The sequence below is a fragment of the Elephas maximus genome, chromosome 17, assembly GCF_024166365.1.
Source record: "Elephas maximus indicus isolate mEleMax1 chromosome 17, mEleMax1 primary haplotype, whole genome shotgun sequence".
Lineage (NCBI taxonomy): Eukaryota > Metazoa > Chordata > Mammalia > Proboscidea > Elephantidae > Elephas > Elephas maximus.
The window spans coordinates 40207591-40308849 of NC_064835.1; the positions used below are offsets into that span (position 1 = coordinate 40207591).

The 101259-nt window shown below is 40.7% G+C and overlaps 1 protein-coding gene across 1 annotated transcript; it reads left to right on the forward strand.

Moving 5' to 3' along the window:
* Positions 1 to 17613: 17613 nt before the first annotated feature.
* Positions 17614 to 80865, forward strand: GLB1L3 (galactosidase beta 1 like 3). The gene is made up of 21 exons (XM_049856349.1): positions 17614 to 17679; positions 18652 to 18968; positions 20398 to 20523; positions 20756 to 20968; positions 40754 to 40822; positions 41503 to 41598; positions 42863 to 42971; positions 48861 to 48953; positions 50367 to 50448; positions 51376 to 51440; positions 69166 to 69250; positions 69674 to 69811; positions 70445 to 70525; positions 71213 to 71319; positions 72387 to 72527; positions 74363 to 74434; positions 75115 to 75193; positions 75975 to 76062; positions 76578 to 76689; positions 80573 to 80689; positions 80793 to 80865. Exons 1-21 carry the CDS (start codon positions 17614 to 17616, stop codon positions 80856 to 80858), a joined length of 2322 nt encoding a protein of 773 aa, XP_049712306.1. The 3' UTR covers positions 80859 to 80865.
* The last annotated feature ends 20394 nt before the right edge of the window (positions 80866 to 101259 follow it).

A 101259-nucleotide genomic window follows, 5' to 3' on the forward strand; every position in this document is an offset into this window, starting at 1 on the left:
TCTGTTCTACCTCCTAGTTCCTTGTGTAGTTCCTGAGGTCATAAAATCGTGCAAGTGGGCCATCCAAGGCACAGCAATTAGTTTCTATTTGCCTGGGGCAACAGAGGAAGTAGGAGAGTCAGGAATAGGAATAGGAGGAGGAAATGGAAGGTGTGTGTCTAATTGCCTTGCTGAACAATTGCCTCCTTTGCCATGGGACTGAAGAACTAGATGGTGCTCAGCTACCATTACTGGACATTTTGATCAAAGATTCTATAGAAGAGTCCTTATCAAATGGGATAAAATGAAGAACAGAATTTCAAATTCTCATTAACTGCAGACTTCCTGGAGCCATGGAGCCATGGAGCATGGACAAACCCCTGAAACTATTGCCCTGAGATAATTTTTAATCTTTAAAACAAAAATATCCCCTGAAGTCTTCTTACAAACAAACAATAGTTTAGCTTAACTAATAAAAAATGTCTGCCTTGAGAATTGTGCTCTTTTAAGAGCACAATTGGGATCAAACTGATAACAGCAACTACAAAGATTAGAGAGTTTATGTTAATGGAGGAGGAACAACTGAGAAAAGGAGGGTGAGAATGGTTGCGTACGTCCAAGAATGTAATCAATGTCACTGAAGTGTACATGTAGAAACTGTTGAGTTGGTGTATGTTTTGCTGTGTATATTCTCAAGGACAACAACAACAAAATAAAGAAAAGAAAAAAAGAAAGGGAGAGAAAAACAGGAGTGCAGGGCTAAGCTGAGTTTCCTATGGGATTTCAAAGTCAATATTATTGAGCTACTGACTCAATAATCTGTGCATGTGGAGTGAGAAGCTTGGCTGCTTGATGCCCCTCCACACAGCTGGGTGTATTCCTCATGAGGAATAAAAGGAAGCCACCTTGACAACGAACCATCATCCTTGCTCCGAGGGTTTTTCCTACATAAGGAATAAGGCAGATGCTTGTTTCTTAGAGAAAAACAAACAAGAGAATCCCCTTTTAAGTAGCAAAATATTTGCTTGATTATTATTTTTGCCCAGTTGAGTCCTTTTGGTGCTCTCGTAGTAGTAGGCACTATAGTTCATGGTGTGGAGCACAGGTTCCAGAGCAAGATCACCTAAGTTCAAATCCCTGATCAGTGAAATTTTTGGTAAGTTATTAAACATGCCTTTGCCTCAGTTTTTCATTTGTTAAATGGAAATAATAATAGTTTCCACCTCATAGACTTGTTAAATGAGTTAATTCATGAAAGGCACTTAGAACAGGATTTGTTACAGTATAAGCACTCAATAATGTTAGCTGTTATTACATGAAAGTGAAGAGGACTTGAAGCATTTACTGACAAAAATCAAAGACTACAGTCTGCAGTGTGGATTATGCCTCAATATACAGAAAACAAAAATCCTCACAATTGGACCAATAAACAACATCATGATAAATGGAGAAAAGATTGAAGTTGTCAAGGATTTCATTTTCCTTGGATCTACCATCAACACCCATGGAAGCAGCAGTCAAGAAATCAAAGGACGCATTGCATTGGGGAAATCTGCTGCAAAGAATCTCTTTAAAGTGAGGAAAACCAAAGATTTCACCTTGAAGACTAAGGTGTGTCTGACCCAAGCCATGGTGTTTTTAATTGTCTCATATGCATGTGAAAGCTGGGTAATGAGTAAGGAAGACTGAAGAAGAATTGATGCTTTTGAATTAGGGTGTTGAGGTGAAGAATACTGAATACCATAGCCTGCCAGAAGAACAAACAAATCTGTTTTGGAAGAAGTATAGCCAGAATACTCCTTGGAAGCAAGAATGGTGAGACTTTGTCTCACATACTTTGGACATGTTATCAGGAGGGATCAGTCCCTGGAGAAGGACAGCATGCTTGGTAAGGTAGAGGGTCACCCAAAAAGAGGAGGACCCTCAATGAAATGGAATGACACAGTGGCTGCAACAATGGGCTCAAGCACAACAACAATTGTGAGAATGGTGCAGGATTGGGCAGTGTTTCGTTCTGTTGTACATAGGGCGGCTATGAGTCAGAAATGACTCGACATCACCTGACAACAACAATTATTACATGAGTAACAACTACTCTGTACCACAGACCATGTGTCTGAGTGTGTGTGTATTCGTGCTCTCTTGGAGCTTACATTAATACTGGGGGAAGACAAACAATACACAAAATGAGAAATATGTGGAATGTCACAAAATAGTGAATCAGAGGCTAAATTATCTGTATGGCTTGCCAGCCTGGGAGCTTGGATCCGTTGTGACGCTCGTTTGCAAATGCTCCCAAATACCCACAGTCCACGAAACGGATATGAACCCTCAGGTTCTATGTTTTTCTGAGTCATAGTGAGAAGATGGGAACTCCTGCAGCATGAACACCTCTCCTGCTGCTGTCTTGCGCTTCAGTTTGGTCTTCCACTGTTCTTGCATGCCCGACTTCATGATATGCGGCATCCTTGTCTTTTTAGTTTCAAAGAATATGCAGGTTTGCATTTCCTTTCTTATTTTCTTGTTGATTTAGAGTGGTCCCAAAAGGATAAGGGGAAGCCGCAGCCTTTGCTCCACCTTAAACAATGGTACTTGCCTTAATATTTGGTTAAATCCCATCTTTGAAATTACTTGTTTCTTTTAGCATTTAGACTCAATTAAACATTTGATGAGTTCTTGAGAAAGACGACAAATCTCTTTCTGACCAATATGGTTAATAAAAATGAGCATTCTTATTACTATTACCAGATAGGAACACTTGGATACCAAAATTTGCTTTTTAATTGCAGTATGTTTTTATTTGTTAAATGTGTTCTGTATTTAAGGAACCCTGATAAATTCTAGGAGTGGATAATGATAAAAGACAGGCTTAAAACATATGTTCTGCCTTCCAAAGGTATGTGATTTAACCGGGGAGTTAAGATATGGAGCTATAATGTTTGATCGTGATATATTCATGTTAGCAGGAAGGATTAGAAAAGAAAGGATTCACGTAGATTTGAGTCAAATATTTACAAATAGGCAGGATGTCTGAAGGGAATGGAGGAAGTGGGTCTCAGGCAGGGCCAGAGGTGGGGCAGGAGAGGTACAACTGGACGGTGGCTATTGTCAGCAGAACTGCAGAGTGCTAGACATTCTGATGGCACAGTTTGGGGGTGCATGTACCATGTTGAAAGAAAAATAGTGCTTTCCCCCCTTTGACCTATTCAGTTGGCTTGAATTAAGCAATTATTGGGATACTGGCTGCAATCCCTCCTCCAAGGCCTAATCACCCTGCTGGGGAGAATCCTACTAGTGACCCTCATCAAATGTTGCCTAAAGATATTAAGCAAATGGTACCTTTTAATCTTGATTGTCCCATCCAGGCAGAGATCATATCCTGAAAAAATTAGACATAGCCTATGATGCCGCTCATCTGTACCAAGAGGTTGGGGTTCCCGAGTGCAACCAGAGAAACCCTGGTGCCTTGTTGCCCCTTCCCATGTGGTCCCACAGGAGAGAGGCACCTGAGGGTGGCATCATCTCCATATTTGAATCAGGAGGCCCTGTTGGTGGTACCACAGCAACCCAGACTACAAATCACCCCTGGGGATGTGTTGCAGTGGGAGAAAAGAAAAAGAATAGCTGGGTGTACTGAGATTGGGATTTCACAAACATAGCCTAGTCAAGTTACTACCTGGTCCTCCATTCCTCCAACCTCAGTATTGCCCAATAGGAGTTGCGGTGTTGCGTTTCCTTCTGCTGGAGTGCAGTGTTTAATGTCCAAATGGCTTTTGTATCACCAGTAAATTACCCTTCTTGGTTGCCTTTGTGTAATTATTGCTTGAGTCATTCATCCCAGTGTTCTGTCACCTTGTTTGTCTGAGGGTGATGGGAGCATGGAAGGTCCATTGTATGCTGTGGGAGCATACCCATTTCTGGGTAGCCTGTGCTGTAAATGAGGTACCTTGATCAGAGTGGAGTCCAATTGGATATCCAAATGTATGACAGGTGTTTTTCCAAGGCTGCAATGTGGTCCCGGCATCCACGTGACACACAGGATAGATGTTCCGTAGTCGGAGTATGTGTCCACAGCAGTGAGGCACCACCAAAATCTGTGACTAAGAGCTAGAGGTTCAATGTGGTCAATATGCCATACACATGCAGGACTGATTCTTTGGCTGATGTGGCCCGATTCTCCAAGTTGCACAGCTTGGGCTCACTGATAGGAGTCACAAGACTGTATGGTGTCTCTGGCTTCCATTTCCTCTTGAAAAAGTTCCCATGAATTGGCCCATTCTTGCATCTGGGGTGGTCTTCCATGTCCTGTCTGGTGATGCACCCAACAGGCAATTGTGGCAACTTGTTGGGCACAAGCTTGGTCACAACAAGAATTCTGTTTGTGTTTCATTTCAATAGGTTCTTTGCCAAGGGTGTCAACATGAGTGATGAAAATGTCTCCTTCCCAGCTTGCAAGCTGTTGCCACAGTCCTTGTCCTCATACAAGGGAGCCCCTGATAGTCCAGTCATTACTCTGCCAGTTGCTGGACCATATGACCAGACTGTTTGCAATGGCCCATGAGTCTGTAAAGAGAACAGGAAGTTGCATTTGGAGTGGCCTGCACAGCCATCACTACTATGTGGAGTTTGGCCCATTGAGCAGAACATCCTTGTCTAGCCTTAGTAGAAAGGTGGCCATCCTTAGGACACCTCAGTTCACTTTGATATTTTGCAGAGTCCATACGTGAACCAAGTCATGACTTATTGAACTGGGCAGGAGCATCCCCTATAGGTCTCTCAATTCACTCTGGTAAGGTTGCTAATTCTTCATGGAGCTGAGTAACTCCTTAGGGTTCTGGCAAGGTTCAGTCCCGAATGTACCACTTCCATTTAATAACGTAACTCTGTTGAGCCTGCCCTATTTTATTAGTGGGATTAGTGAGTACCATGTGAGGATGGGAAACTCTCATCGTAAAGTCACATATGGCATTTCAGTAGTCAAATGCTCATTTTGTATTAAGGTCCTATAGTAAAACAAAAGCTGTCCCTTAAAAGGGGTGTATCTAGTGACTGTCTCAGGTAGTCTACATGCCCCAAACCCAAGAGGCTGGCACACCCTGGAGGTAGTCTCTTGTTGCCACAGACTCCGGTCCACATGGGCATGGGTCATTGAAACCTGTAGTTCCATGGGGCCGGCATGCTCTGTTGCCTCCAGTGGCGGGGCCTGTGCCACAGCATGTTGCATGGCCTCCAGCGCCTGATGTTGTGGAGGGCCCCATTTAAAGGAGGCTGCTTTACAAGTGACCTTGACTGGGGGGCTAGAAGAAGGCTCAAATGCGGTACACATTCTCCAGTAGCCAAACAGGCCCACCAACTGTTGAGTCTCTTTCTCATTGATGGGGACAGCCAAGGACAGCAACTTTTGTTTGATCTCCTCAGGAATACTCCTCTGACTACCAGCCCAGGTGGGTTCTAAGAACTGCATTTGTTGAGTATGTCCCTGGACATTACCAGGATTGATGGTCTAGCCTGAATTTGTCATGATGTCTACTACCTTACATAAGGACTGATTAACTTGTTCCTTAGTCAAGCTTGTAATGAGGATGCAATCAATATGGTGGAAATAAGTACTTCCAACAACAAAGGTAGTTGGGTTTGCTGTTGAGTTGATCCCAACTCATATCAACCCTATAGAACAGAGTAGAGCTGACCCATAGGGTTTCCTAGGCCGTAATTTTTACAGAAGCAGACTGCTACATCTTTCTCCCAAGGAGTGCTTAGTGGGTACAAACCATTGATCTTTTAGTTAGCAGCCAATAACTTAGCCACTGCACCACCAGGACTCCTCAGCCCTACCCACTGGTGACATATTGCAGGGGATTTGACTTATCCCTGTGGAAGCACAGTAAATGTATACTGTACACCATTCCATGTGAACACAAATTGATCCTTATCATTATCCCACAAAAGGATGGAGACATTAGCCAAATCAATAACAGCATACAAGTGTGGGCTGCCATTGCCTTGGTGATGATGATAATGTCAGGCACAACAGGGGCAAAGGGTGGCACCTCAGCAATCAGCCCGCAGTCATCCACTGTCAGCTGCCAAGCTTCCAAGGCCTTTTTTACAGGTCAGACTGGGCTGTTAAACTGCAACAGGATGGTACACAACACCACTGCCTATAGCAAGTCGTGAATCAGTAAAGCACTTTTGTCCACCTGGAATATGGTACTGCTTTTGCTTGTTAACCCAGCAGAGCTTGGGTAATTTGGGTGGTGGGGACTTTGATTCTTTGCTGTGAGGGGGCATATTCCCTCAGGCGGTGGTTATAGTCAATTCCACAAGCAACCAAAATGTCAATAACTATGATGCACTCAGCAGTGGAAACCATTATCACTGGTGCCTGAAAAGGCCTAAAAGGCCTACTCACAAACGGATGAACGCCTCCCTGCCATGGGCCACTACTTCTGCCCCCAAACCTCCCAAAGCCACCAGCCTCCCCTTGCCTCAACGAGGGCCTGGAATGATGGTTACTTGGGCCTCAGTATCTAGCATTCCCATAAATCTGGAATTCCTCCGAATTCTCCCTCCACTTGGCTCCATCCTAATGATTCTTTATAAAGGGAGTAAGATTGGGATATATATGAGGAGGCTCATCCTTTCTGTCTGACTCAGTGAGCTCACAATCAAAATTGTCTTCTGGCCAGGCCATAGGGAAGCCTTAGCAACCTGTGAGTCTCCCTTCCCTGGACTGTGTTTAGGGACTCAGCTGTTAGGAGGGATTCTAAATCCTCCTAGTCCTGTGAGCCCTCTTCTTGTTTCTTTATGGCTAGGACCAGAGCCTTCATTCATCCCCAACTTAGAGGGAATCTCTCTTCCCAATAGCAGTGACGGAGGTTTTCCGTAGGTATCCGTCAATTTCTGCCTTGTCTATTCTGTTTTAGCAACCAAAACCACATTGCTTTGCATGTCGGCTTCATCTCCACCTTCTTCTTCTGGCCCTTTGGGTGGGGATTCCCTTTGTCAGATTTCTGCCCATTTGGGACTCTTTTAGTAGCTGACACCACCTCCTCATTTCCACTCCAAAGCAAGGTGTTGCCACGGACTTTCTCTACGGCCTCTCTCGCTCACTGCCGTACATGAGAGAGGAGACAATGATGAACATGGAGGGAGGGGGATAGTTTTCATTGAGGAGGGCTCTGATGCATGAAAGTCTCCAGTGCCATTCCAGGCAGATCAGTACCATTAATATCAGATGTGGGGGGCAGGATCATAAAGCCAGGTGTCTATGGCCTTTACTGAAAGCTGCGTCACGGCTTCATGAACAGTTTTCCAAGGGTTTTTCCTCTTGTGGAAATCCCCAGCAATTGGGAATACTGTTCTCATGTTTCCAGCCACCTAACCCCAAAGCAGCATGGGTCTATCTCAGTCCCTATCCTTCTGGTGTTGCAGTTCAAAGTGAGCAAAAATGTGTTGCGGAAGAGATCAATGGTGGGCTACACCAGACTGCTCCACTCAGTGTGAGACATCAGAGTCTGCACAGCTCCTTTGTCAAACAAATGCATCAGCCAGGCAGCAGAAGATTCCTGCAGCTCCTGCCCCCATCTGTCCTTCAGCTTCCTTATCTCACTCTCAGAAAAAGACCTAATTTCAACAGTTCGACTTTCAACAGCGCCCTCATAGGTTCAGAGCTACATGAAACCAGGTCTCCTTTGGAGACAGAAGGCAGCCCAGACTGGCAAAGTTCCCTGTATGGAGATCCAGATTACCCTTGGGCATCCTCTGTACTCCCTGAGATACCATGGGAGGAGGTGGAGGTGCAAGAATGTGACAGCAGTCAGGAGCCAGGGTATAGATTCCCTACTCTTCTTAAGACCCGTCTTCTTCTGGCATCTCTGCTTTTAACAACTGCACCAGTTCATCCCTGGTAGCAAGGAGGTTATAAAAATCTTACTTTCCCCATGCAGCCTGAGAGAGGCCAGCAATGATATCAGTTCATTATCTCCTGCAGTGCTGGTACCATCCTGAGATGGTTGGGCTGACAGCCCCTGCACCTCAACCACACCATGGCATACTTTGTCGGCAACCCTACCTACTGTGCCAAACTGTCCAGCCAAGGTCCGAGGTCTTCAAGAAAGACATGACTTACACACAGACAGTAGATGGAACAAAGCTTTACTCACATAGAGAAGAGACAGAGCAAGGTCAGCTTCAACAGTGGATGTTGGTCCCTCAGGGTCAGCAGATCACTCCCTGCTGTTGCTCTGCACACATCCCTCTAGCGTTGCAGTTGACAGATCCTATTACCTCCCCACCAGGAACAGATATAGTATTGGAGTTGCCCAGGTGCCATATGATGCTGCATGTATAATCAGAAGTTCTCATTAGGCCCCAAACCAGGAAGGAGATTCTCTGATAAGGAAGAAAAGAAGAAATTGGGACAGAGGGAGGGTCCATTCCCAGCCTCCATTATCAGAGAGTGTTCAAGCCCAAGGCTTCTGATAGTTGGTCAGGTGAGGGTAGAAGGGGTCACTGCGGATCGTCCTCCCAACACATTCTAATATTCTAATGAAGTTTTTCATATTCACTACAATTTATTTCATAGTTCTCCTAATTTAGGAACATTTTATTTTTCCTTTTACTAGATATACACGTGCATTTAAATCTTTTTCCCCAAACACTTGTCTATAAGTTATTTCACTTTGCACAGGGCTGGCAGGTGGTTGATCCCTGCTGAACTGGGCCCAGCTGAGCTGAATTGAATTGTGGCTCCTGTGCACGTGAACTGTAAACTTCACTACTAAAGGCCACTTGAATCCCAGCTCTGTCACCAACTAGCTGATGACTTTACACAAGCTGCTGAAACCTGTGTGCAGTTTCCTCATTTGTTAAATAGGGATAGTGATGGACTTGCTCTGTGGGACTGTGAGGGTTAAGGGACAGTAAGTGTTAAACACAGGGCAGTGCCTGGCACATGAATGCTTGGTGAGTGAGTATTACCTATTAATAACAGAGAAAACCCCAGTGAGTATTAATCACTTTGAGATACAGCTCTTAATATTCTTACAGACAAGTACCATCCAACACTTACCTCAGTGGGTTGGGTTATCTGCAAGGAGAGTAGCCTACTTGGCTAGTGGATGTTTCATAGAATGGGGAGACAGTAATTCTTCCTTCTCTCTTTCTACCGTTTAGAAGCTTGGCACTTTTCCATCATCAGAACCTGGACTGGGGCAGAGAGCAATCTCTCTACCTCAAACTGATCAGACTGATGAACTTCAGTTCATGGGGGAAAACACTCTTGATACCACATTTTCACCTTGAATTCTTACCTAGAGCTTTGTGTAATTTTCCATTTCCTTAACAAGTGAAGGCTTTCAGCAGATTCATTGGCAACAAAAGACATATTTGGGTGACACCAAACTCAAGACAGGCAGCCTCATTGAGAGATTCCTGTGTTTCAAGAGTTACCACACTGATGATCAGGGCTGAGCAGTCTGCTCCATTGCCCTTGGCCAGAAGCTGCCACTTGGTGACAGCCAGCATATCTCTTTTGTTTGTATTCAAATCTGGTGATGGGAATTATTAATTTACTTGCAGTTTGCAAGTCTGTTAGAAGAAAATTTAAAACTAGGGACCTGAAGATTTCTGACTAGCAAGTATATATGTCTATTATCCTACCTAGGGCTCTGCCTCTATCAGCTATGTTTTGTCATGGGGCAAATTAATTACTGAGAGACTACTGAGTCTATTTTATAGCACAACTGAGTATTTTTCTATGTCCTATAGTAAACTGTTTGTAACCTAAGTAAACAACTTTCTAAACAATTATGGTTTATAAGAAAAAGTTGTTAAATTTTCACTTCTACAAATTTTGCTACTTTTCATTAACTATTAGTAGACCTAGGAAGATAATTCTTATAAATAGACAACAGATTTTGCAAAATTTAATCTTAAAAATGCCTTTGACTCAATTGGCTATTTGTTGAGAGTTATTCTCTGATCTCTAGGATATTATTAGTTAATGATTTTTCCTTTTCATTTTTCACTAAGAATATGAATTTCTAGCCAAGAGTTTTGGATTTCACAAAGTTTATTACTAAATGCAATTGTCATGTATATTTCTTTAATAAGGTCAGGCTAAGAAGGAATCAAATCATGTCATTTCTGATCATACACACATTCCCACAGGGCTGTTGCTGCAGCAATGGAATGTGCTGCCATCTTTATTTCTAGAAGCTCCTGTTTTCACAATAATTTAGGGTAGTGTTTTAGTCTCCTGGGGCTGACATAACAAATTATTACAAATCGGGTAGTTTTAAAGAACAGAATTTTATTCTCTCACAGTTCCCAAGACCAGAAGTCCAAATTCAGGGCATTGGCCATGCTGATTCTTCCAGAGAACTCTAAGAGAGAAATTACCTCTCTCCTTACTTCTGGTGGCTCCTGGCAATCCTTGGCGCTCCTTGGCTTGCATATACCTCTGTAGTCACATGGCCATCCTTCTCCTGTCTAACTCTCCCTGCCTCTTCTCCATCTCTGATTAGATATCACTAGGATGGTATTAGGACCTGCCCTACTCTGGTATGACCTCATGTTAACCTAGCTGATAACACCTTCAAAGACCCTATTTCCAAACAAGGTCATGTTCGTAAGCACTAGGGGTTAGGACTACAGCATATCTTTTTGGGGGGGATACAATTTAACCCATAACAAGTAGAAATTGCTCTTGATGTTTTGGAGTACTAATAAGGAAAAGGATGTGCAGTGAAGTCCAGAAACCTTCTGACATTCTACTCCTGCTTTGGGAGGTTAACTCTTTGCTGCATTACCAAGTAGCTGCTTGTATCACTAAATAGGGACTAAACAACAACAAAAAAAAAAACCAGCGCCACCGAGTCGATTCCGACTCATAGTGACCCTATAGGACAGAGTAGAACTGCCCCATAGAGTTTCCAAGGAGCGCCTGGCAGATTTGAACTGCCGATCCTTTGGTTAGCAGCTGTAGCACTTAACAACTATGCCACCAGGGTTTCCAAATAGGGACTAGAGCAGAAAATATTATTATTTTCCAAAGTGTGTCAGGAAGCTGGGTCTTCTTCTCCAGTGGCTGTTTTCCTATATTTGGGGTGTTTGTATGTTAGGTGTTTACCTTGGAGACTTGCTCCCTTAGTGTCAAGTCATAAACTTGTGTTGCTTTATATGATCAATATTTTCTTAGAACTCTACTCAATGCTTCATGCATTAGGAGGTCTTTCCACTCTGGTTGGTAGGAAGTGAAATATTCCCAGCTCTGTGCAAGCTCCAAGACTTGTTCTGCCTACTCCTTTTTAGTGGTTCTTTCCCTGGCCTAAGTAGTCTCTTCACATGCGTGCACATCTCAGTACTCAGCCAAAGACCTAGAGGGACCTCTCTGCAAATCTCTGAAACTCTGTGTAGATTTCTCCCTCTATTGCTTTGCTTCACAGAATCTAGCTGTCTTAGCCTCCCTAAACTCTCATATCTGTTTCCTTAATTTCACAAGAATGCTGGGCTCTACTTTATTTATATACAAATAACGTGCACCTTCTATTTTTTTTTTTTTTGCCAACCACACCCTTCCCCCACACGGTATTTTCGTAAGTGCCGCTATGCCATTTTTTTTTACATGCTACTGTAAAAACATTAGCCTAGCATGCTTATGAAAGTACCTCGAGGAGGGAGGGCTCGGTTGGCAAATAAACATACAGTGCACATTATTTGCGTAAAAATATGGTAGTTGGGTCCCCCTCCCCATGCTGCACTCTGGAAACTGCTTTCAGGCAGTAAGCTCATGTGATCTGCACTAAATAAACGGGCACAGTGGGCATGCTAACCACATGGTAAGGATCAGCATGAATCCAAATCCCAAAATGTGGGGATGGATCCATTGCTCACCCTCCCACTTCTTCATTCTCATCGCCACCTGCTTACCTAGCACACTCTTTCTCTGACCCTAGCCACCCAGAGCTCACTAATCAATGGTCATTGTCTTTCAGACCAGTTGCCCACACAGCATTTCTAGGATGCCAGCCACCCAGAGCTAGGTCAGAGCTCACACGTTAGGTTACCTTCTTTCAGATTGCCAAACAGGCAGCACGTGCTGGCTCTCACTGCCTCTGTGGATTTGCTATTTTGCTTGAATCCCTCAAAGAGTACACCATATTTACAGCAACAACGTTATTACAACCAAACAAGATATAAGCGAAGAGACGTATAGGGTGAGGTCTGGGAGGGGTCACAGCACCGAGCTTTCATGTCCAAAAGAGGGATGTGCTACCCTCTGTCATGCATGGTCACTAATCAGGAAGCCCCTCTGAGCCTCAGGGTTCAGAGTTCCTATCAGTCTCACCATGTGGCCATGATAGATTACATCATGTGTCTCTAGGCTGAGTTAGCACTAGGCCCCCAGGTGGTCCCTCTTAGTTTTGTCAGCCCCAATTCATTAGCCTCCCGTGTTGGTATGACCTGAAAAAACTGAGAACAAGAGCTGAATTGCTTTTTACAAAGTGATTACACACCTTGCACAATCGTAGGGTTCATTGTTTATTTTCCTAGTCTCAGGGATAACTGTCCTGTGCTGCCTGTTGTCCAATGTCTGAAAACCATTGTTTTATATGGTTTGTCTGGTCTGGTTTTCTAGTTGTATAAGTCAAAAGAGCAAATCTGTTCTATGTTACTCCATCTTGGCTGGAAGGAATCCTCTACCTAGGTTTTAATATTATGAAAGCTTCTCTCAATATTTGAGTGTTTTCCAGTTGAGGGCTATTATGAACAGTTCAACTATAAACATTCTTGAATAAAGTATGAGGAAATAAAATTTACTCACTATTAGGGCTTAGTATATAGCTACAGTGGCGCAATGGTTAAGAACTCAGCTACTAACCAAAAGGTCAGCAGTTAGAATCCACCAGCCACTTCTCGGAAACACTATGGGGCAGTTCTACTCTATCCTATAGGGTTGCTATGAGTTAGAATTGACTCGACAGCAACAGGTTTAATGGGTTTTATATAGCTACAGTAATTAAGAGAGTGTGATACTGGTGGAGTGATAGACACATAAATCAATGGAACAGAATAAAGAATCTAGAAATGGACCCATCCTAACATGCTCAACTGAGTTTGACATTTGTAAAATTTCCCTAGGGTAAACAGAATGAAGAAGAGACTTATTAGCTTGTATTTAAGTGCATATTTTACTGGATGTGACCCTAATACTTTGCAACATGCTTTCTCCTATTCAAAATGTCCCGGGTGATTCAGAGCTTGACATAAGTAATGCCATAATGATACTCTAAGTAATCTATAAGCACTTTTTATTGCACCAGCTGCACTCATCTCTTCCAAAGTGGCTTCTGTGGCCCTGGTCTCTCTCCTCTTCTTTGTTCTCTTGAGAAACAGCCTTCAGCCTGCAAGATAGCAGCTAGGAAGGATGCCTGTTGCTTTTGATCTGCAACTTTCTTTCTTGCTCCTTATCTCAGTCAGAGTGGACTTGGCAGGCCAGTTCCCCTCGCCCAGAGATGCTTATGTAAGTTTTTTTCAACCTGTTACAAACACACAGGTTAGAGTCCAGATGTCTGACATGCATATCTTTAGTTTAATAAAGAGTTTCTTGTAGTTGTTTTATGATGTATAGGACCATCTGTGGCCTACATGCTTAAAAACATTAGGTAATCCTTGCCAAAATGAGCTCTGCTGTAAAAAATTGCTCTTTGGGACTCCATAGAAGCAGCCACTGTTGCTGCCGGGTCCCCGGTGATATAATACATCTCCTGAATAAACTTTTTCACACTTTTTGAATTGGCTCCATTGCTCCAGGGCATCGGACCCTGATCGGCCAACATTAGCTAATGCCAAACTAGTTCCCAAAGTGATTATATGGTTTTAAATTAATACCAGCAGTATATTTTATTAACACTGCCATACTTTCCCAAAATTGGATTATCAAACTTGTAGTTGCGCCAATCTGATGGGTATGAAATGGCATCTCATTGTGGTTTAATTTGCTTTTCCCTAATTATTAATGAGATTGAGCATCCTTTTAAAGGACTTCATGTATTTATTGGCCATTTAAACTTCCTTTTTAAGGAAATATCTGCTCAAAGCTTTTGTCTATTTATTTTATTTTTAATGGATTGTTTGTCTTTTTCTTAAGAGGAGTTTTTTATTCTGGATACTGTCCCTTTTTCAATTATATAAATTATAAATATATTCTGTTGGCTTGCTTATGACTTGTATTTTAGTGTATTTTGAAGATTATTAATTTTAATATTAATATGATCAAATTTATCAGTCTTTTCGCTTGTGGTTTGCACTCTTCGTACCTTATTTAAGAATCCTTCCCTGCTTGACTTATCAAGATATTGTTCCTAATTATTTTTGAAAAGCTTTTCAGTTCTGTATTTCACATTTAGTTCTTCAATCAGTCTAGAATATATTTTCCTATACAGTGTGAAATATTATCCAATTTCATTTTTCCCTCACATGAAGACTCACTTTTTGGTGGTAGTGTTGGCCTTATTATTCTGATATTATCATATATAAAACCTGTTATTGCTACTGGATTGGTGTTTGTTTCTAGGCTTTTTCAATGGTAAGAACTGAGTATTTTTAAAGTATATTTTACAAGTCTGAAATATATTTTATAAATGTATTTATGAACATCATAAATTCATAATCATCCATCCAAGTTAAACTCTGGACTACAGAGTTGTTATTTAACCTTGTCAGTTTACATCTTTGAACCATACAGAAAAAATTCAGTTCTCAAAGATGCCCAAATAATTAACTCATTGGATTTATCCCACAATACAGATACACTAAGACCAACACTAGCACCAAAAACATGACTACTGAAAATAGTTTGCAGTTTTGCAGTTCTTTTTGTCCTTATGCTATATCCCAATAGGTGTGTAGTCAAATTAACCAGTTGCCGTCAAGTCTATTCCGACTCATAGTGACCCTATGGGGCATAGTAAAACTGCCCTCTAAGGTTTCCAAGGCTGTACTCTTTGTTCTGAGAGAATAATGTGGGGTTTTTAATCTCTCTTTTCACACATTACAGGTTCACTTTCCTCCTTGCAACCTCAGCTCTCTGATGAGTTCAGAAATTTTGCAGATTATCCAACTTTTTCTCATTCTTAGGGTGGAGAGATGGACTTTTGTGACTCTCTGCATCTTAAGCAGAAGCATAATGTCTAGATGTCTTTAAGTATGCCTTGTTTTATAAGTTTGATTTTTGCAACCGTAAGAATATTTTCCGTAACTACAACAAAAATTAATTTTTAAAATTTCTAAAACTCAAAATAAAAATAAAATAAATAAGCATAATTGTGTATGAAGTTAGAAGAGGTGCTATTTCAAATTAATTTATACACTGTAATTTGACTGTGAAGCAGTGGTGGTGGTGTTGTGGTTACGTGCTTGCCTACTAGTTGAGCAATGGGTTTTGGGTTTTTGTTCTTCTTAGTGGTGGGAGGAGAGGCAAAGTGTTCAGAGAGAGACCAGAGGGTTAATCTCTTCACAGGGACCTCAAATTCAGTACATCCAAAACAGGTTTCATCATGCTTACCCCTGTATCCAAGCCTCTATTACTTCCTGTGTCTCTGGTCTCAATAAATGTCACCATCTACCCAAGTCACTTATGCCTGAAATATGGTGGTCATATCAGACTCCTCTCTCTGTATTGCTTTTTTTTTTTTTTGGCTTTAACAAAGAGAAATTTATTCTCTCACAGTCTAGGAGGTTAGAAGTCTGAATTCAGGGTGCTGGCTCCAGGGGAAGACTTTCTCTCTCTTTTGATTCTGGGGAAGGTCCTTGTCGTCAGTCTTCTCCTGGTCTGGAGTTTCTCAATTTAGGGACCCTGGGTCCAAAACACGTGCTGTTCTCCTGGCTCTTCTTTCTTAGGGGAATGTGGTCAGCATCCTCTCTGCTCACTTCTCTCTTTTATATCTCAAAAGAGACTGACACAAGGTACAACCTAATCCTGTAGACTGAGTCCTGCCTCATTAAGATAACTGCCTCTAATCTTGCCTCATTAACATCATAGAGGTTAGGATTTACAACACATAGGATAATCACATCTGATCACAAAATGATAGATAACTACACAATACTGGGAATCTTGGTCTAGCAAAGCTGATAAACATTTTCTGGGGACACAATTAATCCGTAACATTTGCTATGCTTGAGCCCATTGTTTCAGCCATGGTGTCAATCCATCTCGTTGAGGGTCTTCCACTTTTCCAATGACCCTCTACTTTACCAAGCATGATGTCCTTCTCTAGGGACTGCTCCCTCCTCATACCACATCCAAAGTACGTGAGACAGAGTCTCACCATCCTCGCTTCTAAAGGGCATTCTGGCTGTACTTCTTCCAAGACAGATTTGTTCACTCTTCTGGCAGTCCATGGTATACTGAATATTCTTTGCCAACACCATAACTCAAAGACATCAAATCTTCTTTGATCTTCTTTATTTATTGTCCAACTTTCACACGCATATGAGGCAACTCGTCAACGACCTCGTCGTCTTCCTCGCCACTATCTTCTTCGTCTTCCTCCTCATCCTCGACTCCAACTTCCTCTTCTTGCTCCTCACGCTGGAGCTGACCGCCTGGCAGAGCCCCGCTCTCCACTGCACGCTGCTTGGACCTGGATGCCATGTTGCCGCCCCACGCACCCTGTATTGCTTTTTTAATCCAATCAATTATCAAGAGTTCTCAATCTGACCTCACACATTTTTCTTGAATCCACATCCTCCTCTTCATGTTTAAACTTTGAGAGCAACTCAAACCTTATTCTACGCGTCACCAGGACCACTGGAATGACTTTTCTTTCTGTTTTCCATCTAGCCTCCAGTCTGCAGCCAAGTAATCACCCTAAAACAAAAATCTGACTTAGTTTCTGCTTGAAATTTCTCTCAGGAGAAAACAACTTTCAGTGCAGTCAGTGAGACAGAGGCACGCTACGCTGACCATACTATCTAATTTTAATCTGGATTCTAGATCCACAGCTATATTTTTTGAGAAAAAAACATGTTTTTCCTTGGTGGTCAAAACCAGGATGTGAAAACATGTGCTGAAGGGTCTTAACCAAGGGACTACCCGAGCCCCTCACAATACACAGACTCAGGAAGAGTGCTGTCTGGATGCTGTTGCCAACGAGATATCTTTGCAAGATAGGCAAAGAAAATACATGTAAGCACCTTGTTACCATGATGTAAGCATCCTGTGAAACCATCTGTAATCACTAGCTACACTCTTAATAATCAGTAACCAATCAGAGTGTGATTACTACAACATTCATTGATTTTTCTGTAATTGCCCTCCCTATGGTTTGGTTCCTCTTTTTACCCCATAAGAATACTTGTATAAGGAAACTGTCCCGGGACTACCTGGTTCCATTGTCAATGGACTAAATAGTTCCCCAATTTTAATTGTTTTGAACCCTTAATAAACCTTTCTGTTTATTGACTTGAAACAGCCTTCAGGTTTATCTCTACAACAAATCTATTAATGGTTTCCTGTTGTTGGTGCAAATTGTCAAAGTGCTTGGCTGGTAACCAAGAAGTTAAGAGATTCAAGTCCACCCAGAGGCCCACTGAAAACCCTATGGAGCACATATTGAAGTTGCCATGAGTCAGAGTCAGCTGGATGGCCAACGGTTTTGCCTCCTACCTCTCTCTTCAGACCTATCCCAGGTACTTGATATCTAAAGCATTCCAAACTGAAATTCTTGTGTGTACTATATAGACACTTTCAAGGTATTCCCACTATCTTAGCCATCTAGTGCTGCTATGACAGAAATGCAAGTTGGTGGCTTTAACAAAGAGAAATTTATTTCCTCACAGTTAAGTAGGCTAAATGTCCAAATTCAGGGCATCAGATCCAGGGGAAGGCTCTCTCTGTAGGCCTTCTCACCCCTCTTTCCTCAGCCTAGGAGCTTCTCTGCGCAGGGACTCCAGGTTCAAAGGACCCATGCTGCTCCTGGCACTACTTTCTTGGTGCCTCTAGGTTCCCTTTCCTTTTTATCTTTTGCGAGATAAAAGGTGGTGTAGGCCACACACCAGGGAAACTCCCTTTACATTGGGTCAGGCATGTTACCTGTCTAAGGGTGTTACAATCCCACCCTAATTCTCTTTAACGTAAAATTACATTCACAAAATGGAGGATAACCACAGAATATCCAGGAATCATGGCGCAGCCAAATTGAAACACACATTTTTTTGTGGGACATAATTCAATCCATGACCCCCACTTTTCTCTGCTTAGACAATTCTCACTTATTGACCAGGACGCAGCTGGGCAACTATAACCTTCCAGGGTGGTCTATGTACCTCTTCTGTTCTCCTATAGCTTCTTGTGGAATCTATTCAAACACCTGGCTCAGGGTAATTGAAACTAAGTATACGCACGTCTCCTCTATCAGTCTGAAAGTCTTTTAAGGCAGAGAGCTTTCTGTTCAGGACAGCGCCTTCCCAACACAGGCTCTGCATCTGAAACTCAGTTGCTGAGCCAGCGGAACAGCCCACGCCCTCGATCTGAGGCTTGAGCTCAATGCTCCTCCGCGGGTCCTCCCCCCTTATCTTGGCCTTTTTGACACATTAGGCCACTGATGCACAGTCCAAGGTCGGATTACTCCGGGATCCTTCGGTTTTCCTTCCTTCCACAAGCTAATTGGAGTCTGCGCTAAGGGTCCGACGCGGGGCTGCGCCGTAATCCAAGGCCCGGTCCTCGCTTTCTCATTGCCGCGCGCGCTCGCAGGCCCCTGCGCCCTACTCCGGCCGCCGCAGCTGCTCTCACCTCTCACAGCGCGGGCGCTCGCCCCCGGCCCCGGCACACCGCGCTCCCCACGCGTGGGGCGGACCCAGGCCCACTGGAACTCCGTCCGGCCCCCAAGCGCCGTGCCGCTGAGCCAGCTGGAATCGGCCCAGAGCGGCTGCGAGGGGCGGCTGCTGCAGCACGGGAGACCGGCGCTCTACGTCCTCCTGTGATGAGTTCCCGGCCCTTCTTCAGGTGACAAATATACTGCCTTTCACTCGGACTTGTGGGTCCCAGCCCATCCCTCCCTTCTAGGCCTGATCTGTCCCGGGCGCATTTGCCCGCGAACCCCCCAGACCGCCCCCGCGTGCTCAGCCAGCCGGCGTGACATCCACAGATACTACTTGCGCCAGGCACCATGCCAGGCCCTGGGGATCTTATTGTGAATTGCGAGGCTAGGGCCCTTTAGGACTGCGAAGCACTGCTGCGCCTTCAAATTGCCAGTCTCCTCATCAGCGCCCCTTTCCAGTTTTCTCTCCAACTCTATCTTCTGCGGAAGCCATAAATACCCCACCCCGTCTGAGGCTCAGCCCATTGAGCCAGATGGAAAATCGGGGTTGTGGTCACAGGTAAGGTGCTCTGGACGCTGCTGCTGCACCCTGCTGCATCCATCCCGAACCTCGGTGGGGTATGCGCTTCCACCGTTTTCATAGATCCCGCTTTCTCGGACTCAACCCTTTCCCCCGTGCCCCTGCCCCGGTGCCTCAGCCATGCTTATTCCTGTCCGTGGGCTCTGAATTTAGTCTCCTCAGCGCTCCCTTGCCCAGTGCACCCTCCGCCCTATCAGCTGTTTCTGGCCGGGGGGCTACTGCGCTGGATCCGTCGTGGCGCAGTGGTTAAATGCTTAACTGCTAATCCAAAGAAAGGTCGGCTTATCGAACCCACCAGCCGCTTAAAGGGAGAAAAATGTGGCAGCCTGCCTCAGTAAAGATAAAAACTGAACCAAACCCGTTGCGGTAGAGTCGATTCCGGCTCATAGCGACCCTACAGGACAGAGTAGAACTGCCCTATACGGTTTCCAAGGAGCTCTTTGGAGGAGTCAAGCTGCCGACTTTTTGGTTAGCAGACGTAGCTCTTGACCGCTGCCATCAGGGTGTCACAGTAAAGATTAGAGCCTGTCTGTGGGGACAGTTCTTCTCTGTTCTGTAGGGTCCTTTTGAGTCTGAATCCAGGGCCAGGGATTTGGTTTTTGGACTACTGCCAATGCGGAATCTACTGGGCTGCAATGGGTTTGGTTTTTGATTTGGCCAGGGCTAGGAGGACAAATGGAAACGCTGGTGGTGTAGTGGTTAAGAGCTACGGCTGCTAACGTAAAGGTTGGTGGGTTGACTCTACCCGGTGAGCCCTGAAAACTCTAGGAGGCAGTTCTACTCTGTCCTGTAGGGTCACTTGAGTCCCAATCGACTTGATGGCAGTAGGTTTGGTTTTTTGTTGTTGTTGTTGTTTGTTTGTTTTTAGGAGGACCTATGCAAAGTGGAGCTGCCTTGTAAATTCGGCTGGCCCAGTTCCTCCTCCTCCACACCCCCATCTCTTTTCTCTCAACAGCCTCCTGGAAGGCTTCCTGTTTTTTCCATCTCCTTATCCCTTTCTCCTTTCAGCACATGTCTCTCCGTGAAGAGAATCGCAGGCATCTTTTTCCTGCCATTTATCATGTCAGGCTTTGCTCCTCGGGCTAAACATGGTGTGAACCACATGGCTGGAAAGGTGCTGCAGTCCCAGTCCAGGTGTGCCTAAGTGGGAAGGGATGGGAGCTCTGCCTTCTTTCATGGAAAAAATACCGGAAATGTTAGCATGTCCTGCCAACAAGAACTTCTCATTGCTTTTAAGATTTCAGATCTCTGCCTTCCCGGAGTTAGCAGCCCAGGGCCATCAGGGCTCCTTCACGTCTCAGCAGTATCTCTCCTCTCCTCCCCTCCCCTCCTCTCCCCTTTCCACTTCCATTCCCGGTTTTGCCAGGTTTAATTGGTCTCATCTGGCCCCTGCTGAGCTGAAGGACCGGCATGTGGGACTTCAGACCACAAGAATGGGCAGGGGCAAACCACACTTCACGCTGGAGGGTCACAAGTTCCTGATCTTCGGGGGCTCCATACACTACTTCAGAGTGCCCAGGGCTTACTGGAGGGACCGATTACTGAAGCTGAAGGCCTGCGGCTTCAACACCCTCACCACGTGAGTGCTGCATCAGCACCCCTGACCTCGTTCTCCTATAGGGGCTCCTACCTTAGCATCTTGGTCAGAGCCTGAGTCTGGTTGGGAACCCAGACTAAGGGTTCCCTTCCAGTAGGATTCCAGTATTCGCCTTTTGAGTGTCCTGCAGTCACATCACTTCTCATACTTGGTTTGCTCAGTGATCAAAGTCTTAGGGCATTCATGGGAGAAGTCTAAAGGCAGTGAATGATTTCCTCAGGAATCTCTCTGTCTACAAGGGAGTCATTTGATCCTTTCCGAGTACTCAGTTCAAAGACATACTTCAAGGTGTGCTTATAGATAATTACATGGTGTTTTGATTGTTTTTAACAATCAAAGGCAATCTGTTTAGTTAAAAATGCCAAGAAGCATATGGCTGGAAAGCTTTGAAATAGCTCTTAACGTTTAGAGAAAAGGAAAATGAGGATAATAAATTGAGTTTTGGTAATATGAATATTGGCCAATAACCTGTTTTCACTTTAAAGTTGCAGAGATTAAGAACAAGTTTGTAATTTTGTGCCAGAACTTAACTATTAAGGGTGTCACAATTTTATATTCTGATTTCACCACAATCATACGATTACAGCAGTTTTGTCTTCAGATTATTTTATAAAGATCAATTCCAAAAAACCCTAATGGAAGTGTCTGGAAATGAAAATGTCTAATTTGTTTCAAAACTGGAAGTAGACAGAATTTACGTATTTTTATTGCCTGTTCAACATTATTTGGTTGTGCAATTTAGTGAAAGGAGCCCTGGTGAGGCAGTGGTTAAGCACTCAGCTGTTAACCAAAAGGTTGGCGGTTGCTCTTCAGGAGAAAGATGTGGTGGTTTGCTTCCATAAAGATTTACAGCATTGAAAATCTTAGGGTTTCCAACTCCTCCCCTGTACTGTAGGGCCACTATAAGTCGGAATTGACTCGATGGCAACAGGTCTGTTTTTTTTTTTAATTTAGTGATATCAATTATATTAATCATCTGTAGCCATCACGTTGCCATTGTTTCCACATCACCATAAACAGACACTCACTGATTCCTAAACCATGACTGTCCCTTCCCCTGCCCTCCTCCCCAGTAACCACTGGTAAACTTTTTTTAGCCATCACATTGCCATTGTTTCCACATCACCATAAACAGACACTCACTGATTCCCAAATCATGACTGTCCCTTCCCCTGCCCTCCTCCCCGGTAACCACTGGTAAACTTTGACCTCCGTACATTTGCCTATTCTTGTTATCTCATATAAATGATATACAATATTTGTCATTTTGTGATTAACTTATTTCATTCAGCATAATGTTTGCAAGGTTTGTCCATGTTGTAGCATGTATCAGAGCTTCATTCCTCTTTATGGTTGAGTGGTAGTCCATTGTATCTATGTACCACATTTTGTTTATCCATTCATCCACTGATGGACATTTAGATTGTTTCCACTATTGGCTATCGTGACTAGTGCTGCAATGGACATTGGTGTACATGTATCTCTTTGTGTCGCTGATTTCAAACCTGTTGGGTAAATACCTAGGAATGGAATTGCTGGATAATATGGTAGCTCTTTGTTTAACTTTTTAAAGAACTGCCAAAATGTTTTCCACATTGGCTGTACCATTTTGCGTTCCCACCAGCAATGGATAAGGGTTCCAATTTCTCCACATACCTGCCAACATTTGCTATTTTTTTTTTCTGTCTCTTATTTTAATTTTAGTCATCTGTTTTGGCCTGGGTTTCTAGAGAAGCAGTACCAGTATAGTGCATAAATATGTATATAGAGAGATTTATGTCAAGGAAATGACTGACATAGTTGTAGAGCCTGGAGGCTTTTCCTGACTCACTTAGCTACGGGAGCTGGAAAACCCAAGATCGGCAGGTCAGACATTAGGCCTCTGGCTCACAGGCTGTGGAGACCAAGGAATCCCAGGATTGGCAGGTGAGATGGCAGGTAAGCTGCCATCTCAGATCCCAAGAACTGGAGGTCAGATGATGAATCAGCTGCAGGATCCAGAGTGAGCAAAAGTCCAGAGCCTTTCCAGAAAGTCCACCTATATTGGATGCAGCCCAAGGAAACTCCCTTTCAACTGATTGGCTACTCACAGCAGATCCCATCATGGAGGTGATCACATTATATCAGATCTTATCACAGAGATTTGAACACTAGTGACCGAAGACCAGACGAGTTGTGGAATGACATCAAGGACATCATCCATGAAGAAAGCAAGAGGTCACTGAAAAGACAGGAAAGAAAGAAGAGACCAAGGTGGATGTCAGAGGAGACTCTGAAACTTGCTCTTGAGCGTCGAGCAGCTAAAGCAAAAGGAAGAATTGATGAAGTAAAAGAACTGAACAGAAGATTTCAAAGGGCCTCTTGAGAAGACAAAGTAAAATATTGTAATGACAGGTGCAAAGAGCTGGAGATGGAAAACCAAAAGGGAAGAACATGCTCAGCATTTCTCAAGCTGAAAGAACTGAAGAAAAGCCTCGAGTTGCAATAGTGAAGGATTCCATGGGGAAAATATTAAACAATGCAGGAAGCGTCAGAAGAAGATGGAAGGAATACACGGAGTCATTATACCAAAAAGAATTAGTTGATGTTCAACCATTTCAAGAGGTCGCATATGATCAGGAACTGGTGGTACTGAAGGAAGCAGTCCAAGTTGCTCTGAAGGCATTGGCGAAAAACAAGGCTACAGGAATTGATGGAATATCAATTGAGATGCTTCAACAAACAGATGCAGCGCTGGAGTTGCTCACTTGTCTATGCCAAGAAATATGGAAGACAGCTTCCTGGCCAACTGACTGGAAGAGATCCATATTTATGCCTATTCCCAAGAAAGGTGATCCAACTGAATGTGGAAATTATAGAACAATATCATTAATACCACATGCAAGCAAAATTTTGCTGAAGATCATTCAAAAACGGCTGCAGCAGTATATCAACAGGGAACTGCCAGAAATTCAGGCCAGTTTCAGAAGAGGACGTGGAACCAGGGATATCATCGCTGATGTCAGATGGATCCTGGCTGAAAGCAGAGAATACCAGAAGGATGTATACCTGTGTTTTATTGACTATGCAAAGGCATTCAACTGTGTGGATCATAACAAACTATGGATAACATTGCGAAGAATGGGAATTCCAGAGCACTTAATTGTGCTCATGAGGAACCTTTACATAGATCAAGAGGCAGTTGTTCGGACAGAACAAGGGGATACTGATTGGTTTAAAGTCAGGAAAGGTGTGCATCAGGCTTGTATTCTTTCACCATACCTATTTAATCTGTATGCTGAACAAATAGTCTGAGAAGCTGGACTATATGAAGAGGAATGGGGCATCAGGATTGGAGGAAGACTCATTAACAACCTGCATTATGCAGATGACACAACCTTGCTTGCTGAAAGTGAAGAGGACTTGAAGCACTTACTAATGAAGATCAAAGACCACAGCCTTCAGTATGGATTACACCTCAACATAAAGAAAACAAAAATCCTCACAACTGGACCAATAAGCCACATCATGATAAATGGACAAAAGATTGAAGTTGTCAAGGATTTCATTTTCCTTGGATCCACAATCAACACCCATGGAAGCAGCAGTCAAGAAATCAAAAGACGCATCGCATTGGGTAAATCTGCTGCAAAGGACCTCTTCAAAGTGTTGAGGAGCAAGGATGTCACCCTGAAGACTAAGGTGTGCCTGACCCGAGCCATGGTATTTTTAATCACATCATATGCATGTGAAAGCTGGACAATGAATAAGGAAGACCATAGAAGAATTGACGCCTTCGAATTGTGGTGTTGGTGAAGAATATTGAATATACCATGGACTGCCAAAAGAATGAACAAATCTGTCTTGGAAGAAGTTTGGCCAGAATGCTCCTTAGAGGCAAGGATGGCGAGACTGCATCTTACATACTTTGGATATGTTATCAGGAGGGATCAGTCCCTGGAGAAGGACATGATGCTTGGCAGAGTACAGGGTCAGTGGAAAAGAGGAAGACCCTCAACGAGGTGGATTGACACAGTGACTGCAACAATGAGCTCAAGCATAACAACGATTGTAAGGATGGCTCAGGACTGGGCAGTGTTTCGTTCTGTTGTGCTCAGGGTTGCTATGAGTCAGAACCAACTCGACAGCACCTAACAACAACAACATCATAGAGATGATTATATCATTATACGACTGTCAAACTACATCATAATTGCCAAACCTCTGAGAATCATGGCCTAGACAAGTTGACACACAACGTTAACGATCACACCATCCTAGCTAGTGTGAGTGAAATGTATCTCACTATGATTTTGATCCACATCTATGAGTTGAAATCTACTTGACAGCACACAACAACAACAGCAACAATGTGAAGCATCTTTTCATGTGCTTCTTGGCCATTTGAATATCCTCTTTGGCAGATGTCTGTTCAAGTCCTTTGTCCATTGTTTCATTGAGTTTTTTGTCTTTTTGTTGTTAAGCTGTAGAAGTTTTATATATATTTTGGATATGAGACACTACTGGGTATATGCTTCCTCAAAAATTTTTCCCCATCTGTAGGCTGTCTTTTCGTTTTTTAATAAAGTTCTTTGATGAAAAAAGTGTTTAACTTTTATGAGGTCCCGTATATCTATTTTGTCTTTTGCTGCTTGTGCTTTTGTTGTCATATCTGATAATCTATCATTAAAAACTAGGCCCTGCAGCCACACCCCTATTTTCACTTTTAAGAATTTTATGGTTTTAATTTTCACATTTAGGTCCTTGATCCATTTTGAATTGTTTTGTGTGTAGATGATTCATTCTTCTGCATGTGGAAATCCAGTTTTCACAGCAACATTTATTGAAGAGATTTTCCTTCCCCATTGGAATGGACGTAGAATCCTTGTTGAAAATAAGTGGCCATAGATGTGTGGGTTTATTTCTGGACTCTCAATTTTATTCAACTGGTCTACATGTCTGTTATTATACCCATACCAGCCAGTTTTGATTACTATAGCTGAATGTGTGTTTTGAAATGAAGAAGTGTGAGTCCTCTTACTTTGTTCTTCTTCAAAATTGTTTTGTCTGTTCAGGGCCTCTTGCCATTCCATATAAAATTAAGGATTGGTTTTTCCATTTCTGTAAAGAAGGCTGTTGGAATTTTGATCTGGATCGTGTTGAATCTATAGGTTGCTTAGTATAGCATTGATATCTTAACAATATTAAGTCTTCTAATCTATGAACATGGAATGTCTTCCCATTTACTTAGGTCTGTTTCAGTCTCTTTCCGCAGTGTTTTATCATTTTCATTACATAAGACTTTCACATCCCTGGTTAACTTTATGCCTAGGTATTGTATTCTTTTACATGCTATTATAAATTAAATTGTTTTTTAATTTTTGCTTTTCAGATCTCTCATTGCTAGTGTATAGAAACATAACTAATTTTTTCTGTTGACCTTGTACCCAGGGTTCCCTATTACCAGCTTCCCTGTTCCCTCCTGCCTTCCAGTCCCTGCTCCAGGGCTGGTGTGCCCCTTTCGTCTTGTTTTGTTCCATGGGCCTGTTCAATCTTTGACTAAAGGGTGAACCTCAGGAGTGGCCTCATTACTGAGCTGAAGGGGTGTCTAGGGGCCATACCCTCAGGGTTTCTCCAGTCTCAGTCAGGCCAGCAAGTCTTGTCTTTCTTTTTGAGTTAAAAGTTTGTTCTACATTTTTCTCCAGCTCTGCCCTGGAACTCTCTATTTTGATTCCTGTCAGAGCAGTCAGTGGTTGTAGCCAGGTACCATCTAATTGTACTGGACTCAGTATGGTGGAGGCCACGGAAGATGTGGTCCACTAGTCCTTTGGACTAATCTTTCCCTTGTGTCTTTAGTTTTCTTCATTCTTCTTCTCTCCCAAATGGGTGAGACCGGTGGAGTATCCTAGATGGCTGCTCAAAGGCTTTTAAGACCCCAGACGCTACTCACCAAAGTAGAATGTAGAACATTTTCTTTATAAACCCTGTTATGCCAGTTGAACTAAATGTTCCCCAAGACCATGGTCCCCACAGCCCTCAGCCCAGCAATTTTGTCCCTCGGGGAGTTTGGATATGTCTATAAACTACCATGGCCTTGTCTTGTACAGGTTGTGCTGGCTTCCCCAGTATTGTGTACTATCTTACCTTTTGTCTATTAAGTGTTTTCCCATCCCCACCCCTCCCCTCCCTTGTAACCATCAAATATTATTCCTTTTTGTATGAAAACTTTTTCGTGAGTTTTTACAGTAGTGGTCTCATACAATATTTGTCCTTTCGTGGCTGACTTATTTCACTAAGCATAATGTCTTCTAGGTGCTTCCATGTTATGAGATGCTTCACAGATTCATCTGTTTTCTTTGTCCTTCTTACTCTCCTGTGCTGAGTTCCTTTTGTTTGTGGATTTCTTTTTCATCTCTTTTGTTTTTGTAGATTTTGTTTTTATTGAGACTTTATGTTTTTCTTCTTTATTTTGATGAGTAGATTTGTTAAATTTCTTTGTGATTACCTTGAAATTTACCCTTATCTTCCTAGGTTTAAACCAGTCTATTATTACTTGGTATCTCCTTGCCTTCCTCTCCATTAGAAAGTTCTATACCTACACCATTTATTCCCTCTATTATTGTTCTGACGTTGTCATTTACAGATTAACCTCTCTGGTTCCCTGTTGCAAGTGTTTTGGTTTTGAGAGTTTATTTCCTGGGTTGGAATCTGGCTGGTACAGTCTTGCATCCTAGATTCAGGCTGTGGTCTGATGTTGTTTGTTCTCAGACCGAAGGACTATCTTTAGTAACTCTTATAAGTTTGGTTTGGTTTTCACATATTCCCTTAATTTCTGTTTATTTGGAAATGTCCTAATTTCACCATCGTATCTGAAAGAAAATTTTGGAGGATATATTATTCTTGGTTGGCGTTTTCTTTTTCTTTCAAGGTTTTATATATGTCATCCCATTGCCTTCTTGCCTGCATAGTTTCTGCCAAATAATCAGAGTTTGGTCTTATTGTTTCTCCTCTGTATGTGACTTTTTGTTCTTCTTGAGCTACTCGCAGGATTTTTTCTTTGGTTTTAGTGAGTGTGATTATGATTTGCCTTGGTGTTTTTCTTTTGGGGTCTATCCTATATGGAGTTCGTTGAGCTTCTTGGATGGTCAGCTTTTCATCATTCATGATATTAGGCAAGTTTTCTGTCAGCAATTGTTCAACGACCCTCTCTGTGTTTTCCATTTTCTTTCCCTGTTCTGGAACTCCAATCACTCACAAATTTTTGCTTTTAATGGTATCCCACATAATTCTCAGGGTTTCTTCATTTTTCTTTGTTGTTTTTTTCTGATTTTTCCTCACAGAGTTGTATCCAAGTGTTTGTCTTCAATTTCACTGATTATGTCTTCCATAGTTTCAAACCTGCTTCTCAACCCTGCTATGACACTGTCCATTTCTGAAATCTTGTTTATCTTTTGGATTTCTAATTGTTGTTTTTGTATGATTTCTAGTTGTGAATCTATTTTGGCATTTTGTTCCTGTATTACTTTCCTGAATTGTTCCATTTTTTGTCTGTGTTTTCTATAAATTTTTCTATTTTTTCATCATTTTTGTCTCTTTTTCCTTTAACCCTTGGATTGCTCTGAATATTAAAGATTTGAATCCCCTGTCAGGTAGTTCTAGTGCCTTTTCTTCTACTGGAAAGTCAGCTGGTGTTTTATTTTGGGTGCCTACTGGAACCATCCTATCCTGTATTTTTATATGTTTTGATCTTGCCTGCTGTCTTTGGGACATTCAGTAGTTATTTTCTTCATTTCTTGGTTGTAGGTTTGTTTCATCCTGCTTTTTTGTTTTATTTGGTTGTACCTGAGCAGGCGGGTCGTGCATTCTTTGTTGTTTGCTCATCTGTAGTCACAATACTTTTCACCTCCTTGTCCATTGGGCAGGGCCAGTCATTCAGCTATGGTGCAGCAGGGCAGGCCCAGCTGAAGGGGAGGGACTGGGATGAGTTGTTTGTGGTACGTACTAGGGCCAACAGGGCTGGCCAGGAATCAGCGCTGGGCAGGTTCCAGTAGATCATGCCTGTGCTGCTTGAGGGTGTGATGTTCAGTGCACAGTGCAGGTAGGCAGGAAAGAGGGGGGAGATTGTGATGTGTGGAGCTAATAGGGATATGGGAAAGAGGAGAGAGAGGAGAGAAAAATGGGGGCCAAAAACAAGTGAACAAAGAAAGAGAGTAAAAGGAAAGAGTGCTAAGGGAGCTTGTCATTGGAGTGGAGAGATAAGAAACCAAGAAATGGAGAAAAGCAAAAAGGAAAAAAAAAAAGACAGGAAAAAAGAAAAAAAATAGATAAACATTTGGAAAAGAAAAAAAGAAAAGCCTCCAGGAGTCCCGGAATCCCACTGATGGGGCTGCTAAGACTGGGAAGTGGCTCCTCGGCTGCGCGGCATAGCCTGGCTAGAAGGGGCAGATTGGGGGAGTGGCTTATAAGCCATACAGTGCAGCCCACCTAGAAGGGGGTCTCAAGCTGCAAAAAGAAAACAAACAAAACAGAACAGAACAAAGCAAAACAAGGGGGAAAAAATCCCCAGGGATCCCATCAGCATGGTGTCAGGGGCCAGAGGAGTGATTTCCCAGTAGAGTGTGGCTTCACAGCCTTTCAGGAAGAACCAAAGATGACACACAGAGCCCTGTGTTCCGGAGAAAAGAGGGGGAGGTGGTAGGAGTCACAGAAGAAACCAAAAGAGACGGAAAGAACCAACAGCAGCTCAGGGGCCTGACCAGTGGGCAGGGTGAATCCAAGCAGCCTGAGACCAAAGCTGTTGCCTCCTGGCCCAGAGATTGTGGCTGGCAGGAAGCAGAGGAGGCTGAAGGGGCGGGGAGGAAGCAGGGAGCTGGAGAACATGTATCTGTCCTTACAAGGTGTTCTGTGTCCTGCTGGGAACTTCATGAAACTGCTTTCCCGTACTCTGTCCGCTGATCTCCAAAATGGGTGGGGCGAATCCAAGGGGCATGGACACTGCACTTACAGCCAGCCAGGAAATTGAGAGGTACAGCATTGGGCAGAGAATGCAGTGTGGGAAAGTGTGTATCATTGGTTACTGGGTGTTCTGTCTCCTGCTGGGAGTTGCACAAAGCTCCTTTCCCATGCTCTCTGTCTGTAGATCCCAACTGGAGTCCAAGATGGCGGATCCATGCTGCATTAGCTGATGGGGCCCTCCACACATATCTCTCTTTGCTCTCTGTCCTCTGTCAGTTTCTTATTCAGTTGGTGCTTGGCTGAGTTCTCTATCTCTTCATTTAGCACTTCAGATTCCAGGAATGACGTTTGTCTGTTTTACTTAGTTTTTTGGGTCTTTGCTGTGGAGGCATGGCATGGCGCTTCTGTCTATGGCACCATGTTGGCCAGAAGTTCCTTTTTTAAAATTTTTATTGTGCTTTAAGTGAAAGTTTACAAATCAAGTCAGTCTCTCATAAAAAAATTTATACACACCTGGCTATGTACTCCTAGTTGCTCTCCCCTGATGAGACAGCACACTCCTTCTCTCCATCCTGTATTCCCCATGTCCATTCAGCCAGCTTCTGTCGTCCTCTGCCTTCTCATCTCCCCTTCAGACAGGAGCTTCCCACACCAATATCATTTTCTGTCTAATAGTCCAGTCCAAACTCTGTCTGAAGAGTTGGCTTTGGAAATGGTTCTAGTCTTGGGCTAACAGAAGGCCTAGGGACCATATCCATGACCTCTGGAGTCCTTCCAGTATCAGACAGATGTTTAGGTCTGGTCTTTGTAAGAGAATTTGAGGTCTGCATCCCATTGCTGTCCTGCTCTATCAGGGATTCTCTGTTGTGTTCCCTCTCAGGACAGTCATCAGTCATCTAGTTCTTCTGGTCTCAGGTTGATGTAGTCTCTGATTCGCGTGGCTCTTTCTGTCTCTTGGGCTCATAATTACCTTGTGTCTTTGGTGTTCTTCATTCTCCTTTGCCCCAGGTGGGTTGAGACCAATTAATGCATCTTAGATGGCTGCTTGCTAGCATTTAAGACCCCAGATGCCACTCATCAAAGTGGGATGCAGAATGTTTTCTTAATATATTTTATTATGCCAATTGACCTAGATGTCCCCTGAAACCATGGTCCCCGAACCCCACCCTTGCTATTCTGGCCTTCAAAGTGTTCAGGTTATTCAGGAAACTTCTTTGCTTTGGGCTTAGTCCAGTTGTGCTGACCTCTCTGTATTGTGTGTTGTCTTTCCTGTCACCTAAAATAGTTCTTGTCTACTATCTGATTAGCGAATAGCCGTCTCCCTCCCCCCCCACACCCTCGTAACCATCAAACAATATTTTCTTCTCTGTTTAAACTATTTCTTGAGTTCTTATAATAGTGGTCTCATACAATATTTGTCCTTTTGCAAGTGACTAATTTCGCTCAGCATAATGCCTTCCAGATTCCTCCATGTTATGAAATGTTTCATGGATTCATCATTGTTCTTCATTGATGTGTACTATTCCATTGTGTGAATATACCATAATTTATTTATCCATTCATCCATTGATGTGCACCTTGGTTGCTTCCATCTTTTTGCTATTGTAAACATTGCTGCAATGAACTTGGGTGTGCATATATCTGTTCGTGTGAAGGCTCTTATTTCTGTAGGATATATTCCAAGGAGTGGGATTGCTGGATCGTATGGTAGTTCTATTTCTAGCTTTTTATGGAAGTGCTAAATCAATTTTCAAAGTGGTTGTACCATCTTATACTCCCACCAGAAGTGTATAAGTGTTCCAGTCTCTCCACAACCTCTCCAAAATTTATTATTTTGTGTTTTTTGGATTAATGTCAGCCTTTTTATTGGAGCAAGATGGAATCTCATTGTAGTTTTGATTTGCATTTCTGTAATGGCTAATGATCATGAGCATCTCCTCATGTATCTCTTAGCTGCCTGAATGTTTTCTTTGGTGAAGTGTCTGTTCATATCCTTTGCCAATTTTTCAACTGGGTTATTTGTGTTTTTGTAGTTGAGTTTTTGCAGTATCATGTAGATTTTAGAGATCAGATGCTGATTGGAAATGTGATAGCTAAAAACTTTTTCCCAGTCTGTAGGTAATCTTTTTACTCTTTTGGTGAAGTCCTTTGCTGAGCATAAGTGTTTGATTTTTAGGAGCTCGCAGTTATCTAGTTTCTCTTCTGGTGTTTGTGCATTGTTAGTAATGTTTTGTATACTGTTTATGCCATGTATTAGGGCTCCTAGCATTGTCCCTATTTTTTCTTCCATGATCATTATCATTTTAGATTTTATATTTAGGTCTTTGATCCATTTTTAATTTGTTTTTGTGCATGATGTGAGGTATAGGTCTTGTTTTATTTTTTTGCAGAACAGATATCCAATTAAGGCCAGCACCATTTGTTAAAGAGACTGTTTTTTCCCCATTTAACTGACTTTGGGCCTTTGTCAAATATCAGCTGCTCATATGTGGATGGACTTATGTCTGGATTCTCAATTCTGTTCCATTGGTTTATGCATCTGTTGTTGTACCAGTACCACACTGTTTTGACTATTGTGGCAGTATAATATGTTCTAAAATCAGGTAGATTGAGGCCTCCCACTTTGTTCTTTTTTCCAGTAATGCTTTACTTATCCTGGGCCTCTTGCCCTTCCATATGAAGTTGGTGATTTGTTTCTCCATCTCACTAAAAAATATCATTGGAATTTGGATTGGAATTGCATTGTATCTATAGATGGCTTTCAAAAGAATAGACATTTTTACAATGTTGAGTCTTCCTATCCATGAGCAAGGTATGTTTTTCCACTTATATAGTTCTTTTTTGGTTTCTTGCAGTAGTGTCGTGAAGTTTTCTTTACATAGATTTTTTACTTCTCTGGTTAGATTTTTTTCCTAAGTATTTTATCTTCTTGGGGGCTACTGTGAATTGTATTGATTTGATGATTTCCTCTTTGATGTTCTTTTTTGTTGGTGTAGAGTAATCCACCTGATTTTTGTATGTTTATCTTGTATCCTGATGCTCTGCTGAACTCTTCTATTAGTTTCAGTAGCTTTCTTGAGGATTCTTTACAGTTTTCTGTGTATGAGATCATGTCATCTGCAAATAGAGATACTTTTACTTCTTCCTTACCAATCTGGATGCGCTTTATTTCTTTATCTAGCCTAATTGCTCTGGCTAGGACTTCCAGCACAATGTTGAATAAGAGTGGTGATAAAGGGCATCCTTGTCTGGCTCCTGTTCTCAAGCGGAATGCTGTCAGACTCTCTCCATTTAGGATGATGTTGGCTGCTGGTTTTACATAAATACCCTTTATTATGTTGAGGAATTTTCCTTCTATTCCTGTTTTGTTGAGAGTTTTTATCATGACTGGATTTTGAACTTTGTCAAATGCCTTTTCTGCATGAATTGATAAGATCATGTGGTTCTTGTCATTTGTTTTATTTATGTGATGGATTACACTGATTGTCTTTCTAATGTTGAGCCATCCCTGCATACCTGGTATGAATCCCACTTGGTCATGGTGAATTATTTTTTTGATATGCTGTTGAATTCTACTGGCTAGAATTTTGTTGAGGATTTTTGCATCTAAGTTCATGTGGCGTATACGTCTGTAATTGTCTTTTTTGTGGTGTCTTTACCTGGTTTTGGTATCAGGGATATGGTGGCTTCATAGAATGAGTTTGGTAGTATTCTGTCCTTTTCTATGTTCTGAAATACCTTTAGTAGTAGTGGTGTTAACTCTTCTCTGAAAGTTTGGCATTATTCTCCAGAAGCTGTCAGGGTCAGGGCTTTTTTTTTGGTTGGGAATTTTTAATTACCTTTTCAGTCTCTTCTTTTGTTATACGTTTATTTAGTTGCTCTACCCCTGTTTAGTTTGATTTAAGTAAGTAGTGTGTTTCTAGAAATTCAACCATTTCTTCTAGGTTTTCAAATTTGTTAGAGTACAATTTTTCATAGTAATCTGATATGATTCTTCTAATTTTAGTTTGGTCCATTGTGATATCACCCATTTCATTTCTCATTTGGGTTATCTGCTTCCTCCTCTGTTTTTCTTTTGTTAGTTTGGCCAGTGGTTCATCGATTTTGTTGGTCTTTTCAAAGAACCAGCTTTTGGCCTTGTTAGCTCTTTCAATTGTTTTTCTCTTCTCTATTTCATTTAATTCTGCTGTAATTTTTATTACTTGCTTTCTTCTGGTGCCTGAGGGTTTCTTTTGTTGCTCTCTATTTGTTCCAGTTGTAGGGAAAATTCTTTGATTTCAGCCCTTTCTTCTTTTTTGTATGTGTGCATTTATTGCTATAAATTAACCTCTCAGCACTGCTTTTGCTGTGTCCCAAAGGTTCTGATAGTGTTTTCCTTCTCATTGGATTTTATAAACTTATTGATTTCATCCTTAATCTCTTCTATAACCCAGTCATTTTTGAGCAGAGTGTTGTTCATTTTCCAAGTGTTTGATTTTCTTTCTCTGCTTTTTCTGTTATTGATTTCTACTTTTATGGCTTTATGGTCAGAGAAGATGCTTTGTAATGTTTCGATGTTTTGGATTCTGTTAAGGCTTGCTTTGTCACCTGATATGTGGCCTATTCTAGAGACTGTTCCATGTGCATTGGAAAAGAACGTATATCTGGCTGCTGTTTAGTGGAGTGTTCTGTATATGCCTATGAGGTCAAGTGCGTTGATTGTGGCATTTAGATCTTCCGTGTCTTTATAGAGCTTCTTTCTGTATGTTCTGTTCTTCACCATATGTGGTATGTTGAAGTCTCCTACTATTATTGTGGAGCTGTGTATCTCACTTTTCAATGCTGTTAGTGTTTGTTTTATGTATCTTGATGCCCTGTCATTGGGTGCATAAATACTTAATATGGTTATATTGTCGTGGTGTACACAAAAACAAAACCCAAACCCAGTGCCGTTGAGTCGATTCCAACTCATAGTGACCCTATAGGACAGAGTAGAACTGCCCCACAGAGTTTCCAAGGAGCGCCTGGCAGATTCGAACTGCCGACCCTTTGGTTAGCAGCTGTAGCACTTAACCACTATGCCACCAGGTTTTCCCATCCTGGTATATTGTCCCTTTAATCATTATATAGTGTTCTTTCTTTTCCTTTGTTGTGGTTTTTACTTTAAAGTCTATTTTGTCAGAAATTAATATTGCCACTCCTGCCCTTTTTTGATTGTTTGGTATATTTTTTTCCATCCTTTGAGTTTTAGTTTATTTGTGTCTTTAAGTCAGGTGTGTCTCTTGTAGGCAGCATATAGACAGATCATGCTTTTTTTTCAATCCATTCTGCACTTTTTATCTCTTTATTGGTGCATTTAATCCATTTACATTCAGCGTAATTATGGATAGGTATGAGTTTAGTGCTGTCGTTTTGATGTCTTTTTTTGTGTGTTGTTGTTCATGGTTTTTTTTCCACTTAATTTTTTTTGTGCTGAGTAGCTTATATATTGTCTTTTCCTCTTATTTGTTGTTGTTGATTTTGTTTTTGCTGTGTCTTTGTGTTTTTCTTGTAGTTTATTTTGATAAGTGGGATAGTTTGTCTCCTTTGTGGTTACCTTAATATTTACCCTGTTTTTCTAAGTTTAAACCAAACTTTTTTTCTTTATATTGCCTTGACTTCCTTTCCATATGAAAGATTTATGACTACATTTTTCAATCTCTCTTTATTGTTTTAATGTTGTCTTCTTTTACATAATGATATCGCCGCTTCCCTGTTTTGAGCATTTTTTTAATCTTGATTTTCTTTTTTATGTGTGTGTGATATCTCTATCTGGGTTGATATCTGGTTGCTGTGTCCTGTGTTCTAGTCTTGGGTTCATATGTGATATTATTGATTTTCTAACCAGAGGACTCCTTTTAGTATTTCTTGTAGTTTTTTTTTTTTTTTTTTTTTTTACAAATTCCCTAAACTTCTGTTTATCTGGAAATGTCCTAATTTTGCCTTCATATTTAAGAGTCTGTTTTACTTGATATGTGATTCTTGGCTGGCAATTTTTTTTCCTTCAATGCTTTATATAGGTCATCCCATTGCCTTCTTGCCTGCATGGTTTCTGCCGAGTAGTCCGAGGTTATTCTTGTTGACTCTCCTTTGTAGGTGACTTTTTGTTTATCCCTAGCTGCTCTTAAAATTCTCCCTTTATCTTTGGTTTTGGCAACTTTGATTATTATATGTCTTGGTGACTTTCTTTTGAGATCTACCTTATATGGGGTTCGATGAGCGTCTTGGATAGATATCTTCTCATCTTTCATGATATCAGGAAAGTTTTCTGTGAACAGATCTTCAACATTTTTCTCTGTATTTTCTCTTATCCCTCCCTCTCCTGGTACTCCAGTCACTCGTAGGTTATTTCTCTTGATAGTGTCCCACAGGATTCTTTAGGGTTTCTTCATTTTTTTTTAATTCTTTTGTCTGATATTTCTTAGAATATATTGTTGCCAAGTGTTTTATATTCAGTCTCACTAATTCAGCCTTCCATTTCCTTAGTTCTGCTCCTCTGACTTTCTATCGAGTTGTCTAGCTCTGTAATTTTGTTGTTAATCTTCTGAATTTCTGATTGCTCTGTGTGGATTCTTGCAGCCTATTAAATTTTTCATTATGATCTTGAATAACCTTTTTAATTTCTTCATTTCCTTTATCTGTGTGTTCCTTGGCTTGTTCTATGTTTTGCCGGAGCTCCTTCCTGATTCTTGAAGAGTTCTGTATATTAATCTTTTGTATTCTACATCTGGTAATTCCAGGAATACATCTTCATCTGGAAGATTCCTTGATTCTTTGCTTTGAGACCTTGTTGAAGTGATCATGATCTGCTTCTTTATGTGATTAGATATTGACTGTTGTCTCCAAGCCATCTATAAGTTATTGTATTAATTCATTTTATGTTTGCTTTCTGTGTCCCAGTTACTTGCTTTGTTTTGTTTTGACATGCCCAGATAGCCTGCTTGAGTGAGCTGGCTTGATTATTTTCACCTTTGAAGCTCTAACGTCCTGTCACCAGATGGCTAGAGCTGTTACCAGGTATATAAGCCTAGGAGTCCATTTAATTTTCTTGCATGGATTCAGCTCGGGCGTCCAGATAGTTTGTCATCAATTCAGGCTCTGTTCTACAGTCTTACAGGGGCAGGAGTAATTGGTGTAGGCACAAGTATCTGGTTGCAGCAGGGATCACACTCTCAACAAGGCAGGTAGCTGACAACCATCCCCCCAAATGTCTGTGAGAAAAGTGCATCCCTGTTCCCTGGAGCTCATATGTGGGTGGGTTCTGCAGCTGGACCATGAGCACCCAATGCTTTTGGTTGTAAGGAGTGGGAGGCAGCACTTATCCTTGGATCTCTGTCATGGGTAGGTAGGTGATGTGGGCTCAATCACCAGTCCTCAGGCCCCTGATATGGGTAGGTGAGAACCCTTTTTAATAGGCAATGTGGTGTCAAATATCAAAAACCCATCTGTCCACTGCACAGCTGAAACAGTTGAAGTCAGATCTCAAGCATATGCACCGTTGCAGTAACAAGGGCCTAATCTCTTGAAATGGGCCCACGCAGTTTCATGCAGGGGTGAAAGGTATTCAAAGTCCACAGACCATTTGTGCCTGGACAAGAGCCACTTCTGTCCTGAGCTCCTCAGCTTAGTGGAGCTGACAGATTACCTTTTTCCCCAATTGTTAATTTATTCCTTCTCCAAGTCTGGGAGAATGGTTTAGGGCATGCACCAGAACCTATTTCGGGCCCAGGGAAATTGACAGCCACTGAAGCTGGCTTGGGGGCTGGGGGCTTAGTGAAATAGATGCAAACACTTAGCTTTTGCTGAGAGCACTGTTCTTCTCTGGCTCTGGAGGTGTAAGCAGACTGTGCAGCTCACTGTCTCTACCTAAGGAAATCGTGTCCCCAGTGCTAATGACAGCCGTGCCTGGGGGGTGGTGGTTCCTGCTGAGTCAGGTCTGACAAGTCCTCGCCTCTTCTGAACTGTCTTTCCCTCCCCCTGCCGCTCAGTCCAATTTCCTAACTTTGCCTTTGATGTTCAGGGATCCTAGCTTGTCATATACATAATTGTTTCACTTGTTTATTGGGTCTTTTTTGTACGAGGGATCACTGGAAGCATCTGACTACTCTGCCATCTTGGCCCTGCCTCCTACCCTTGTTTTTGAAGGACAACTTTGCTAGATAAAGAATTCTTGGTTGACAGTTCTTTTATTCCAGCACTTTGTATATATATATCATTCCATTGTTTCCTGGCCACCAAGGTTTCTGAGGAGAAACTGGCAGTTAATCTTATTGAGAATACTTATTACTGGGCTTCTCTCTTACTGCTTTCAGAACTCTCTCTTTGTCTTTAATTTTCAAGAGTTTGATTACAAAGTGTCTCGGCGTAGATCTCTTTCAGTTTATTCTATTTGGAGTTCTCTGAGCTTCCTGGATTTGCAGGTCCAACTCTTTACTCAGATCTGGAAAGTTTTCTGCCATTATTTCTTCAAATATTCTGTCCCTTTCTTTTTCTCCTCTCCTTCTGGGATTCCCATGATGCATGTGTTGATTCGCTTGATGGTGCCCCACAATTCCGTTTAGCTTTGTTCATTTTTCTTTATTCTTTTGTCCTGTTTCTCTTGGACTTGGTGTTTGATTACTTTGTCCTCTAGTTCATTTATTTTTTCTCCTGCCTGTGCAAACCTATTGTTGAAACCCTTCCCTTCATTTCCTAATACAGTTAAGGTATCCCACAGCTCCAGTATTTTCATTTGGTTCTTTTTTATGTTTTGTATCTTCTTATAGAAATTCTTATTTTGTTTCTTGATTTCCTTTAGTTTTTGTGTGTTCTTTAAATTCTTTGAGCATAGCTAATGATGTGGTTTGAAAGTCCTCTATTTCGTCTATTATGTAGGCTTCCATAGGGCTGATTTCTGCTTCTTCATATTGTTTCAATGGTCTATCCTTTCCTATTTTCTTGTATGCCTTATAATTTTTGTTGAACCTGGAACATGTGAGTGTTATACTGTGGTAACTATGGAACTTAGAATCTTCTCTTTTCTCAGGTATTGTAATTGTGTGTATATTTCTTTTTTTTTTCTCTTTTTCCCCTAAATTCCAGTAGAGGGCCTCTGGCCATTTGATTCTGCCAGCATTGACTTGGTGCTAGGAAAAGGCCACTATCTTCCCACTTGTCTGAACCCTTCAGGATACCACCAGACCAAGACTTCTCTGCAAACTGTGCAACCTCAAAGCCTCAAGGGAGAAGGTTCTCATTGCCCCGTCCTGGCACCAGCCAGGTGTTCTGGGAACACATATTGCCATCCCCACCTTTGTGGTGGGGCTGAGGGAGTGGTGGTTGCTAACTGGTTCATGGATATAGTTCGCCTAGGAAGGATCAACAGACTCTCTATTCCTCAGGCACTTACCTAGTTCATTTAAGTGTGTGATCTGTTTCCAGAGCCCTTAAATAATCTCAGTAGGCTTTTCCTGGCTTGTAGGTGATTAGATGGAGGGGAGGATTTTGACCACCTTCTAATTCCTTTTTTTGTATTCAGAATTTCTAGTCTCCAGGGCAGGTTTTTCTCAGAGAGATCTGCTCTTGGAAATCTATTGCTTGTAACCATTAAGTTAAAATCACTCCCATTTCATGAAGCCTGGAGGCAGTACAAAAAAAATTTTTTTTCGTTCCTGTCTGGAGGTGGGTGGAGACTGGCTTCTCTGTGAGGATCGTCTGTTTCTTGTTTTTCTAGCTGATCCCAGGCTGATATGAAGAATATGACACAACAATCAGCAAACATAAGTCCATTTGCCACTTCCTGGGTTAAAGGTAGCATGGTTCACAGCTTACCATTTGCAGCTCCCAGTCTACATCCAAGTGGTCCACCCTTACTGCTGTGGGGGCTGAAAAGGAGGGGCTCCCATGTGATAGAGAGAAATAGTTTCCTAGATTGTTGGCTGGCTCACTCTTCCTTCAGTTTTCAGCCACGTGCTTTATCTCTTGAGCTGATTTCTGGAGTTCTGAATCCATTGAGTTCCACCACATTGTCTGTTCTATTTTGTTTCTGTTTTCTTTAATTATTGTATGGAGATAGTGGTGTTCAATTACCTATGCCCTCATCTTGGAGAGGATCTCTACATGGTGTTTTTAAAACAACTATTTATGTACATGAGATGAACACATAGAGGAAACACCACTACCAAAAAACAAGCATGTAAGGAAACAGCAGTATCAATAAAGTGAAATTTAATGGCATAAAGGAAATGAACATTGTAGCTTAATAAATAAAAGCCTGGGCTCTACAGTCAGACAGAACTGGTCTTCAGTTCCAACTCTGCCTCCAAGTATCATATCCCAGGGCCAAGGTACTCATCTATAAATGGGAAGAATAATAAAAAATATAAAACCTTTGTCCTATTGATGTGAAAAATATCTATCACAACACAGTGTCACTAACTTAAATATATATACCAACATAATGTAAGACAACAAATTTTAGTTATTCAGTAAACACTTATATACTGTTTACTGTGTGCCAGGCATTTTCTAAGCCCAGGATAATATTAATTCACTTAATCCCCAAAGCAGCCCTACATGGTGAATGAGAGCATTTGTATATCTATCTGAGAATCTAGAGTCATAGAATTTTTGGCAGCTTGAACCAAAACTGGGCAATAAAGAGAGAAAATATTGAAGATAATCATTTATATAATACAAATTTACTTGTTATTGGAAACTTCAGCTTATTCCAAAGTAGAGCTATCCCGGGTTCTGCTTGGGATTGAGGATGACCTAGGAATTCAGAAGAAAGAAATAAGGGATTTATATATCCTATTTCTCTCTTTCCTATTACAGCTATGTTCCTTGGAACCTCCATGAGCCGGAAAGAGGCAAATTTGACTTCTCTGGGAATCTGGATCTGGAGTAAGTGTTGATGTTGTTTCTGTTGCCAGACCCTGAGTGGGACGCAGAGAGGTGGCACCTGGGATTGCTTAGGAACAGTGGGGCATTACTGGGAGAGACAGAGTCTGAAGCCACATTCTTGTGACACTCAGAAAGGTGTTACACCCAGGACCAGTCACTCTCCAGTGGGCACTTGTTACCCCTGGTGAGGCAGGGCCTCCAACCTCTGTGCCCAGACTTCTCCCTGCACCCACAGAGACTGCCCAACGCCCTGGGAGGAGGCCTGGGTGCAGTGTGGGCCCATCACCTGGCTGGGACAGGGGCTGCTTTTAGGGGTCAGTTTTACTGTTAGGACCCTGCTAGCACCCTCTCTGAGCCCTTCCTCCTTAGCTCCCCTTGGGTCTGTGCGGACAGTGAAAACCCCACTCCCAGGGATACCTCTACCTTGGGATTCCCTGCTCTGCTGGTGGGAGGGCTGCAGCCTTTGCTTCACTAACCTCATTCTCCTGGTTAGAGGTTAGAAAGAGTGAGGCAAGGCGAGGAGCCAACAGCTCCGTCTCTACACTCCAAGCTCTGCATTCTGTGCACTGCACTGAGCATCCTCCCTCCCTCCTCTGGCTCACACTCCCTACAGCACCTTCCCCATCCCCTGACAGCCTCATTTCTGTCAGAAGAGTCACCGACACTGTCTCCCTCCCTAGGGCCTTTATCTGGATGGCTGCGGAGCTTGGTCTGTGGGTGATTCTGCGTCCAGGGCCCTATATCTGCAGTGAGATTGACCTTGGAGGCTTGCCCAGGTGAGCAGGGATGGGAAGGGTCCAGATTTGTGGTTGTATTTTGCTTTACTAAAAGTAAAATCTTAATCTAATAGTAATAAAAATAACCTTTGTTGAGCATGTATTATGCGCCTTGCACTATGCCATGTAGGTTACTTATATCATCTCATATAGTGCTTACAGTAATGTCATGAGGTATAGGGTCTGTTGCACTCCCGTTTTATAGTTGAGGAATTTCAGGGACTGGCCCTCTAGACGAGTTTGTGAGAGAGGAGAGGAAGCATTAAGATGATCACATTCTTCTTTCTCCACAGAGAGGGGAGTTATGCTTACTTCTCCTCTTCTCATGTGGTAGGAAGGAAGCAAAGAGAAGGCACTAGAGAGGGAAAGGACTTGTTCTGATGACTGCCCGCTCAGTGTGGTTTTTCTTCTTTTGTTCGTGGCAGATCACGTTCTCCACTGGACTGAGCACCCCAGTCCCTCCCTCCTTCTCATTTTTTTTTCCTAATGCTTTCACCTGTGATGCTGGCTCTTTGTCTAGACAACTGAGGTTTAGGGCGAGAATCCATGAAGCCTCTCGTTATCTGTATGACCTGGAAGAAATCCCTGTTCATCCATTGCTTGCCTCTCGATGAGCGTTGTGATTCCCCAGAGTTGAATGAGAGACTTTGCTCTTCTCTAGGACAACCTTGTTCTCTCATCCCAGCTCTGGAGCTGAAAAGATGTGGCCTTGAGGGAAGTGGGTATTTTAGAGCAGGAGGTATTCACGGTACAGGTACCTCATAAGTGAACCAAGACATGTTTTTATTGGCTTGTGAGCTCCTATACTATATTTGAAGTCTTAAGTCTTTGAAGGAATGTAATTCTGTCTTTAAGGTGCATACACTGTGCTCAGTAAAAATGTTTCTAAGGAAATAAGGGTGGAGAAGAGTATCCAGTGAGAACTCTCACTAAGGCGTGGTGTCCAAGGCCTTGGCCCCTGCTTAGTCCCCCAGTCTGGCCAAATGGAGGTGAATGCACTTCATAATAGGTACAGCACCATGATGGTGTGAGGATCATATCTTCTTCTGAATCTCACAAGTCTGTGAGAGAATGGCCCAAAAAGCTTGCACTGTTCCAGACCCCTGGGTGATCCAGTGCTGTGGGGTGAAATCGAAGAAGTCAGTCTGTGCTGAAGGAAGCCCTACAAAGGGGTTGACTGTCACCGTTGGCCCTGGCCTTGTCCAGCTAGCTCTACTCTTGTCTTCCCGTCTCAAATGCTGAGCTTGCCCTCTTTCACCCCCAGCTGGTTGCTACAAGACCCTGACCTGAAACTGAGGACAACCAACAAGGGCTTTGTTGACGCAGTTGATCGCTATTTTGATCATCTGATTCCCAGGGTAGTCCCCCTACAGGTAAACCAAACTACCTTTTCTTCTCTCTTTACATTCACATAGGGAAAATTGTTTAGTCTGTGTTAGAATCGAAGCTGACATCCTTGCAGTGCTGAATTCTAGATTTTCATCTTAAGCATATAAGCTTTTACTTGTCCTGTCCTTTTACCTGCCAGTGCTTCTGATCTAGTCTCATGGAAGGACCCACATCACACAGGAAGGGCTGTGCAAGGTGTCTGGGTTTTCAGCACATGGGTGTTACTCTTGTTCTGGATGTACTGGAGACCTGCCAAACTCACTGATCTTCAAAAAGTTTTACTCTTAAATTATCTTTAAACAGTTTATACAAGTATTTGGTAAAAAACTCAAAATGTGCAAAAGCATTTTATGATGAAATAAAAGTCTCCTCTCCCATGCTGTCCCAAAACCACTCAATTGTATTCTCAAGAAGTAGCCGATTTTATTATATTTTTGTGTGTCTTTCCGGAGATTTTCTACACACATGGAAGAAAATTATTATATTTCTATATATTTACATATGTATATATATTCTTTTTTATATAGCAGATAAAATTCTCACTATTTGGCATTTTCCTTTTCACTTGAAAATATATTTTGGAAGTCTTGCATATCAGTAGATGTTCTTTATACTGGCTGCATAGCATTCCATACCACAGATATATCATCATTCACATAACCAGTTCCCTGTTCACAGATTTTGGATTCTTCCATTTGGTGTGAATGATAAATAACTTGGTTCTTGTGTCATTTTGCCCCCCATGAGTATATCTGATATTGCTTATGCATTCCAGTTTGCTTTAGTCCCAAGAATGTAAAGAGCCCAGACACCACTCATTTTCCTTTCTTCATGGAATACCCGCACCTTACGCATTTGTCAAGAAATACCTTTGTCATCACAGTGTCAACGTACAACACATAGATGTCCATTACACAATGGAACATTTTATCTGCAGTCTACAAGTTAGCAGTTGTTTCATAATTGATGTTATTTTGTTTGGTTTTTTAAAGTATAACTTTCTCCTTCTAAACAAGAGGGGCATGTGGTTATTATTTAAATAAAAGTAAATCTTATTTTAAGAACCTGTTTCTTGATATAGTTGGAGGTGGGATAAAAACCAGGATTATTAGGTAGTAGACTAAAAACTTATTATCTGAGACTTCTGTTCAGGGGACGTTATGACAGGGACACAGACCCAGCCCTTTGTAATTAATTCTGAACTGTAAGTTACTCTTACTTGGATAATTATAAGCAGAAGAAATGAGATCAGAAAGGGAAGTAATGTGAATGATATTTTAGGAATAAAGTTTCTGCTGTACAGCTTTAGGAGAGGTGAGTGATACCGGAGGTCGGGAGAGGATAGGATGCAGTCCTTATGTTACACTCATGGGTTTGCTGTGTGGAATTGAGGTACATCTTATAAAAGAAGAGCTGAAGCCATGTTTCTGCCTGCATTTTTGCAGTCTAGGTGTGATTCAGCTTAAAGAAAAAAATCCAAGCCTTGAGTTGCAATAGTGAAGGATTCTATGGGGAAAATATTAAATGGTACAGGAAGCATCAAAAGAAGATGGAAGGAATACACAGAGTCATTATACCAAAAAGAATTAGTTGATGTTCAACCATTTCAAGAGGTGGCATATGATCAGGAACCGATGGTACTGAAGGAAGAAGTCCAAGCTGCTTTGAAGGCATTGGCAAAAAACAAGGCTCCAGGAATTGATGGCATATCAACTGAGATGTTTCAGCAAACAGAGGTAGTGCTGGAGGAGCTCACTCATCTATGCCAAGAAATATGGAAGACAGCTTCCTGGCCAACTGACTGGAAGAGATGCATATTTATGCCTATTCCCAAGAAAGGTGATCCAACGAATGTGGAGATTATAGAACAATATCATTAATATCACATGCAAGCAAAATTTTGCTGGAGATCATTCAAAAATGGCTGCAACAGAATATTGACAGAGAACTGCCAGAAATTCAGGCCAGTTTCAGAAGAGGACGTGGAACCAGGGGTATCATTCTGATGTCAGATGAATTCTGGCTGAAAACAGAGAATACCAGAAGGATGTTTACCTGTGTTTTATTGACTGTGCAAAGGCATTCGACTGTGTGGATCATAACAAATTATGGATAACATTGTGAAGAATAGGAATTCCAGAACACTTAATTGTGCTCATGAGGAACCTTTACATAGATCAAGAGGCAGTTGTTCAGACAGAACAGGGGGATATTGATTGGTTTAAAGTCAGGAAAGGTGTGTGTCAGGCTTGTATTCTTTCACCATACCTATTCAATCTGTATGCCGAGCAAATAATCGGAGAAGCTGGACTATAGGAAGAAGAATGGGGCATCAGGATTAGAGGAAGACTCGTTAACAACCTGCATTATGCAGATGACACAACCTTGCTTGCTGAAAGTGAAGAGGACTTGAAGCACTTACTAATGAAGATCAAAGACCACAGCCTTCGGTATGGATTGCACCTCAACATAAAGAAAACAAAAATCCTCACAACTGGACCAATGAGCAACATCATGATAAACAGAGAAAAGTTTGAAGTTGTCGAGGATTTCATTTTCCTTGGATCCACAATCAACACCCATGGAAGCAGCAATCAAGACATCAAAAGACGCATTGCATTGTGTAAATCTGCTGCAAAGGACCTCTTTAAAGTGTTGAAAGGCAAAGATGTCACCTTGAAGACTAAAGTGTGCCTGACCCAAGCCATGGTATTTTCAATCACATCATATGCATGTAAAAGCTGGACAATGAATAAGGAAGACCACAGAAGAATTGACGCCTTTGAATTGTGGTGTTGGTGAAGAATATTGAATATACCATGGACTGCCAAAAGAATGAACAAACCTGTCTTAGAAGAAGTACAATCAGAATGCTCCTTAGAGGCAAGGATGGCGAGACTGCATCTTACATACTTTGGACATGTTATCAGGAGGGATCGGTCCCTGGAGAAGGATATCGTGCTTGGCAGAGTACAGGGTCAGTGGAAAAGAGGAAGACCCTCAACGAGGTGGATTGACACAGTGACTGCAACAATGAGCTCAAGCATAACAACGATTGTAAGGATGGCTCAGGACTGGGCAGTGTTTTGTTCTGTTGTGCATAGGGTCGCTATGAGTCAGAACCAACTCCACGGCACCTAACAACAACAGCAGGTGTGATTTGGTGGCAGGAATAAAAATTCTGGAACCTTAAAACTAGAAAGATTTTGAATCTGGAAGACCAGGCACAAGTATAAAAGTCACTTACCATTCATATATGTGCAGTAAAGCAAATTTATAAACATCTCATTGAAATCATGAGCATGAAAAACCCCAGAAAAGTTTTAGGAAGCAAAAAATGATAAATTACCAAATTAATACCATTTTAGTTTTCTTAATGGAGTGGTTGTTTTCATTGTTTAAATTTTGCAGTAAAAATAGTATTTGAAGAGCAATTACTGCTTTAGTTGGGACCTTTATTCTTCTAATCGTATTTATTTCATAAGGTCTACTCTGAATTCTCCTATGATGGTCATTTTAGAAGTCACATCCTCCACCATGAAAGAAGATATTGTACAAAAATAAGAACGAATGCTCTCAAATTATTAACTTAGATTTGTGTTCATTCAATAAGGAATCATTGACCTCTTACTGTGTACAGTGTAGGAGTTAGGCTCACAATGGTGAGAAATACAGATAGAGTCCCTACCCCATGAGATTATAGTCCAACAGAGGAGACAAACAGGCACTTACAATACGAGTATTAAATTGCCATTATGGAGGAGGCACAGGTGCTCGTAGTGGGCATACAATAAGACCTTGATGAGGAAGGGAGGGTCAAGGTACATTTTCCAGAAAAAGTAACTTTTAAATAGTTACCTGAAGGTTGGTAGGCCTTATTGGCCAGGCAAGGGACAATGGTCAGGAGTCTCCAACATGGGTGAAGACTGAATGACAGGAGACAGAATGAGGAGTTTGAAGAACTAAAAGAAGGTCAGCTTGTCTGGAGCATGGAGTGTGAAGTGGGAGAGGCAAAAGGAGAGGCTATAAGGAAAACAGGCTAAATTGTAATGGTTTCTGTACGCAGGCTAAGGAGATTGGCATTTACTCTGTAGGCACTGGGAACCAAGAAATTGCTCTGTGCGGTGGAATGACGTTATCAGATGTTCACTTTAGAGAGCTTCTTCATTGATATGTACTTTAAGGGATATTTCCTGGCTGGCAAGGAACCCTGCTAGTAGTGGTTAAGCGCTTGGCTGCTAACCAAAAGGCTGGCATTTTGAACCCACCAGCCACTCCATGGGAGAAAGATGTGGCAGTTTGCTTTTTTAAAGATTATAGCCTTGGAAACCCTATGGAATCCTTCTACTCTGCCCTACAGGGTTGCTGTGTGTTGGAATTGACTTGATGGCAACAGGTTTGGGTTTGCTTTTTCCTAGCTGGGGGCTGGGAATTTGGTTGCAGTAATTCAGGAGAGTGACAATGGTTTTTGGACTAGGATAGTGACAGTGGAGGGGAAAGAAGTGGACATATTTGAAAGCTAGTTAGCCAGTACAATTGACGGGACTTGATATTATGATGTGGTAGTTGACTTAAGAAGGAGTGAGATGACCTTTTGGACAATGGGATGCTTCCTCCCGAATTGGAACAAAAAATGAGCATTTTAATGGGTAAGATTCTGGGCTTAGTTCTGGATCCAATGAGTTTGAGTTACCTGTGGGAGATCAATGAACAGGTGACAAAGAGGAGATTACCTGCACAGGTCTTTGGTTCAGCAGAGGGATATCTGCGTGGAAGATGTGGATTTGGAATCAATAAAATATAGATGGTGAGCACAGCCTTCAATTACTTTTAGTGAATAAACTACTTAAGGAGACAGTAAAGAGACAGAAGAGGAACACCACTTTTAAGAGATGGCAGGAGGAAGAACTGACAAAGGAAAATGAAGAGCAGTGGCCCAAAAAGTAGGAGGAAATCTGGGAGAGTGATGCTAAGGACAGTGAAGAGAGCTCAAGAAGACGGGAATAGATAGACTTGCCTGTGAGACAATCCTGAGAGATTAAGTTGAAAATGAAAGTGTGTCTATTTTGGTCTGCTTTTTAACATTTAGCACAACTATGTCAATGTTGATGGTATTCAGATGGCACCATGGGGTGGAAGTTTTACTACAGTGGGCTAAGGAGTGAGTTAGAAGTAAGAGAGTAGAGAGAGTGAGCATAAAAAAACAAAGACAGCTGATAATTTTCTCAGTTTGGCACTTGAGAGAGCAAGAGACTTGCAGCTAAAGGAAAACATTCTTGGAGGTAAATTTCTCTCTCTGTCTCTCTCCTCTGTCTCTTCTCTCTTCTCTCTCTCTGTCTCTCTCCCTTTCCTTCCCTCCCCTCCTTCTCGTTCTCTGTCTGTGATGTGAAGGTTTTGAACAAATTTTCATGATGATGGAAATCAGTCAGTTTGAAGGACAGAGTGAAGATACAGTAGAGAGAGGGAACAGTCCAAAAACCCAAGCCCCCGAGCAGAATAGGTAGGGATAGGCAATGGGATCCAGCACACAAATAGGGACATATCCTGAGACAAGGAGGGATCTTCTTTCAATTACCAAGTAGAAAGGTGGATAGGATGGGTTCCAGGTGATTTTCAGGTTTGAGATCTCATATTTAAGTAGATAATTATTATGAGAAATAAGGGAAAACTGTACAGCTCCTGCAGCAGTTGTAAGTGACCAGAAGAGACTCGGTGACTATAGGCCCCTGACAAGAGGGATAGCACCAGAGCTGTAAGAGAACTTGGATCAAAGCATACCACTCTAGGGGTGTTATTTTTAGCAACAGATCCAGAGACCCCAGGCTTTCCCACCAGTAGCCTCACTCTTAAACCCTCATCTGCTTGTGTCTCAGTACCACCGAGGAGGTCCTATCATTGCTGTGCAGGTGGAGAATGAATACGGCTCATATAATAAGGATAAAGACTACATGCCATATGTTCAACAGGTAAGAAACCCTTGGCTTGCTTTATCTGCATATTTGTATGCCTCCTTCCACAATCTGTCTCTTTTCCAGTGTGCATTTTCTGAGTCCCTGAAGCTTGTGTGACACTGTGCTAGGTGCTGTGGAATGTGAGAATATATAAGGTCAAGTTCAATTTCTCTGTGAATTTACAATGTGGCTAGGGAGATTGAGATGTTCTTAAGTAAGTGTATTATAAGGCAGAAGATGGTATTGCCATGTTAATAACTAATAGATTTTCATTAAAACTAGAGTTGGCAAATCTACATCGATAGTAAATAATGTTTCAAGAACTCAATGCTCGTGGCCAGCAACTTGCAACTTTCTGGCCTCTAATATTCATATACTTTTTTCTGTGCTCTTTGCTCCTCCATGTGGGGGTTTCTCAGGCCAGGCAAGAGCTGCGATCCTACCTGGTGTCCTCTCTGGTGGGTATGGCCCCTCCTTTGACTCCCCAGACTCAGGAAGCTGATGAGGTTTCATACTAACCTGAAACCCTTCCCCAGGTTGCTAAGCAGATTGCAGGGCTCCATGGTCTGTCCTGAGGTGGTCTCCTCATCCCAGCCTCCGTCCTTGCCCACTGAGCTTCATCCACACAGAGGCTTCTGGGTGGGATGACCTTGAGAGCAATGGCGAGGGCCATCAGCTGGTCAAGGAAGAGAAAGCATTGGAATGAGGGGAGAAGGACAGGGCTGGGCTGCCTGATATGGGCTGCTCCTGTCCTGAGCTATGGCTGCTGGGTCTGGACAGGGTTGTGAGTCATTCCCTCCACCCATGACTTTTCTCAGGCACAATATAACACCACCAATCAATATTATTTAGCTAACACCATTTCTTTCTTGATTTAAAAACTTTACCACTGTTTTCTACTCCCAGGACCAGATATGGATCAACAAACATATAAGAAGTACAGACAGAATCTTATCTTGTGCTCTGGTCATCTGTCTGCTTAATAAATGTTATTTCAGAATTAGAAATTTCCCCACTGCTCCTGCAGCCATGATATGCTTCCCTGTTTCCTTTGACAGTGTCCAGATGTGACCCGGGTTCTGTGGCTTTTATCTCTGATCTCGGAACATAATGTGTTCCCCAAGTCTTCTTGCATTCTCTCTGATTTAGATCCTCCTGTAAAATTAGCAGCACGAAGAACCCTGCTCAACAGTATGCTTTCCCCAGGGCTGGGACCATGGGTGTCTGAGCCCATACTCACTGATTTTGCTGTTGATCATGGAAGGTACCATGATGGCTAACAGAGATCCTCCATTACTAAGTTACAGGGGGGTAGGTTTGGAATACAGTCCTTGCCCATCTGAATGCTGGTTGTATTTTATTTCCTAATTTCCTTTTTCTCATGGAAGCAAGGGAAGAGGGGTTCACTTTGTTCTGTTTTCTCCATAGGCCCTGCTACAAAGAGGGATTGTTGAGCTGCTCTTGACCTCCGATAATGAGAGAGATGTGCTCAAAGGCTACATAAAAGGAGGTACAAAGTTAGAGTATCTTAAGGAAGAGCTGAGGCTCTTAGCTAGCCAATTTAAATCTTGAGCCATCTCAGAGAGAATCAAATATATCTCTGATGCCTCTTTTTTCCATGTACATTGAAATGGATCCCAGAGATTTGATATTAGAATAGATGAAAACTCAAGGTCAAAGCTAGTAATTCTATCGCTAACTCCATTATTTTTACTTTGTGCCTGTTGTCTTTAAACACATTGTTATATCAGTGCTGTTATTGAACAGAGCTATTCTGTCCTTAAATTTTTCTGTGGTTCATCTTTCCATATTTCATAATTTTCCTGTAGCTGAGAATCATCGTTGGTGCTGGAGGTAATTTAGAACCAGGGCCATCTCCACCAACATCTAAGAACCACACAGAGAATCAGAAGATAGGTGTTGTATAAGAAAATTAGCCTAGGCAAAGTCCTGGTCCTGGGATCTTACTGAGACTCAGAGTGGACACGTGGTAGATTCTGGGGAATAAAGTAGCAGGACAGTTCATAATAGAACCAACAAGTGATGGACCAGTACTTCTGCTGAAGACCTCGATATCATCACTTGATGGTTCTATTATGATTTTAAGACGGTGCATGGTACAGTGGAAAGTGTTCTGAACTTGGGGACAGAAAGCCTATGTTCAATTCCTTACTCAGATCAAGTTGTGCAACCTTGGCCTATTCTACTTCTTTGGGTAATGTGGTTAACTTTAGCCACATATCTTGCCCTTCTTACCTCCTGGTAACCTACCTCACAAATGTCAAATTGATGGGATGTCTGTGGAAGCCCCTATGTAGTGCAGAGTGGGATGCACCCTTTACCTTTACTATTAGCATGCCTTCCCTTCTGCTGCACCCCTCCACCTCCTCCTTACCTGATGACACATTTAACAGTGCCTCTTTTCTTCTCTTTATAGTGTTGGCCACCGTCAATATGAAGACACTTAGCAGAGATGCTTTTAGTCTGCTTAATAAAGCGCAGGTGAGGACATCTTAGAAATGAAGAACTTTTGCTCCTTTGTCTGCCATAACCTCCTTAGCCTATGCAATTGGTGTTTAATGAAAGACTGGACTTTTCCCTGGGGCCTTAGCAGAATCCCAAAGCAATTCCAGAAGTTTATGCCTTTTGGCATGGGAAGTTGAGGAGAGAATCCCTGCTTCTCTCACCCCTGCTAATGGGTCACCTCATAAGGATGACCTCTCCTCTGGCCTGGATCTGCCTAATGAAGAATGGGTGAGGGGTGATGGGAGGGAAAACCTTGCTGTGGTAACACAGGGAGATGGCGTTCTCTTTCCTCATTGAAGCTGGAGCTCCTTCATGAGCTCTGTATACTGCTTACAGAGGACTCATCTCTAGATTTTGTGGGGTCAGCCTTTTTTAGCCAGTTTGTGCAAATTATGGGAATAAATGAGTATTGTACCTTGATTTCTTTAGCAGACATTTGTTGTACAGCTCCTAGGTCCCTCTCAGTGATAGCGACAAAGATGAACAAGCTCATGCCCATGAACAAAACCGTGTTCATGTCCTCAGGATTATATCCTTTTTTCCACAGAATAGCTAGATCAGCTCTTAACATGTAATGATGCTCTCTGCTTTTATATCCCTGGTTTCCTGTGTGTCCAGGATCATATTCCAAACCCCTGCCATGGCTGCAAGCCTGGTGTGGCCTGACCCATGTCTTCATTTCCACTTCAGCCCAGACTGCTCTTCCCTCATCAAGGACTTCCTGCAGTGCCTGCAATTTCTGCTTTTGCTCAGTGCTCTCTCCTCAGCCTAACACCCTACTTCAGAGGTTATAGTAAGAGGCCTGGTTCATATTGTTTCCTTTCCTTGCTCATTTCTACATGGCCCATAACCTACCAAAAACTTTGGTTTCTTTTTGTCTTATTTTAAGCAACTTTATTGAAACATAATTTATATACCATTGGATTCACCCACTGTAAGTGTACCATTCGATGATTATAGTAACTATATAGAGTTATGCTATGATCACAACAATCCAGAATGTTTTCTTATGCCCATTTGCAGTTAATCCCTACTTTTGCGCCTAGCCCCAGGCAACCACTGATCTGCTTTCTGTCTATATATATATTTGCCTTTTCTATACATTCCATGGAAAGCTGGTGGTGTAGCAGTTAAGTGCTACGGCTGCTAACCAAAGGGTCGGCAGTTCGAATCCGCCAGGCGCTCCTTGGAAACTCTATGGGGGAGTTCTACTTTGCCCTATAGGGTAGCTCTGAGTCGGAATCGACTTGACGGCACTGGGTTTGGTTTGGTTTGGCTTATACATTCCATATAAGTTGATCATATAATATATAGTCACTTAGCATAATGTTTTTGAGGTTCATCCATGTTTTAGCACATTAATTCCTTTTAATAGCTGAATAGCATTCCATTGTATGGATATACTAGATTTATCAAGTTTTGTTATTTTAGGACTTGTTCCTAAAAATATCTAAAGCCACAGCCAAATTCAAAGACTATGCAGATTTTCCCTTGTGTCTTTCTTGTGTCTTTCTTCTTAGTATGTTAATATAGTTAACATGCCCCCACGTGTTGGTCAGTTTGTTGTACTGTGGGGCTTGCCTGTTGCTGTGGTGCTGGAAGCTATGCCACCGGTATTTAGATACCAACAGGGTCACCCATGGTGGACAGGTTTCAGCTAAGCTTCCAGACTAAGAAAGACTAGGAAGGAGGACCCTGCAATCTACCTCTGAAAAGTAATAGACAGTGAAAACCTTATGAATAGCAGTGGAACATTATCTGATATAGTGTCGGAAGATGAACCCCCAAGTTGGAAGGCACTCAAAAAGACGACTAGGGAAGAGCTGCCTCCTCAAAGTAGAGTCGACCTTTATGGCATAGATGGAGTCAAGCTTTTGGGACCTTCATTTGCTGATGTGGGATGACTCAAAATGAGAACAAACAGCTGCAAATATCCATTAATAATCAGAACCTGGAAGGTACCAAGTATGAGTCTAGGATAATTGTAAATCACAAAAATGAAATGGAACACATAAACATCAATATTCTAGTCATTAGTGAGTTGAAACGGACTGGTATTGGTCATTTTGAATCAGACAATCATATGGTCTACTGTGCTGGGAATGACAACTTGAAGAGGAATGGTGTCACATTCATCGTCAAAAAGAACTTTTCAAGATCTATCCTGAAGTACAACGCTGTCAGTGATAGGATAATATCCATGTGCTTGCATGGGAGACCAGTTAATACGATTGTTATTCAAATTTACACACCAACCACTAAGGCCACAGATGAAGAAACTGAAGATTTTTACCAGCTTCTGCAGTCTGAAATTGATTGAACATGCAATGAAGATGCATTGATAATTACTGGTGATTGGAATGCAAAAGTTGGAAACAAAGGAGAAGGATTCCCGTTGCCATCGAGTCAATTCTAGAGAAGGATTAATAGTTGGAAAATATGGCCTTGGTGATAGAAATGATGCTGGAGGTCACATGACAGAAGTTTGCCAGACCAGTGACTTCTTCATTGAAAATACCTTTTTTCACCAACATAAATGGCAGCTATACATGTGGACCTCGCCAGATGGAATACACAGGAATCAAATCAACTACATCTGTGGAAAATGATGATGGAAAACTCGATATCATCAGTCAACCAAAGCCAGGGGCCAACTCTGGAACAGACCATCAATTGCTCATATGCAAGTTCAAGTTGAAAGTGAAGAAAATTACAACAAGTCGATGAGAGCGAAAGTATGACCTTAAATATATCCCACCTGAATTTAGAGACCATCTCAAGAATAGATTCGACGCGTTGAATACTGGTGACCGAAGACCAGACGAGTTGCTGAATGACATCAAGGACATCATCCATGAAGAAAACAAAAGGTCATTAAAAAGACAAGAAAGAAAGACAAAAATGGATGTCAGAAGAGACTCTGAAACTTGACCTTGAATGTCGAGTAGCTAAAGCAAAAGGAAGATATGATGAAATAAAAGAACTGAACAGAAGATTTCAAAGGGTGGCTCGAGAAGACAAAGTAAAGTATTATAATGACATGTGCAAAGAACTGGAGACAGAAAACCCAAAAGGGAAGAACATGCTCAGCATTTCTCAAGCTGAAAGAACGGAAGAAAAATTCAAGCCTCGAGTTGCAATAGTGAAGGACTCTATGGGGAAAATATTAAACAATGCAGGAAGCATGAAAAGAAGATAGAAAGAATATACAGTCATTATACCAAAAAGAACTGGTTAATGTTCAACCATTTCAAGAGGTAGCATATGATAAGGAGCAGATGGTACTGAAGAAAGAAGTCCAAGCTACACTGAAGGCACTGGCAAAAAACAAGGGGCTACTGAGCGGTTTAAAGTCAGGAAAGGTGTGTGTCAGGGTTGTATTCTTTCACCATACCTATTTAATCTGTATGCCGAGCAAATAATACGAGAAGCTGGACTATATGAAGAAGAACGGGGCATCAAGATTGGAGGAAGACTCATTAACAACCTGCATTATGCAAATGACACAACCTTGCTTGCTGAAAGTGAAGAGGACTTGAAGCACTTACTAATGAAGATCAAAGACCACAGCCTTCAGTATGGATTACACGTCAACATAAAGAAAACAAAAATCCTCACAACTGGACCAATAAGCCACAACATGAAAAACGGAGAAAACATCGACGTTTTCAAGGATTTCATTTTCCTTGGATCCACAATCAACACCCATGGAAGCAGCAGCCAAGAAATCAAAAGATGCATTGCATTGGGTAAATCTGCTGCAAAGGATCTCTTCAAAGTGTTGAAGAGCAAGGATGTCACCCTGAAGACCAAGGTGTGCCTGACCCGAGCCATGGTATTTTCAATAGCATCATATGCATGTGAAAACGGGACGATGAATAAGGAAGACCGAAGAAGAGTTAACGCCTTCGAATTGTGATGTTGGCGAAGAATATTGAATATACTACGGACTGCCAAAAGAACGAACAAATCTGTCTTGGAAGAAGTGTGGCCAGAATGCTCCTTAGAGGCAAGGATGGCGAGACTGTGTCTTACATACTTTGGACATGTTGTCAGGAGGGATCAGTCCCTGGAGAAGGACATCATGCTTGGCAGACTACAGGGTCAGCGGAAAAGTGGAACACCCTCAATGAGGTGGATTGACACAGTGACTGCAACAATGAGCTCAAGCATAACGATTGTAAGGATGGCACAAGACCAGGCAGTGTTTCGTTCTGTTGTGCATAGGGTTGCTATGAGTCGAAACTGACTTGACGGCACAACAACATTGATTTCTAGGTTAATGCTGTTGAAGTCAAAGAACATACTTTGTATTATTTCTGTTCATTTACATTTGCTAAAAAAAAATTTTTTTTTTAAGGTTTGTTTTATGGCTCATAAGATGGTCTTTCTTAGTCTTGCATTTGTTGATCAATTTCCATTAGGTTAAGCTGATTGATATTATTGTTCAGGGTAGTCTGTATCCTTACTGATTTTCTGTGTACTTCTTCTATCAGTTATTACGAGAGAATTGTTGACATCTCTAAATATAATTGTGTGTTTATCCATTTATCCTTTTAGTTCTATTGATTCTATTAGTTATTGCCTCATGCATTTTGAAGCTCTGTTTTTAGGTGCACACATATTTAAGAGTGTTTGATTTTCTTGGAGAGTGACCCCTTTATTATTATGTAATGTCCATCTTCCTTGCTCAGAAGTCTACTTTATCTGATATAAATATAATTACCCCAGCTTTCTTTTGGTTGGTATCTGCATGGTATGTCTTTCTCTCTTTACTTTGTACCTATCTAAAAGTCTTTGCATTTAAAATAGATTTCTTGTAGACAGCATATAGTTACATATTGCTTCTCCCATCCCCATCTTTTTTTCCTCCTTATTTTTCAGTTTGGTTAATTTCTATTCACTTATTTTTAAGTTCACTGATTCATTCCTGGCTCTGTAGAGTCTACTGTTGAGCCCATTGAAGGAATTCTTCATTTCTACTGTGGTGTTTTTTGTTTTGTTTTTCCTGGCATTTCCGTTTGATTCTTTCTTAATAGTTTCCATCTCAGTGCTAAAATTACCCATCTGATCTTGCATGCTGTCTGCTATTACAGCTTTTAATATGTTAAGTTATTTTAAATTCCCTGTCCGATCATTCCAACAATCTGTGTCAATATTTGAGTCTGGTTTTGATGACAGCTTTGTCACTTCCAAGTGTTTGTTTTTTTCCCACCTTTTTGTATGTCTCATAATTCTTTTATTGAAAGCTGGACATCTTCTGTAGGGCCTAGATACTGGAGATAGGCATGCTTTTCATTCTGCTAGGCCTTTAATGTAGGATTTTTATTTTTTAACTTAGTCAGAAGTTGGGCTGAATTTGAGGTTAACTGTAGCTATGGTTATGCTCAGTGAACCATATACTTCAAAGTCCTCCAGGAATATCTTGTGACTAGGGTAGGTGAAGGCTGGTTTGGCCAAAGTTATTTTCTCCATGTCTGCACCTCCCTTGGCTTTGGGTCTTCCCTTTGCATTTTGCCCCAGAGAGAATCTATCTCTTGCACCTCTCTCACTTTAATTTTTACTCTACACTGGTTTAGCCTGAGGATGAGGAAGGAAACGCATTCTTTGATATTCTAATTAAGCCTCCTTCTAGGGAGACTAAGGAGTGGGGCCTTTGTATGCTTCTACTTCTCTGGCTGGAATTCTGGGCCTAAAAAAAAACTCTTCTCCCCAGATGGCGCAGTGGTTAGGATCTTGGCTGCTAACCAAAAGGTAGAGAGCTTGAATCCACCAGTTGCTCCTTGGAAACCCTATGGGGCAGTTCTACTCTGTCCTATAGGGCTGCTATGAGTTGGAATTGACTCAATGGCAACGGGTTTGGTTTTCCCAAGGGTAGTGCTTTATTTCCTGTTCCCTTTTCCCAGGTGCAGTGAGTTTCTACCAGTGTCCTAAGGTGATGGCTTTTGCTGCTCTTCCCATTTCAGATTAAGACTTGTGTTCCCTAGAGAATGTAGGAGAGATGGGTCTAGGAGAAGATTCCACAGTGACTGCTGCTCATCTCCCCTAGCTACTACTGGAAGGGAAGCATACTCAGGATTCTCCCCAGTCTTCCCTGTGAACACCTGGTAGAATTCTGTGGAGGTAAAAACTGCATGAGGATGCAAGTCCCCCTATATGTACTGCTGTGGGGGCTTCACACTTTCTTGCTAGCCCAGGCTTTAGCAGTTCTTTAAAACTTTCTATTTGTAACTCATTCTCAGCAGTAAGGAGCCTTGGTGGCACGGTGGTTAAGTGGTTGGCTGCTAACCTAAAGATTGGCAGTTCGAACCCACTAGTCACTGCAGGGGTGAAAGAGATGGCAATCTGCTTTCATAAAGATTACAGCCTTGGCAACCCTATGGGGCAGTTCTATTATAGAATCACTATGAATGGGAATCAGCTTGATGGCAATGGGTTCTTGGCTGTATCTCTGGGTAAGCAAATGCTTGGGTCATTTTTCTCCCAGTAGGCATCAGATTTTCCCAAGATTTTGGGTTATTTGGTTGCTCTTTGACCTTAGTTCTCTGATGTGTTCAAGGAAAGTCATTAATTGGTGGAAGTTGTGCTAGCTTTGACTTTGTTTTGAGGATGGGGTTTCTGTTCTTTCTGGCTTTCTACATATTTGAACTGAAAGCGCAAGCCTCTATTTCCTTCTGAGCTAATTCTGTTGTTTTAGTTTTTTTCTGGGAAGTTATCCATTTCACCTAGGTTTTTAAATATAGTGGAATAAAATTATGTATAATATTCTCTTATCTTTTAAATGACCACATAATTTGTGGTGATAGTTCCTTTTTCATTTCTGATATACGTATTTTTCTTTTCTTTTTTTTTTTTTGTTTTATCAGTCTCATCAGAAGTATGTTAATTCTCATCAAAGAATCTTTATTTTTAAATTTTGTCTATTGCTTACTAATCTCAATTTTTTATAGACCACTCTTGGGTTCATTATTTATTTTACTCTTTTTGGCTTATTTTGCTGTTCTTTCTAATTTCTTAAGATGGATAATTAGCCCCGAATTTTATTAGTTTTGTTGATTTGTTTTAATATAAGCATTTAAGGGTATAAATTCCTTATTAGCTGTAGCCCATGAATTTTAATATTTGATATTTTTAGCATACTATTATCCAGAATATTTTGAATATTTAATATGATTGCTTCTTTGACCTATGGCTTGTTTTAGAAGTAAATTTCTTAATTTCCTAATGTATGGAGCCAGTCTTCCTTCCTTCCTTCCTTTTTTCTTAATTTTATTGTAGTCATAGGACATACTCTGCACCATTTTAAACTTCTGGAGTTTTTTTTTCCTTTTTGTTAATTCAGGACTTTTTAATATACCTAATGCATTTTCACCAATTGTAACCATGGTGTTCTTGATGTTTAAGTGTCTTCTTTTTGACTACGTGGAAGCTCCTGAAAGCTGGCTATTTTTTTTTTTTTTTTTGACATGACCTCTTCAGTCTTTGATAGCTTCCTTGGTTTCTGGCAAAGAAAGTGTCCCAGACTCATTGTAATGCAATGAATCACTTTTATATGGACTTTCTAGCCATGGTCTTATAGCTTCCACAAAATGATTGGCTGGGACTATGCAAATTGAGTGACTTCTGGTCTCCTAAGGGGATTGGACAGTTCGTGGTCCTGGTGGGAGAGCCATGCCTTGAAATTATCAAGGGGTTTCCTTATATAAGGGCCAGTCACACAGAGGTTCGGGGGGACCTCAATACCATCAAGAAGATTCTGGAGCAGAGAGTGTGCTTTGGACCAAGGACCTGGAGACCCTGGACTGAGAACCTCTTAGACCCAGAAGAAAGAGCTGTAACACTGAAAACAGCACGAGACAGTGAGAAACAATGGTGGTGAGCTTGCCAACTCAGAGCAAGATGGCTGCGAAGGGTTTGTTAGCCCACAGAGTGAAAGCTGAGTGGATCTTTGAGCAGGAGGCTTGCCAGAAGAGCTAAAAGAGCTGTAATACTTGCCCATGAAGGACAGAGGCCTGAGTGTGCCCTGTGCAGGGGTTGCCTTGGAGGATCCTGTGAAGAGGTCTTCCTACAGCAGGGCAGAGCTGAATGCCTCTGGGCAGGAGGCTTGCCAGTGGAGCTAAAAGAGAAGTCGGAGTATGCCTCATGCAGGGATTGCATGCTTCCGACCCTAGGCCGCGGAGGCCTGGATACTGTGGCAGCAAGAGAGCCTCTCAGGCCCAGGTAGCATAGCAGGAGTTGGCAGTAGAGGCCAGCAAGGCCCAAAGGCAGAACAGAAGTCTTGGGAGCCGTGCAGGCCTCCTGAGCAGTGTGGTGGTAGCAAGAGGCTGTGGAGACGAGAAGACAACATCTGACATCTGACCTGAACCATGGTGTGCCTGCCCAGCGACATAAGATAGACATGGGTAATTTGGGGAAGAGTAAGCATTTCCCCTTTTGGGAATCTGTTTTATTATCCATTTGCCTTCTATTGATGATAATGGCTTTCACTTTGCCTACCGTTTAAGTGTATCATCTGTCCAGCTTGATCACACGCACCCTCCATAGAATGGTTGATACTGATATGTGTACATGCCTCATTCCTAGAAGTCTTACCGCTGCCTGGAAGTTTGAGGCACAACTTGTCTATATGTGCAGTGCAGATAGACAGACATGTACATACATTCATCTTAGATATTTCCAGTGTTAGACCTAGAAATAGCTGTTTCTCCTAGGGACCCTGTTTCTTCTATATAACATAATCTACTTGCTTGCTACTGAATTGCCATTAATCCCAGGCATTTACAATGTACATGGCCAGGACATAGGTATTTTTTTAAAAGGGGAATATCATGAATTTCCATTGATATTTTAAATACAAATTTAAAACTATAGAGTTTATACTTATCTTCTTTTATTTATGCTTTTATTTTTGCTTCTCTGATTCTGGAAATCTTAGTTGCTAACAATATTCACTTAATTATTATTTAATTAATTATGCAACACATTTATAATAGGTTTAAAATAAGAGCACCAATAATATTACTGAAAATAAGAAAACTTACTGATCTTTCAGATTTCTGTGGTTTCTCTTTTATCCTTAAACTGTATTGCCCAGAGAATGTGTAGTTAAAACTATGAGTCAGAGTTGACTTGATGTCACACAATACCAACAAGATTATATGGAATAATTTCTTCATTTTATATAGTTATTTTATCAACTTGATATAAAGTTAAATTCATTTAAGTTTTTTTTTTCCAATATTTAGGTATTGCTCTTAAGTATTTTTTAATTTGATTTTATTTTGTGTTTACATCCTACCAATAATCAATTTTTGTACATGTGTAGTATATTTGCTCCTCATGTGACTGTCAGTTTGTTGTACTATGGGGATTTGCATGTTCCTGTGATGCTGGAAGCTATGCCACCAGTATTCAGAGACCAGCAAGGTCACGCATGGCAAACAGGTTTCAGCTGAGCTTCCAGACTAAGACAGACTAGGAAGAAGCACCCAGCAGCCCACTGCTGAAAAGAATTAGCTAATGAAAACGTTACGAATAGCAGCGGAACATTGTCTGATGTAGCGCTGGAAGATGAGCCTCCCATGTTGGAAGGCACTTAAAAAGATGACTGGGGAAGAGCTGCCTCCTCAGAGTAGAGTCGACCTTTATGACGTGGATGGAGTCAAGCTTTTGGGACCTTCATTTGCCAATGTAGCACGACTCAAAATGAGAAGAAACAGCCGCAAACATCCATTAATAATCAGAACCTGGAATGTATGAAGTATGAATCCAGGAAAATTGGAAATTGTCAAAATGAAATGGAACACATAAACATCCATATCATAGGCATTAATGAGCTGCAGTGGACTGGTATTGGCCATTTTGAATTGGACAATCATATGGTCTACTATGCCAGGAATGACAATCTGAAGAGGAATGGCATTGCATTAATCGTCAAAAAGAATGTTTCAAGATCTATCCTGAAGTACAACACTGTCAGTGATAGGATAATATCCATACGCCTATAAGGAAGACCAGTTAATATGACTATTATTCAAATTTACGCACCAAACACTAAGGCCACAGATGAAGAAACTGAAGATTTTTACCAGCTTCTGCAGTCTGAAATTGATTGAACACGCAATGAGGATGCATTGATAATTACTGGTAATTGGAATGTGAAAGCTAGAAACAAAGAAGAAGGATCGGTCGTTCGAAAATACGGCCTTGGTGATAGAAACGATACCGGAGGTCACGTGATAGAATTTTGCCAGACCAGTGACTTCTTCATTGCAAATACCTTTTTTCACCAACATAAACAGTGACTAGACATGTGGATCTCACCGGATGGAATACACAGGAATCAAATTTACTACATTTGTGGAAAGAGACAATGGAAAAGCTCAGTATCATCAGTCAGAACAAGGCCAGAGGCCAACTGTAGAACAGACCATCAATTGCTTACATGTAAGTTCAAGTTGAAACTGAAGAAAATTAGAACCAAAGTATGACCTTGAGTATATCCCACCTGAATTTAGAGACCATCTCAAGAATGTATTTGATGCCTTGAACTCTAATGACTGAAGATCAGACAAGTTGTGGAATGACATCAAGGATATCATCCATGAAGAAAGCAAAAGGCCATTAAAAAGACAAGAAAGAAAGAAAAGACCAAAATGGATGTCAGAAGGGACTCTGAAACTTGCTCTTGAATGTCGAGTACCTAAAGCAAAAGGAAGAAATGATGAAGTAAAAGAACTGAGCAAAAGGTTTCAAAGGGTGGCTTGAGAAGACAAAGTAAAGTATTATAATGACATGTGCAAAGAGCTGGAGATGGAAAACCCAAAAGGGAAGAACACGTTCGGCATTTCTCAAGCTGAAATAACTGAAGAAAAACTGAAGCCTCAAGTTGCAATAGTGAAAGATTCTATGGGGAAAGTATTAAACAATATAGGAAGCATCAAAAGAAGATGGAAGGAATACATAGAGTCATTATACTAAAAAGAATTGGTCGATGTTCAACCATTTCAAGAGGTAGCATATGATAAGGAGCAGATGGTACTGAAGGAAGAAGTCCAAGCTGCACTGAAGGCATTGGCAAAAGAGAACCCTTCAGGAATTAATTGAGTACCAATTGAGATGTTTCAACAACGATGCAGCACTGGAAGCACTCACTCATTTATGCCAGGAGATTTGGAAGACAGCTGCCTGGCCAACTGACTGGAAAAGATCCATATTTATGCCTATTCCCAAGAAAGCTGATCCCACCGAATGTGGAAATTATCAAACAATATCATTAATGTCACACACAAGTAAAATTTTGCTGAAGATCATTCAAAAACAACTGCAGCAGTACATCGACAGGGAACTGCCAGAAATTCAGGCCAGATTCAGAAGAGGACTTGGAACCAGTGATATCATTGCTGATGTCAGATGAATTCTGGCTGAAAGCAGAGAATACCAGAAACATGTTTATACCTGTGTTTTATTGACTATGCAAAGGCCTTTGACTGTGTGGATCATAACAAATTATGGATAACATTGTGAAGAATGGGAATTCCAGAACACTTATTGCGCTCAGGAAGAGCCTGTACGTAGATCGAGAGGCAGGTGTATAAACATTCCTGATTGGGGGTTTAGTGATTGGTGGTAGGCTGGTTCAACCCTAGTTGGAGAGTCCTTGAAATGTAAAAGTCGATCATGTTGTTAGGAAAGCGATTAAATCAGCTAACTTAAAACCCTTTGAAATGGAAACATTGCCCATCTGGCTAGGAGGGAGTGAGTTAGGGCCTAGGAATTCACCAAATGAAATGCCTGAGAGCAGTTAAGATAAAAAGAATATTTACCTGAGCTAAGTTTCTACACTCTTTGTGTCACAAGCGATTAAAACTCTCATGGGAAGCCAACTTGTCTTTTGTAGAAGGAAGAGGCAGCCTTCAAATCTAGTTGCAGCTTAATTTAAAACAGAATTTCAGTTTAGGTCTGGGATTAACCACTTCAGTCATGCCACGCACCCCAGTTTTAAGGTTTGTTTATTCACTAGGCTATGTTTTTATATGCAGACAAATTTAGAGTTGTTTTATCTTCCTAGAGCTGAAATTTTCAACATTAGGAATTGATCATTTTTATCTATAATATTGCTTTTTGTCTTCAGGTCAGTATTATTTCTTACTAATACTACCACACCAGATCTCTTTATTTAATATTTGAAGGGTATATCATCTTTCTTGTCATTACTGTATTTTTAATCTTTCTGTAAATCTATGCTTTTTTAGACATGTCTCTTGTAAACAGAAATTAGTTGAATATTTTTATCCCAGCCTGACACAATACATTTGAAGCTTTTAAGCATTTAAACTTAATGTAATTATTGATATACTAAAATTTAAGTCTACTGTCTTAGGTGCTTTCTTTTTGTCCTTTTTTGCCTTTTGCTTTACAATCTTGGCTTCTTTTTATGGATTTCAGTATTTTTATCAATTCCTGTTCCCTGTAACAATATGTGAGTTATAAATCCTATTTTTCACCTTTTCAAAGTTATCCTTGGAATTTAAATTAAGTACTTAACCTACCACAGTCTAAAGTTAAGCAATATTCTTGCCCTCTACCTAGATTGTACAAGTCCCTTAGGACATTTTGTCTCCATTTACTTCCTCAATAACTCATTCTATTTTTTCTTGTATTTTATTTCTGTTTTTTCAAAAGCCTAGAAAAATTTTTATATTTGTTTTGTACAGTCAATATTCATTTAGTTTTAGCCCAGTTTTTGCTACTTATTATTTCCTATATCAGATATTCTATATAGGATCATTTTTCTTTTTCTTGAAGTATATCCTTTAGAAATCCCTTTAGTGATATCTGTTTATGGAAAACTTTTTTCTTTTAAAATCTCATTCTTGAATGATATTTCACTGGCTCTGGAGTTATAATTTGGTAGTTATTCTCTTTCAGTACATTGTTTGTTAGCCTCATTGTTGCGTTTGAGGTCTTGTGTCAGACTAACTGTTGTTCCTTTGAAGGTAATTTTTTCCTCTGCCGTGAAGAATTGTCCAATCACTTTGCAGGTTTGTGGCCTAGCAAATCATCTTGACAGAACTATAAACCCAGGGCCAGAAAGACAGTATAAAGAGGCAAACTTGTTGTTCTGTAGGATTTTTTTTTTTTTTTTTTTGCAGATTCTTAGCAAGTATTTCTTCAAATACTGTTTCTGCCATATTGTCTCACTCTGAGATTCCAACTAAGTTATTTTAGACCTTCTCAAATATGCTTTATGTCTTTTTAGTTTGTATATTTTTGTCTTCCTGTGTTGCCTCTTGGATACTTTCTTCTGACGTACCTTCACATTCACTAATTCTCTTTTCAGCTATATTTTTGTTTTTGTTGTTAGGTGCCGTCGAGTCAGCTCCAACTCTTAGTGACCTCATGTGTAACAGAACAAAACATTGCCCAGTCCTGCACCATCCTCAACAGTTGTTGCTGTATTTGAGCCTTTGTTGCAGCCACTGTGTCCATCCATCTTGTTGAGGGGCTTTCTCTTTTTCACTAGCCTTCTACTTTACCGAGTATAATGTCCTTCCCCAGGGATTGGTCCCTCCTGATAATGTGTGTAATGTACGTGAGACAAAGTCTTGCCATCCTTATTTCTAAGAAGCATTTTGGCTGTGCTTCTTCTAAAACAGATTTGTTCATTCTTTTGGCAGTCCATGTTATGTTCATATTCTTTGCCAACATTATAATTCAAACGTGTCAATTCTTCTTCAGTCTTCCTTTTTCATTGTCCAGCTTTCACGTGCATATGAAGCGGTTGAAAATACCATAGCTTGGATCAGGTGTACCTTAGTCATCAAAGTGACATTTTGGTTTTTCAGATTTTAAAGAGGTCTTTTGTAGCAGTTGTTTGAACAGAACAGCTATATCTAAGATGATATTATATTCTATCCAGCATCTTTTCTTGTCTTCAGTGATGGGTTTGTTGAAATAATATAGCTCATCATTACTGGAAATTGTGTAAATCTTTTGTAATATCTTTAAATATATTTTTTAATTTATTATTTGGTTTATTCTCTTCAGGGACACAAGTTTTGTGTAATGAGAAATTTGCCTATCTTCCACATCTCATTCATTCCATTTTCTCTCTAATCCTTTTGTCACCATGGTACAGAAGACAAAAGCTTTTGAAGATAAAATCACAGAGGCTTATTCTAGACACGGGTTGCAGTTTGAACTGGGAACAACACAGCCGATAGAAATGAGACAGTGGTGTCTGAAGAGGGGACCCAGGCATGGGACAATTATACTGTCAAAGCAGGAACTAGTTGCAGGATACCTCTGATTGGTTCATCTTTGATTTGGGAAGTGCAAGGCAGGGTCTCGTGAGGTGGGGGCAAGGTTCTTGACTGGTCTATAGGGTGTGATTATAAAAGACTGATTGGTTACTAGTCCTTAATGGCTAAAATTAAAGATTACAGATAATACAGGATGCTTAGAAATGGTCACAAGAGGCTTACACACATTTTCTTCATCTATGCAGCACAAACGTCTTGCTGGAGGCAGCACTTTTCCTGAGTACGTGCATTCTCAGGGTACAAATGGACACTTGTGTCAGGATCCTTTAGAGCACATTGTTTCACACCCTGGTTTTGACCACCAAGGATAAATATTTCCCTAGTGACTCAAATATTATAAAGCGAAAATCTGATCAAGGGTCAGATTGTATGGCTGGCATTAACACAGCCATGTTGTGCTTCTGCCTCACTGACTGCGCTAGGACTGTTTCCCTGTGACACTTTTTATTGTATATTCATTTCCATTCAATTTTGTTTACTTTTTGCTACCTTGCTTTTCATGTCTCTTACAGTGTTTATTTTCCTTTTAGCTACTTACATTTTGACTTAATTTTTTGAGATGGTTGTCTGTCTTTTCTATTTGTTTTTTATTCTCTCAGGTCATACATTAGCTCCCTATGTTTTCTTATTGTGTCTTCCTTCAGCATTTTTAGTTCTCTTTTATGCTCTTGATTTATTGAAATGGTTATTTCATTGATATGTTTAACTTTACAACAATATATTTCAGTCACAGTTTTGACCTGTACCATGGCAAGTTTTTAGTGAATGTTTCTCCTCTGTAATTTCTCTTCCTGTGTTTTTTCTTCTTGTCTTCCAATAGGTTTTTAAAATAGATTCTGTTCTTGTTCCTTTTTTTATTATTTAAGAAGCAAAGATACCACTTTGTTGACTAAGGTGTGCCTGACTCAAGCCATGGTCTTTTCAATAGCCTCACATGTATGTAAAAGATGGGCAATGAAAAAGGAAGACTGAAGAAGAATTAATGCATTTAAATTGTGGTATTGGTGAAGAATATTTAATATACCATGGACTGCCAGAAGACCAAATGCGTCTGTCTTGGAGGAAGTACTGCCAGAATGCTCCTTAGAAGCAAGGATGGTGCTAGTTTATCTTGCTTACTATGTCATCGGGAGGGGCCAATTGCTGGAGAAAGACATGCTTTTGTCTTTTGTAGAGGTCAATGAAAAAGAGAAAGACCCTCAATGAGATGGATTGACACAGTGGCTGCAACAATTGGCTTAAACATAGCAACAATTGTGAGGATGCCACAGGAGGACCAGGCAACATTTAGTTCTGTTGTACATAAGGTCTCTGTAAGTTGGAGCCAACTCCAAGGCAGCTAATGACAACAAGCTGCTTACAGTGAATTATGTAGAGTGTACTCCCTTTGTCAGCTTGTGCACCTTGTTCTGTAATTGCAAATAAGACATTTTTGGAGATAATATAACACTATAGGAGATACTTTCTCAGAAGAAATTTGCCCTGTAGCCTTTCCTGAAATCTTCAGTAAAAGACATCCTCTCTCTGCAGTTTTTTGGTACCTCTGTTAGATCTTCAGTGCTTTTGGCACTCTTTCCTTTTACTTCATATTTTGAAGTTTCAGATGTCTCTGAAATTCATAGAAAATATTTTTTGTGTGTTCATTCTCATTACTCATTTTGATTTTGAGGATTTCCAAGATGAGAAAATCAAGAACACTGATAGTACAGTACCATTTTAAAACCAGAAATCATCCCTCCCTCTTAAAGATAAATGGAAAATCAAGGATCAGCATTTATCTAATAAAAGTTCCCAGTGAGAAGGTAATTAAACTACAAATAAAGAAGAAAATGGAAACCGGGAAATAGAGTTAATTCAGAAAACAATAAATATGAAAGATGCTTATTAATGTGCATAGAAAGATATAAGATTATTTGTCCATGGGAGGATAGCAGGACATTAAGAAGGATAATCAAAAACCAAAACGAACTCATTTAAATTTAAATATGAAAGTTGGAAGGTAAAGTTGAAGAAATCTTCTAGAAATAGTACATCAAGGTGTAAAGTATAAGAGTCAAGATAAATGCCTTATAGGATCAATTTAGGAGGTCAAACATCTTATTAATAGTAACGACAAAAAGAGAGAACAGAGTACACAGAGGAAAGGAAATTACAAATAGCTAACATAAAAACATTGCCTATAACTAAGGATGTGTATCTCTAGATTGAAAACACCCATCAAGTGGTTAGCACAGTGAATGGTAAAAAGACCTACATTGTGAAATTAACATCTACAGAGGGGGAAAACCATAGGCTTACATACAAAGCAACAAGAATCAGAGTTGTATAGGTTTTAAAATGTGATAGAAATGAATGGAACATGCCTTTGAAATTTTGAAGATCAGCAAATTTCAACTTAGAATTTTATACCCAGTCTAAATATCAATCAAGTGCATAGGTAGAATAAATACATTTTCAGACATGTAAGAACTGAGAAAATTTATTTCCCATTGTTATTGGGTGCCATCAAGTTAGTTCCGACTCATATTGACCCTATGTACAGCAGAACAAAACACTGTCCATTCCCGTTCCATCCTCACAATCGTTGTTATGCTTGAGCCCATTGTTGCAGCCGCTGTGTCAATCCATCTCGTTGGGGATCTTCTTCTTTTGCTGATTCTCTTCCTTACCAAGCATGATGTCCTTCTCCAGGGACTGGTCCCTCTGATAACATACCCAAAGTATGTGAGATGAAGTCTCGCCATCCTCGCTTCCAACGACCACCCTGGCTGTATTTCTACCAAGACAGACTTGTTCGTTCTTCTGGCAATCCATGGTATATTCAATATTCTTTCCCAACACCATAATTCAAAGGTGTCAATTCTTTTTCAGTCTTCCTTATTCATTGTCCAGCTTTCACATGCATATGAAGTGACCCAAAGCACCATGGCTTGAGTCAGGCACACCTTAGTCCTTATGGAATAATTTGAATGGTGCAGGAAATAAATAAACCAAGATAGAAGAAGGCATGGGATCCAGAAAACATCTCCACCGTGGGGATTAGCTAAGAAAAGCAACTTTTCAGGCTGAGTGCCCACACCAGCCTCCAGTAGGGCTAGGTTGAGATTCCTGATGGTGTTTTCCAGGTGTAGCAGGAAGGAACATAAAGCTGGAAGGAGCCTGAAGGCCATAGACATTTAGGAGGGGTGGTGGGAAGGTATAATGGGTGAGAGAATGGTAAAATAAGGAATTTTGGATCACAAAGGAAAAACACTGAATTGGGGTAAGGCAAGAAACCTGATTTTTTCAAATTCTCATCTGTTAGATTGTTTTCTGTTTTTTCTTTTTGTTTCTCATCTGACTGTTTAGACTTAGTATTTTATTTGGTTTGTTTCTAGAGTAAGAAGCCCATTATGATTATGGAGTTCTGGGTTGGATGGTTCGACACATGGGGAAATCAACACTTCCTTAGAGATGCAAAGGGTAAGTGTTTGTCATTAGAGACGGCCCTAAGAAGAGTGGTTCTAAGCCAGTGTTGCCAGGTACATTGTCCTAGAAGGCGGTAATGAGGGCATACTAATTACTTGTACAGTTTCAAAACATTTAATGAAAATTAGATATTTAGGTGACATAAGGGTCTATTATTATTCAATAGATTTAGTTTGGTAGTCAAATTATATCAATACCGTGGGAAAAAGAACTTTTAGAAATGGCCTTTGGTGTTGACAGGACTTGGTCTTCTAGTATAGTTCGGCCAATTTCACCCATGTTCTGGTTGGAATTTTGGTGGAGGTTGAATAATTAAGTTGACTTGTGGGGTGGGGCTGAGTGATAAGACTTCACCAGTGACTTCTCTCTCCTTTTAATTTGTAATTTTCTCTGTATTTTCATCTTCTCCCTCCGCAGAGGTTGAACATACTGTGCTAGAGTTTATCAAAGCTGAGATCTCCTTCAACGCATATATGTTCCATGGTGGAACCAACTTTGGTTTCATGAATGGGGCCACATATCTTGGGAAGCACAGAGGTGTTGTCACAAGCTATGGCAAGTGTTCTCTGATGTGGGCACCTCCCCAGCACGAATGGCACTGGAGGTTTATAGAGAAGGCACTAAAAGCATGCTCACACCTCATTGGGTTTTTTATGCAATATGCTGGGTACTGACAATTTTCATGTCTAGTTTCCTTTCTTTTGTGATCTTAATAATGCCCCGGTTGACTGTCATTTGTAGTAGATGGGACAGGCTGAGACTTTGTAGCACTGTATTGCTTATCTGTGCACCAACCCCTTGCCTTGAGCCAGCACTCTGTACCTTCTAATACAGATGGCAAGTGAATAGTGATTGCCATGCCAGCACAGTTGGGCCATCCAGACTGGGGAAAGTTAAGAGTATGGATGGAATGTGAGACAGAGCGGTGAGCCCAGTGTATAGCAGCCTCAAACCCCCAGTGAAGGTTGTAGGAAGGATTCCTAGACTTGCTTTGCACCCTGAAACCCAGCCTGGCATGGAAAGTTCTCAGGAGGCAGGGAAGAGATGTCTCCCATCTGGCTTGCTGTCTGTCTCCAGGTTGTGGCTACGACCCCACTGCCAGTCCAGGAATCTCTCATGGCTCTCTGCTGAAGCAGAGACTGTTGTAGAGGACTGAATGGCCAGTGACAGGTCCCTGGTGTCTTGCAGACTATGACGCTGTGCTGACAGAGGCAGGGGATTACACGGAAAAATATTTCAAGCTTCGAAAACTCTTTGGATCCGTCTTAGGTATTCAGCAGCCATTTAAATTTGAGGGATAGTCCTTCTCATGAAATATCTGTATTCTGAAAAAGGGTGAGGAAATGGAAGGACTTCTCTGGGAACAGCAGTTTAATGAATCGCTTCAGAGCAAGGGCCACCTTAACTTCAAATCCTGGTTTTCCTACTAAAAGCTGTGCAATTTTGCCTAAGTATTTTAAGCCCTTTAAGCCTCAGTTTCTTCACTGAAACATGAAGATAATAATCCCATCTCCTATGGGTTTGGTTTTGATTGTTTTTTTTTGGTTATGATGATCGTGAAGATTAAAGCTTTTACTACTCTTACTAAAGCTCATGGTATAAACAAAAATTGTTCTGCTTAATTTTATTTATTTGAATAAACTTAATTAACCGTCTACTGTATACTAGAAACTGGTTAGCATTGGTGTTGCCAAAAGGTGTAAGGCAGAGTTCTCACTCCCTAAGAGCCCTCAGTCTGTAAGACCAATATAAACTCTTAGAGGTCTCTGTATTTATCAGCAAAAGCTCCGACTTAGTCATGGCCTGGTTATTATTGCCCTTGGAGAGGCATTTCCGTGTCCTAGATTAGGACTCATTTCTCTTGTTGGCTCTGGGACGCAAGAGTTAATGATAGGGCTGGGGAGGCTTAAAGAAGGCAGTGGTAGTTTCAGATACCCTGGCCCATGTTCATTGCAGCAACTCCCCTGCCTCCCTTACCTGATCTTGCTCCCAAGACCATGTATCCTGCTGTGAGACCTTCACTCTTTTTGCCACTGTGGGATGCCCTGGAGTACTTGAATGAGGTGAGCGCTGCTGAGCACTGGGATAGGGCTGGCTATTGGAAAGATGGGGGAGAAGGCCTTAGGCCACAGAGTAGAGCTTCCCTCAAGGAGCTTTTTACTGGGGAGTAAAAAAAAAAAAAAATTTTTTTTTTTTTAATGAAGCTAATCCTCTATGTTTTACCCAAGTTTAGAACTGTGGGGCAAGAGCCACAGCCTCCTTCACGGTAGACTGTGAAGGAGCTTGAACTTGAAGAATAAGTAGGGGTAACAGGGTATTAGAGAATCCTGTTTCCCAGCTCAGATGAACTGAAGCTCCCCCTTTTGTTGAATGCTGGTGTGCGGGACTGTATGAGCTATATGGGAAAAGCTACAGAAATAGGAACCCATGAAACTGGGTTTCTGTCATCGCTTCACCATCAACTAGGCTAGCTAACTGAACTTCTCTGAGCCTCTGCTTTCCCTTTAAAATTAGCCTACCTGTCCTATTTGGAAGAAAAGGAGAAATTTGTTCGAAAAATATAATTTTTGGATTCACATTGGTTTTACCTCTGCTAAGAGCCCTGGTGGTGCAGTGGTTAAGAACTCAGACTGCTAACTAAAAGGTCCACAGTTCGAATCCACCAGCTGCTCCTTGGAAACACTATAGGGCAGTTCTGCTCTGTTCTGTAGGGCTGCTATGAGTTGAAATTGACTGGATGGCAACGGGTTTATTTTTTACCTCTGCTATCACTGCTCTATTAAAAAAAATTAGTGATTGATATTATAAATGCTAAATAGATGTTTGGTTAGTGAATGACTCTTAATTAGACTTCAGCTATCTTAAAACACAGTTTATTTACTCTGTTAATCAATTCTCATGATTAAAGCAATTGTTCCTCCTTCACCATCTCCCCACCATTGCTTAGTTTTCTAGTTAGTTGAGATATAAAGTACAAGGGCATTATTACATAGCATCTGTTTTAGTATTTCCCATCGAAAGAACCTTTGGGATCACTAGGTGGCACAACAAAAAGTGACAAGAGTATTAGAAGGAAGGTTCCTGACTTTTCATTACCCTAGCTTCTGTTCTTGCCCTATCTCTGTCACAGCCGGTGACATCTAATATACCAGTCAACATGGAGAATCTTCCTATAAACCATGGAAGTGGTCAGTCCTATGGATTCATACTCTATGAGACTTCCATATGCTCTGGAGGTCATCTGTATGTTCATGCTCAAGATATGGCACAGGTAGGCATCAGCAGGCTGTCCACCGTGGTAAGCAAAACTTTGAGCCTAACTCTGCTATTGGGGAAGGTAGTAAGTAGTCAACTTTATTTGATAGTATTTTTAAGAACCAACTATGTGCTAGACAAGGAGCCCTGGTGACACAATGGTTAAGCGCTTAGCTGCTAACCAAAAGGTTGGTGGTTTGAACCCACACAGCAGTTCCTTGGGAGAAAGACCTGGTGATCTGCTTTCATAAAGTTTACAGCCCAGGAAACCCTAAGAGGCAGTTCCACTCTGTCACATGGGGTCGCTGTGAGTCAGAATCAGCTTGATGGTACCCAACAACAACATGTGCAAGATATTGGGAATACAAAGTTAAACCAAACAGACTTGCTTTCTGCTTTATCACAACTTAAATCTCTTATAGATTGAATTAGGTCCCCCCAAAATATGTGTTGGAATCCTAACCCCTGTACCTGTGGCAATGTAATGTAATGACCTTATATCTAATGTAATAGAATATAATCACTTTCCATAATGCAATCTAATGTTATGTAATCAATCAATCAGTTGAGGTGTAGAGTGGATCCTAAACCTAACTACTTCTGCATTATATAAAGAGCAGCATAGACACAGACACACACACACAAACACAGACACGTAAGGGAGTGTGGGGTGGGACCGACACCATGTGAGGATTGTCTACAAGCCAAGAAATCAAAGAATGCCCAGAACTACCTACAAGGAAGGAATAAGTGCTGTCAAAACCCTAATTTGGGCTTCCAGCATCCGGAACTGTGAGAAAATACATTTCTGTTCTTTAAAGCCACCCGCTTGTGGTATTTCTGTTACAACAGCACTAAGAAATTAAGACAAGGTCTAATGGAGAATCCATATCACTATTAGGGTGTGTCAATGTGAGACGTTTTATGATGAGAAGGAATAGGCAACTGTGGAGCTCTTAGATGAGCTTCTTATCCAGCCTTGGGAGGTCAGGGCCGTTTTCTGGAGTACATGCTGTCTACGCTGGCTCTAGATGATCGGCCAGAGTTAGTGAGGTGAAGAAAGAGAGAAGAGTATTCTGAGCAGAGTGAATAGCATGAGTGAAGAAGAGAGCATGGCTGGCTCTTAGGCCTGAAAGAGGTTGATGATGTCCGGTGCTTGAAATGCAGAAGGGAAAATAAATGCCAGTTGAGGCTACACAGCTACAGGCATCTCTACACCCATAAGTCTAGTGACTGGTCAGTGGACCTCTATTAATGCAGTCGCAGGCAAACCTACTGCTCAATGATCACGTTTGCCAACAGAAATGGCGGAAGCTGTAAAGTGTAGCATCTGCTTTTACTTTTTCACACACATCTAACTGATTGGCCTAAGTGAAATCATGTATGAAATCTTAGATATAAAGTCCAAGTGGAGTTTTGAGCTCTCCTGCCTTCACAGTGCATGGAGGCTCAGCAGACGGAGGATGGAATGGGGGCTGAGGGCCAACCCACTCTATCCGTATCACAAAGTGCAGGGGAAGTTGTCATTGCCACACGCTTCCCCATCTGGGGTGATTCTTTGTTCTTCTTTCTTTTGTTCCTTTCTCTTTGACATTGGACCCAGTCATTGAACAAAGACACTCATCTCAGTTCCTGACCAGTACAGAGTCCAATGAGAGGTGGCCAGGAGGTCCATTATTGTACTTACTTTAAGGATATTGCATTATTGCAACTTCCCAACAGCTTCTAGCCATCTGGGAGCACCAGTGTCCACCACTTTTTTCATAACAACCACCTTTTGACTAAACCAGGGTCTTTCTTCTCCCTTTCTTTAGGTGGCCCATCAGTCTTACTCCAGCTCTTCTTTTGCAGGTGTTTTTGAATGAGACAATTATAGGAGTTCTGGACGATGATACTCGGAACTTGGACATTCCCAAATTCAAGGTATATACCAAGGGTTGCAAGGTATATATTGGTGGCACAACAATTAAGTGCTTGGCTGCTAACTGAAAGGTTGGCGGTTCGAACCCACCAGCAGCTCTGAGGGAAAAAAGACCTGGTGATCTGCTCTCTTAAGGATTACAGCCTAGGAAACCCTATGGGGCAGTTCTGCTCTGTCCTATATGGTTGCTAAGAGTCAGAATTGACTCCACAGCACACAACAACAACATCAACAGTCTGGGTGCTAGTCTAATGCAAACATGCCCTGGTCCCGAGATAGACTCCCTTCTTTCCCTGCAACTATCCTTCTGTATTGCTCCTAATTTAGGGTCCCATCAGGAAGTGTGTAAGGCTATAACTGCATTCCCTAGGCCTGGATACGTCAGGAGCTGCAGCCTCTAAGCTTTAGTATGAGTGGAATTTCCCCTTTGGATGTTCTTTTGCTCCAACAGCCCTGAGTCACTCATCAGCCCCAGTTTGGGTCTGAGATAAATGGTACAACCGAGTTTATCCTTCCAGGTAGGACAGCAGAGGGGGAAGGGGAAGAGTGATATGGAACAGGAACACTAAGGGGTCCTTATAAGAACTAAGGATTACAGAGTTCTGAAGTCTTCTATTAGGGAAAAGAATGGGCTCTATAGGAAAAGCCCCACAATCTCCATGAGCTAGCCTGTCCCAAACAGGGCTGCCAGCTTCTGAGGATCCTGGTGGAGAATCAAGGACGAGTCAATTTTTCGTGGAAAATTCAAGAGCAACGGAAAGGTAGGCTCTGCCTGAGAAGAGGCCCTAGCTTATCTTCAAAAGTTATTTGACCCCTGGGACTGGGGCTATGTTGGGATTGGAATAGGGTCCCCGAGGCAGTGGGATACCAATGCCCTAGAACTAAAGGTGCAAACTCCTTCCCTGCCCCTGTCCTGCAGGGAGGAAAGTGGAGTAGTTATGTGGGGTGTTACTCTGTCAGTTAAACCCCTTACCTAAATTTCCTTCACAATTAGTTTTTCTAGTATTAATTCATCATTAAAAAGCTATCTTTCCTTTTACTTAGGGAAATTTGTAGTTATATCTTTGGGGTAATAAATAATTCAAGGTGCTTGAATTCTTAAATGTTAAGCATTAAAAATGTTAGAAACATTTTCCTCCTTATACTTTTTCTTCCTCCCCAGGGCCCTGGGCCAGGACCCTTGGGCTGCCTTCTTCTTTCTCCATGCCACTGAGGCTTTTCCCTCACGTGCACCTGCCTCTCTCCTCTTACTTCTCCAATGCTCTGACCTCTATGTGAAGAGGAGCCCTTCTTAGTCTCGGTGCCCAAGCTCCTCTTGGGGATTTGAGGGAAAGTTCTGCTGTTAAGCAGGAGCTGTCTTTGTAGGATGTACACAGGAAACACACAGTAAGAAACCCTCAATCATACATAGCAGGCCTGACAAGTGTTTGCCGTCACGGGTGAGCCCTTGTCACAAAGAGCGTACATGTCTATTTCTTTGTCCCCAACTCTGGAGAATATCCAGCCCCTGTTCATATTCTCTTTCCTACCTTCCACCTGCAGGATTAACTGGATTTATTGGCATCAATAACATTCCCCTGAAAGGTTTCACTATCTATTCTCTGGAAATGAAAATGAACTTCTTTGAGAGGTATGTTCCTGTATATGCCCAATAGACACTTAGAGAAATCACGTAACTCAGAGATCATTGATCAAACTCTTCACCTGCAGGCAAAGAACCCAACACCCAGAGACCTGAAGTGATTTGTCCAAGATTATAGAGTGCTTTGGAATCAGGACTAGAACCTTAGAACTTGTCTCATAATTCTGATTTTAATCCTTCTACTCTAATACAGGAAACCCTGGTGGTGTAGTAGTTAAGAGCTATGGCTGCTAATCAGAAGGTCAGCAGTTTGAATTCACCAGGTGCTCCTTGGAAACCATATGGAGCAGTTCTACTCTGTCCTATAGGGTCGCTATAAGTTGGAATTGACTCAACAGCAGCGGGTTTTTTTTTTTTTTTTTTAAGTCTACTGCATCCCACTGAAACCATGTTGTAGAGCTGGAAACAGAATCCTAGTCTCTAAGAAGGAAACTTGGGGGTCAATATCAGGCCTAAAGCTGGGAAGGGGCTTTCTTCTACCTCACTATTGGCTCTTCTCTCAGGCTTCGCTCTGCCACCTGGAGGCCTGTCCCAGAGAGCTATTCGGGTCCTGCTTTCTACCTTGGTACCCTGATGGCTGGCCCTTCTCCCAAGGACACCTTTCTGAGACTGCTGGTAAGTGAATTGCTCTCTTCCGTTCCTGGTGTTCCAACCAATGACTCTTAAAGAACCCTGAAGCAAAGACATATGTTCCTGATAGGGATTCTTTCTTTCCTTCCTTCCTTTTCTCCTCTTCCTCACTTCCAACAAATGCTTCCAACATTTCTCAGCCTTTCTAATACAATCTCTGTCTACAAGATGTAGAAAGTAAAGAGAGTAAGAGACAAAAGGAATATGGCAAACCCACCCCCATTCCAATATCTCTTTCCTTCTCAGAGCTGAACACTGCCCACAGTTTGTGCGTTTTCATATATAACTTGGGCTAGGTGTTTCTAAATGCACACACAATCATTTTTTCCTCTAACAGTATTACACAATAAATTGTATTCTGCGACTTGTTTTTTTTCTGGGGGGGGTAGTTTTTACCTAGTATATCTTTTTTAATGTATAAACACACTTAGCTTAAATACACAAAATATGAATGTGCAGATTAATAAATTATCTCAAAGTGAACACCTTATAATTAATACTGAGATTTAAAAAAGTAGAATATTGTCAACCCCCCCCTCCCAATCACTGCCCCACCCAAAGGTAACCACTATCTTGACTTCTAATACTCTGGTTCAGTGTTTCCCATTTCTTGTGTAAACTGAATTCTACAGCAAACATTCTTCTTAAGGTGGCTTCTTTTGTTCAACGTTGTTTTTAGATTCATCCATTTATTGACGTTGCTGTGATTTGTTCATTTTCACTGCCATGTAGGATTCCATTTTATGAATATGCCATAATTAACTATTCTACTATTGATGGTCATTTGAGTTATTTCTAGTGTTTGGCTATTATAAGTAATTAAGTTATAGACTTTTTTTTTGTATTTATGTTCGTGACTGAGATATCTTTGTCAGGTTTTGATACCAAGGTTTAGGGCCCTCATAAAATGATGTGGGAAGTGGAGTTTGTGTAAGATTGGTATGAGTCTTTAAATATTTCGTAGATTTCGTTAGTAAAACCACCTAGGGCTGGAATGTTCTTTGTGGGAAAGTTTAAAGTACCATTCAAATTTCCTGTTTCTTTAAAAGTTAGTTTTGATAAAATGTATTTTTTCTGAGAATTTTTCCATTTCATCTAATTTTCAAATGTATTGCCTTTAACCTGTTCATTTTGAATGTCTAGATCACCTCTAGTAATGTTCCCTTTATATTTCTGTTGTAGATTGTGCATTCTCTGTTCTTTCTTTGTCAGTCTCTCTGGAGCATTATTACTTATTCTTTTTAAATATATGAATTTAAGCTTTTAATTTTCATTTAAGCATGGATTTGGTTGATTCCCATAGGCATTTATGTATTTTATTTTCATCATCAATTAATTCAAAATATGTTCTAATTTATGTTGTGATATCTACTTTGACCTATTTAGAAGTGTATTTCCTAATTTCCAAACATTTGAATATTTTATAGTTATTGATTTATCAATTTATTTAATTGCACTGACTGAGAGCTTTAAAATATGCCAAGACTTGTTTATATTTCAATATACAGTCAAATTTGTAAATGCTTTGATGTGTGTACTTGGAAAAATATGTATATTCTATAGATGTTAGATAAATGTTCTATATGTGTCAGTTGGTTCAATTTTGTTAATCACCTTGTTTTGACTGTTTTATATCTTTATTGATTTTTGTCTGCTTTGTTTATCAGCTATTAAGAAGTTGTATGAAAATTTTCCACTGTGTTTGTGAATTTATTTCTCTGTTATTATGTCAACTTTGCTTTATGTATTTTGAATCTCTATTTTTAGCTTCCACAAAATTTAGAATTTAATCATCAAGAGATATCCGTCTTTAACTGTAGTAATGCTTCTTGCCTTAAAGTATACTTTTTCTGATATTAATAGCGCTATAGCAACTTCCTTCTGGTTAGGGCTTATATATTATATCCTTTTCCATTCTTTTTATTTATCTTTTTTTACTCCCTTGTATTTTACATGTTTCTCTTCATATTGCATAGAACTATTTTTTGAATATCTAATCTAGCAATCTTTGTCTTTGAGTTAGACATTTCGTAGACTCCAGTTTTATGTGCTAGACCATCTTGTCTCTTACCGTCTTCTGTATTTTGCATTCTTTTGTTTCTCTGAGCTTCTTTTGGAAATTTTCTTCAAACTTATTATTCGGTTTTCTAATTCTTTATATGTCTAATCTGCTATTCAAGGATCCCTGGTGGCACAGTGGTTAAGCACTCGGCTGTTAACCAAACGAAAGGTTGGTGGTTTGAACCCACCAGCCACTCCACAGGAGAAGGATGTGGCAGTCTGCTTCCATCTATGGCAGTCTGCAGCCTTGGAAACCCTTTGGGGCAGTTCTGTTCTATCCTATAGGGTCTTTGAGAGTCAGAATTGACTCAGGGGCAATGGGTTTGGTGTGGTTTAATCTGCTATTCATAGAAGTTCTTGGTTGGCACAGATGGTTAAGCACTCAACCACTAGACGAAAGGTTGATGGTTCTTACCCACCCAGGGGTGCCTCAGAAGACAGGCCTAGCAGTCTGCTTCTGAAAGGTCACAGCCTTGAAAACTCTATGGAGCAGTTTTACTCCGCACATATGGCGTCGCTATGAGTTGGAATCAACCTGATGGCAATTAACAACAATAATCTGCTATTCATGGGGACTCCATGTGTGACAGAGTAGAACTTCATCATAGGGTTTTCTTGGTTATAATTTTTATGGCCTTTTTTCCACAACATTGCTAGGTAGGTTTGAACCGTCAACCTTTAGGTTAGCAGTCAATCATAAACCCAGGTTTGAACCGTCAGCCTTTAGGTTAGCAGGTGATTGAAGATCTCCTGAGCCACCCAGTTGGGATCGAACTGAAGCAACAGATTTGGTTTTGTTTTTAATCTGCTATTCAAAAATCCATCAAATTCTTAATTTCAATGATTGCATATTTTAGCTCTAGAATCTTCATTCTATAATTTTGCCTTTTTTATAGTTTCCACTTCACTGTCAAATTTCTCAATCTTGTCTTTTATATCCTTAAACATATTAATTTATTAAGCATGTGTCTGTTATCTGGATCATTTGTGTGTCTGTTTCCATTGTCTGTTATTCCTCTTGGTTTTTGATCACAATGTCTTTTTTTCCCATCTGCCTGATTATTTTTTTGATTGAGTGTCAAGCATTATATATGAAAAATACTAGAAATAACTCAAGGCCTAATATGATGTTATCTTCCTTCAGAGGATTTACATTCACTTCTGGAAATGACTGGGGACACAAGCAATCCCAGGTCACCTTACTGCAATTACAAGGGTTAAAATGATTTGAAACAAATCTTCAACCTTTGTGAGAACTTTTTTATTTCTAGTTTACTCTTCTCCTTGGGTGTAGCCCCTTAGGGTTCCAAACAGAGTGTGGAGTACTTTAATAAGACTGCCTGATATCTAATTTCAGCTACCTGTTCCTGAACATACAGATGCCTCTAGTGGAAAAAATGCCTCAATGTTTTCTTGTCTCTGGATTTTCTTCTTCTAAATCTTGGTGCTGAAATTCTTCACTGTATTGCAAATAGATTACAACATGTATTTTGTGTAGCTATTGTCAGCATTAGAATTCATTTCTGTTACCTGTTACTTAATTCTGGCAAGCAGAACATGCACTTTTTAAAAAATATAACATAGGGCAGAAACAACAATAGTACATATTACCATTAAAGGGTTGTTTCCATTTATGGTTTTCTCTGTCATTCCTAGATCTGGTGCAGCAGGGCAGAACTTCCCATCCTGAACTCATTTCCACTTTCAGTGCCATAAAGCATCTCAGTCTCACTCTGACCCCTCAAGTGCCTTAGATTTTATCTTGCTAGTGTGAATGTTCCTAGTCTCTAGCCTCCGTTCTTTCCAGGGATGGAATTATGGATTTGTGTTCATCAACGGGCGTAACCTTGGGAGATATTGGCATATTGGACCTCAGGAAACACTTTACCTTCCTGGGGCCTGGCTTCATCCAGAAAACAATGAGGTAAGTCCCTCTAAGTCTGCCTTGATATCTCACCCCAAGAGTACAAATTGCAGTATCTTTTCCATCTTGTACTGATTACTGTCAACTTTTCTTTTCTTCCCAGATCATCCTATTTGAGAAAATGAGGAGTGGCTCAGCTATCCAATCCATGGATAGGCCCAACCTATAAGACTCTATTTTAACACATTTCTTGGATGGTTAAGAGTTCATCTATAAGTAGTTTTTCAAGAAGAAGTTATGTCAAGAATATCATACACAGTGTTGCTTACAATAGTGAAACTGTGAAAATAACACACACACACACAAAATAACAGTAGGTAAATTGTTATGTAGATTATTGTGTATCCATATGATGGCTATTTTTAGACCTTAAAAAGTCTTCAAAATCTTTAATGACTTTCATGTTTTTATCTGGGTAAACATTACTTCTTAGCAGGTTCTTATTCTGTAATCATATGTGATCTCAGGCAAATATGAATAAAACAAACAAAAAAAAAACTTTACTTCTACCTCCGCACAATCAGCTGGGAGAAAGGGGAGGGTCTCCCAGCCCAGGAGCAGATAAAAATTACCAGCCTCACCATCCCAGACAGAGTCTCATACATGCTGACTGGTCACTTAGCTGTGGGGCTGGGGGGGGCGGATGGGGGGAGGCAAGAGTGTCTCTAGGTTGCACTGCAGGCCATGTATCTCCAGGGTGGCCTGAGGGGTCACATTCAATGAGGGAGAGAACAGCAATTTGGTTGTTTGGTTCCAACGTGTGTGACAGCAAAGCTTGGCATGGAGTATATGTCCTCTTGTTACTCCTTGGCTATCTGAGTGTAGTAAAGGCTCTTGCTGAAAGTGGCCAGAATTCATACCAGAGAAGTTAGATACCACGTATACCTTAGGGCATTGAAGCTTAATTCTCTTAGTGAACCCCAAAAAAGATGTTCTGAAGGACATACTGCAAGCAGAAATGATCCCAGGTGGAAGGTCAGCAATTCAAGAAAAAATGTGGAGCAAAGGAAGGATGCTGACAAGTATGTGAGTAAATGTGAATAAACATTAACTCAATAAGAATAGCACTCAATTCTAATTTGAGGTAAAATCCTGTAAGATTGGGCAAAAGCGTTATGTAAGATGAGAGGGCGTGATAGCAATAAGAGTGACCTAAGGTTTCTATATTGCTCAGATATTACCTTTAGACATTATTGAAAATGCATGCTAATACACTTAGTGTCTTAGTCATCTAGTGCTGCTATAAGAGAAATACAAAAACCAAAAGTGGGTGGCTTTAACAAACAGAAGTTTAATCTCTCACAGTCTAGTAGGCGAGAAGTCCAAATTTGGGGCATCAGCTTCAGGGGAAGGCTTTCTCTCTCTGTTGGCTCTGGAGGAAGGTCCTTGTCATCAACCTTTCCCTGGTCTAGGAGCTTCTCAGGAGCAGGGACCCTGGGTCCAAAGGACACGATCTGCTCCTGGTGCTGCTTTCTTGGTGGTATGAGGTTCCCCAGTCTCTCTGATTGATTCTTTTTATCTCAAAATAAATTAACTTAAGACACAATCTAATCTTGTAGATTGAGTCCTGCCTCATTAACATAATTGCCATTAATCCCATCCCATTAACATCATAGAAATAGGATTTAGAACACATAGGAAAATCATATCAGATGACAAAATGGTGGGCGACCACACAATACTGGGAATCATGGCCTAACCAGGTTGACAAATATTTTGTGGGGACACAATTCAATCCATGACACTTAGCCTAACTATTACAAGAATACACATAGATTTATAGTTTTTTAATTGTGCTTTAATTGAAAGTTTACAGCTAAAGTTAGTTCCTCACAAAAAAATTTATACACACATTGTTGCGTGACCCTAGTTGTTATCCCTATGTCAGCACACTTCTCCTTTCCACCCTGGATTTCCCGTGTCCATTCAGCCAGCTTCTGTTTCTTTCTGCCTTCTCATCTTACCTCCAGGCAGAAGCTGCCCATTTAGTTGCATATATCTATCTACTTGAACTAAGAAGAACAAACACTCTTCACGAGTATCACTCGTCTAACCTTTGCCTGAAGAGTTGGCTTCAGGAATGGTTTTAGTTCTGGGTTAACAGAGAGTTAGGGGACCATGTCTTCTGGGGTTCCTCCAGTCTCAGTCAGACCATTAAGTCTGGTCTTTTTACTAGAATTTGAGTTCTGCACCCCACTTTTTTCCTACTCCATCAGGGACTCTCTCTTGAGTTCCCTGTCAGGATGGTCATTGGTGGTCGCTGGGCACCGTCTAGTTCTTTGGGTCTCAGGCTGATGGAGTCTCTGGTTTATGTGTCCCTTTTTGTTTCTTGGGCTAATATTTTCCTTGTGTCTTTGGTGTTCTTCATTCTCCTTTGCTCCAGGTGGTTTGGGACCAATTGAAGCATCTTAGATAGCTGCTTGCTAGCTTTTAAGACCCCAAATGCCACTTACCAAAGCGGATGCAGAACATTTTTATATTAAACTTTGCTATGCCAGTTGACCTAGATATCCCCTGAAACCATGGTCCTCAGATCCCCATCCCTGCTACTCTGTCCCTCAAAGTGTTTGGTTGTATTCAGGAAACTTCTTAGCTGTTGGTTTAGTCCAGTTGTGCTGACTTCCCCTGTATTGTGTGTTGTCCTTCCTTTCACCTAAGATAATTCTTGTCTACTATCTAGTTAGTGAATACACCTCTCCCTCCCTCCCCACCCTCGTAACCATCAAAGAATGTTTTCTTTTGTGTTTAAAACTTTTCTTGAGTTCTTATAATAGTGATGTCATACAATATTTGTCCTTTTGCAACAGGCTAATATCACTCAGCATAATGCCTTCCAGATCTATCCATGTTATTAGATATTTTGCAGATTCATCCTTGTCCTTTATCATTGCATAGTATTCCATTGTGTGAATATACAATAATATATCCATTCGTCCATCGATGGGCACCTGGGTTGTTTCCATCTTTTTGCTATTGTGGACAGTGCTGCAAGGAATGTGGGTGTGCATATTTCTATTCATGTGACAGCTCTTACTTCTCTAGGATATATTCCAAGGAGTGGGCCTGCTGGATCATATGGTACTTCTATTTCTAGCTTTTAAGGAAGCAACAAATGGATTTCCAAATGGTTGTACCATTTTGCATTCCCACCAGCAGTGTATAAATGTCGCAGTCTCTCGACAACCCCTCCAACATTTATTACTTTTTTTTTTGATTAATGCTAGCCTTGTTGGGGTGAGATGGTATCTCATTGTAGTTTTGATTTGCGTTTCCCTAATGGGTAATGATCGCGAGCATTTCATCATGTATCTGTTAGCCACCTGAATGTCTTCTTTGGTGAAGAAGTGCCTGTTTATATCCTTTGCCCATTTTTAATTGGGCTATTTGTCTTTTTGTTGTTGAGCTTTTGCAGTACCTTATAAATTTTAGATATTAGGCCCTGATCCAATATGTTGTAGCCAAATTTTTTTCCCCAGTCTGTGGGTTGTCTTTTTACTGTTTTGGTGAAGTCTTTTGATGAGCTGAAGTGTTTGATTTTTAGGAGCTCCCAGTTATCTAGTTTCTTTTCTGGTGTTTGTACATTGTTAGTAATGTTTTGTATTTTGTTTATACCATGTATTAGGGCTCCTAGTGTTGTCCCTGTTTTTTCTTCCACGATCTTTATTGTTTTAGGTTTTATATTTAGGTCTTTAATCCATTTTAAGTTAGTTTTTGGGCATGGTATGAGGCATGGGTCTTGTTTCACTTTTTTTGCAGATGGATATCCGTTATGCCAGCACCATTTGCAAAAGAGACTGTCTTTTCCCCATTTAATCCAATGATATTTGGAACTTTGTCAAATACTGGCTGCTCATAGGTAGATGAATTTACGTCTGGATTCTCAATTCTGTTCCATTGGTCTATCTTTCTGTTGTTGTACCAGTAGTAGGCCATTTTGACTACTGTGGTGGTATAATAGGTTCTAAATTCAGGTAGTGTGAGACCTCCTACTTTGTTCTTCTTCTTCAGTAATGCTTTACTTATCTGGGGCCTCGTCCCTTTCCAGATGAAGTTGGTGATTTGTTTCTTCATCTCCTTAAAAAATGTTTTTGGCAAATGCTTCAAAGGCCAGAAGAGCAGGGACGGAGATTTGGGGACCATGGTTTCAAGGGACATATAGGTCAATTGGTATAACAGACTGTATTAAGAAAACATTCTGCATCCCACTTTGGTGAGTGGCATCTGGGGCTAGCAAGTGGCCATCTAAGTTGCGTCAATTAGTCTCAACCCACCTGAAGCAAAGGAGAATGAAGAACACCAAAGACAAGGTAAATAAGAGCCCAAGAGACAGAAAGGGCCACATAAACCAGAGACTACCTCAGCCTGAGACCAGAAGAACTAGATGGTGCCCAGTGACCACCAATGACTGCCCTGGCAGGGAACATAACAAAAAATCCCCAATGGAGCAAGAGAACAGTGGAATGCAGACCTCTAATTCTCGTAAAAAGACCAGACTTAATGGTCTGAGATTTGAGGGACCCTAGTTTTTTTTTAGAGGTCATAGTCCCCGGACCCACTGTTAGCCCAAGATGGAACCATTTCCTAAGCCAACTCTCCAAACAGGGATTGGACTGGACCATAAGACAGAAAATGATACTGATGAAGAGTGAGCTTCTTGGCTCAAGTAGACACATGAGACTATATGGACAGCTCCTGTCTGAGGAGAGATGAGAAGGCAGAGGGGGACAGAAGCTGGTTGAATGGACATGGGGAATACAAGGTGGAGAGGAGGAGTATGCTGTCTCATTAGGGGGAGAACCAAAACCAAAACCAAACCCAGTGCCGTCGAGTCAATTCCAACTCATAGTGACCCTGTAGGACAGAGCAGAACTGCCATATAGAGTTTCCAAGGAGCACCTGGTGGATTTGAACTGCTCACCCTTTGGTTAGCAGCCATAGCACTTAACCACTACGCCACCAGGGTTTCCACTAGGGGTGAGAGCAGCTAGGAATACATAGCAAGGTGTGTATAAGTTGTTGTATGAGAGACTTACTTGATTTGTAAAGTTGCACTAAAAGCACAATAAAAAGAAATGTCATTGGAATTTGGATCAGGATTGTATCTATAGATCACTTTGGGTAGAACTGACATTTTCACAATGTTGAGTCTTCCTATCCATGAGTAAGGTATGTTTTTCCACTTAAATAGGTCTCTTTTGCAGTAGTGTCTTGTAGTTTTCTTTGTATAGGTCTTTTACATCACTGGTTAGATTTATTCCTACGTATTTTATCTTCTCAGGGGCTATTGTAAATGGTATTGATTTGGTGATTTCCTCTTCAAAGTTCTCTTTGTTGATGTAGAGGAATCCAACTGATTTTTATTTGTTTGTCTCGTATCTTGACACTTTGCTGAAATCTTCTATTATTTTCAGTATTTTTCTTGTGAATCCTTTAGGGTTTTCCATGTGTAGGCTCATATCATTTGCAAATAGGGATACTTTTACTTGTTGCTTACCATTTTGGATGCCCTTTATTTCTTTTTGTAGCCTACTTGCTCTGGCTAGGACCTCCAGCACAATGTTGAATAAGAGTGGTGACAAAGGGCATCCTTGTCTGGTTCCATTCTCAAGGGGAATGCTTTCAGACTCTCTCCATTTAGAATGATGTTGGCTGTTGGCTTTGTATAAATATCCTTTATTATGTTGAGGAAGTTTCCTTCTGTTCCAATTTTGCTGAGTTTTTATCATGAATGGGTGTTAGACTTTGTCAGATGCCTTTTCTGCATCAATTGATAAGATCGTGTGGTTCTTGTCATTTGTTTTATTTATGAGATGGATTACATTGATTGTTTTTCTAACGTTGAACCATCCCTGCATACCTGATATGAATCCTACTTGGTCATGGTGAATTATTTTTTTCATATGTCGTTGAATTCTATCAGCTAGAATTTTGTTGAGGTTTTTTGTGTCTATGTTAATGAGGGATAATGGCCCATAGTTTTCTTTTTTTGAGGTGTCTACCTGGTTTTTGTGTCAACATTATGCTGGCTTCATAGAATGAGTTGGAGGGTATTCCATCCTTTTCTGTGCTCTGAAATACCTTGGGTAGTATTGGTGTTAACTCTTCTCTGAAACTTCTGTAGAATTTTCCCGTGAATCCATCAGGGCCAGCGCTTATTTTTGTTGGAAATTTTTTAATTATTATTTCAATTTCTTCTTTTGTTATAATTTTATTTAATTGTTCTATCCTGTTTGTGTTAATTTAAGTAGGTAGCATGTTCCTAGCAATTTGTCCAATTCCTCTAGGTTTTCAAATTTGTAGTAGCACAATGTTTCCATTAGGATGCTTTTAATTTCATTTTTGTCCCTCATGATATCACCCATATCATTTCTCATTCAGGTTATTTGCTTCCTCTCCTGTTTTTCTTTTGTCAGCTTGGCCAATGATTTATCGATTTTGTTGATCCTTTCAAAGAACCAGCTTTTGGTCTTAACTCTTTCAGTTGTTCTTCTGTTCTCTGCTTCATTTAGTTCTGCTCTAATTTTTATTATTTCCTTTCTGCTGGGGCCCCAGGGCTTCTTTTGCTGCTCTCTTCTATTTGTTCAGGTTGTAGGGTTAATGTTTTGATTTTGGCCCTTTCTTCTTTTTGGAAGTGTGCATATATTGCTATAAATTGACCTCTGAGCACTGCTTTTGCTGGGTCCCAAAGGTTCTGATAGGATGTGTTTTCATTCTCATTTGATTCTGTGAATTTCTTTATTTCTTCCTTAATTTCTTCTATAATGCAGTAGTTTTTGAGCAAGGCATTGTTCAGTTTTCGTATATTTGATCTTTTTCTCTTGCTTTTTCTGTTACTGATTTCTACTCTCATGGCTTTATGGTCAGAGAAGATGTTTTGTAATATTTTGGTGTTTTGGATTCTGTTAAGGCTTGCTTTGTGGCCTTATATGTGGTCTATTCTGGAGAATGTTCCATGTGCATTGGAAAAGAAAGTATACTTGGCTGCTGTTGGGTGGAGTGTTCTGTGTATGTCTATGAGATCAAGTTAGTTGATTGTGGCATTTAGATCTTCTGTGTCTGTATTGAGCTTCTTTCTGGATGTTCTGTACTTCACCAAAGGTGGTGTGTTGAAATCTCCTATTATTATTGTGGAGCTATTTCTCTTTTCAATGCTGTCAGAGTTTGTTTTATATATTTTGGAGCCCTGTCATTGAGTGCTTATTATTTATTATGGTTATGTCCTCCTGGTGTATTGACCCTTTAATCATTATATAGTGTCCTTATTCTTTGTGGTGGATTTTACTTTAAAGTCTGTTTTGTCAGAGATTAATATTGCCAGTTCTGCTCATCTTTGACTATTGTTTGCTTGATTTTTTTTTTCCACCCTTTGAATTTTAGTTTGTTTTGTGTCTCTAAGTCTAAGGTGTGTCTCTTGTAGGCATCATATAGATGGATCATGCTTTTTTTAAATCCATTCTACTACTCTCTGTTTCTTTATTGGTGTATTTAGTCCATTTACATTCAGTGTAATTATTGTATTTTTATGAGTTTAGTGCTGTCATTTTGATGTATTTTTGTGTGTGCATGTTGTTGACAGTTTTTTTTTTGTTCCACTTAATTTTCTGTGCTGACTCATTTTTCTTTATGTATTTTCTGTTCATCTTTTTCATTGTTGTTGATTTTGTATTCATTGAGTGTTTATGTTTTTCTTGCTTTTTATTTTGATGTGTAGGGTTGTTAGCTTCCTTTGTGGTTACTCTAATATGTACCCCTGTTTTTTTAAGTTTCAACCAATCTTTTATTTCTTTATATCACCTTGATTTTGTCTCCATTTGAAAGATGTTTGACTACATTTAGTCCCTTTTTTTGTTTTAATGTTGTCATCTTTTACATATTGATGTCTCTGTTTCCCTATTTTCAGTGTTTTAGCTTTGATTTATTTTTGTGACTTCCCTTTCTAGGTTGATATCTGGTTATTCTGTCCTGTGTTCTAATCTTGGGTTGTTATCTAATGTTGTTGATTTTTTGACTGAAAGACTCCCTTTAGTATTTCTTCTAATTTTGATTTCGTTTTTACCAGTTCCCTAAACTTCTGTTTATCTGAAAATGCTCTAATTTTGCCTTCATTTTTGAGAGACAGTTTTGCTCAATATATAAGTCTTGGTTGGCAATTTTTTTCCTTCAAGGCTTTATATATGTCATCCCATTGCCATCTTGCCTGCATGGTTTCTGTTGTGTAGTCTGAGTTTAGTCTTACTGACTCTCCTTTGTAGATGACTTTTCGTTTATTCCTAGCCACTGTTAAAATTCTCTGTTTATCGTTGGTTTTGGCAAGTTTGATTATAATATGTCTTGGTGACTTTCTTTTGGGATCTACCTTGTGTGGGGTTCAGGGTTCAATGAGCTTCTTGGATGGATATCTTCTCATCTGTCATGATATCAGGGAAGTTTTCTGCCAAAAAATCTTCAACAATTCTCTCTGTATTTTCTGTTATTCTCCCCCTCCCCCCTGCCACCCCGTTCTGGTACTCCAATCACTTGTAGGTTATTCCTCTTGATAGAGTCCCACATAACTCTTAGGGCTTCTTCATTTCTTTAAATTCTTTTATCTGATTTTTCCTCAAATAAGTTGGTGTCAAGTGCTTTATCTTCAATCTCACTAATTCTGACTTCCATTTTCTCAATTCTGCTCCTATGACTTTCTGTTGAGTTGTCTAACTCTGAAATTTTATTGTTAATCATTTCAATTTCTGTTTGCTGTCTCTCTATGGATTCTTGCAGCCTGTTTAATTTGTCATTATGGTATTGTATAACCTTCTTAAGTTCCTCTGTTGCTTTACCTGTGTGTTCCTTGGCTTGTTCTGTGTTTTGCCTGATCTCCTTCCTGATCTCTTGAAGAGTTTTGTATATTAATCTTTTGAATTCTAACTCTGATATTTCCAAAAAAACTACCTTCCTCCAGAAGATTTCTTGATTCTTTGTTTTGGGTGCTTACTGAAGCCATCATGGTCTACCTTTTTATGTGATTTGATATTGACTGTTGTCTCTGAGCCATCAATAAGTTCTTGTATTTATTTTATGTTTGCATACCATGTCCTAGCTTCTTGTTTTGATATGCCCAAATAGGCTGATTGTGTGAGCTACTTTGATTATTGGCATTTTTGAAGCTCTCACATCCTGTCACCAAGTGTTTGGAGCTGATACTATATATGTGAGCCCAGAAGTCCATTTACTTTTGTTGTATGGATTCAGCTCAGTGCCCAGGTAGTTGGTCACCAAGTGTGTGGTGCCAGCTCTCACCTACGGTCCTAGATGGGCAGGAGTGATTGAAGTAGGCACAGGTATCTGGCTGCAGTAGGGGGTACGCACTGAGCAATGCAGGGGGCTGACGGCTGCTCCTGAGTGTTTGGGAGGCAAGCATATCCCTGTTCCCTAGAGTGAGTAGGTGGGTGGGTTTTGCAGCTGGACTATGGGCACCCAGTGCTGTTGACTGTAAGCATTGGGAGGTACCACTTATTCTTGGACCCCTGTTGGGGGTGGCTAGGCGGTGTGCTTGGAGCCACGAGTCCTCTGGCCCCTGGTGTGGGTAGGTGAAGACCCTGCTTAATAGGCAGGGCAGTGTCAAATGTCACAAATCTGCCACTACCCCTTATAGCTGATATAGTTGAAACTAGGCTTCAGGTATATACCCTGTTACACTATGCTAATGAGGGTCTATGCTGTTGAAATGGGCCCACACAGGTCTTTGCAAGGGTGGGAGGCATTCAGAGTCCATGGGCCACTTATGCCTGTGCCTAGGCAAAAGGGGTGTGGCTGCCCTGAGTTCCTGGCTTTGGGAAGCTTGCAGATTATTTTTTTCCTCTGTGTTAATTTGTTCCCTCTCCATAGCCGGGAGAATGGCTGAGGACACACAATGGGTCTTAGTTCTGGCCCAGGGGGCATGGCAATTACTGAAGCTGGCTTGGGACCCGGTGCATAGTGGTGCAGAGCAGGTTAATGGGAGAGAGGGTCTTCCCTAAGGGGGTGTTTTTTTGATCCCCGTGGTAGGTTAATGCATGTACTTAATCTTTTGCTGATTGGGCGCCACTTCTCACTGGTTCTGGAGGGCTGAGCAGACTCTCCTCTCCGCCGCTCAGTCACTCCTAATGTGGAAAACGTGTTCTGAGCACCACTGCTTGCCTCACCGTGCATGTCAGCCAATCCAGCCTGCAGGGTGTCAATTCCTGCCGGGCCAGGTCTGGCAACTCCTCGCTGCTTCTGAATCATCTCTCCGTCTCTTGCCACTCAATCTGATGCCTCAACTTTGTCTTTGATGTTCAGGGCTCCAAGATTGTCATATATAATAGATTCACTTGTTTTTTCAAGTCTTTGTTTTAACAGGGACCACAGGAAGCATCTGACTACTCCACTATCTTGGCCCCTCCTTGATTTATAACTTTTTTAACAATAAGAATAGAGCAAGATAAAAAACCCAACTACAAAATTCTCTGATATATAAAGGCAAAAAAGGGAGTATAAAATAAAGAAGTAGAAAAATCAGTACAAGTAGAAAGCCCATATTAAGATAGTAGAAAGAAATAAAAATATATCAGTAACCACACTAAATTTAAATGAACTAAGCTGTCTACTTAAAAGGCAAAAAATATCAGACTAGATTTTTTTTAAGAAACTAAATATATGTTTTAAAAGAGACATACCTTTAACATAAGGACACATAATGACTGAAAGTCAAAGGACAAAAATTATATGTACATTCTTACCAAAGAAAGCTGGAGTAGTCACACTGATAGAAACAGACTTAAAGGCAAGGGTACTACTGCATATAAAGGGTTACTAATAGTGATAGAAAGTTCACAAGAAAGATATAATAATTCTAGACTTTCATGTTCCTAACAATTTAGCCCCAAAATATATAAAGCAACTATTTCCAGATCTATAAGTAGATCTAGAGAAATAGAAGTGCTTTGCATTTAGAAAAATTGGCTCTACTTTTAAAATTGAGATTAATTCATATACTATAAAATTCACTTTTGGAAAGTTTACAATTTAGTAGTTTTTGGTATATTCACAGGGTTGTACAATTATTACCAATATCTAATTCCAGAACATTTTCATCATTCCCCCACCACTTGACCTCAAAAAAACCCAAAAGACCCCATACCCATTAGCAGTCACTGCCCATTAGTTTCTCTCCCAAACTCCTGGCAACCACTAATCTACTTTTTGTCTCTATAGATTTGCCTATTTTGTACATTTTATGTACATGGAGTCATACAATATGTGGCCTTCTGTGTCTGGCTTCTTTCACTTTGCTTAATGTTTTCAAGGTACATCCATGCTGTAGCATGTATCAGAAGTATGTAGCATGCTATAGCATGTATCCTTTTTTATGAACGAATAACATTCCATTGCATGTATTTACCACATTTGTTTATCATTTCCTTAGTTGATGGATATTTGAGTTACTTCCACTTTTTGGCTATTATGAATAATGCTACTATGAACATTTGTGTACAAATTTTTGTGTAGGCATATTTTTTTTTTCACTTGAATGTATACCTAGGAGTGGAATTATTGGGCCATATGGTAACTCAACGTTTAACATTTTGAAGAACTGCCAGGCTGTTTTCCAAAGTGACTGCCCCACTTCCATCCCCACTATGAGGGGTTCTCCCTAACACTTGTTATCTGTCATTTTGATTACGGCCATCCTAGTGGGTGTGCAGTGCTATCTCATTGTGGTTTTGATTTGCGTTTCCATAAAAGTTTGTCCTCTTAGACATTGAATCTAGAAACGTAACAATGGAGTACTGTAATTAGATTTCCAGATAACAAAAATCATCTCCAGAATTTCATCTGCATCTCAGCTTTCGTTGTACACACAGGATAAAAACCAAAAAGCCAAACCCATTACTGTCGAGTAGATTCCAACTCATAGCGGCCCTATGGGACAGAGAAGAACTGCCCCACAGAGTTTCCAAGGAGTGCCTGGTGGATTCGAACTGCCTACCTTTTGGTTAGCAGCCATAGCACTTAACCACTACACCACCAGGGTTTCCACACACAGGATAGTATGTATCTTTCATCAGGTGGCATGTAAGGATAACTTTTCCTCTCAGCACATGTCAAGCAAATAAGTCATTGGTTGCTTGTAAGTCCTCCTATGTTATTATCATCAGCAAAGTATGGTATTAAGACATTTTTTTGGCTGTAGCTTTTTTTTTTTTTTTTTACATGTATTAGCTGTTATTCAATCTTTCTCAATATCTTGCATAAAGTATATTGACAGGAGAAATTCAAAATATCTCGTGTATCATGGAATTTGGAAACCCTGGTGGCATACTGGTTAAGTGCTACAGCTGTTAACCAAGAGGTCAGCAGTTCGAATCCACCAGGTGCTCCTTGGAAACTCTACGGGGCAGTTCTGCTCTGTCCTCTAGGGTCGCTATGAGTCGGAATCGACTCGACGGCACTGGGTTTGGCTTGGTTTTTGGTATCATGGAATTTATTCTTGGTTGAAGAATAGTTGCCTTATCCTGTACTGAAATTACTTTCTAAACACAGAGCTGACGATTATGAACGAAACATTATACATTTGTAGTTCCTAAATCATTCGTAGCCTTAGCCATTTTTGTCTTTTGTCAATGAGAATTGCATGATGCATTTATTTCCTAATTTTTCCTTTTATAAATATTTCTTAGTTTACTTGCTACACTTTGAATCATGGCAAAAAAGTAAAGGATCAGTTAAATTCATCATTAATCTACTATACCATACTCTTGAACTTTGAGAAAGACTTGTTTGTTTCTTCATGTACAAATACCTGATATAAAAGATATAGAGGTAGCACATTTAATAATATCACCAACCACCTGGTGCGCAGCATAATATCATTCAGGAAAAAGGTTTTAAGTAAAATGTTTGTAAAAGGAACTTTGCTCCTGGGATTCATAAATTGGGCAGATTTTTAAAATCCTTCAGCTGTTGAAAAACTACTGAAAATAGCAGGATATAGCAATCATTTCAACAAACTTTTTATTTAGCCTCTGTAGACTCAAAGTGATAAGAAATTTTCTTCTTAAAGCATTATTATAAAGTCTGCCCTTTTGAAGTTTGATTAGTGAGAACAAAACGTGCTAATTTTTCTCTAACATTCGTCTTTTCATTATGCCTGTTACTCTGTATTCTATCTGGTTTGAAAACGGTTTTTCATAGATGTTGCTGTACATGTTTTGATGATTTTCTTCCTCATGAAATTTTGCAGTGGCAGGAATTACCAAATAGGACATTTTCTTCAAAGATTCATGGCCTGGATGGAATTAAATAATAAAATTAAATTCAGTTTACAAAAGGTATGTTGTTCAGTGCTATGAATATTACATCAAACAATTCTAAAAAATGAAAATTATGATATAACAACATTTAATGAATATGCCTTAATTACATTTAAATTTTAAAACAATATATTACATAATATATAATGCCTAATAGGGTCGCTATGAGTTGGAATCGACTCAACAGCACTGGGTTTGGTTTTGGGTTTTATATACCTACATGTATATTTGTACAAAATTATATATTTTATATACATTTATTGGCTCTAAAAAGGATATCATATTCTTCTTAAAGTTATATAGCTAATGTACACTCTTAATATTCATATTAACTGCCAACCTATTTTCTTGTGCTTAACCATTTGAAAGTTCTTAGTAATTGTTTTGTACATTAATAGTTTTCACAATAATTATTAATCATTGCTTTATTTTAGTTTAATTTACTAATAAAATTTCAACATTTCAAATTGTTAGATCTTGAATGCTTACCTACATTTAAAAGTGAATATTCAGAAACTAACGATAAATTCAAACGGCACGCTGTGGTTTTATTTATATGGTCTTTCCAGCAGTGGGTTTGCAAGTCTCCTAAAATGATTGGTTGGGGGCAGTCTTGCAAGAGTTTGGTTGGTTTACTATCTGCATAAGTGGCTTGCAGGGACTGGTTTGTTTATGGCCCACCCACTCTTGTAGTTACCTTTACCAGGATTGACTGGTGATACCCCCGCCCCTCTGCCTCACCCCAGTAGCTGACCTTTACCCCAATTGATGAGGGAGCCAGCTTTGTAATGGGCAAGGAATACATAGGCTAGCCTATAAAAATCCCAGAACCTGTAGGCCCGGGGGTCCTGAGTCAAAGGAGAGCTCCCCAAGGTCACCCTGAGAGAGACCTGCTCCATCAGGGAGCTTGTCTGAAGCTGCCCTGGTTGCTGAAGGGAGAAACCTTTCCCTGAATTGCATCGTGTTACTCTAATAAATGACATATGCTCTCTGAGTATAGTCTCTGAGTTCTTGTGAATTCTGTGTGACCATTTTAGTGAATTACCAAACCCAGAAGAGAAATAAAAAAGTGCAATAATGGCGAAGTGGGAAGACAGATGAACATTTACCTCTGTCTTACAGGAACTAGCCTTCTGCTGATCCTGGTTTACTGTGTTGTCCTTACGCCTAGTTCTTGTTTCTGATGTTGCTACACTGGTCATATTTTAAATGAGCCTAAGTGACCACTGAGTGATCGTTCTTGCTGAGCATGACTCAGCTGTGCCTTAAGTGGTTCTCGTGCTCCTGCCTTCACCTGCCTCCCAGATCCTGCCCACTTCGTCAATTCAAGGATGTTGCTCCAGAAGTCCCTCATAGTCTCTCCTACTTCATTGATTTGCACTTTCTACTGATCATGATCACCATCAGTGCCCAAAATGCTGTGGCTTCTTTTATTTTATCTAACACAAAAATAAAATGAAAACACTTCGCTTGATACAATTCTCTCTTCTGCCATCAGATACTGTCCCATTTATTTGCTCCCCTTTCCAGCAAAAATCCTTGAATGAGTTATCTGTATTCACTGTTTCAGATTCCTTTTTACCCCTTCTTTCTAAACCTTTTCCACTCAGCTCCTCCAAACCTCTTCCCCTACAACTCCACCAAAGCTGCCTAAGTCAAGTTCACCAATAACCTGTAGGTTACTGAATTCACTGGTCAATTCTCAATCTTCCTCTAACTTAACCTGTCAGTAGCGTTTACACAGTTGATTACTCCTTCCTGTTCTGTAACTCTTTTCGCCTACTCTTCAGGACACCGCATTTTCTTAGTTTTCCTTCCACTTCACTGGCCACCCTTTCTAATTCACATTTGCTCATTCCTCCTCTTTTCTCCAATATCAATTTCATAATATTAAAAGCATCAGGGCTCACCCTTGGTCATCTTTCTCTGCCTACACTTAATTCATTGATGATCTCATCCAGTGTCCATGGCTTTAAATACCAACTCTATGCCAACCCTGAAATTTATGTCTCCATCCCAGGCCTTTCCTGAGCTCCAGGCTTGTATACGCAGCAGTCATGACATCTCCACATGGATGTCTCACTCAAGCTCAGCACGTTCAACCTGAGCTCCTGATCTGCCCCTACAGATCCATTCCACCCAAAGCCTTCTCCATCTCAGGCAATGGCAACTGCAGTTCTTCCACACAGGCCCAACATTTTGGAGTCATCCTTGGCTCTTTACTTTTCTTTTCCCACAAACAATCCATGAATCTCAGTAGTCTTCTTGTCTCTGCCTTCAGAATATTTCCAGAAACCCAACAGTTCTCATTGCAATAGCCTCCTAACTGGTCTCCCGTCTTTCACCCTTGCTCACCATGACTATTCTCAACATAGCCACCAGGGTGATCCTTTTAAAGTGTAATTGATGTCACGTCAAAGTTTCCAAAGGCTCCCCATTTCATTAAGTGTACAAGCCCTACTCTTAAAGGCCCTGCATAATCAGCCTCTTATTTCTCTGACCTCATCACCTGCAGCTTTCCCTTCATCTCTCTCCTCCCACAATGACCTTGTAGCTCCTGAAACACCCCAGTCTGCTCCTGCTTGAGAGCCTTTGTACTAGCTGTTCTCTCTGCCTGGATTGCTCTTCCTCCAGATACCTGCTTGCATGGCTAACTCTCTCCCCACTTTGAGGTCTCTGCTCAGTTAACATCTCAGTGAGACCTGTCCCCTGCACTCACCGCCATTCTCCCCATCCTCCTTGCCTTCTCTATTTTCATTTTTGCCGGGGAACTTATATCTTTGCACACACCCTACAATTACTAATTGTGTTAGTTTTTGTTGTTTTGCTCCCCCAGCTAGAGTATAAATTTCAGAGAATACAATTTTAAATGTTGTGCCCAAGTAGGTGGTCACTAAAAATCGGTTGACTGTTTTTGAGTGAATAAAATGTTGTCGAATTACACCTTTGGCTATTTGGCCTTCCAAAGGCTGAAGCTGATGCTGAAGTTGAAAAGCTCCATCTTTGGACTGCCAAGGCCAAAGACGAAGTTCAGCGCATCCCAACAAGATGTACGAAGGCACTCTCCCTGTCCCACTGACACAGCTTTTGGGCTGAGACCTTTTAGGTCTATCTGAACTTAGACCTCTTTTCCCTTTCCTTCTTCCAAGTCAAAAATCTCTTCCCTAGGAAAATTTTTTTTTCTTTTCTATTTTCCCTTGTCAAGAGTTGGAAATGTTCTCATTTATTCCCAGAAATCCCCTATGTTCTTAATTTCTTTGCTGGAGCCCCCTGGCAAATGGATGTCATAAATGCACTTTAATATAATCCAAGCAAAGGAGCTGGCAAGATCCTGTGGGTTGGATTGCAAGATGTGTGTGCATAAGAGGGAAGTGAGGGGAAGGTCACTGTATTTTAGTCCAGGGGCCCGAGTGACTGTACTGTCATGGAAACCACATTTTTTTTTAACATTTTTTTAAATTAGTTTTTTATTGTGCTTTAGATGACTGTTTACAGAGCAAACTAGTTTCTCGTTAAACAATTAATATACATATTGTTTTGTGACATTGGTTGCCAACCCCACAACATGTCAACGTTCTCTCCTTCTTGACCTTGGGTTTCCCCTTACCAGCTTTCCTGTCTCCTCCTGTCTTCTTTCTTTGCCCCTGGGCTGGTGTGCATATTTAGTCTTGTTTTATGGGCCTGTCTAATGTTTGGCTGAAAGGTGAACCCTAGGAGTGATTTCATTACTAAGCTATAAGTGTGTCTGGGGGCCATATTCTCGGGGTTTCTCCAGTCATCGTCGGATCAGTAAGTCTGGTCTTTTTTTAGTGAGTTAGAATTTTGTTCTACATTTTTTTCCAGTTCTGTCCAGAACCCTCTATTGTGATCCCTGTCAGAGCAGTTGGTGGTGGTAGCTGGGCACCATCTAGTTGTGCTGGACTTATTCTGGTGGAGGTTGTTGTACTTGTGGTCCATTATTCTTTTCGACTAATCTTTCCCTTGTGTTTTTGGTTTTCTTCATTCTTCCTTGCTCTTTTGGAGCAAGGGTGAGAACAGTAGAGTATCTTAGATGACTGCTCACAAGCTTTTAAGACCCCAGGCACTACTCACCAAAGTAGAATGTAGAACATTTTCCTTATGAGCTGTTATGCCAATTGAGCTAGATGTTTCCCAAAACCATGGTCCCCACAGCCTCAGCCCAATAACTTGGTCCCTCAGGGAGTTCGGATGTGTCTTTGGAGCTTCCATAACCTTGCCTTGGACAAATTGTGCTGACTTCCCCAGTATTGTATATTGTCTTACTGTTCATCAAAGTTACCACTTATCCACTGTCCAGTTAGTATTTTTCTCTCCCACCTCTACCCTCCCTCATAACCATCAAAGATTGTTTCTTTTTGTGTGTAAATATTTTCATGAATTTTGATAGTAGTTGTCTCATACAGCATTTATCCTTTTGTGATTGATTTATTTCACTCAGCATAATTCATCCGTGTTGTGAGATGTTTCACGGATTTATCATTGTTCTTTATTGTTGCATGGTATTCCATTGTGTGTATGTACCATAGTTTGTTTATCCATTCATTTGTTGGTGGGCACCTAGATTGTTTCCATTTTTTGCTATTGTGAACAATGCTACGGTGTGCATATGTCTATTTGTGTTATGGCTCTTATTTCTCTAGGATGTATTTCCAGGAGTGGGATTGCTGAACCATATGGTATTTCTATTTCTAGCTTTTTAAGGAAGCGCCACATCATTTTCCAGAATGGTTGTACCATTTTGTATTCCGACCAGCAGTGGATAAGAGTTCCCATATCCCGCAGCCTCTCCGACATTTGTTGTTTTCTGTTTTTTTGATTTGTGCCAGTAATGTCAGGGTGAGATGGTATCTTATTGTGGTTTTGATTTTCATTTCTTTAATGGCTAGTGATTGCGAGCATTTCTTCATGTATCAGTTAGCCACCTGAATGTGTTCTTCATTGACGTGTCTGTTCATATCCTTTGCCCATTTTTTAATTGGATTATTTGTCTTTTTGTTGTAGAGGTGTCGGATTTTCCTGTAGATTTTAGAGATTAGACCTTTGTTGGATTTGTTATAGCCAAAATTTTTTTCCCAGTCTATAGGCTCTCTTTTTACTCTTTTGATGAAGTCTTTTCATAAGCATAATTGTTCTACTTTTAGAAAATTCCAGTTATCTAGCTCATCTTCTGGTGTTTGTGTATTGTTAGCTATGGTTTATATCCTATTTATGCCATGTATTAGGGCCTTTAGCGTTGACTCTATCTCTTCTTCTATAACCTTTATACTTTTTGGTTTTATGTTTAGGTCTTTGATCCATTTTGAATTAGTTTTTGTGTATGGTGTGGGGTATGAGTTCTGTTTCATTTTTTTGCAGATGGACATACAGCTTTGCCAGCACCATTTGTTAAAGAAACTGTCTTTTTCCCATATAATGGACTTTGGGCCTTTGTGGAATATCAGATGACTGTAGGTGGATGGATTTATATCTGGGTTCTCAATTCTGTTCCATTCTTCAGTGTGTCTGTCGTACCCAATACCAGGCTGTTTTGACTACCATAGCTGTATAGTAGGTTCTGAGATTAGGTAGTGTGAGTCCTTCTACTTTATTCTTTATCTTCGACAGTGCTTTATTTATCCAGGGCCCCTTTCCTTTCCATATAAAGTTAATGATTAGCTTTTCTATCTTGTTAAAGAATGCGGTTGGTATTTGGATCTGGATTGCATTGTATTTGTAGATTGCTTTGGGTAGAATTGATATTTTCACAATGTTGAGTCTACCTGTCCATGAGCATGGCATGTTTTTCCATTTATGTAGGTCTCGTTTGGTTTCCTGCAGTAGTGTTTTGTAGTGTTCTTTGTATAGGTCTTTTTCATCACTGGTTAGATTTATTCCAAAGCGTTTTGTTTTTATAGGGGCTATTATAAATGGTATTGTTTTCCTGATTTCCTTTTTGTAGTTATCTTTATTGTTGTATAGGAATCCAACTGATTTTTGTATGTTTATCTTATACGCTGCTACTCTGCTGAATCTTTTATTGTTCCAGTAGTTTCTTGTGAAGTCTTTTGAGTTTTCTATGTATAGTATCATATCACCTGCAAATAGGGATAGTTTTACTTCTTCCTTACCAATTTGGATGCCCTTTATTTCTTTTTCTTGCCTTACTGCCCTAGCTAGGACTTCCAGTACAACATTAAATAAGAGTGGTGATAAAAGGCATCCTTATCTTCTTCCTTTCTTCAGGGGGAATGTTTTCAGCCTCTCTCCATTAAGAATATTTGCTGTTAGTTTTGTATAGATGCCATTTATTATGTTGAGGAATATTCCTTCTATACCTATTTTATTGAGAGTTTTTATCAGGAATGGGTGTTAGACTTTATGGAATGCCTCTTCTACATAGATTGAGATGATCATATGATTCATTTCCTTTATTTTATTTATGTGGTGGATTACATTGATTGAGTTTTTAATGTTGAACCATCCTTGCATACCTGGTATGAATCCCACTTGGTTGTGGTGTGTTATTTATTTTTTTAAGTATGATTCTGAATTCTATTGACTAGTATTTTGTTGAGAATTTTTGCATGTATATTCATGGGAGATATGGGTTCGTAGTTTTCTTTTGTGGTGTCTTTGCCTGGTTTTGGCATCAGATTTATGGTGGCTTCATAGGATGAATTTGGAAGTAGCCCTTCCTTTTCTATGTTCTGACATAGTTTGAGTAGTACTTCTCTGAATGTTTGGTAGAATTCTCCAGTGAAGTCATCTGGGCCAGGGCTTTCTATGTTGGGATTTATTTATTTATTTATTTACCTTTTCGATCTCTTCTCTTGTTATGGATCTGTTCAGATTTTCAACTTCACGTTGTGTTAGTTTAGGTAGGTAGTGTGTTTCTAGAAATTTGTCCATTTCCTCTAGGTTTTCCAATTTGTTGGGGTATAGTTTTTCATAGTACTCTGTTATGATCCTTTTTATTTCAGTTGGGTCTGCTGTAATGTCCCCCATTTCATTCCTTATTTGGGTTATTTACATCCTCTCCTGTTTTTTTTTTTTTTTTTGTCAGATTGGCCAGTGGTTTGTCGATTTTATTGATTCAAAGAACCAACTTTTGGTTCTGTTAATTCTATTGTTTTTCTATTTTTATTTCATTTATTTCTTCTCTGATCTTTATTATTTCCTTTCTTCTGGTGGCTGTGGGCTTCTTTTGCTGTTCTATTTCTATTTGTTTGAGTTGTATAGCTAATGTTTTAATTTTGT

What these genes read in the sequence shown, in the direction of transcription:
- GLB1L3 (XM_049856349.1), top strand. Translation starts at nt 17,614, where the DNA reads ATGAGTCAGAGTCAGCTGGATGGCCAACGGTTTTGCCTCCTACCTCTC. An exon ending in TCTCTTCAGACCTATCCCAG is followed by an intron (nt 17,680 to 18,651) that starts GTACTTGATATC and finishes TCCTTCCACAAG; the next exon opens with CTAATTGGAGTCTGCGCTAA. An exon ending in GGCTTCAACACCCTCACCAC is followed by an intron (nt 20,969 to 40,753) that starts GTGAGTGCTGCA and finishes TTCCTATTACAG; the next exon opens with CTATGTTCCTTGGAACCTCC.